The sequence below is a fragment of the Poecilia mexicana genome, unplaced genomic scaffold (assembly GCF_051168715.1).
Source record: "Poecilia mexicana isolate PSO_F unplaced genomic scaffold, ASM5116871v1 scaffold_1, whole genome shotgun sequence".
NCBI lineage: Eukaryota > Metazoa > Chordata > Actinopteri > Cyprinodontiformes > Poeciliidae > Poecilia > Poecilia mexicana.
In genome coordinates, this window is record NW_028263370.1 from 2,154,043 (window position 1) to 2,262,901 (window position 108,859).

Below are 108,859 nucleotides of genomic sequence, written 5' to 3' on the forward strand. Positions count from 1 at the left end.
TCCAGGCCACTCCCCCTCCCAGCAGTGCCACACCCTGCTCCTCCGCCGGCCCAACCCCTGCCCCATTGCCTCAGCCAACGGACACCCATACCCCCCCTCTAAAGTCCTCCCCCTGCATCTGCATATGCCTCCTCCCCCACCCCTCCATTCCGGCACACATTCCCTCCCTCCTTTCTCCTCTTTTGGTTATGTTCCTCTTCCCATATCTCCTCCTTCTCTGTCTACTCCTCCTCTGTCCATTTCTCCTCCTCTCTCCACTCCTCAGGAGCAGCAAAGTCAGACAGGTACATACTGTAAACCACAGATAAGCATCCTTTCTTTTTTTATGCTCTTTGGACAGAAAACTCATGGATTGTCAGCTGTTGCCTGGGTTAGTTAAAGCTCCAGTTCACTCAGATGGCGAAAAAACAAACTTTCCCACACCAGTGTTTTTGCATTTTATTTTAAACCTTAAAATAGATAAGTGTTTAGTTTTAATGCTACAGCTAAAGTTTTTTTGTTTTAGTTTTTAATACAGTGTAAGAAAGTCAGTCCCAGTTCTTTGTATAAGTAATCTGTGTGAACTGATCCTTTAAGAGAAAGATTCTATTAATATTTGTTAGTTCATATGATAAACAGTGCTGTGCAAAAGTTTTGTGTAATGTTACATTTTTTCCTGTGTTCCTTCTAAGCAGTCAGTCTTTCCTGTATTATGTAAAACTGCTCTCCAGGATTTCAGAGGGGATTTTACCGAGCTTCTCACCCTATCGTTAAGGGAGAGCCCAGACACCCAACGGAGAAAACTCATTTCGGCCGCTTGTATCCGTGACCTTTTTTTTTCAGTCATGACCCAAAAACTCATGATAAATCGAGAGCTTCACTTTTTGACTCAGCTCTCTCTTCACCATAACAGACTGGTACAGCTCCTGCTTCACTGCAGACACTGCACCAATCCGTCTTTCGATCTCCCACTCCATTTTTCCCTCATTCGTGGACAAGATCCCCAGATACTCAGACTCCTCCACTTGGGGCAGGACATCCCCCCAGGATGACCCAGAGAACGCACTCTACCCTTTTCCAGCTCAATTCCTTGGATTTGGAGGCACTGATCCTCAGAGCCTTGCAGAGACCACTAAAGGGGCAGGTGCTCAAAAAAAAAAAAAAAAAATGGGCACATCTAATCGCATTTTAGGACAGAATATTAAAGCCACACAGTTTTCAGAGTTTAATAAAACAATGATAAATTACAAAATTTTGTCATTTTACAATCAAAGTTAAGGAAAATGTCTATATAGAGCATGTAACTATGTATATGTAAGATATTTTATAAGTAATTTCTTTCTGCAGGTCTATTTTGTTATAGGAAAGTATTGCAATATTAGCAAGATATGTAAATCAGAGCTGGACCACCAGACATATTTTGTCTTTACAGAATTACACTATTAAAAATATAAACAAGGGCACAATGCAACCTTTCAGTGGACTGTAATCTATAAAAAAGCTGTTTGTTTGCTACACTTGCAGTGGAGATGAAGATGGTCCATTCAGGAAAGCAGAGCTGCATCAAACTTTAATGTGGAACTGCAGAAAAAAAGAAAAAAAAAAGAAAAGCAAAAATTGAATTGTTAATGCATGTCACCATGAAAAAAGCCTACTGAGTTTTGCTTAAAAAACTTTTTTTTTTAATTAAAATCACACATTTTTATCTCATGAAGTGAAAAAAATATCTGCAAAACAAACTTAATTGTGCATGTCAGAAATGTTTTCTTGATATTCTAAGTTTTTGTTTGTGACTCAAAGTTTTGCTTGTGATTCTCACATGACGTCGTGGGCGGGGCCTAAAATCACAACAAAAGATTTCTGATGTGTGCAAATAAAAGTTTATGTTTGGCAAATAACTTTTTAAGTTCACCAGACAAAAATGAGTTATTTAATTTATAAAAAGTTTTAAAAAATGAGTTATTTAATTTTAAAAAAGTTTTTTAAACAAAACTTTTTGTCTGGATTGAGTTTTTTCCCCTTCATTAATGACTTTTATTATACATTATGTCTATCATGGTACTTCAGGGTGAGTTATTTTTCATTTTAAATGAATATCCTTGTTAGACTTTTATTTAAGTGCTATACTTCTTCAAGATACGTTTACCTCACGGCAGAATAAATGCAATGTACATTATGCAGCAAAGGAAATTAGAAGACATATATCCATTATGGAGATGATCGGTTTTGGATGGGCGATGTATGGCAAGCCGTTTTGACATAAATTCGTTTTACCGCCCTTACATTCCAGATATCTCAAATTGTTTTATGACTAGACGTTTTAGCGATTTAAGATATCTCCAATTATATTTTGACTAGACAAAATAACTATTTGAGATATCTTTAATTACATTCTGACTAGTCGAAATGACGTCAGATTTACCATTGACTTGTATGGAGATTTCAATTCAAAATATCTTAAATGAATTCCTGACTATCTGAAATACACATTTCAGATATCTACAATTAAATTATGACTAGTCATAAAGTAAATTCAAGATATCTCAATTTTAATTTTGACTAGTCATAATTCTAATTAAAGATATCTCGAATTACCCCATTATTCAAGATATCTTAAATGTATTTTTGGATAGGAGAAATGTAATTTTGGCTAGTGAAAACTAAATTATAGATATCTTAAAAGCAAACAATGACTAGACAAAACTAAATTAAAGATATCTTGAATTGTAATTTCGACTAGTCAAAATTCCTTTTAAGATATCTCTAAATGAATTAGAGATATCTTAAATTATTCAGCTCTTCCATTCAAGATATCTTAAATTGACATTCTGACTCGTCAGAATTACATTATTGATATTTTGAATTAGTATTCTGTCTAGTCAAAACGTCCCTGACTTACGTAGCAATTTGAAAGTTTAATAAAACAATGAAAAATAGAGAAAACGAAAAAAGATGTTTGAAAATGCGCCACTTTCATGTTGAAAATGGTTTGACAATAGCAATTTTAGCTTTTCAAAGCTGTTTTTAAGAGCATTCGGTTTGTCGAAAATGATTAAACAGGAAATTCTTTGCAGATATCAGAAGCACTCTTATAGTTTATGAAGTTTTACTATGTCCGCATTTCCAACATTGTCGAGCTCTTTCTAATTTGTGACATTCACTGACAATTTTGTGCAGGAAACATAAAATTCTGCAGGCAACTGTTTGGACACCACAACGGGGCTTCCACATCATTCTTAATTCAGATATCTAAAATTGTAATTTTGACTAGTCATAATTGTGTTGAAGATATCTTAAATCGTAATTATGGATATGTGTCCCGTCAAATGACAGATCCAGTTACGTCATTTTAGATATCTTGAAAGGAATTTTGACTAGTCAAAATGTAATTGAAGATATCTTGAATTATTATTTTTACTAGTCTGAATGTAAATACAGATATCTCAAATTGCAATTCCGGATAGTCAAAATTTAGTTTTGTCTAGTCAAAATGCATTTTTAGATATCTGGAATGTAATTTCGGATAGTCAGACGAAACCGAATTTATGTTAAAACTGCTTGCCATAGCCAATGTGCCTCATATTGCATACCCAATACTGAAGAATAACTGCTATCATTAGCGATACAAGGAAGAAGCGTTTTAGTTATCTAGCTTTGCTAGCAAAGTCGTTAGCTAGCAGCTAGCTAATAGCATAACAACAACAGCCTAATGTCTGTATGATAAAAATACTGAATCGATAGATAAGAACAGTTTTTCCTCACCTGGCTGTCTCCTCCCGCTCAGTAGTTCTTCAGAGAAAGGCAGACGCAGAGGCCTGTCAGTGTCTGTTGTATTTCATTACCTCTCTGCTTAAACCGCTACTCTGTGCTGAAGCAGAAACGAGACTTCAACGTTTTCAGTCATCTGACAAGTAGCAAGTCTACTCCACTTTATTCGCCAAAAATGTTTTTTTTAATTAAAAAACTGTTCTGTAATCTGGAACGTTTGCTACGTTGAGCTCCAGTTAGCTGCCTTATCTCACTGCGCGACAGGGAACTGCGTCATGCGTCACGGGCAAAAGGTCAAAGGTAACAAGGTGACCGTAGGGCTTATTATGTTGTACAAAAAATACCCAACAAAAAAACAAAACAAATAATTACAAATAATTTTAGTACGTTATTATGTGTCAGAAGAGGGCTTAGGAAATAATACCATAAATAAAAAGAAAATTGACCAAATGGGCACTTGGGGGCAAGGAGCAAAAAGGGCAGGTGCTCAAGTACCCCCAGCTCCCCCCCTCTGCACGTCCCTGCTGATCCTCATCCCGGCAGCTTCACAGTCGGCTGTGAACCGCTCCAGTGAAAGCTACTGGAGATCATGGCCTGATGAAGCCAACAGGACCACATTATCCACAAAAAGCAGAGATGCGACCCTAAGGCCACCGAAATGGATCCCCTCAACACCTCGGCTGCACCTGGAAATTTTGTCCATGAAAGTAATGACAATGTGCAGCCTTGGTGGAGTCCAACTCTCACGGGAAATTAGCCCGACTTACTGCCGACAATGTGGACTAGACTGTGGCACTGGTCATACAGGTACCTATAGCAACCTGTATCATAGGGCCTGGTACCCCATACTTCCGGAGAACCCCCTCCACCCCCCACCCCAGGGCTCCCCGAGGGACATGGTCGAACACCTTCTCCAAGTCCACAAAACACATGTAGACCAGTTGGGCGAACTCCCATGCACCGTCCAGGACTCTGCTGAGGGTGTAGAGCTGGTCCAGTGTTCCACGACCAGGACGAAAACCACACTGCTCTTCCTGAATCCAAGGTTTGACTATCCGACGGACCTCTCCAGGACCCCTGAGAGTAATCCTCTAGGACTCACTTTTAAGGGAGGCTCATAAGCCTTTCTGGCTTAAGAGTGTGACCCCTCTGTAGTTGGAGCACATTCTCTGTTCCCCTTTTTGAATATGGGGACTAACACCCTGGTATGCCAATCCTGGGGAACTGCCCCCGATGTCCATGCAATATTGCAGAGTCAGATCAACCTACCCAACCCTACAACACATTAAGCTTTAAGAAACTCCGGACGAATCCAGTTCTCAAAAACATCCAAAAAGAAACACTCTGGCAGAATGAAAACAGGATTTCAAAGCAATTCCAATAAACTTTTAGCTGATAAATTGATCAGATGATGACCAACTGAAAGATGATGCATCTCTCAGGTCATGTGTCTCCTCTTTGCTGGATTTTTGTTCTGTCAAACATGGCTTTCAATTACCATGTATTTTTTGAGTGTAGGCTTTATTTTTAGGTCAGACATTAGTTATCTGGTCCTTCACTTGTCAATATTATTTGTATGCTAACAGACTGAAATATACTATCATGGTCAGGTGCAAAAGGGAGGATTTATAAATTAGTGAAAAGCAGCCAAAGTTTGAAGACAAACTTTTAAAGACCTCCAGAAACAGATTTGTTTCTCAAAACTACTTAAGCACAATGGAAGAATCTCTGAAACAGGAATAAATTAGGTCCAGCTTAAAACTTTTGCACAGTACTATGTATAATACAATGCATTATGAGGCTGTTCTAGGTTCTTAAAAGTACTAGTCATGGTTGGACAAAGCAAATTATTTCATTTAAAACATTTGACTTGCACTGTTCACATTTATGAAGTGTGTTATTATGCAGTATAAGTATAAATTAATTTCACTGTCAGATTATTGGAAATTGTATCACCACTCATGCAGTATTTTTTATAAAAATAATACTTTTTAGTCAAAATTATAAATTATTGAACCAAAACAAGTTATTTCAAACCCCTAAAGCTTTTCTAAAATCTTTAGCTTCCAATGAGTAATAATGATTTATAGGTGAGCAGATTTGTAGACAGATATGCATTGCACTCACTGTCTTGGAGAATCCTTTTGTCTTACAAATGATTAGAAGTTGACCTCAGAAATTATTTGATTTCTTCTTCAGTGACAATAAAAATTGTGTGTATATGTGTGTGTGTGACAGGTTCCCGGACAGCAGAGCTGAGTCCTCTGGGCTCTCCCACTTTAGGACATCAGAGCAGCACCAGTGAGGACATCTGGGTGTTACGCAAACCAGTGGCAGGTAAACCCCAAACTCTGCCTGTAGGGAAAAATGAAAATTTCTTCAGTTTTGTTCTATATAACCTATAAACCATATAAAAGCTCAAAAGTCTACATAGTTTGCTTGCTAAAGAGCTGGGTTTTTTGCAATCTTTTAAAATTATATTGTTCATCAGTTCCCCAGTCTTACTCAAGCTGTTTTTTGCACTTCAGTTGCATTTTCTTTTTGTGTTTTCTCTCTTTAGCTGCTTTACCTGACTAGATTAGTCGAGTTTTTGCTTAGAAATTAGGAAACTTGACCAGGCCTAAGTAAGGCCACACCTAGAACACCTGACTCACTGTCAACAGTTCTCTCAGACAGAGTGGGTTCAAATTCCAGCATGCTATCACGAAAAGGCTGTGTGACGCAAAGGTCGCGTTAACCGAATATTTTCTGCAATTTACCAGTTGTTTTTTTTAAACGGTGGGAAAATTTAAAGCCCGTCGGTTATTTTGACAGGTTATAATTAACACCCCTGACTGACTGATGCACACGGGCAGACATTATAGACTTTATGCAACAAGTTAATCCTAGAGGCAACTAAAATCAATCGATAAAATAATCCTTTCTGAATATCAACTCATGGTCTCTGAACTAAATGCGTCTTTCTGACCAGGAGCTGACAGCATGTTGAAGAGTTATGGACCGGACGCTTTGGAGCGTCTGGTTCAGAAGCGCATTGCAAACCTTTGGTTGAAATGGCGCCTTTAATTCAAGTCTCCATTACAGACCAGAGAAAACTAGAGAGAATGCAACGTTGTTAATCCATTTATAGTCTAAACAGAAGAGCTGGCAGTTTTGTCTTGAGGAAATAAATGACAGTGCAGAAGTTAATCAGACCGTAACATGCGCAGTACGCTGCACAACCAATGTGGGTTCTGCCGCTGCAAATAATTAAACTTAACTCATTCAATAAAAGGAGCCTTCTTTGTTTTCGTTACCCTCCCGCGTCCAGAAGGAGAGTGGCGTTCTGGAGGAGCACGGCAAACGTAACATCTTTCTGTTTCGGAGAAGCGAAACCACGCAAAAAGATCATCGTAAAGGCGCACATCCAGACCACATATAGGGTAAAACTGCGCTAGTTCATCGGTCAACCCTAACCCTTACCTCTGGACTCTGTAACATCAGAGCAGTTAAAGACAGACTTACAGTAAACCAGCACCCACCAGTTTTACCACTTCTTCAACAAATCTGTTCCCAACAGACATTCATTAAAAAAGAAAGGAGTTCAATTGATCCAAACCGATCAATTGAACTCAGCGAGATTTCTCTGCAGATGTGACCAGGAGGAATTTGTGAGGCTGTGTGTTCAGACCACAGCAGGTGAAATGCTGGTAATTTAAGTGGAATCTTTAATTTCATTTATTATAAGTTATTGGAGCCACAGTCAGTGATTTTTGTCACTACGGAGAAAAAGTTAGATGCATTTATCTGCTTTATGTGTGATGGATCTGGATTCACGGTTCTACTAAGTGAAGATTAACCAAACCGCATAAAAATGCTAAATAGCCGATGTTAATATGATTATAATTTGACGGGTAAAAAAAGTACATGACCGATTTTTTTTTAAATGTTGTCGGTCAAGATGACGGAGAACAAAAAAGTCTAGCGCGACCTCTGGTGTGACCATACCCAAATGTTTGACCCTCAACATGCAGTTTAAAGGGAATGCTACAGTTACTGAGACAATGTATGTAAATTTATGATTTTGAAATTTACTATTGCTTCATACCGCCTTTGTGACATAAAGCAATACATGAAGGCATGAAGAATAATTAGAAATAATTTTCATAATTCTAAGTGACTTACGTTTGGTCTGATTTAACTTCAGATAGTGAGAAAAAAATGTGTGTCTATTTGTTGTATGTAAACTTTTGATTTCAGCTGCATGTTCACATAATATACACACCCACTCCTCGAATGGCTCAGCAATGACTACAGATTAATAGCATCTGTTCTCAAGGTGTGCTATCCAAATCTTCTGTCTGTACTGTTGAAGATTAACTCACCTCATTATGACGGATGCTTGGTGTGGCTCTTTGAGGAGGGCCCTTTGAGTAAACTAACTGACTGATACAGCTAACAGTAATTTTACCACTAAGAGGCTCTCAGACAATTATAGTGCATTAAACTTTCAGCCTAAGATGGTCAGGTAGTTGGATCTGGACTTTCTACTGTAGCTCCAGATAATTGACTGGAAATTAGCAAAAAATCAGCTAAAGTCCAAAGCAAATCTTAAAAGACATGCAGTTAATCAAGACCACTTTCAAATGATTGCAATGAAATTTGGCTTGCTGGAAGATATGAAGTTTCTTATTGAAGGAGGAGAGCGCAGTGGCAGTGTGTGCAGCTTGGGCAGCGTTCGCTCCTCCAGCAGCCTGCAAGGATCTGGAAACACCCATGTCCTGACAACGCCGGCCCCCAGTCCTCAGCCGGCCCCTACGCCAGGACTCAACACTCATGGCCTCAACGCTCCAGGGCTGCATGCTCAAGCTGAAGGGGTCAAGGTAAGAGGCCTCCTGAATGTGTTCACATACACAGGTTTTTTACCACATTTCTGCTTTTAAGTTTCACAGAACAACCAGCACGTTGTTTCCTGGAAACAGCAAAACAATTTCAGGAAACTAACACAAATGTGTTTACCATGTTAACCACAGCTAGACTTCCTGTCAGGTTGGTTTTCTGTTGGAGAGAGCTGCATTACCTTTTTTCAACAGTTAAACCAGGTGCATTTTTGGTTTGGGCCTCCACTTTTCTCTTTCACTTTTACTTTAACTTTGATTTTGTGGGTTGCATATGCATCACTCGCATATTAAAGCGACAAAAAGAAGCGACAATAAAAATATGTATGATTTTTTTTTTTCCCTTTGTGTAAAAGTTTTGGCACAATTATAAATTTTAATGAGAAAGTTTAAATTAACTAAATAGAGTAGTGTCAGTTATTCTTTGAATATCAATTTGCAAGTATTGTCACCGATCCTTAGGCCTGGCTTTAGATCGGGCATTCTAACTTCTGAATAAAATTTGATCCATTCCACTGCAGCTTTGGCCAAATCTTTGGGGCTGTTGTCCTGCTGGAAGGCGAAATTTTATCCCCGTCTAAAGTTCTTGGAGTGTCTGGAAGGTTTTCTTCCTGTATTTGGCTCCAAAAATGTTCCCATCAACTCTGACTAGCCTCCCTATCCCGTTTTTGTCTTTCAACAATGGGTTTCTTCTTGACATACATGCCAGTCTGTGGCATAGATTCAACAATGTACTGGAAACATTCCTCAGAATCTGGTTCAGATTAACATGACAGCATCATTCAGTTACTGCAGATTTGTTGCACATCCATGTTGTGAATCTCCACATTCCAAAGGATTGAGATCTCAGTGCATTTAGGTGAGTTTTGACGCTTTGCAGTTTTATATTGACCACAGAAAAAGTTTGTGTGGCTGCTGCACATTTTCATGCCAGCGAAGAAGTATGCATATATTTACACAAACCTTGACGCAAAGTAAATTTTTATACATGCCAACTTGTGCGTAAAATATGGCGCCGCACATTTTTGTGCGCACGCCGCTTTATGCATGAGGCCCCTGGTGACTGTGGAGGCCATTCAAGTACAGTGAACTCATTGTCATGTTCAAGAAACCAGTCTGAGATAATTTGTGCTTTATGACATGGCTACTTCCAACCTGCTGAAGTAGCCATCAGAAAATGGGTACACTGCAGTCATAAAGGGATGGACATGGTCAGCAGCAATACTCAGGTAGGCTGTAGCATTGACACAATGTTCAGTTGGACTAATGGGCCCAAAGTGTGCTAGGAAAATATCCCCTACACCACTGCACCACCACCAGCCTGAACCGTAGATACAAGGCAGGATGGATCCATGGTTTCATGATGGTGACGCCAAATTCTGACCCTACCATCCGAATGTCACAGCAGAAATCAAGACTCATCAAACCAGGCAACGTCTTTCCAATCTTCTATTGTCCAATTTTGGTGAGCCTGTGCGAATTGTTGCCTCAGTTTCCTGTTCTTAGCTGACAGGAGTTGCACCAGGTGTGGTCTTCTGCTGCTGTAGCCCATCTGCCTCAAGGTTCAATTCAATGTGTTGTGCGTTCAGAGATGCTCTTCTGCATACGGCGATTGTAATGAGTGTTTATTTGAGTTACTGTTGCAGTTCTATCAGCTCAAACCAGTCTGGTCTTTCTCCTTTGACCTCTGGCATCAACAAGGCATTTGGGCCCACAGAACTGCAGCTCACTGGATATTCTCTGCAAATCCTAGAGATGGTTGTGCGTGAAAATCCCAGTAGATTAGCAGTCTCTGGAAAAACTCAGACCAGCCCGTCTGGCATCAACTACCATACCATGTTTGAAGTCTCTTAAATCACCTTAAATCTGATGCTCGGTTTGAAATGCAGTAGATCGCCTTGGCCATGTCTACATGCCTTAATTCATTGAGTTTCTGCCATGTGATTGGCTGATTCAACAGTTGTGTAAATGAGCAGTTGGCCAGGTGTACTTGATAAAGTGGCCGGTGAGTGTATAATACCAGTTTATTTAGGTAGAATTAAAAACCTTCATTTTTTTCACAATATTATAAAGATTTGTAGAGCTCAGCTTTTTAAAAGCTTGGTGTAATGTAGAACAATCCATCTGAGTCTTAATATCAAAATTCTTTTCAAAATGGCTAAATAAGAAATCTTAAGATGTAAATTATACCATCAGCTAATTACTATGCACAGCAGTGTTTTCTTATAGTACCTGTGCACATCTGTTGTTATTAACTCAACATGTAAATAAGCAAAAGACAATTCTTCCAGAGTACTACTTAGATGACCATTTTGTTCCACCCTGAGCATGAAGCCATATTACCCATATAACAAACCACCACTGTCTTTATTTCTTTATTCATAAAATGCATTAAGGACTGATAAGCCAAGTTTATAACTTTGGATGATGTTTATTACTTTTACTGTGCTTTAATTTCCCCCCATCACACCACAATCTTTCTCACTTTGGATTTTCTTGTAAAAATAAATAAAAATACAAATGCATGATTTTCCTTTTATTTCACAATTATTTGCCATTTTGTGTTGGTCTATCCATATCAAATCCCAATAAAAAGGAGTTATCAATGCTTTTTTTGTAATGCCTGGTATCATGTTCATACCTAATGTAATGTAATTGCTTAGAGTAAAGGATCTATATTCAAAAATGATATGAAAACTGTTTTGGTGAAAGAGGAGTGTCTTCTCGTTCATATTATATGGATATAGAACAGGGAGGTTGTAGCTTCTTTGCAGAAAACTGTAGTAGCAGGTGGAGGATCATCAGCTAGAATCTTTTTCTTCTTTCCTGTTTGCTAAAACAGATCACCTCTGGGATTTGAATGACTACTCTTGACGAAGCGTTTCTTTGCATGCCTGCTTATGCATGTCTGTGTTTTTGTGTTTCAGCTCCTGGCCACTGTGCTGTCTCAGTCAGTAAAAGCAAAGGAGCATCTCTTGGAGCAGTCACAGTCTGTGGAGCAGTCAACGAGTAAGCACTCGCTGTTATCACAACACTCACAGTCACGTCTCTCAATGTTACATTCTGAACACATTTGCGTTGTCTACCACCATCCATTTAAATGAAAAGCACTGCTTGTTTAGTGATGACTATTTAAGGCATTGTTCACGAGTACAACAGTTCCCTCTGGGCTTTCTCTTCATCTCACTTTTATTCAGACTGACCGTCTAAAGACCACCTGTCAGCTCACATCAGACACCAGCAGCACTGCCCTCCTTTTATTTTTGAACTTTAAAGTTCTATTAATAACAGCTGCTTTCACATGCAGACAGATCTTCAGATACATCTGTTCCCAGCAATCTGTGCTTTTATGCTTTAACAGCAGTGACAAGGATCAAAGATGTACAAGCTCAGCAGTGAAGTTGCCCAAACTAAAAGAGATCCCAGATATGTAGTCTGGAAAGTCCAGAAAATTCTAGAATTTGATTTCAGTGTTTTGCAGTTCTGGAAAAATATGGTAAAATTACATTAGAATGTAGGTTAATATACGTGTTTCCATGCCTTATCCCATCTGTCATAGTCTGAATGTTTCGTTCCTTTCTTTCTTTCTTTCTTTCTTTACTTATTTGCTTGTGTCTACCATGTGCCTTAACTAGGTTCCTTCCTTATACCCTTAAGGACACATGGGAAGAAGAAATTCCTTCTTCCCATGTTTAGAAACTACACTGAGCAGTATATTTTCCTTTACTCCTCTATGGTTTTCCTTTCTTTGTGCCTTTCCTCCCTTCTTTTGTTCTTTTATGCCTACTGCTCTCTTTCCATCTGTCATCACTTCCTTCCTTCCTTGTTTTTTTCTCGTGTCTTCCTTCATTTTTACTTTGCATCCTTGCTTCCTTCAACCAAATCTGTCCTTGTTACTCATAACTTTTCTTTCTTCATTCCTGCCAGTTTCTGGAATTTCCAGGTTTTGTAACTACAGTCTGCCTACTGCAGTGTGCCTGCCTTTAATGCATCATCAACTTAAATAATTGTATTATTTTAAAGTAAAGGTATAGAAGGTTAAGTCTAAAAAAAGCATAGTAACCCTGAATGTTCAAATACTTTATCTTTCATAACAGAATTTTTCTGACATTTCCACATTTAAATCCTGTAGTTAAAAAGTTATCAGTAAATAAAAATCCCCTTATTAATATACAATGGCACAGTGAATACAAACATCTTAAAGTAGAGAAAACATTAGAAACCAGTACATTACAATGTTGGACGTCTTTCCAAAATTGATGAAAAGATGGAAACTGTTCAATTAAAATCTCAAGAGAACAGGCTGCAGATATTTCCACCTTTTACTGATGGAGTTTTACAGCAGACAATAATCTCAAGTATCCCCCGTTTGTCTAAAATACACTTCAAAAACACAAAGTCATACCAATTAATTTTGCTCTAGTTTTTAGCGCAAATATCTTAAAGTAGGACAAAACTAACTTACAAGTAAAGGCCCCTACATACTCGAGCGTACTGATTACCTAAAATTCTCTTGTGACAAATTCCTTTATTTCACACAATCTTAATGAGAACTAGCAAGTTTGATGAACTATTTGGGCGCCTAGCTCTGTTTCTTCTCCATCTGGGAAGCCTTAGTCTCTCAACAATCGAAGTCTCTCAGTGCGGGACAGAGAAAGGCAGTGACATGTCGGCAAACAGTGGCGCAAAAAGTGGGTATGCAGCGCATAGGGGCGCTGCACCAGAGGGGGCGTCCAAACCCCGTCTGGAGGGGGCGGCGCCCCGATGATGCCTTCACATACACTTCACCTCGCGCACATGTAAATGTAAATGTAGCGAGTTTTACCTTTCACGTGTCTTCATCTCGAGGGGGGGACATACGGTCGCTCATACGGATAGAGCGACCGTATGTTTTCCACACTCCTTCACCCTTACATACCTTCCTTTTTTGGGGGGGGAATTTATGTTTTCGCATCCACCTGAATAATATGCCCCTGTCGGCAAAGACAGACTGCTGCCGAGAGCAGCGCAGCTTCCTGCTGCGGGCAGAGGAGCAGCAGGAAGCTGCGCTGGCTTTAACTGTAATCAGGGATCCATTCAATTAGCTCTGTTTATTATGTCCCAACATGTTTATTATGTTCAGTGTAATAATTTGTGCAGCAATCGAAAATGAGCACATACCCGATCATCTTTTCCGTTCCGTTCGAGAAAAAAAAAAAGTCAGACTGAACTTATCGGACCATCTCTCTGCTCCGCTGCTGATAAAGAAGTCTGGGATGATGTCTTGTTTTTTGTTCTTATAATTCTGCATAATTCACCATGTCAATATTTGCGTGAATATATAAAGCCTGTTACTGTTAAGCATTTTCGCTTACGTGTCTGTCACGTCCCCGTGACAACTTTAGGTTGACTTTTATCATGTTGATGTCAACTTTAAAACAATATGAACTCGTATAACGCTTATTCTCAACCTTATCAGCCCGGTGTCACATGAAAACCAGTTCGATGTGAACACGGTTTCCACCGGGTAGTTTAATGTGCGACACCGAGTATGCGGTCATAAAAATGTATCCTTGCGCGGACATGTCCAGCATATGTCCGCTTCGAGTCTGCGCGGACCTCCGCAGACTGAAGTGCGCCTGAGTATGTTGGGGCCTTAACTGTCAGAAAAATATAGGAGCTTGTTTTAAGTTAATAATTCTTTAATATTAATGAAAAGGTACTACTTGTTAGGATATGTGGTTGAGTTTGGTTTTGGGTGTTGTCATTTTTTTGTGTTACTTAGATTTTTTCTATTAGTTCAGTCTCATTTCCATTTCCACTTCAGATCTAGTTTATTTCTTGTGTTTAGTTATTCTTTATCTCTCTAGTTTATTTATGTTTCCGTAGTTTAGTTATTCTTTAATGTTAGATCAGTGGTCCCCAAACTACGGCCCACGGGCCGTATCTGGCCCGCCTCCACATTTGGTCCGGCCCTCTGAAACAATACTAGAGAGGATTTGGATTTTTTTTTCATATACCGTATTTTCCGGACTATAAGCCGCTACTTTTTTCCTAAGCTTTAAACCAGGGGTCCCACATAGCTGTTCCTTTCTCTGGTCGGGGGCCGGTCTTAGTTTTTGGAGAAAGAAACCTTAGAAAATTCTTGTCGACGGGTGGGTGGGGGTGGTGGGGGGATGGGGGCAACGACACATTCGCGCTTTTAGATAGATTTTTACCCAGAATGCAAATGGAAAAAACCGTGAGTGAAACGGTGACTGGGACTGACGAGTATATATTCCATTGAGGGAAAGTTAGTTTCACATCTGCTCAAGAGCCCCCCTGGTGGTTGAAGAAAAATCCACATATAAACCGAAAATACAATATATGAAAAAAAAACACTGAATGCTCTCTGGTATGAGGAGGCGGGCCGGATACGGCATTGTTCAGGGGGCCGGACCAAATGACGTGGCGGGCCAGATCCAGCCTGCGGGCCGTAGTTTGGGGACCCCTGCTTTAAACCATGTGGCTTATGGCCCGGTGCGGCTTATATGTGGATTTTTCTTCAACCACCAGGGGGCTCTTTAGCAGGAAGTGAATCATTGGAAGTCAAAATTGGAAATAAAAGAAGAAAGCGTCCATTAAAACGGAATTAGGTTTTAATAGGGAATTGATATTTGAGAATGTTGTTTATCAGTTAAATAGCATTCAGGGGAAAAAAAGATTTTTAGTTTTTTTAAATAATACTGGGATCATTATGAGAATTTGAGGTATAGATATTAAGATCCAATAGATGGCAGTAGTGCAACAATAATGGATGCAAGCTGCCGTTGAAATCTAAAGAAGAAAAAGAAGAAGAAGAAGCAGAGGAGAAGGAGGAAGAAGAAAAAGAAGAAGAAAGCACCTATTTTCATTTAGCACATGCTAGTAGCAGACACAAAGGATCAGCACTTTTACTGTTACAGTTACCGTTCGGAAACTACCGTAATCAGTTCAGTTAAATCTAAACTTGGCAACTTTTTATTTTTCAACCATAAAAAATGTGATATTCAATTGACCTGTTATGACTCAGATTTTGGCTGCTGCTGCTGCTGCATCGTTGTGGAAAACCTGGAGCGGTAGAGATATCTGAGGCTTATTTTTTGTAAAAAAAAAAAAAAAAAAGTTATGTTTACTGTTTTTAAAAAAACCCCAAAAAAAACAAAAACTTTGGGGTTGCGACTTATAGTCCGATGCGAATTATAGTCCAGAAAATATAGTATTTATTACATAAATAGTGTTATTTCCTGACTTTTGTTCTGTGAAGAAACCCATAGAGCGTTATTTGATTGTGCTGTCTGGAAAACAATATATTTTTATATTTAGACACTCCTGCAATCGTCACACTTTTTCTGTTACAAACTGACTCCGGCCCCCCAGCAGAGAAGGGAAAAGTTATGTGGCCCTCATAGGAAAATGTTTGGGGACCCCTGATTTAATCTATCCCATCATTTTCTCTTCGTGTCTCCCTTGCTGGTTTTCTTTACTATGGATTATTGTTTTTTGTGTGTTTCTGTGGTTCCCTTTGATTTTTGTGAGTTTGTTTTTCTATATTCTTTTATTAAATCTTAAAATTCTCGGGCTGACTCCGTCTCCTGCGTTTGGATTCTACAGCAACCATTTACACATGACACTAGTTCCACTGGAAGAGTATTTCACTTACAGGACATTATTCCTGTCATGAATTGCAATTGTAGGTGGTAAGGTAGTCGCAGTGGACCCAGGTTAAAGTCAGAGAATGATGGTTTAATGATGAAAAACAAAATCCAGGTGAGTAGAGGCAGGGAGCTCAGACGCTGGTATCAAATGGTTAACAGGGTAAAAACAATGACGCAACACGACTAGGATCCGACAAGGAGCAGGGACACTGGTGGGATTAAATACACAAGGAAGGTGTAATCAGGGGAAACAAGGGACAGCTGGGGACAATCAACTGAACACAGAAACCTAAATAAACATACAGAAAAACCAAATCCTCACAATTCCCATGTTATAAGTGAATAAGCCAATGGAACAAGTACTTTTTCATCAATATTAAGGAATTATTGGCTCTGAACAAGCATATATAGTGATGGGTAGATGAGGCGTCATGTATTGTTTCGACACATAGCAAAACTGTGTTGATACTCTGTCACTCAATACTGACACCTGCTGGACCTTAAAATTCCTACAGGCAACCTAGTCTATACAATAAGTCTTTGTATTTTATTGAATATTATATATTGTATTATGTCATATCTTCAGTTAAATTTAAAATATATTTGATATACAGTCAATAAATAATGTGAACATGTACCATAAAGTGAAAATTTAAGTGAATGTGTTTGGAATAAGAATGCATGGAGTTTTTTTCCACAAATTTTTATTTAAAAAAAAGTTTTTACAACATTTTTAAATTTAACCTGTTAAACTTTTTTTGACAAAACTTCTGCTGTAGAAAAAAATTAAGTAAACACTACATTTACAGCGAACCCTTGTTTTTCTTAGTGGTTGCGTTCCGAAAATAACCTGTGATATGCAAAATCCGTTAAGTAGTTATCTTTATTTTTTACAGTTATTACACAGTATAAATAAATACTCTACATTGAAGCCAAATAACACCTGTTTTCAGGTTGGATGTGCGTGTGCATCAATCGGGCCGTAATGTGATCCAGAGTCATGTCATTAAAGCGTCTCCTCCAACAGCTGTATCTACGGCAGAGCGATGGATCTCGTCAAGCGAGCCTCCGGTTGGATTTTGCGCTGCCTCTGGCCACAGTTTTTTTCCAGCTGGCAATCAAAGTTTCAGTTTTCATCACCTGAATGGCCAGTCTGTATTAAATACCGTAACGTTATAGGCACTCAGGTAGAGAAGAAGCGTGGAGACTGTTTTTACCAATCATACGGTCAATCAGTAAGCAGAACACTGAAAAAAAAACTGTACAAAAAATTCTGAGAAGCAGCGATACCGTGAAAGGTGAACCGTGTTATAGCTAGGGATCACTGTATATGAAATAATTTATAAAAAGCAACTGAGTAATTTGTAGAATGGCTGCATATCTGAGTTTATCTAGGTGTATCTGGGACTTCATTCTCATGCCTCATAATGCCTCAGCATTGAGGAGGTGGATTTATTTAAATAAGACAGTTTAGTCAAACAAATGCGACATTTAACGTGCAGAACATGAAATGAAAGTAAACTAAGAGTCAGTTTCAGCTGAATTTGGATTCGGATAGATAAGTTGAAACTGACAAGAACCGGATGAAACAACAAAATGAAAACAAATTTATTTTCTAATATAAGATCAAAATGGTCCCACACTGAGGAAACCTTTCCTCTGAGGCTGCTCCATAGTTGACACTGTTCTGTAAAAGATCAAGAATTCGTTTGGCAAATAGTTTTGACAGATTGACAGATTTGCTTCCTTATAAACACAGTTTGGCGCTTTAATGTCATTTCGAAACAGTTCACGTGACTTGCTGAAACCAATACGCGCACCAAGACGGGTTTTGGTCTATGGGCTGGACACATGCACCGACGGATCGGTGTTGCTGGACCCATCACTAAGCATATATATACATCTTGCTGAAAAGTTGTGTTTTAAGTCAGTTTTGTCTTATCTCAAGTGTAATAAGATATTTACTCTAGAAACCAAACCAAAAATACTTGGCAAGACTCAGTGTTCTTGCAGTGTAAGAAGTAGAGTTAAAAGGCAAACATTTTCTTATAAAGAAGGGATCTAATTCTCATAGATCCTGCTGGGAAAATGAAAAATGCTCTGACAAACACAGGGTTGAACTTTTTGGCCACAGATAAAACAGCCATTGTTATGTACTACCCATATTATTTTAATGGATATGAATTACAGCCTATAATACACTTTAAGTGGCAATAAATGGCTTCAAAGCACCCTGAAGCTACAGTGATGTGCTACAGAAAATGGGCTAGAACAACCAAAAAAGAAGAAAAAAACGTTTTGTGGTCACTTTATTAATAAAACTGTTTTCTTTTCAATGGTGGTACACAGCGAAGATGTTCAAAATAGTGGTGGCAGTATCTTGATCTGGGCTTATCGTGTTACTTCATCCGAAGAGTGCAGTAGGCAAGATAAGATTTTGAGAACCTTTTCAAGGTAGAGTGGGAGAGTGTTGACAAGTCAACATGTGATCCTAAGAGCCTCAGATGCAGGTGGCTAACTGCAAAATCAAAAGATGCGTATGCAACAATGTTAGTTTAAGAGTCTCACCAATATTGTAGAAGCAAATTTGCCCTATTTATTTTTCTGACACTTGAAAAATAAAGTACTTCCTGTTTCATAGAAAAAGCTAACTAGTGCAATTTAGCCCAAACACAAAGCAATTTAGTTCATTCAAAATCAACCCATGGACAGGATTTAAAGGAATCAATCCATAGACAGTGCATTGCTACATTTATTTGATCTGTTTGTCAGTAATCTTTGACTTCTCCCTTGTGTGTGTTCATCTCATCCAGCAGCCTCTTCCAGTCGCGCAGTCCACGAGCAGCGGTCTTTTGAGCGCAAGACCGAGGAAGATGATGGGAAAGTGAGTCACGATTAAAGACAAAATGCCTTTTTTCTGTTTGGATCTGATTTTCCTGAACTCGTTCAGTGGATTGAGAGGAAAGTTGTTCATAATGATGGGGTTCAGTGGGTGCACTTGAATGGATGAGGGTGTGTCACCATGAAGACAGGCAGAGTGACAGAGGCTGTCTCGTCTCATGTTCATCCACTCACGAACCCCACTGTCACAACATAGACAGCTGAATCTGAGGGTTGAAAAACTGCTGTGCTAGGGAAGCTAAAGGGTTAACCTAAGGATTAGATTGATCTTGAATAAACCCTACATAGGGGGCATATTTTCACTTCAGTGTTGAGAAAGGCTCTAGAGCAGCCTTTCTCAAACTACTCTAGAGCAGTATCAACTGATGGTCCGTGGGCGCCCCCTAGTGGTCCTGAAGTGCTGCACGTGAACGATCATTTTATTTTACATGAGGTTAGTTCAAGTGCAACGCTATAATTAGGTTACCAAAGGATTGTGTCAAAATTAATGATGGAAAACTGACTTGAAACTGGATCGCTCAAAAGAAAAGCTGCAGATGCCAGTGGAAAGAAAACAACTCCTTGAATATTATATGATCAGAGGAAACTGAGTCAGAGCTACTGAGTGTTGATGTGTCTGTCGTTCACTAGTGATTGGATTCCTTTGAATGGGAGGAATCACTCCAGTTGGTCAGAACTGTTCTTTGTTTTTTTTATGAATGATGCTCTGCTTTCAGGTCAACAACTATTCTTATTTTTAATTAATTAAAGTATAAAATTAAATGAATACAATTGCTAGAAATTAGTTAATGATTTTTATATTTAATGACGCAGAAAATGATTTTTTGTTTCTGTTAAACACAAATAGCCCTAAATGTTACTAATGCACACAACACTTGGTAGTATTGAAAAACATTTTTTATTTTCATGGATTAAAAAGCTTTGCACTCCACACTTTCACAATCTGGAACTAACTCAAAATGCCCAAGTGGACGTGTTCATGGCTTTGTTGTGGCCAGTCACATTTCCCAAACAGCACCACTCTTTACATTAAGATGAACAAAGAAAACAACAGTGCATGAGTTAAGAGACTAATATTTTCATTACAGGTTATAAACATTAAGATGTGTTATCGCAGGGACGATTTCAGGTTAGGTGATCCGTGGCTGTTAAATGGGTTAAGTGGTCCTCAGCCTGGAAAAGGTTTCAGAAACACTGCTCTAGAGGAACCCTGCACTGTGTTCCAGCAGCAGTCAGCAGTGTCTTTGTCTTGTGTTGTAGAAGCAGGCTGTGGTGACGTGGCTGGGAGAGTTTCAGCTGCAGTTCTACACCACCCATTTCCTCACTGCAGGATATGATCTAGACACCATTAGCCACATGACCCCTGAGGTAAGGTCATGACCTCTTCATCGGTCCATCACGGACCTAGCTCATCATGGGTCTTCTGTCTGTGTCAGCCATTCTTCATTTATCTACCTGTTATTACACATTCAGATCGTCCAGTCTGATTTGGCAGCACAGATTAACTGCTTAACTTTTACTCTGCATGAAGAGGAGGATTTCAGAGAACAAATGGCAGATGCAGTTAGTTCCCTCTAGTCCAGAAGATGCAAGAAATATGCAAATATTTTTGCATAATGTTGCAGTTCTCTTTGCTTCAGCAACAAACACATATGACATAATCCACACTAAAGGCAGTGAACACTCATTGGTGCTTACACTAACCAAAATGTTCTAGAAGACATGTCACATGTAACTCATGTAGTAATGTCAAACTAGCATCAGATCATTTCTATATTATGAAAAAAACGTTATGCTAGTGGTGAGCACCTTATGTGTCTAAGTACATTTCTCTTTCAGGATCTGACAGCAATTGGTGTTATGAAGCCTGGACATCGAAAGAAGTTATTGTCAGAAATCAGCAAGGTGCCCTCCACAGACTGGCTGCTTGACCACAAACCTGTAAGGCATTTCCAGGGCTGTGTGAATTTTTGGCAGCAAAAGTATTGTGCTTAAGTTTTGAATCACGTTTAATTTAGGGTTAGGGTTACTCTATATTTTGTAAGATCCAAACTTTCTTGAAACTACAGAGGCTTGAAAAAGTATTCATATCCCTTGAACCTTTGCATATTGTGTCAAATTACAACAAACAAACATATTTCATTGTAATTTTATGTGAAGTCCAAAGAAAATTACATGATTCAAAACATTTCTGGCAAATAAAAAATGAAAGTGCAGTGTGCAAAAGTATTCAATAATCAAATTCTCTTTGTATAGCACATTTCAGCAACAAGGCATTTCAAAATACTTTACATCATGAAAACACAAAGTCATGCAACATAGAATCAACAATCGAAACATTACATTTGTCAATGCCATCGTTAAATTCTTAATCAATTATGTTTCACCTAAACAGGTGAGTTTTTAGTCTAGATTTAAAGGGACTCAGTGTTTCAGCTGTTTTGCAGTTTTTTGGAAGTTTGTTCCAGATTTGTGGTGCATAGAAGCTGATCTCTGCTTCTCTATGTTTGGTTCTGGTTCTGGGGTTGCAGAGCAAAACCAGAAGACCTGAGAGGTCTGGAAGGTAGAAGCAACAACAGCAGATCTTTAATGTATTGTGGTGCTAAGCTGTTCAGTGATTTATAAACTAACAACAGTATTTTAAAGTCTATTCTCTGATCTACAGGGAGCCAGTGAAGGACTTTAGAACTGGTGTTCCTGGTTTTAGTGAGAACATCAGCATCAGCGTTCTGGATCAGCTACAGCTGGAGGACTGATTTGTTGGACAGACTTGTGAAGATGCTGTTACAGTAATCAATGCGACTAAAGATAAACGCATGAATGAGTTTCTCTAGATCGTGCTGAGACATTAGTCCTTTAATCCTGGAAAGGTTTTTTAGGTGGTAGAAGGCCGACTTTGTAACTGTGTTTATGTGGCTCTGAAGGTTCAGGTCAGAGTCCATCACTACTCCCAGGTTTTGGGCCTGATCACTAGGTTTTAGCTGTAATAACTGAAGCTGTGCATTGACTCTAGTTCGCTCCTCTTTAGGTCCAAAAATAACAACTTCAGTTTTGTTTTTGTTCAGCTGGAGAAAGTTTTGGCACATCCACACATTTATCTGTTCTAAGCATCTATTCAGTGATTGGATGGGTTCAGAGTCACCTGGTGACATCGTGATGTAGAGCTGTGTATCATCTGTGTACTATTCAGCCCCACTTTCTCTGAGTTCAACCGATTGTCTTCAGAAGTTACCTGTTGACGATTAAACAGAGTCCACCTATGTGTAATCTAATGTCAGTTGAAATCTAGCTGCTCTGTAACGCCTCAGAGGTTGGTTAAGAGAATATTGCATCATAAAGTCGAAAGGAACACAATAGATAGGTTGAGGAGAAAATTTGGGAAGCTAAAAGCAGACTTGGGCTATAAAAAGCTTTCCCAAGCTTTGAACATCTCACTGCTTAATCCATCATCCGGAGATGGAAAAAGTATGGTCCAACTGTAAACCTACCAAGACAAGGCCATCCACCTAAACTTCCAGCTGAACAAAGAGAGTTCTGATAAGAGATGCAGCCAAGAGGCCCATGGTGACTAAAATGCAGAGATCCACAGCTCGGCTAGGGGAATCTGTCCACTGGGCAACTATTAGTTGCCCAGTGCACAAATTTGGTCTTTATGGAAGAGTAGCAAGAAGAAAGCCATTGTTAAACGAAAACTACAAGGAGTCTTGTTTGCAGTTTGCCGGAAGCCATGTTCGACACAGCAAACATGTGGAATGAGTTTTGGTCAGACCAGAACAAAGTGAAACTTTTTGATCAAAATGCAAAATTATATATGTGGCAAAGGGCTAACATCACCTTGAACAAAACATCCCCTTTGTCAAATGTGGTGGTGGCAGCATCATGCTCTGGGATGCTTCTCTTCTTTTGAGATGTTTCCCTTTGGGATCATCCATCCATCCCTCCATTTTCTGTACACCCTTGTCCCTAGTGGGGTCAGGAGGAGTGCTGGTACCTATCTTCAGCAAACATTTCGGGTGAAAGGTGGGGTGCACCCTGGACAGGTCACCAGTCTGTCAAAGGGCCCCTTCGGGATCAATAAAGTATTTTTGAATTTGAATTTTGCAGAAGAATAATGAGCAAAAATTTTAGTCACTAGATTGGAGTTTCTCAACGGGGCGGTACCGCCCTCCAGGGGACGGCAGGGGGCGTTGGCAGAAAATGTACAAAAGGGGGGCACTGCAGTTCCTTTGGGGGGCGTTTGCTCGAAGGGGGGCCCCTCATATGCACAACAATAACTGTTGAGACTTTGAGCTACTTGCTAAAACTGTAGTGTGTAGCATTAAAACATGGCTGCAACTGTCGATGGCAGCTCTTCTCTTCAGTGTTTCTGTTAGCTTCTTGGCGCAGTTCCAGGAAAGTCCAGGAAACAAAACAGATAAACTCAGGCCCCGTCCTGTTTCGGCGGGGCCTGCCGAAAACAGCGCAGGAGACGAACCCATGGTGGCGAGTCCGGAGGCCGGGAACAGCGGAGGAAACACACCCGTCTTGGCGGATCCGGGGGCTGGGAACGGTGTAGGAGGAACCCTCGAAGAGGCGGAAGCTGGCGGTGAGCAAGTTAACCAGGAGTGCCGGCAGATGAATCTGGAGCAACGGCAAGATGGGTCTGGAGGTGGCTCGGGCAGGCTAGCCGCAGGCGCAGCGCAGGAAGGCTCGGGCACCACACCGGGGAGAGAGTCTGATAGGCAACGAGGAGTCACGAAGAGGCGCCGAGGGACCACAGGGGGGAGGAGACATTGATTATTTAATAATCAATGTCAATCAATGTTTGTGTCGGTTCCCGGCCTGGTGTCCTTTGCTGCATGTTTTCCCCCTTCTCTCATTACCCATTTTCCTGTCAATTCACTATCAAATAAAGGCCACTAGAGCCAATGAACCCTTTAAAAAACATACTACTAGCAGTCAATCATCAAATTTACTTTAAAAAACATTAGATGCCACCTGAATCTCCAAACCCCCAACACAAGTTGCAGTTTGTTGCAGCAGCGGTTCGGATGTTGCTTCCCAGCTGGGAAGCACCGCAGAAGAGAGGCGGCTGAGCGGATGCTCAGTCAACCCCGGGATCCATATGTCCGACTCAACCCCACTCCTAGCTATGGGCTCTCTCCCCCTCGAGCTACCTAGCTTGATCGAGGAGAGGCCGCCTCCCCCGCCACGTTCGAATGATCAGACGGGACGGTTTGGTTCCGCCCCGAGTCACTGTCCGGACCCCATCTGGCCTCAGTCAGCGGTTAGCTGACTGAGGCCAGAACATAGACAACAACACCAGTAGCCTACAAGCTACTTGTTAACACCATAGACATAATATAAGAGTAGACCCCGCATTGGCTGCTCCGGCGCAGGAAATACGGCGGCCATCTTGGAGCGGTATAACCTCCTACTTTGCTCAACCAAAACAGCAGAAGATGCCTCAGCACTGAGGGATATTGTTGTTCTGGTCGATGGATTATTGATGCGAGGACTCCACAGACAACATTTCACAAGTAAGATGGACATATTATTGTGTATATTTTGTGTTTAGAATATTACTTTATGTATTTATGTCCACCGGTGAGATACCAGCTAATATTAGCTACAGTGCTTGGTAATACGGGTTCAGCCCCGCTATGAAGGCTAACTGAGATTCTGTAAATCTAAAAAAAAAAGATTATTCTCTAACATTGACTTAGATTATCTGACACAAGAGCCTATATTAGAAATGAAACAATATAACGCATATTATAAAACTTGTATTATGTGTTATAACATTCACCAGCAAATTTTACACAGGTGGTAAAGACTATTATTTATATTCTTTCACTCTGTCAAAAGTAAGATACATCCCAAATCTTCCGTTTTTGTTTTGAAGGTTTCCTAAAGACACGATGTGAGGAAGAAGAGGGAGAAATCTATAAAGAGAGACGGATTCACTGCAGGATGAATCTCACATCGGATTTTGGACTCGTCGGCTGAAAAACATATATCTGTTTGTCTGTCTCTGTATGTATGTACATTGTTGTTGGATACATATAAACATGTATCCAATATATATTATTCAGTATTAATCATTAGTGTTTGTATAGTTATATAAAATATGTATTGATATTACTAAATAATTTATTAAATTATGAACGGCTGTGTGCTTTGTAATATGCCCTTCATACATCAATATCAATAGAATAGGAATATCCTATTCCTATTCTATTGTTATAGCCACTAAGCATAATTAAATATGATGAACTATGTATTAAAAACATACTTAAAAAATACAATTGTTTGAATGCTTTGATAGATGTTTGAATATGGTTTCCAGTAACAAAAAAGCGTGTTGTGATCGATTAAATGCGCCGATACGTCATTGTGCCCGCTAGACAAATTACAGAGTGGAGTGGTGGACCGCTCCAAGATGGCCGCCCTAAATCTCGTCAGCGACAATAGGCGAGAGCGGTCCATGAGGCGTCTATTCTTATATTAAGTCTATGGTTATAACCTTGTGTTAGGTTGGCCCTATAATATGGAAGATTTCTTCTTCACCCACACACTGGAGATGGTGTATTGCACTACTTAAAACAGCCTTAAATAATGTTTCAAATGCTAAGTTCATAAGTGCTTTGTAGACATTTTGCTGTAAAACTTTAGGATCAATTAAATTAAGAAATTTAAGACTAAACAAAATGGCAGAGCAATATTACCACATAAAGCTAATTTTGAAAGTTTAAAAAATACTTTTATAACAAATTTATGTCAGATCATGATTTCTTGGTTAATGTCAAGTTGTCATAACAAAGACATTTTGAATGTCAACTTTGTATTAAAAGTGTCATAATTTACCGAATGACACTTTATGACAGTCACAAATATTCATGAAGACTTACTCATGTTCATGACAGGTGTTATGTCATGTTTATGATGGTGTCATTACAGTCTTATTCACAATCTGTCAAAGTGTTACCAACAAAGTGTTACCAACAAATCCTCTTGATACAATATGCATTTAAATGATCATCATAATAAAGAGTGTCCACTCCAGGCAAAATAAAAGCAAGGATATTCATCTCCAAGTGTCGTACAAAAGTCCCATCAATGTTGATCAAGGTTCTCACTGTTTAATCAATGTCACATGCTGCTTTTATTTTAATTATGTAAAGCACTTTGAAATGCCTTGCTGCTGAAATGTGCTATACAAATAAAATTTGATTGATTGAAAACTGTAGCTTGGATTAATGTACAGAAGTTGTAGAGGAATTCATGGTACTTTGCACTGAAGGTGAAGTGTGCTTTGAAAGTTCATCAAAAGCTGCCATGGATGGTCTTGTGATCACCGATGGTATAGTGTCTTTGGTGCTGCTCTTGTTTTTCACCAACATGCAGGAAGAAGGGCTGTCCTGGTTCCACACCAATGAGGAAGGCTTCAACACCGGCTCCCATCTTTGACAAAATGCTAAGACAACAAATAAAAATTTACTATATAGAGCACAACTATAAAGAAACGAGAAAGTGTTTCTACACAAGAATCATTGGAATAACCACATATCTGACAACATGGTCCACAGTTTGACATGAGCTGTTTGGGATTCTTCTTGTGACCTTTGGATATAGGAAGAACATGAACCAAAAGAGGAATGCTGGGAAGACAAACAGGAAAAATAGCAGAAACATCAGAAAAATAAATATTTTAAAGAGAAGTGTCAGCAAAACTAACCAGACCCACCTGTGTGTTACTGATGATTTTTTTCTGAACCTATATAAAGAACCACAAACAACGTATGAGTTTTATGGCTGCACTTTTGCAAAAGGAGAAGACTCAGCAAACTGCTCCTCTGAGCCTTTCACTGAGCGTTCCACCCTCTCAGCTAAAGCTGGCCTTTTATTTTGGAAAAGGAAAGAACAAAAGAGATGAACAGAAAGGACACAATGCAAGCTTTGTCTATGCACAGGTCATCTCTTTCTTTCCCTTGCAAAAGATTTCTCTCAAGGCTGGAGGGAGTAATCAGTTATCTTGCAGCAGAGACATTCTAAGAGAGTGGATCAAAAAGTCTTCAACGCAGCAGTCAAAAGTCTTAACACAGACCAAAAAAATCAAAAACTTCTAAATGACAATCACATTAGTCTGTGATATTATAAATGTAAAAATCATAACACAAAAATCCTAACAGTTACCATCATATTAATTTAAAATCCTCTGTCCACCTGGTTTAGCCTGAAGAGCATTTTTCACCGCCTGCAAGGTAAAGCAGAAAAAAGTCAGAATTACCATGAACACAACTCAGACATTAACCCTTTCAAGCCTGACCCATCAAAATAAATCAGAAAATTCTAATTTTTTAGAACTAGGATCTTCATGAAGCCTTGAAACAAAATCTAAAAAAACTTTATATAGAAATTAGTCAGCTTACAGAAACATTATTCTGGACAGCATTGAAAGTCGTGCCAACCTCGCAAGAAATGTGTTGAAGTCATCAAAACATGCTTCAGTCATCAACATGACATACTCATGAAGAAAAAAAACAAAATGCAGCAAAAATAATAACTCAAATGGCCTTCAGATTTTTTTGACAGTTTTAAGGAAACTAAGACTCATGTTGTTGAATTAGACTAAATTGTTGAATTAACTGGAAATCTTACACTTTTGAATTTGCTGTGAGCACTTTTAAATCTCACTACCGGGATGTTTTCCATTGTTGTAACAGGTTTACGTCAGTCTGCCTTACCCCCTCCCCGATATCTCCGCACCGTAGAGGGTAAAAAAAAATAAAACGACATGCACGTTGCGCAAAACTCAGTAAGAGGAAAACCGGGACATAGAACAGAGCAACGAACTAGATGTGAATCAGGATATGAAAACAGAGAATCCGACACTGAACAGTGAAAAATCAAGAGCTTATGTAAGGGCAGATGAGGTGAAACGCGATGAGGCAGAGCAGCAGGTGAATGGCATGACGAGTGAAGATGGAGTGTGTCATGCAAAGGAGAAGCAAACTAATAACAGGAGAGAAACTAAAAAGATAAACCAAGAAACGACAGTACTAATCAAAGGAAACTATGGAAATGCACAAAGAACAAACTAAGAAACTAAATGCAGAATTAACTGGTATGGCAAGACATTTCAAGCAATAATTAGTAAAGGGGACTGTATGGCAAGAACGACATATAGATAAGATAATATTGTGCCATGGGTTTGTTGGGACCACATCTACTACCAAGAAGAAATACATCTTACAGACTATAGCAGTAAGAAGCTCATTTATGTTTAATTATTTTATACATTTGTTTCTTCAATGTGGCGATACTAGATGAAACTCAGATTATGTGGCACTTTAGTTTTAATAGATCACTCAACAACGCCACCCAATTTCACCCAGAGAATATTACCTTTTATTTAAGGCACACAGTTTCGATTATGCGAAGGATTGAAACAGCTGAGACAGCTTAAAGTTTACAAAAGCCATTTATTAAATTCTTTTTAAAACCAGTTTAAGAATGAAAACCAAAGGAAGTCAAAGAAAGTAGAAGAGCTGCAGTAGCTGTTACCGGCCGAAGGGGGCGCTATGGGGACGACATCCACCAAACCAAAAAAACAAAAACATTTAACACCAGACGCAGTGAGAAAACCCAAACTCAAGAATCACAGCACGCAGAAGGTCCGTCACCGGACCTCACCAACTGCAGACAAACAAAAACAGTTAACCAATATAACAACCTTAAACCTAATAAAAGAAAACAATATCAGCCCGACTAAAGAACAAAAAGGGCTGTAAACAAAATAGAAATTAACAATAGACAATGCAAGTTAAAACATCAGGACCAGGCGTGGCCCTCTTGCCACGCCACAGCAGGAGGTGGAATGGGCGCCGATGCCAAACCCCAAACACGCTTCAATGAAGGCGGATGACGCCGCAGTACAACTTTAAAACGATTGTGCAGAAATCCGGGAGACCAATGTAGACAGAGCATAGTCATAGTCATTTTAAATAAAACTGGAGCTTAGATGAGCGTTAGTTTCTTACCTGCCGATCCACAAACACGCAGAACGAGGAAGAGGAGGAGCGCAGTGGCGTTTTACCTATGATCTCACTTCAATTTAGATTTTCTGACCAAGATCAGCTAAAGTGCAGGGAGAGAGAGAACACCTACCACCAGGATATCAGCGCAACATGCACCAGCCGGCGATTTGCTGCTTTTCGCTGCCAGAGCCCACAGGACGCGAACCGCACAGTGGGAGAACAAAGAGACACGTCCTGATTGAACGCAGCAGCTCCTTATATACACCACGCCCACCTTAAGAACCGGAACTTCTCACCTGGAAACTATTTGTGTGGAATTATGTATTTCTATACCACTACATTCATATTATTTTTTATGTCAGTTTTAATGTCATGGTGCTGTTAAGTGACTCCATGACACTTTCAATTTAACTCATTGGGACTGGATTAAAAACCAGCTTTGCTCTTTGTAATTTCTGTCCAGTAAATCTATAAATCAATAGACAGGTCTATTGAAAAATATCATCCATGTTTCTGTCTCATATTTGTATGACATTAAAAGGATGTCTTATTTTTGTTAATATTAATCATAAAATAATATTCAGTGCAAGTAGCTTACATTTTCTTTGATGGGGGGGCGATAAGGGACCTGAATGATGGATACGTGGTCCATCATTCAGGCCCAAAAAAGGTTGAGAAACGCTGCACCAGATGATCAAATCTGGTAGAGACAAACTCTGGAAGACTTGAAGCAAAAGATGGATCCACAAAGTGTTGACTCGAGGGGCCTGAATACTTTTTCTCACCACATTTTTCAGTTTTTTATTTGTAAAAACTGTTTTGAATCATGTATAATTTTCTTTTTACTTAATTGTATACTACTTTGTGATGGTCTTTCACATTAAATTGCAATAAAATCTATTTATGTTTAGTTATAATGTGACAAAATATGGAAAAGTTCAAGGGATATGAATACTTTTGTAAGCCACTGTATGTCAAATGTTCCTCATGAATAGTTCTTCAGGCTTTATGAGGGAGTTTTAAAAATATTTTTGTTAGACTTTGCTCAGTTTTTTTTCTGTCCCATTAACTATGTGTTCTGTGTTTCATTTAGGCCAACCTGGCAGACTGGTTGTCTCACCTCGGTCTCAGCAAGTACTACCAAGTTCTTGTCCAGAATGGATATGAAAACATTGACTTTGTTTCAGACATCAGCCTTGAAGATCTGCAAGAGATTGGCATCGCTAAGCTCGGTAAACCAGTACATATACAACGCTTTGCAAAAGTATTCCTATTCCTTTAGCATTTTTCACATTTTGCCAAGTCACAACCATCAATATACTGTATAGAGTATTTCTTTGCCATGATTATTAGCCAAAAAATTCTGTTTGGGTCTCACGTGACCAGAGATTATTCCATCATTTTGCTAAGGCCTGCTAACAGACCTGATTTTATTGCTTTCAATGCCACTCTTTCATTAAGACCAGGTTTATGAAGTGCAAGACTGTCCTGCTGACAGATTCTCCTACCTGAGCTGTGGCTCTTGGCAGCTCCACCAGGGTTACCATGGGCCTCCTGGCTGCTTCTCTGATTAATGCTACCTTTGGTCACCCAGCCAGTTAGGTTAAATAGTCACCTCATGCTGCTTTTGCAGTTGTGACAAAACCTTTCCATTTTTTGAAGATGAAATGAAATGCGTTTGTGAACGGTTCATGGTTTATATCCCAACCCAGTTTTAAATGTCCCATGACTTTTTCTTGATCTTGCCTGGTGTGTTTTTTTGTCTTCAAGAAACTATTTACTAAAGTCATCTAACAAACCACAGGGGTCTTTACAGAACAGCTACATTTTACAGAAATTAAATTACCGTACACAGAAGTAGACTACATGTCAACTAGATGACTTCTCAAATGTTTATTTACGGGCTTAAAGTCGGCTAAACAGAATTGCACAACATGCATCACTTCACTTCATAATTACGTTCTATGAAATGTTGAACTATCACATAAAATCTTAATGAAAAACACTGGTTCTAGTTGTAACATGAAAAAGTTATTAATATCATTTCTAGGCACTGTAAATCTGTTCTCAACTTACAATAAAGTCTCCATCTTTTTCTGATGTCCTACAGGACATCAGAAAAAATTGATGTTGGGAGTAAAGAAACTCAAGGAACTACAAGGAGGAGGAAGTGGCTCAGAGCCTCCTCAGAGTCCCACTTCTCCTCCTTCCAGCCCAGGAGGAAGCACCTCCTCAGAGTCACGCAGGGAGGCAAGGAAACTGAGGGAGGGGGCCCCTAGCCCGCTGGCCAAAGCTCACCCAGGTCTCACTTCTTCACAAACGCCTCCCCACACACCGAACCAGACACCCCCACAAACCCCTCCACATGCCCGCACCCAGCAGGCCTCCCCTAGGGCTCGCCCAAGACCGTCCACCCAAACATCCGCCTTCGATCCATTAGTACCGCTGTTGCGACTGCCATGTGAGGAGGAGGAACGACGGAGGACTAACAGCCTCATCGGCTCTGAATTGGACTCCCGATACGCCACCGTGTGCCGAAGCAGCTCCACTCATACTGCTGCACCTAATGATGTTACCGTTAACCGCAGCCAGTCATCTGTCACCCTCCGTCCCCGTCGGAAAGGCCGACCTCCTACACCACCTAAACGCTCCTGTTCTTCCATCACCGGTGGCGACGGGGACAGTGAAGGACAGGGGATGGGGCTTTTGGGTCTGCCAACCTATCGAGAGAGGCGAGCCAGTGACTGTGGCAGCTTGGGAGCAGCGTTGAGAGCTCAGGACTCTGCTGGCCTTCAGCGATCAGAGGGGGCTTCTGGGAGTGTCCGCAGTCTCGCAGCCATGTTGGAAACATCAATGGTGCCAAGAAATGTGGGAAGTGGCACCAACTTCCTACAGGTGAGTCTGTGAAAACTTGGAATTTTACACTTTCAACCTAATGCGAAAAGTTTTAGTAACAGCCTTGTGACTTTTAGGCGAGTCCTCCTCTGCTCCGTCCACAGGCTGGAGTTGGAGGTCTGGGAGCATCTGAGGATGATGTTGCAGACCGGCGCAGGACCATCAGTGGACTTGAAAACCTTCCTGATGAGACTTCTGACCAGTTACCTCAACAACCTGTCAAGCGACGTCCAGAACCTCGACCTCGCTCCATTGTGGCCACCTCAGCATCTGAGATCACAGATGCAACAGCTACGCTCAGGAGGAAACCACGTCCTCCAACTACAGAATCTGAAGCCCTCACATCAACAGCTACTACTGTAATAACCATGACAACTGGCTCAGAAACAATACACAGATCACGCACAACAGAAGAAACTGAATCAGTTACTCAAAGCAATAATCAATCAAATTCTCCTGAGGGGACCCAGAAAAACGTGGGCGAGGCGAAGCAGAACGGAGGTGTAGTGCTGAGGCGGAGGCCAGTGTCTGAGGCCTCTGAGAGGACGGAGGCCGGCAGCGAGACCTGTGAGTGGATGGAAGCCAGAAAGTCTCTGAAGCCACCGGTCTCACCCAAGCCTTCTACAGGCTCCCTGAGAAAGACCCAGACAGACCCACCTACTCCGACTCGAAGAGTCCCCATACCAGGACCAGATAATGCTGAGCCAGCACAGAGTCCCGGTGAGAACCCACAAATACAACTCTATGCTAAAGTTTTAAAATGCCTCAATTTTCTTTTCAACTCTGTTGAGTTAAACCTTCATGTTATCTTTTTAAGTGGTCTTGATCAACAGTTGCCTGGCCTTTCTAAGAGTGCATTCACACCAGCTCTGTTTAGTCTGCTTTAATCAAACTTTCATTTGCCTAGAAAGTCAGATTCATTTTAGGCAGTGTGAATGTGCACTCATTCACACTGCCTAATGCAGACCAAAAAAGCGAAGTACCACCTACAAACGTAAGTCTCGGTTTGGTTGAAGTGAACTCTAGAAAGGATCAAATACATATGTGAACACCAAGCAGACCAGAGACCGCTCCAAAAGCAGGAAGTGCACATAGCACAAGGGAAACACAACTAAAACAAATGCACAAGTCTAGCGCATACTGGAAAAATGGCTCATGGTTTTTTGCAAAAGACAAAAGAGAAATCCCACAACCACTAAACTCTGGCACCACCCCATTTTTGCTTACATTTCCTGAAGAAGGAAGTATTTATGTCAATATAAAATTGAGCTCAATGTCTTCTTCAAGGGTTTTTAAGATTTTTCCTTCAGTGATTCTTGGTGCAGCACCCCCATAGGTGAGGGTGGGGAACAGATTGGTCAAAGGGTTTGATTAGTTTGGCACAGTGCATTGTGAATCCAAACTGCAGTAGCTGAAAATGTAGCAAATGTTGAAATTTGGTCTCTAATCAAACCAAATCTAGTTATGAAAACATCTTTCAATGTTTATCTTTTGATTTCTGTTAGTTGTTTAGTCATTTCTGTTCAGCATCCAACAGGTAAGTAATGAGATTTCACAGAAATTTTTATTGTCAAAGTTAAGTTGGTCTTAACTTTGACAAGCTGACTCATTACTTGTTACTTCGTTTGACAAAGGAAGTCTTAGATATCATTTGCCCCAGGTGTGAAAGTGAGGGCTAGCAGTTTGACAGCCTAAATATGAAAATACTATGTCACGCTCTACACACATTGGATCTCTGGAGTATCTCGAGACTATATGTACGATAATATCAGTAGAGGTACAAAGTCATTTTAAAATGATGCTGCCCTCTTTTGCAATAACAGAGGAGAACAAAAGATTGTTATATGCATAAAAGACTAGACAAACTGATGACAAAGATATTTTTTCTTGTTTTGGGTATATTATATTCTACATTGAATATATCGAATATATGAATGTTAAAGATATAATATTGATGTTCTTTAGATATAAGCAAAATACACCAAAACAACATTTGTTCATTTGAATGATTCGTTATCAATTTGAGGTCTGTCTTATTTAGAAGGACAGTCTTCAGGGTCACAAAGGACCTTTTCCATCTATGCTGTTGGAATGCAATAGTTATATATCTGATACAGATTCATGGCTGATACAAAAAGCGTGACTGAATGACCTTTGTGCTCTGTCACATGAAATTTCATCATAAACAGCATAACTGAAAATATGTCTTTCAAAGCACATGGACTTGTTTGTGGGGGAATAAATGTTGAAAGACTTTGAGAAAGCAAGTATAACTAATGTGTAAGACCTCTTAAAAATACTTAAAACTTTGGCTGCTTGAATTGATTTAAATTGATTAAATTTGTTTTGCGTATAACAGCATTTCATCTGGCATTTTTCTGTGACCAGAGCCAAAGCGTGTCCCTCCTCCTGTATCACCAAAACCCCGTGGGCCTCCAACGGCTCCCAAACCAGGAAAAGCAGCAGTAGCTTCAGCTGCCGCGAGCCCCAGCCCTGCCTCTACCAGTCCAGCTGCTATTAGTCCCACTCCGGCCCCCAGACCCTTCTCTCCTCCAGCTGCTGCTCCACTCCCAGCTCCTGACACTCCTTCTGCTCCCTCTCTTTCTCCGGGACTCCCTCTCACATCCACCTCTCCGGCCCAGAGTCCTTCTACTTTGTCACCACACCCAGTCAAACCTCCCCGCTCCTCCATTGCCAGCCTCTCCATTGACCTGCTGGGAGGACGGGAGGCAGAGGAGGACGAGGAGAGGATAAGAGAGAGGGAGCATCAGAGGAAAACAGAACAGGAGGAGAAGAAGAAAAGGGCAGAGGATGAAAACTTGAAGGAGATGGAAAGGAGGCCTTTGAGGAGAGAGAAAGCAAAAGAAGAGAGTCAAGAAGAAGGAGGAGAGCAAGAAGGGATGATTCAGCATCGTTTGGAGGAGACCAGTGCCTCCTTGACTGTAGAGCATAAAATCAAAGAGGAGGACAGACCAAATGAGTGAGTATTCATAAATAAAGAACTTCAGAGGGACGCATGTTAAGTTTTAACTTTAATTGTTACATAAATTATGTGAGATTAATAACTTTACAAACCAACAGCTGTTGCAATAACATCCCTGCACACATGATGCTAACCTCACAAGGAATGTCCTACCTGTCTCAGAAGTTAGCAAATTAATATTTTAATACTAAAGAAGATGGCAAAAAGTCCTACTAACTGTGCATTTAAGTTCATGCATTGCTGGGCCTAAAAAACTCGACCCAACCTGAATGTGCCCTAGACCCATCCGACCCATTACTCTTTTTGTTTTTAGACCACCATTTGAGTAAACAGTGTAACTTGTCCAATTTTTAGATTTCACTTAATGTCTTCCAGCTCCATCTTTGTGCTTGTTGTAGCCGCAGGGTGAGTCAAGTGGAAATCTTCTGGGACGTGTGATTGATAGGATCTTTTTTCCACTGCTGCCCAAGTGGAGCAGGGCGGCTCAGACTGAGCTTGTTCCTGTCTGATTAACTTCTGTTCCTTCCTTACTTTACTCCCTCTGCTCCTGAATTCAGACATAATCAGTAGATTCATTCAATCAAGCATTCTCATTTGGTTTTCTCTGCGCTGTATATATTGCAGACTTATTACATGTGCCACTGAAGCCTGAGTGGGCGATATGGATTTAAGGTTTTGTCACAATATTTTGTGACAAAACTGTTACAACAATAAAAGTGACAATAATAACTATATATAACTTATTTTTAGGTATTTTTAGGTATGGCTGTGAGTGTGTCACAGCAACTGGAGCCAAAAATAATGCTCTTGAAAAATATTTCCATTCGCTTCATTAGGACACCAATCACAAAAAAGTGTTTTTGTATCATGAATCTACACAGTAACTGTACCTTCATATTTATTGATGCTTCTGTTGAAGAAACAGTGGAGAAAACAGTACAAGTAACAATCCCGACAGTAAGAACAATTTTGGGGAATTTTAAACATTAAGTGGAATTTATTGTGACAAGGATAAATCAAAATTGTTATAAGAAATTCATCACATTAAATGATAAATGATACGATAAATGCTACTATCAAGCCAATAATTCTGTCCCGACCCGGCCTGCATTTTGGTTTAGGTCGGTTTGGACCATAAATCTAATCTGCACTGGATATATCTGTCTCATGTACGGTATAAAAGTCTTGTCATCTCTCATTGTAATTTATTTGGTTTTGGTGTACCAGCTCAGAGTTACTGCACAGACTCAGGAAGTCTTTTTATCTATCTATCCATCCTACACTTAAAGTCTGATCACTGTAGAAAATATCTGAATGAATTTAGTATGAACATACAAGTACTGAAAAAGCTGGAAATTTTAATTTAGGAAAAAATTAAATTGTGTTGGAGCCTTATAAATTTTTCTCATCTTAATTCTGTTTCCAGCAAAAAAGCAACAGTCTCCATCCTGGATGACATCGGCAGTATGTTTGACGACTTGGCAGACCAGCTGGATGCCATGCTGGACTGATCTCCCATCCACATGCCTTTTTCCAACAACGTCCTCCCTTCTGTCCCCTCATTGTGTGTAGATGTACAAAGAAAAGTCTTTCCCAAGGCTAAATGCTGGCGTGCAATTTTTTTTGTAAGAGCTTCCCGAGTATCCTCATGCAGATACCAAGTAGTGGGAGAGCTGTTTGTTGCTCCTTTTCTTGCTGCAAGGAAAACGCTCCCACACAACCTCTGACCTCTGCAGCCCACATGACGATGCCTCCACCCAGCCCGACGGCTACGTGGACCAAGAAGCACAATCTTTTTGTGTATCCTTTTATCTGATAAGCATATTGCTTGCAAACCTAAGCACATAAATAGTCTGACAGGCAGATTGATAACCTGATAGAAAACAGAGGGTTTTTTAAAAAAGCACACAGAAAGAAAAGCTGCTGTCTGAGTCCTCCAGTCTGAAAAAAGAATCCCTTTTTTTCCCAGATGAATTGTAGCCTCCTTCTCCTCTGTGTGAGTGGAGGACTCCTGCCCCGCGTGTCGTCTCTGTTCATGTTGTCGTTGGTGCCGTTGCCGTTATAGTTGGCTTTGTTGTTGTTTCGAGTGTGTGTAGTCCCTGCTTATACGCTTCAGCCAGTTTCCTCCTTTTCCCACCCATTTTGATCAGACAAACTAAACACAGATGTGTCCATAAATTTACAAGAAATGCAAACAAGCACACACACATTCATACACACATTGGTGGGACTTCCATTATTTTCAATATTGCTACTGGTGTTGCTGTTTATATATCATGTGTGGAAGGACTGCTTGGAAATAATTCATGAGAAATACATGGAAATATGTGCGCACACGCACGCACACACACACACACACACTCTTATGTGGTATTTCCCTGTGTGCTGCTGCAGTGAATGGTGTTTTCAGAAGATACTCCTATATTTCAATGCATTACATCGTACATACAGTAAAAAAGACACATAGTTTATAGTTGACCTGGATATTTGAGCTTAGAGCTCCATCTATTGTCGGTTAGTGAAGTTGCCCTTATCTGACCTACTTCTTTTTCCCACATCCCTTATTTGAAACCTGTCTAATTCGGTAAATCTGCAAATCTCTGTGCCTTCGCAGTGTTCTTTATCTATTATTTTGTTTTTGTTTTTCTTTCTGTCTACTATAATGTTTTTGATCGCTTTAAACCCTCTTTGTCTGGTTTGTCTGGAAGTAACTTCTCAGTTATTTGTGAGTCTTGTACCCCTGAAGCTTAATCCTCCATGTCTATGAGCTGTAAGCTGTAATAAGTTGGCTCCTCTCTTCCAAGAGTTCTCTGTTTTCAGTGATTTCCCCCAGACAACAGACCAACCACCAGTTTTCATCCCTATGAAGAGTTCACTTGTATTTTTATGCTCTTTGAAAACAGAGATATATTTGAGAGACTGTTCTATGTGAATAATAATATTAATAATTATAACTATGATGATTATCATGATGGTGTTAAACACTGAATGAGCTAAGCTGATTTGAGTCTGCATATTACTGGTTGAGTTCTGGATGTGTTGTGACAGCTGTTGTGTCATGGTTGGGTTCAGTTGGGTGTTTCTGCTGTGACGATGCATTCCTGTACAGCTGTCATAAGAATAAATGTATAAATTAAACCTGATGTCACTCTTGGAATATTTTTCTTTTTGACCTAGTACACTTTCATGTTTTTTCAACAGCTTTATTGTTGAAAAAACAAGTTTTGTAGAATAATTTCAAATTTTGTCACATTACAATCTTAAACTCCAGTCTGTTTCTCTGGGGGGTTTATGTTATTGACCGACACAAAAAGTGCCTAATTGTGATATGAAGAAAAACATTTTAATTTTCTTCATATTCAACAAATAAAAGCTTAAAAAGTGTTATGCACATGATTGCCCACCCCCTGTTCTTACTCTAATACATTTAAGTAATATCCAAGTCACTTACCTAATAAATAGTCTGTATTTAAAGTAATCTCAGTGTAAATAGCTTTTCTGTTAAAACAATATCCGAAGCTCACAAAAGCAGCAAATTGCAAACCTATCAAGAGAAGGTCTTCTGCCTGTGCAGGCCGGCCAGGGAAAGTATCAATCAGAGAAGCAGCCCGTGGTAACTAAGAAGGAGCCGACAACACGTCGGGGGGGGAATCTGTAGACTAACTAAAGCGCTGGCTTCTGCACAAATCTAGCCTTATGAAAGAGTGACAAGAATAACCATAGACAAATACATAGACGGCTCATGGAGCGGGTCAGCCCATTGCTGCGTCCGCCATATTGAATGTGGAATATGTGCCAGTAAGGTAATACAAGTAAATGGACCGAACTTTATAAAGTTCCGTTTTACAAAGTATTTTAAATTAATTCCTGTCATTGGCACATTTCCTCACACACATTCATATTTTTGGCAAAGAAATGACTAAAGATAGAGTTTCTAACTTTTGATGTGATTATTTAATTGTTTTGGGGCATTTCTGAATAAAGAGCACAATGTTTTATTTGATAGAAATGATTCTGATAATTTCTATATTTACATTGATGAACAGACACACTTTTAGAGTTTTATTAAACCACATATTTACATGATTCCATAATTTAATGTACATTTAACGTTTCAAGACAAGATATAAATAATTTTCTATTAATTTTTCATACATTGAGAAATGACTATTGATTTATAAATCAGTCATTGTCAAACATTAAACTACATATTTTTTTTACTTTTTTCCAGAGAAAAAATATTTACTACAGTATATCAACTCTGCTATTGACAGCAAAGAGTGAAAATAATTCTAATAGAATAAATTATCTTTATTTCATTACATAAGCTGTATTAATACACTAATACTTCAGATTAAGATATTTAAAAATACACAAAAAGTGAAAGAATAAAACATTTATTTATTATACTGGGAACACTGGCCACAGGCAGGGCTTCAGTCTGCTGGTCTCACTGGGAGAACTCAATGACTTCTGAGACGTCCTGGTTCACAGGCTAAACCAAGGATAAAAGAAATGATCCAAAAGTGTAATAGAAAATACATATATGTTTCCTTCACATTCATAAAAAGCCATTTTCAGCATGTTGGGCTCTGACTCGTAGCATCTTTATAGCTAAATACTGACATGGTGAAGCTGAGCTGGAAACAGACTGAAGAACAGCAGCTCCAGCTCTGATCCTGACTGATCTTTCCTCATTAAATCCTCTGGTTTTTAATGAACTTCTCCTCTAACAGTAGTTTCTCATCAGCTCTCTCTCATTAGAAAACAGTATGAAAACATTAGCTGCTACGCTAACAATCAGCGGTTACTTCGGGCCAATTAAGCTACATAGGAAATATTTTTCGGTTGTTTATAAGCTAGTTTCTGGCTGCAAAGTCAAGTAATTCTGATCTTTCATCCTTACCTGTGAAAGGTAATGCCAATGAATCCAGTTTGTTTCGTAAAACGGTTGAAACAAGTCCACACAGCACAGGACTTAAGGAGCTCCGATCGCCCTGCTGCCACATACAAATAAAAAATATGTAGTTTAATGTTTGACAATGACTGATTTATAAATCAAAAGTTATTTCTCAATAATGTATGGACAAAGTCAATAATAATGGGCTAGGACCGGCAGATCCTCTTGCGTCCCGAAGGGGAGTCCGCTTGGAGACGGACAGACGTCAGGGGGAAGGGCGAGCACACGAGGGATGGCGTCCGACTGGTACCACCAGTGGCGTCGGGGAGGAACACACGAGGAGAGTGACTCACGACAGCGGGGGTAATAAGCTCTCCCAGAGCCTCCGGTCAGACGACGCACTCAGGGATGATGTAGCGACAACAGGGTTACCTGGCGTGGAAGACAACAAGGAGTTAGTATAACGTAGGAAACAGCGGGCCTTTCTCTGAAGCGATTTTTACCAAGGTAAGCAACACTCAGGCGAAGAAGGGTTGTCCAACTGCTGCTTAAATCCTCAATCCATCCCCTCAAACGAGCTGCAGGTGTGCCTGCGGGGTTACCCCCGCAGCTTCCCAGGGGCTCTGAACTCTGGCGGCATCTTGTGGATGCTATGGGGAACGGCAGGTGCTCCAAAGAAAATAAACTCAAACACAAGCAAACACAAAACAGAAAAAACACAGAACCTGACAGTTTATTGTCTTGAAACGTTAAAATATACATTAAATTATGGAATCATATAAATATGTGGTTTAATAAAACTCTGTAAAAGTGTGTCTGTTCATCAATGTCATTATAAAAATGATCAGAATCATTTCTATCAAATAAAAACATTGTGCTCTTTATTCAGAAATGCCCCAAAACAATTAAATAATCACATCAAAAGTTAGAAACTCTGTCTTTAGTCATTTCTTTGCCAAAAATATTAATGTGTGTGAGGAAATGTGCCAATGACAGGAATTAATTTAAAATACTTTGTAGAACGGGAATTTCTGAAGTTCGGTCCATTTACTTGTATTACCTTACTGGCACATATTCCACATTCAATATGGCGGACGCTGTGACGTAACGCAGCAACGGGCCGACCCGCTCCATGAGGGGACTACGTGTTCAAGTCTATGGCAGCGAGGTCAGATGGGAGGGGCTTGCTACGGAAGCCAATAAGTTACTGCGGTGAGGTAAAAGTTCCTTCTTTTCGCAGCAACATGGAAAGAGAGCGGAGCTGTTCCTAAAAAGAGTTGTTGGTTTCTAAAAATTACTATAATTTACCATTATATAGTTTTCCTTTCTGCCGTGGGTTACCGCAGTGTACCGACTGAAAACCGGTGAGTATTTTTCACGTGTCAAGTTTTAAGTCAACGTGGTGTTGGCACGTGGCTGTCCTGCCAGAACGGCTCACACAATGTTATCATGATTGCTTTGAAATAATAAATTGTGGTTTCATTTACTTTTAAAATATGGGCATGAACGCGTTTTAGTGTTTGATATGAAACCCGGTCAACTTCGGTTTTCCGTCTTTGATAAAGTTTCATAATGCATTAAATGCCCTAAATTCAGTCGCTTTTTCTGTCTACACAATTTAAACCTTAATCTACACTTATCAGGGTTTTGAAATGCGTAATTAATAGAACTCAAAGATTTGCTTAACCAATATTATGCATAAATGATTAGCTGCTTGCATGCGTACAGCTGCAGGCTTATATAACCACAAGTCGGTGGTCTGTTACACATGTTGCACATAACAGAAACCGAGGCCAAATCGCGCTGCAATCTTTGCTTCACTTGGTGTCACCCCTAAGGTGAGCCGAGTGGAGCCCAGCGCTGGATTTCAGGCAGCTAAAATATTTGGGTTCCCCCCCTTAACTTTGACAAAATGATCAAATGTTTCCAAATTTACAGGATTTCTTGTTCACAAAGAGGCATAGGCACAGTTAAAGAGTTTGTGAAAAATAATTAGCTTTGGCAAATAAGGAGCAAATGTTTAACTTCTTAATAATTGTATTTGATGGTATGATTGAGCCACCAAACATTAACTAGAAAATTATTTTATCCAATAATCTGTAATATTTTACATCAGAATGGGATTTTCCTGAAAGCCATTCTCATCTTTTCAGAAAGTCTATTTTTCATGTCCTGCTATCAGCCAGCTTTCATCCTATTATATCAGCAATGAAAAATTATAAATACACACAGTGTGATGGAAAACCCTGTTTGGTGACTCACTTTTATTTGTCTGGCTTAAGTGACAAAAGTTTGAAAAAGACCAGTTCTCTTGGCGATTAAAAACGCAACACAAAGAAGACGTCCAGACAAGACTAAGTTTATTTATTTGACAATTTTGTTACTGCTTTTTGTAACAGCAGCTGCCGATTAAACTGAAAGGCACAACCTTGACATAATTATATGAGTTGTTTTACCGAGAAATCAATCGGAAGCGCCATGAAAATGGTCGGCGCCGCCTCTCTGGCTTCAGTGCGCACAGGGGCGCAACTACATATTATTCAGGTGGATGCGAAAACATAAATCGGCGCCCCCCCAAAGGAGGGTACGTAATACAGTCGCTCTATCCCCCGAGACGAAGACGCGTGAAAGGTAAAACTCGCTACATTTACATTTACATGTGCGCAAAGTGAAGGAGTGTAAGGGCGCGGTGAAGTGTATGCGAAGGCATCATCGGGGCGCCGCCCCCTCCAGACGGGGTTTGGACGCCCCCTCTGGTGCAGCGGTAAACGGACCTGACTGGTGCACAACACAATAATAAATAGCAGATTACAGCATCTATATCAAAATCAGATGTCTTATCTGAATATATAAAACATCAACAAATTAATTTCAAGGCATCTTGTGCAGCACAAAGTTCAGTTTAATATGTTTTTGTTTTACCATTAAATAAAAAGTAACTTTTGTTATTTAGTAAATGATTATGCTGAGTTGTACATCATGTCGTTTAAAAACTCTGTTTTCTCCAATAGGAAATTATAACTCGTGGCTGGTCTGAAAAAGACAATAAATACTAAATGTCAAAAAGCATTTGTAGTATTTCCTGCTGCCTCACATTATTGGGCTCTTGTCAGTATAATTGATCTGATGTTTTAAGTTTTTTTTTTTTTAATGTTAATGCTTAGTAAAGTTTTGTTTGAATTGTGTAGCATTAGAAAATAGTTTGGCCTTGTTTCTGTTCACAGACTGTGAGTTGAGGATGTAAAAGGCTGTGAATGTGGTCTAAACTGGATGAATTCAATCCAAGGATGATGGTATAATCCCAGGATTAAATCTGCTGTGGATCAGCTGGTGAGTCTTGTGTTCATAAAAATGCGGTCTTGGCCGCTTTCAGCCTGTGATGACAAAATGAACTCATTTTTCTGACACCTACTATGAGAGCTGAACCACAGCTCCTGATTCTGACTTTATTCTGAGGCTAGCTTATTAGTGCATTATTTCACTGAGCTGTCACTTTGACGTAACTTTGAAAAAATCTTTTTACAGGTGAAAATGGGAGTGAAAACTGATGTCTGGATGAAGATGGGTTAGAGAGAGGTTGGTTCATTTGCTGCTGATTGAAACATTTAAAGCCAATGATGACAGAACAAGCTAACTTTTCTGACACCTACTATGAGAGCTGAACCACAGCTCCTGATTCCAACTTGATTCTGAGGCTGCTGGTCTATTTCTTCATTATTTTATACAGATTGTTTTAATCCTAACAGAGACTTTTGTTCCCCATTAATAGCTTGAAAGCCAACGCAGAAGACCACCGCTCATTCTGGGACTCCCTTTTATGGTAAACTCTGAAGTTGCATGCTATCAGCAAAGCTAATTCTTGAGTGTGGGGATGAGTGAGGCTGTGATCAGAAGTTCTATTAACATATCCACGTTATAGCTGTATTTATAAATTTTTCTAAATGGCTGTAGAGATTTTTTTCAGAACTCTCCAATAGGAAATTATAATTCATGGCTGGTCTGAAAAAGACAAAAAATACTAAATGTCAAAAAGCATTTGTAGTATTTCCTGCTGCCTCACATTATTGGGCTCTTTGCTGGTGATTGAAACATTTAAAGCCAATGATGGCAGAACGAGCTACCGTATTTTCAGCACTATAAGGCGCACCTAAAAACCTTCAATTTCCTCAAAAGCCGACACTGCGCCTTATAATCCGGTGCGCCTTATATATGGACCAATATTGAGCCACAACAGGTCTAGCAACTACGGTAACCAGCCGCCGACTTCATTTTCGCCCACAGAAGAAGCGCGCGGTGCATGCTGGGATAGTTGTCAGAACGCTGGTTTGTTAATAAAGTTTGACTGACCTATCTACCTACCGACCGTCTAGAATCGGGTCGTCTGCAGGTCATTTAGCACCACGTTCTCCACCAACATGCTGTTTGTGAACGGAGAAGGGTGACCATCGTCCGGCCACGCCCCGGCCCAGTTGCGGAAGGCTCTCCTTGCCGGAGACAGACTGCTTTGTTGACATTCTCTTTAGTGCAGCTCCATCTAGTGGATGCATAATGTAACTTCAGCCTCTACTGAGGGTCTATTCTATGCGCCTTATAATGCAGTGTGCCTTATATGTGAAAAAACTTTTAAAATAGGCCATTCATTGAAGGTGCGCCTTATAATCTGATGCACCTTATAGTGCGGAAAATACGGTAACTTTTCTAACATCTACTATGAGAGCTGAACCACAGCTCCTGATTCTAACTTGATTCTGAGGCTGGTGGTCTATTTCTTCATTATTTTATACAGATTGTTTAAAACACAGCAGCTCAGCTGCAATCTGTGCTGAGCAGGCAGAGAGAGCAGCCATTAGTTGCTATTAGCTTCACCTGCTAACTTTAACCCCAAAGTTCACACAGAACCGTAAAAATATAACCCTAAATAACCAGTGTACACTGTTTTATCAGCAAAAAATATGATTAGTGGGTTAGTTGTGCTTTAATCTCTTCTGCTCCATCATCCTCGCTACAGTTCCAACTTAAATTGTATTTGTCTCCTACTGGAATGCAACTGTTTGCATTCAAATCTGATTCTGACAAGCTGACGAAACAATCGCATGGAGTCTGGAATGATCTAATCTGAAGAAGAACCTTTTTTTCCAGTTGTATTTGCTGAATAAACCACTGAACAGTGTATGAAATGCTTTGTTGATTTTTGTCCCTTAATTTTAAAGTTTGCTTCTAATGAAGCTTTATATGTTTTCAAATTTTTGAAAAGTAAAACGCTTGTTCTGAGTCTTACAGGGGTCAATCAAAACTGAACTGTGAACAATTCTCCATGTAAAGTTATTTAAATATATATATATATTTTAGTTATCCATTATTTTTAGTCCATACTAAGACTGAAACAGTAGAAAGTTATATATTTTAATCTTATTGATGCTTTTGCACCTTCAAACATCTGAGTAATGGGGCAAACCTTCCTCCAGTGAGACATTTCATATGTGAGGCAGGGGTCACCTTGGCAACACGCAGGACAAACAACCATTAAGCTAAGGAGAATTTAGAGAGAATTAATATAACAGTCATGTTTTTGGCCTGTGGGAGGAAGCCAGAGTACGTGGAGAGAACCTGCCATGCACAGAGAGAACATGGAAACTCCATGCAGAAAGAACCCGGTCTGGGATTCAAACCCAGAACCTTCTTGCTGCAAGGAAACAATGTTACCAACTGCGCCACTGCATCCCTGAGTCAGTATTCATAAAAAATTACTCAAGAATAAAGTATTAAACCAACTATATCTCATTCTCTTGTTGGTCTCTGGGAGCCTGTCCTGTATTACCAGCCTCATTAGAAGAGAAAACGAATTTCCTGCTTATTCTCCCTTCGGCTCTCGTCCTGATTTGCCTGACTTTCCAGCCGTAGCGCAGCCGGGATTTGCATACAGGTGTCTTGAGCCTCGTTTGATAGTCAAATCAGGCAGCTCGTCTTTCTCACTCTCCGAGCTGCGCAGCCATCATCCAGTCGCAGTCTGAGAGGAACGCCGGGGAGTGCCGACCGACAAACACCTATACGTCGTCTACGCCTCCTCTTCCCTCGCAATAGCCGGAGAGAAGCTACTTTCAGCGGATACTGTCGCCGTTGAAGCCCGTTCGGCGTCGTCCATCCACCGGTCCTTTCCGGCAGGCCGGAAGGTAAGACTGCAGCCATCCATTACTATGGCGATATGTCAGCCTGTGATGCTGTGGTTTATCACAGGCCTCCTCCTACAGCCGAGTTATCCCACAGAGCATGGGAAGTGGTCAGCATCTCAGCTTTCTGGAGAATGGAGTCGGAATGAAAGGCAGCGGGCCGACATGGATCCATGAAAACAGATGAAGCCTCTAAACAGGAAGACCAAATTCATGCATGGTTTCCTCCTGTTTTATCACGACTAAAATATACCTCGTGATAAGGCGGAATGATGAAAAATAATGCAATTAAATATTAAGTGTAAAAATGATTAAAGTTGATAAGATAGGGAATACGCTGATATCTTTGTAAAAAAAAAGAAAAAAAAATCACTGTATGTAGCAGGGCTTGTAGAGCTGAGCCTGGTGTACACATAATTTACAGGTTAAGCAGCTCAGGACACTACATGCAATACTGTGATGAAAATAGATCTCAAGATTTCAGTACAATTTGCTTTATTCAAATTTGTATGCTGTATATGTAATAACATATACAGTGCCATCCCAGCTACATGCTGGCTTTAAAATGAGTTCATTTTTGAAAATTTAAATTTTTAGTTTGAGAAAAAAAATTGTGGAAGGAAAATCAAAACTTAAGGAAATTAACAGTTGTTCCACAAATATCAGGCATCCATCCATCCTTTCTGATGGATAGACATCAATGCAGAGAGCAGGATTTCATATGCTCTCTCAAAATCTTTAAAACCCTAGAGGTTTTTAAAGATTTCTTGTTGGGAATGAACAGATTGAATTTGTGTGTGATGAACCATTTCCGTACTGACTGAGCCTCACGTTTCAATCATTTTCCTGCTGAAATACCCATCACACTTGATTTAACAAGTTGAGATATTCCAAACTGCTCATGATTCAACATTCTTTTTATTTTTTTTTTAGTTATTAGTGCCTTAATAATTTTGTAAAAAACTGAACATTAAGATTGTGCCATCAAGCCGCCCCATGTTTCCACTGGGAATCTGATGACTTGTTTTGAGTGATGATAGAGTCTAAAGTTGAAAACCCTTCATGCCATCACCTTTGCTCCTTCCAAAGATTCGCTATGGAATTCTAGTTGGAACTCTGGATCCCCCCACAAAGATTACTTTAAGCCTAAATCTACCAGACTTGTGAATAATATGGAGTTTAAGTGGAGCTCCAATAGATGACTGATGGGTCACTTGTCAAAGTAGATGATGATGCAACTCTCAGCTCGTCTGGCCACACAGATCCAGTGAGGAAGGACTCATTTAATATAAAAAGTATTCTGTTCTTTTTATTGAGGACTAAAATAAATGTAGGAATACAAAACAGGAAACTTTGTCCATGCTGCAACTCCTTCAATTCATCTAAACGCAGTGTGAAAATAAAATAAAAAAACAGCACCTGTGGTATGTATGCATTGATTTTATACAAATGGCTTCTTGAGAGTTTACTTAAGTTTTGTTAAAGCTTTAACAAAAATTATGACTGTGTTCAGGAATGTTCAGGAGAGAAGTTCTTGAGCTTTTGTTTTTCCATTTTGTCTCGTTCCAACCACAAACATTTGTTGGGTTTTGTCTCGACTCCGTTTCAGACCACATTAATATAAATCTGAAGTTTGCCTGCGTATTCAGCTTCCTTTACTCTGATACCCTTCAATAAAATTCACAATGTCATGTTTCTTTTTAATTTTTATTAAAACGTGCGCACCATGTTCAAGTATCAGGGTGTCCATATGTGCACTTGGCACGGGAGACCCTAGGCCGCAGTTTGATGATCGACATTGTCGTAGTTTTGTCGGATCTGTGGCCACGTCTTGGACACTCGGGTGAAGAGAGGTGCGGAGCTGTCCACTGACCACTACCTGGTGGTGAGTTGGCTCCGGTGAAGAGGGAGGACGTCAGTCAGACCTGGCAGGCCCAAACGTATAGTGAAGGTCTGCTGGGAACTTCCATCTCCGGGATAGCTTTGAACATGAGGAGGTGGGGAACATTGAGTCTGAGTGGACCATGTTCTGCACTTCCATTATCGAAGCCGCTTATTGGAGCTGTGGCCACAAGATTGTCGGTGCATGTCACAGCAGCAACCCTTGAACCCATTGATGGACACATTCGGTGAAGGATGCCGTCAGGCTGAAGAAGGAGTCCTATCGAGCCTTTTTGGCCTGTGGGACTCCAGAAGCAGCTGATGAGTACCGGCATGCGGCTCGGGTGGTCGCTGAGGCAAAAACTCTGGCATGGAAGGAATTCAAATAGGCCACGGGGAAAGACTTCCGCCCGGCTTCGAAGCGATTCTGGTTCACCATCCGGGGCCTCAGGAGGGGGAAGCAGTGCAGCACCAACACTGTTGTTTATAGTGGGGATGGTGTGCTGCTGACCTCGACTCAGGACGTTGTGGGCCGGTGGGCAAAACATTTCGAAGACCTCCTCAATCTCACCAACATGCCTTCCATTGAGGAAGTGGAGACTGGGGACTTTGGGTCAGACTCTCCAATCTCTGGGGATGAGGTCGCCAAGGTGGTTAAAGAGCTCCTTGGTGGCAGGACCCCGGGGGTGGATGAGATTCACCCGGAGTTCCTTAGGGCTCTGGATGATGTAGGATTGTGTTGGCTGACGTGACTCTGCAATATTACATGGACATCGGGGGCAGTTTCCCTGGAATGGCAGACTGGGGTGGTGGTCCCCCTTGTTCACACACATACCACTGTTCAAAAAGGGTGGGACCACAGGGTGTGCTTCAATTACAGAAGAATCACACTATTAAGTCTCCCTAGTAAGGTCTATTCAGGGATCCTGGAGAGGAGGGTCTGTTGGATAGTCTAACCTCATATTCAGGAAGAGCAGAGTGGTTTTCGTCCTAGTCGTGGAACACTGGACCAGCTCTACATCCTCAGAGGGTGGTGGCCCAAGTGGCTGATGGAGAGGGAAATCTGGGCCTCCCTTCTTAGGTCTCGTCTAAGTTTGTGTGACAAAATGCAGTAAGAGTCAACTAGCAAATAACTAGACTGAGTGTGTTTTGAATATTAAATGATTTAATACTTTCAAATGTTCTTGTGTGTGTGTGTGTGCATGTGTATAGCACAGCAGCGCATCATGGCAGAGTTAGACGTCCCACAGATGAAGAGAGAAGTGGAAAGTCTTCAGTACCAACTGGCGGTTAACAGAGAAAAATCCTCCATTACTGTAACGGAGTGAGTGGAGCATGAACTGTCTCTCTCTTGTGCACGCACACACATTTGCATGGCTATCTTTGTGGGGACTTTCCATTGACTTCCATTCATTTCTACATCCTAAACCTTACCCTAATCCTAACCCTAATAACTAACCCTCTCCAAAACTCAATTCACACCTTAGTCCTAAAAACAGTGTTTCCCCTTGTGGGGACCAGGCTTCGGTCCCCACAAGGGGGGGGGGGGTACCAAAGCCTGTGTCAGGAAAATGGTCCCCACAAGGTAGTAAACAAACGAAGAAAACCACACACACACACACACACACACACACCCTCTCTGCCATTCTGGAATGAACTTGAACTCGCTCATGGTGATAATGGTTTGTTTCTGCAGGCTGGTGAAGTGGATCGAAGGCTGTGTTTGTGAAGATCCATTTCTGAACCCTGAGCTGATGCGAGCCAACCCCTGGGTAGAAAAGGGCAAGTGTGTGATCCTCTAATGGTGACACACACAATCAAATATGTATATAATCTGAAAAAAACAAAAAGCATGCACTCTCACACCGCCTCGCTTCACTAATTCACTCCCAAACATCATTGCTTTCATTTCTGTTTATTTATTTGGAGATTTCTAGATGCTGTTTCTTGATGTGTCAGACTGAGTGTGCAACATGGAACATCTGTCCTTGGGTTTCGCAATGTTCTTTTTTTTGTCTCTGCACTGTCAATCCAAATAAACACTATTTGAATTAACAAAGCACATTGATGTCGATCAATTTATGCAGGAGGAGTGCTACTGAAGCTCTCTGATGTAAACATTGCGTCTGACCGCATTAGACATGCCTTCGTTGAAACGGAACCACACATCACTGTTTCCCACGGCTGTTCCCATCGCAACAACAGCACACTTCTCACCTGCAGGGACAGGAAACATCTTTTAAACATCAACTCTAACATAGCAAACACAGACTACCAAAATAAATTCCAAAATGAGGCATTTAACCATAAAAATGATCTGTCTGAGTAAGGCAACAGACAGTCTGCTGAGGCCTAAAATGAATGCTGATCTCTTTCTGTCTTAGCATGTTAACACAAACCTGAATGCTGCAGAGCAACGATCTGTTAAAACTCCTGCTTTAATGGTCAGACTGGCTGATGAGCAGTTACTCAGGTCATGTATTTACAGTAAACCTAAATCGATGGTGATGACACACAATGCTTATATTAAAATAGGGGTATGATTTCTTTTGCTAGAATTTCTTTTTATATCGCTATATGTTGACTTTGTAAGCACAAAAACTTTGTCAAAATATAGAAATATCAGACATGTCAAACTGTGATAAAATAAAACTGAATGAAATGGAACCCAAACCAGACAACTTTCCATTTAGTGGGATAGAAATAAACCAGGACAGATCACAGGTTTAATTCAAATACAGTAAGTTTAGCTCCAGTTTTATGAAAGTAAATATGTGTCACCAGAAAATACCACTGAAATTTTAATGTTATATATTTGTACCTACTCTTTCGAAGTTAAAATATATTCAGAATACATTTTTAACCCCTTAACCCGTGCTGGAACGCCCACTTGCCGTATTTCCATTGTATTTTTCGGGGGTGAGATTTAAGGGTTTAAACTCTGCCGGTGTCCATTATGACGCTTTAACTGGGCAGGCTAGAGCTGCCCCCCCCCTTTTGAATGACACTGTATTTTACCAATAATGTTATGAAATGGCTTTTTCCAAGCCAATAATATCCAGAGAGCAACTTGAGCTTGTTTTGACATGCCTGTATTCTTTCTGGAATATTTCTGACTGGTCAACTTGGAGACTAAATCTAAAGCCACCGATGTGTAGCCAACATGCGTCCTGTCCTTGGGGTTTGTTTTGACTTGAATCCACCAGCTGCATGCGTAACCATGCGCAATGTGTGTGCCTGTGCTGCGTCAAAGTCAGGCTCTGTGCGCCCTCGTGTGTCCTCATGGGTAATGGTGTTTACAGGACTTTTTCTCACCAACGGAGAGCCACGTTGTCAGAATGTGTCAAAACTGGATGCGTTTCTTCAGCAGAACTTCACAATTCACAGGAGTGGATGATTATGACCATAAGAGTGCTGACAAGTTTTGGATTTAAGGATACCGGAAACTTTTAGTCGTCCGCTGCTACAGTCAGAGCAAGGGGAGTAAAGCGTACCGAAGGGCGAGAATGGGGGGGCCTGGGAGGCTAACATACCATTAGATGGGGGGTGCAAGAAGGAGGGGGGCCCGGAGTCAAGAGATGGTGGGCGGGGTTAGCATACCATTGGAAAGGTGGGGTAAGGGAGGGGGCGAAGAAGGAGTGGGCTGGGGTGGAGGTTGAAGGAGACATGGTAATGTTTTGTCTACCAGAGGATTCCTCTGGTCATTATCTTTCATTAGAGCCTCATTGACGACTGTATGTTGATGCACTGAGGAGTTACAGTCATTTGAAGTTTGCATATCATGTTGTCCAAGTGTGCCATTTGGAGACTCCAAATGGCACACTTGGACAATACCTGTACATCCTCAAAAGTAAACTTGTCCAAAATGACATTTCTTTTTTGTGCTATTTTGGACATTCTTGAAATCCAATGAGCAGAATATTTTATTCTACAGATTTATTGTATTTTCCAGTCCATACATTCAACACTCAATGTGCATTTACAAGAAATTAAAAATGAAAAATCTGGGTGAAGCAAAATTTTTCAATTTCTTTTGTGTTGCAAACATAATACCTACAAACTGCTGTTAAACTATTTTTGACTGCAAAAATAGAAAAGTTAGCTTGTCATCTTCATAAAGAGACCAAGCTTTTGCATCTACTCCAAATTGTTCAAGAACAGCAGCTGATTTAATTTGGGTATACCGTTTCAGCCATTTTTGGTGATTCAGGGGGTGAGGGTTAAGGGGTTAACCTAAAGCAGGGGTGTCCAAAGTCGGTCCTCCAGGGCCGGCATCCTGCATGTTTTAGTTCTCTCCCTAGTGGTAGTAACAACCTGCTCAGCAAGTCAATATTCTCCTTAAGCCTTCTAACGAGCCATCATTTGATGCAGGTGTGCTAAACCAGGGAGAGAACTAAAACATGCAGGATGCCGGCCCTCCAGGACCGACTTTGGACAAGCTTGACCTAATGGCTGGTTGTTGGAATCTGACGTCCATTGCTAATGTCTGTGACCTGAAGTAACCTTTTTACACTGAATTTTTAGATACTGAATTTCAGACAACAAAATTGAACCAATTGAATCTGAAAAGACTGAAAATATTGCATTTGAAATTTTGAAAAGTAGAATTTTTTTTATATGCCGAATTTTTTAACACTGAAAAGTTAAACAGTTATTGAAAATTAGATAACTTCAAAATAGCAATGTGAATTTTTAGCTTGAAGTGAAAATTATTATTATTATTATTATTATTATTTCAACCATGTAAAAATAATAATAAACCTTTTTTATGTTAAAATATGTTCTGGATATATTTTAACACAGAGAGTAAGTACAAATATACAACATTAAAATTTCAGTGCCAACGGAACTTTCAACTGATTCAATATTCTACGAGATAGAATACCCATCCCCTTCGTCTTGGTCTGATTCAGGATTTCAATATCTGGGGGGTGATAATGTGGCCTAATGTGGGGACTTGCTGAAAAATAATCTTGCTAAAGTACAAAAAGATATTAAAAGATTTTACCATCAATCAATCAATCAAATTTTATTTGTATAGCACATTTCAGCAGCATGGCATTTCAAAGTGCAGTATTTGGAAAACTGGCACAAAAAAGGCATCAAAATAATAGAGTTTTGCCCAGCTTCAAAATAAATTTGGCCTCTCAACCAAGGATTTCTATGCCTACCTACAAATGTGTCACTTTGTAACATCTGGCTGCCCCAGGACCCTTGCACGCTTCCAGCGCCAACAGAAAAGCTACTTATCAAGTTTACCTTAAATACAGGTTTTATTTCGAGATTATACAATGTTTTATAAGGAAGTGTTCCTTGTTCCCTGTGTTAGAAATATCCTCAGACATTGGGAGGAGGATCTGGGGAAAGTCTGAAGAGAGAAAACTGCTTTAAATGATCCCATTCTTTGTTTTTGATTAATACATTTGAAGAAATTCAATAGAAGATAATGCATAGAAAACATAGGACTCCATATTTTCTTGGTAAAATAAAACCCAACCGATTACCATTGTGTCCCAAATGTAGGACGAGCATTGGAACTTATTTTCATCTTTTTTGGGAATGCCCTTTTATATCCAGGTTCTGGAAATTTGCACTGATTATAAGGACTACAGTTTGTAAAGATCCAGGACAGTGCCCATTGGGGCCTTCCCCAGATAAAATAATAAAAGGTAAACCACTCCAGCTGACCAATAAACTACTATTTTTATGTCGGAAATGTATTTTGCGAAACTGGATATGTGATAAGCCTCCTACAGTAACTCAATGGCACAGAGAAATATTTGGAATTATTCCAGTGGAGAGTCTTAAGTGCAAAATTAAGTGGCAAAACTGGAAACTTTAAGGCCCTACGTTCTGACCTCCTTAAAGGAGAGCTTGTATTCAACTGGAAATAATCTCTAATACCTTTATATTTATCTACTTTTTTATTTTATTTAATTATTTTGTTTCATTATTTTCCTTCTTCATTCCTGGTTTTTTATTTTCTTCATCTGAGCTCCTCACACGTCAGTTGGTATTATAACTCTCTGTGTTATGTTTGTTCTGTTTTTGAAAATAAATAAAAACAAGTTAAGCAAAATTTTATTCAAATCCTGATGATACATATTTACTTTCATACAGTTTTCTCCCAAATGTCTCCATCTGCTTTGTGTCAATGAAAACAACACCTAAGTTTAGCATAAAATAAGTTAGGGGACAATGATGAAAATCCAAGGTTAGAAAACAAAGTAAACTATGTCTTTGAAGGACACCAGCAGATAAAATGTGGTGATCAGCCACTCAGGATTAGGAGCTCTGCTGTTCCAGTGTAATTACCCTGTTGATCGACTGTTTTCAGGGTTTCAGTTAGAAGCTTTAAGTACCTGAACCACTCAATGCAGAACCTGGGCCTGAGACAGCACTAACAAAACTGAGTGGTTCAATAACTGCACAGAAAGTCTCCTCAATATTGCTCAAACTAAGCTATTTAGCACAGAAATGTGTTATCCGCTGTCATTATGACTCATTATATTTTCAATAGGATTCTGCAGCCATTCTGATAATACAGCAGTAAAGAGTACTCTGTAATCTAATAATGTAATCTTTAATAAATTAAGTTATCTTTGGATGTCTATATTTGTAAAATGGGTCTGAGGCCCTTTTAGAGGCAAAATGTACTTTAATGTCATTTCTTTGGTGAGTTTACAGGATACCACAATTAGAACCATCACACACTTTATCAGCTGTGGTTTGAGTGAAGTCGTGATGATGTGACTTTGCACACACAGTACCTGAGTCTGAGGACAGCAGGGGCCTCTGAGGTTTGGGGCCGACGGCTCGACCGAAGAAATCCACCTCTGGCTGCAAAACAGAGGGTGAGGAAGGAGTTAAAGCTGGGTGAGAAGAAAGTAAAACAGGTCAGTGTCAGGGAACACACATCTTTTTTATTAGCCTAATTTCACCATGAGGGACCGTAATCCCAGGGGCTCCTTGTTACCCTCATTTCTGCCCTCTAGAGGCTCAACCACATCATTACTGAACCAAGAAAATTACAGGCTGTGGTTTCCAGTCCAGCTGTTGAGCTCTGTACATCTTCAAGGTGAAGCAGTGCAGTTCTGCGTTCCTGTTGGGTTTTATCATCAGTATGTTCAATGCTGAAGCTGGCTTCTGATGGGTTGGTGTGGTAAAGGACCATTTGACTTTTCAGGCTGCATCTGGATCACCTACTGGCTCTAAATCAAATCAGGATCATCTATAGGAAACGTTAACTCTTCAACGTGTGAATTTTGCCAATTTTATACTGATAGTCAAAATTTAAAATGTACCACTGGTCCACTGGGTTTTCTGAAGTAATTGGTAAGTAGTCGTCTACCAGATATTCTAAAGAACTTTATGCTTTTATGGAGATGCTGATTTCATTTCCCAGCAGAACTTTGGACCAGCCTGCAGTAAATGACCTTGGAGCTCCTGTTCTCAAATGTCCAGCAAACTGACCTGACCTGAACGTCTCGCAGAATTTCCACAGTGTTGCCAAGAGGAAGATGAGATACACCAGAGCCAACAAGTCACTTGACCTGAAGGCAGCTATCAAAACAACCTGAACTTCCTGAACCTCATCAGAACCACAGGCAGATTGCCTCTATGCCACGACACATTAATCCAGTAATTCATGCAGAAGTATGGAGTGCACAGAAATAAACATACACTATACTGCCAAAAGTATTTACTCACCTGCCAAGACTCATATGAGCTTAAGTGACATCCCATTCCTAAGCCATAGGGTTCAACATGACATTGGTCCACCTTTGCAGCTAGAACAGCTTCAACTCTTCTGGGAAGGCTGTCCACAAGGTTTAGGAGTGTGTTTATGGAGATTTTTGACCGTTCTTCCAAAAGCGTATTTGTGAGGTCACATACTGACGCGGGATGACAAGGCCTGGCTCTCACGCTCCGCTCTAATTCATCCCAAAGGTCAGGTCACATAAAGCTACATAACCCAGTCAAGTTCATTCACACCAGACTCTCCATCCATGTCTTTGTGGACATTTCTTTGTGCTCTGGTGCACAGTCATGTTGGAAGAGGAAGGGGTCAGCTCCAAACTGTTCCACAAAATTGAGAGCATGGAATTGTCCAAAATGTCTTAGTATGTTGAAGCATTCAGAGTTCCTTTCACTGGAACTAAGGGGCCAAGCCCAGCTCCTGAAAAACAACCCCACACTATAATCCCCCTCCACCAAACTTTACACTTGGTACAGTGCAGTCAGACTAATACTGTTCTCCTGGCAACTGCCAAACCTAGACTTGCCCATCAGATTGCCAGATGGAGAAGTGCAATTCGTCACTCCAGAGAACGCGCCTCCACTGCTCTAAAGTCCAGTAGCAGCGTGCTTTACACCACTGCATCCAACGCTTTGCATTGGATGCAGCTGGTCCACCATGGAACCCCATTCCAAGAAGCTCTGCGCACTGTTCTTGAGCTAATCTGAAGGCCTCATGAAGTTTGGAGATCTGTAGTGTACTTTGTGGCTGAGTTGCTGTCGTTTCCAAGCACTTCCACTTTCTTATAATACAGCTGACATTTGACTGGGGAATATCGAGGAAATTTCACATCTGGATTTGTTGCACAGGTGGCATCCTATCACAGTTCTATGCTGGAATTCACTGAGTTCCTGAGATCGAGCCAATCTTTCACACGTTTGTAAAAACCTTTTGCATGCTTGTGCTTCATTTTGTACACCTGTGGACAAGGACGTGATTGGAACACCTGATTCCGATAATTTGGACGGGTGAGCAAATACTTTTGGCAATATAATGTCAGAAAGCTGACATTTCTCTTTCATTTTTTAAAATAGAGCTTATGTAACACTTTCACTGTTATAAGCCTTAGGTTTCAGTCTACTTTTCCATATATTTAGTTTTTTGAGCAGTAATTGTGTATTCCTATTTAGAAGAAAAGGTCAGCAAACAGCCACCAAAATCTGATCAGATTAAAACTCTTTTAGAAAATCAAAAATAAAAGCTGCATTTAAATGTTTATAACAATAGGGAGTAATAATGCCCCTGGAGGACTACTCTGGTTCTTGAAAAAGGTTTTATGCTTCTGCTGGTTGATGAATATGGAAATGGTTCTGTTCGTTTGTTCTTCTCTGACCAGCTTCAGTGTTGAGAAGGGTTTGTGAATCTGAGCTGTCAGCAATCGCTTCAGAGTGCCCGATCAGAACACTTATAAATATTCAAAGAAGGAGGAGTCCAAATCCAAGTTCACTCTTTATATTGAAAAGTTGCCAGAATGTACACACACACAAGTATGTGTAGGTGTGTGGTTTCTGTAATCGAAGCAGAATAATGCTAATTAATTATAACCAAAGTTACAACATAAACATAAAAATACAGTGAAGCAGTACTTAAATACACTGTAGAGCTAAATCAGTTGACATATTCCCTCAGACTGGTTAATTAAACTTGAAGTCAGTTAATTATGAAGTAACACAGAACATGCAGCTTCACAACAACGGGACATTAACAAAGGGGTGGCGAACATGCAGCTCTTCGACGCATCCTGTGCTGCTCTTTGATACCAAAACTTCCCACACTCATTGAAGGAGGCACTGACAAAATCAGCATAACGTGCAACACAGGATATGAAATTTTGTTATGCTGGTGCTACAAGTCTCCAGTAGTTGCCAGTCTAAGAGGAGAGACTTTAGTTGATAGATGGAAGCTGAATCATTTCAGAATAAAATCTATTTCCATGGTAGCAACTTTCCTCAACAGTATCTGTATTTCTGTCAGCTGCATAATTTCAGATCGGTGCAATTTGTGCCACATCCAAGCTCAGAGGATTGTGAAGCAGAGCGAGCTGCTACTGCTGCTGCATAAATAATAAGATAGGAGCAAGTCAGAGTTTGCGCAGCAGGTCGTGGTGCCGCTAGGGGGAAAAACAAACCAGTTCTGAACTGGTCTGTTGATCTCCAGACCAGTCACAATGTGTGTATTCACAACTGATTCATCAGTGACTCTGTAGCAAAGGAAGCTGAGCTACCTGGATCCAAAAATGCATAAGATGTCATTGTCTTGGTTCCCTTTCGTGCCTTTACACACACTAGAATGATCGACAGGACACAATCGTCCCTCCCGGCCCCTTTACTGGTTCTTCTTTAGTGCCTTTGGTTGTAATATGTAAAGATGTGGGGTGACATCTTGAGCATTCTTGACAATGAAGTTTCTGTTTGCAACTGCTACTCATATGTTCTTGCTTCAAACGTGCAAAACACAAACCTTTGCTCCTCAAGAATTCAATTTCGTCCTTATGTGGCTTGCTCTTGAATTTTTTGCAAACTATGAGGCTGCTCTTCACAGCTTATAAACACGTTTGGTGGTAGTCTCTGCTGTTGTATGTGGTGTTTTTGAAGATATTTCTGTCTTCTGTCTTTTGAAGTATAACAAGTGTGGTAAAAGCACCTTCTTTGGTTTGAATGATTCCATGTATTGTTTTGGTTTAGTAGGTTTTTTCGTGGCTATGGTGGTGTCCTTTAAGTTTCCATAGAGTGGGTGTAAAAGGTATTGAACCTGCTGGTTCAAAAAGTTAAAGTCCTTAAATTTATCTCTTTTCTTGGTCCTTTCTTGCAGGTCACAGGCAGATTTTCTTCACAATTCTTTGAGCTTGTATGGCAGTTTATTTACCAAAAACTTTATATTAGCTGTGTTGCCCAAGTCTTCTGAAAATATTTGCTATCTAGTAGCTAATATTGGCTATCAGATACCTAATATCTAATAGCATCATTGAGTTTGAGCAGCCAGTAAAGAAAAGTGCAAAAGACTGAAGAGCAACTCCATCTTCTGGTTTAATTGCTGGCCAGTTCAAATCCTCTTTAATGTAGGCTTCTGGGATCTTGAAGTCATCTCCAAAGAACTCCTTTAACATCTGTCTAGCTTTAATATATCCTGCTGAAGATTCCATATGAATGCAGCTCTTAACCAACTCATGTGGTTATCTACTTGTGTCGTGTAGCAAAAACTGAAGTCAATCACAATCATTACCGGTCAACTCTCGATTCCATGTTCGATGGCTTCAGTAAAAGATCTGCATTCCAACGGTTCTCCATTAAATATCGATATGGTGAGACTTGGAAGAAATGATGACTTATGGTTCTTCACCAGGTACTCTGTGACATGGGCTTTTTGTGAAATAGCTTGGCAAAGCCCGTCTATCACTGCCGCATGCTCATCTCTAGGTTCAACTTCTTTTACAGATGTAGCCATTTGAACATGTGCAGCTGGAGCAGTGTCTTTAAAGCTGCCTGGTTTTAATGTGCTCTGTGATGGTACCGTGTTTCCCCGATAGTAAGACACCCCCGATTGTAAGACGTATCGGGGATTTCAGGGGAGTCGGCTAATATAAGCCGTACCCCGAAAGTAAGACATACGTCTTACTTTTCGGGGAAACACCTCTCATCTAGCTGCGCGCCGCCTCCTGCCCACGTCCGCACCGTCCCCCTCTCCATACGTCGCCGCGTCTGCCACCTCCCTCTGATCTTAATGAGCGCCGCCTCCTGCCCACTTCCGCCGCCCTCCCTCCATACGTTGGCACTTCCTTTTATAAAACTGTTTTGTGGTGAATACAATACTGTTCAGGTTGTTAATAAATGTTAATTTTATGGTTAAAACAAAAAATTCGACAATTTTTTTCCAATATAAGACATACCCCGAAAGTAAGACATAGTGGGGCTTTTGGGGATAAAAAGAAAGTAAGACACTGTCTTACTTTCGGGGAAACACGGTAGCTGCAAGGTAGGTTTTATATCTTCTTTACTGTCTTTTTGATCAGCTACTTTTGTGTCTGCTTGTCTGCCTTGATGGCATAGACCTGCTATCTGCAGGTGTTTTCTGTTTGTCACATTCCTCGGCTGGGTTGGCGCAATTCAGAATGTCTTTCATCCATCCTTCACAACGCCAAAAGAAGTCATCCATAGCATCATGCTTTGGTCTGAACCAGTCTCTTTGATCTTTCATGTATTCTTCATCATCAATAACTTTCTGCAGACCAGAGTCGAACTTCTTAAACTCTTCTTGCAAGCCACTAAAATCCACACGAAGCTTATTTTTTACAGCATCAACGTTTGAGTCATTTTCCATTAACTGCTCAATTTGCTTCTTCAAGCTTGACACCTTGACTAGCGTGGACCTGAGAGCTTGGACTAGCTTAGGCTTATGTTCTTCTCCAGCCTTTCCAGTCATTTTTACCGTCCGTTTTTCACTCTCTCGTTCGTCCATAGCGAGCTAAACGTCTACGTCTTATGGATAATAATGTCAACTGTTCCACTTCATAATTCCACTGAGCCACCAGACACTTGCCTTCATTTTTTTTTTCTTTTTGTTTTAACTCAAGTACTTCAGCTGCAACTGTCGCTCGTTATCCAATTTACTACTTTTCCAAAGTCTCTGTGCTGCTTTTCTGAAACAATTCCTTGTAAGTTGTGTTGCTCCAAGTCGATACGGTCCACATGTAGAGCAAGTTTTTTTGACTATTGTAGATTCCGAAATAATGAAGCCATAAGCTTGACACTCTCCATATTTCCGTTTCTGTCCACTTGATGTTGAAATGACAAAAAAAACAAAAAAAAAAACAGACTGGATCCTCTTAAAGTTAAACGGTTTACTTCAAAAATAAAAATGATACAAATGTTACTTTTACACAAAAAGAATAAAGAATAAAACTAACCCTAATTCTCTAGCCACACCCTCAAATCCTTAACTGCAAATAGATATGTATATTTACTAGAAGGCCTTAGTAGTCTAACAAATTTGTATGCATTAGAGGTTTAACTAGTAATCATTTTTATCCTAATAAACAAATTATCATAAGAAATACAAACTTAATTTATTCTAAAGGTCTGAATGAACTAAAACTGAATTTAGGCTTCTACAGTGGGTTGGTTCTTTTCTTTCCGTTTTATTTACTACAGTCTGTCATGTGCTTTATTTTGTTTTTTTCTTTGTCATTTTATTATTATTTGTGTCTTTGTTTGATCCGCTTCAGTGTTGTACTGAACTTTGGTTAAGCAAATTCTTTTTAAGTGCTTTAGAAATAAACTGGATTTTGCTTTCTGAACTTTAACTGTCGGCACATAAAGCACACATTCCCTGAAAAGAAGGTGTTTTTGTGCATCTCACCCTGGTCTCCACTGTTGTCTGTTTCACAATGTTCTCCAACCTCTGCTGATGGTTCTTGGTTGGTTTCGGACCTGCACTCTTTTTTTCATCCTCTTTCTTCACAACAAACACATGCAGCACATCACAAATCATAAGTACAGTTTCATACACATTCAGCTTTTTTCTGACTAAACGGGCAGTGACATCCAACCGTAGCAGGGTTCCTCTGAAGCATCATCTGCTCAGCTCTTCTCATCTTCTCCTGCTCCATTTCTCTGTTGATGGTCTGTTTGGCCTGATAAGTCAGCTGGCGACGCGGCGGCAGGCCCGGAAACCGCGCCACCTCCTCCACACGACTGCACACACAACAAATTTAAAATGTGATGGCAAGCAGCTGAAAACAAACTACTCCAACTTAACTGTTGAATAGTGATGTGGTCTTGTCTGCAGAGTTGATAGAAAAACAAAAAAAATCTAACAAAATGTTGAAAGTGGCTTATTTGCTGGCATTGCCTGCCCACTGAGTCAGCCGTGCACCCCCTGGACTATTTTTTGTTGGGTTTTTTTTACCTCAGAGTGGCCAACCTGCTGCTGTGCACTTAAAGGTGTAACTGTGACTTTATCTTGACCAAGACCTCACATGTTAAAAAAAAAAGCAAGCACTATTTTTAGTATTTATCCTATATCCATAAGACTTATATTCTTAAAAAAAAATATATATATATATATATATATATATATATATATATATCCAAAGTAAAATGCAATGACATTCCAATTTCACAAGCTGAAGTTTTATTCTCAATAGAATATTGGTTTGCGACCAATTGTCAACACTAGGACAACTAGAAAACAAGGTTCAAGGGTATCATATTTCACAGGTCAGTGAAAAGTTTGAATAAACAAATGTAATATGTCAATGTGCAGCACAATGTAACCCACACACCACCTCTGCCAGATCATTAGAGCAGGTGTTTAAATTAGCTAATCAACCACAGCTGTATTCAGATGATCACTTTATAATCCCAAAATAAACATCAAGCCTGAAAACATGAAACTGTTAAGGACTGAATGTTCTGCACTTCGTGTGTTTGTGCGTTTTATGGTGTTGAATCTTCATACGCATAGTGGAAATATTTGTTGGTTGCTAAGGCAACAAGTCTCTGTGTAGCTAGCGACACAAAGTGAGAGAAAAAAAATAAAAAAAGAGTACCAGTGGATTTGATTTGTTCTGTAACAGTTTTTCTACCTTTGCTGTTGCGTACTGCACTAAATCAAGAATATTTACATCTCCAAGTTTTATTTAGTTAACGGAATCGTTCTATCGTGGCAGTGTGGCTATGGATGGCAAGGAAAAGAAAAGTCTTTTCACACCTCCAGCACATTCGTGAAATTTCCGGATGTAAACAATAACATGCAACGTGTCTAAATGGTATTAGTCGATGAATGCAGTACTTTTAGGTAAAAGTTTAACTAAGTTAAATAACACCAACTGCACTGCAAGAAACAGATGGCAGTGTGAACATACTCAAAAATGAAAATTTCACTGCAATTTTGATTAAAAAGGGCAAAACTTTTATAGGCATAACTTCCTGAAGGACTGGTGCGGACATGTCCCCACCAATATTTCCTACAGCTTTTTCCTCTCTGTTCCTGCATCAATTTCAGACAGTAACTCGATAGCATCCTAGCACTGTGTTCAAAGCATTAACAACCAGTGGACAACTATTTAAAATTCCTTTGTAAAACGTAAATGGCGGGTCCGCTCAGCGACCTAGTGCACTGGACATCACGTGACTTACTGTGCGCGTCGTGGCAGTGCGCCACATGCGCTGTTACTTTGCATTCAGTCAGGAATATCGGTGGTCGGGGAAATGACACAATCAAGCAAAGAATCTGAGAAGGGGACGCAAAGTTTTGATATTGTCAACACTACGATAGCAAGATAACAAGGTCCAAAGGGATCACATTTCACAGGTCAGTAAAAAGCTTTAATTAAAAATATAAAAAGTGGGGAGTAGGTTAGCTATGCTACAGCTTAACTTTGACAAACTTAACGTAGCTTACCCATGCTGCAGTTTGGTGTATTTCGGTTCAGTTAGTACAAAAATAAGGCGACCCAAACATCTTTGTGAGATTATCAGTGGAGCAGGTGTTTAAATTAGCTAATCAACCACCACAAGCGTTCAGGCAATTACTTCTTAATCACAAAATAAACATCAAGCCTGACTCCTGGAAATGTTGTCTGTCGGTTGTCGTGACATCGGATCTGCGTGACTTTAGGCTGACAGAATGGTTTTAAGTTGTTCTCCTAAGTTTCTTCGTCCCTGTAGTTGCATCATTTGTTCATAGAACATGGTGATTTTAAAGCAATGATCAAATAGGATGAAATATTTTATAGAGCATAGGAGTCAAAGTTTGGAGGTTACAACAATTTTTGTGAGATTCCTGCTCATGTTGGATTGGAATCCAGTAATATATTATCACATAATATATATATGTTATTATATTATATATAGCATATATATTATTTAATTTGCCATTAGGATTATTAAAGTATTTTTTGATTTGAACTGAATGTATTAATGGTCAGTCTACAACCCAACTGCCCCAACCAACCCCAAAACGTTCTACTGAAAGTCTTGACGAGCAGAGACACAGATGTGACTTGCAGTGGCGTTTTTTGATATATTCCAAAAGGTTTTTATTTTCAATAAGTACCATTAATCTGACAAGCCTCATCAGATTGTATATCCTAAGTGTTTGAGTAAGACAGCCTGGCATTCACATTTGGTTTTCGCCTCATTCTTAGCACAAAAAAGGCCTTCTAGGGTGCACCATCCCTACCCACCCCCCAACTGTTCCTCACAATTTGTCCCCATCAATTGCAACTCAAAGTTGCAATTGATGGGGCAAGTAAGTTAAACACCCTTGTTTAACTTACTTGAGTTGCTGCGGTGTTCAGGCGCCAGAGAACTTCAGCTCTGAGAGTAACAAAATAGGGATCTGCTTCTCCACAAGAAGTAAGCATCAATGGAAATTTTAGAATATTTTCAAGGGGTGATGAAAAACATGCCACCTTTTCTTACCTTTTACTGGCCTAAATTTTAGCTAATTTAATTTACTACCTTTTACTCCCATGCGGAAACCCTGTAAAAACAACATTTTGTGTGACCCTCCCCAGATTGCACACGATGGTAATTCAACGTTGAATTATAGTCAGAATAGCTGATTTTTGGTTAAGGTCAACAACTGACGGTGGATTAACCATCAAACAATCATCCAATTCTAGCCAATTAACTAATGCTGAAAAGATGTCATTGAATCAATGTTGTTTTGTGGTCGAATTCTAATGACTGAAATGCCAATGCATAATCCAGTGTTTTTCAACACAAATGTGCATGTAGATCCACATTCACTTGATGGTTGAATCAACATTGATATAGTGTCAATTATGGTTGAAACCCTAATGTTGATTAAACATGCAAGTCACTGACCACTTTCAATTTTGTTTCAATGTCAGGCTTCAACGTAGATTCAATGTTTCTGCCTGACATTGTTTTAATGTTGTATCACTCATATTGTGCTATCTGGGTCAGGTTCTCTGGTAGATCATTACACAAACGGGGGTCATTTTACTGCTTATTTGGCATCCAGACTAAAGGCACCAATGTTCACAAAGCAGATCTGCTTTGTGAACATTGGTGCCTTTATTCATTTTTGAATGACAAAAGAAGCAATAACAGTGGTGAAATTACCTTTTTGATTTTTGAGTGAGGCTGCATTCTGACAGATGAGTAAAATGCTAGTCATGCTGTGTCATGAAATAGAAACTAAGTTTTTGTATATTATTCCATTTTAAAAGTAAATTCCAGACTTTTCCAAATTGTGTAAAAACCAAAATACTGAAGGATAAATTGCTAAAATCAAATGTGCCATTATGTGGCAAATAAAACAAAAATATTGATATAAATAAATGAAAACCATGTCAACACTACTAGATGTTTAGTCTTTAGAAAACATTTTTTCTCTCTTTCTGACAGTGTAGGAGCAGACTTGGTGTTCGCTTCTTTCTCTCCTCTACCCTCATCTCCACCTTTCTTGCCCTTTCCCACAGCTTTTGGTTTTCCCATAGCAAAAGCTATGGGAAAACCAAAAGCTTAATAGCTCCACAAATGGAGCTATTAAGGCTCCATTTGTGGAAGTAAATCTGTTGGGCTTCACCTTGAATGGAAATGGTAAATGGACTGAACTTATATAGCACTTTTCCAATCAGTTTTGACCACTCAAAGCGCTTTACACTCACAAACGTGCACACATTTATACACTGATACACAGATCGGTAGGCAATTTTCAGTTAAGTGTCTTGTCCAAGGGCACATCAACATGAGGCAGGAGGAAGCTGGACTCAAACCTACAACCTTCTGATTGCAAGACGACTACTCTACCCACACAGCCACAGTTGCCCCCCACTTTGGCACTCAAGACAATAATTCTGAATGTTATACAGCCAGAACAACACATAAAAAGAAAAAAAAAAAAAACATAAGTCATAATAAAGCTTCCAGTTCATAATCATCTAGACCTGGAAAATGACATTAGCAAATTCCAAAGTTTTCCCAAATGCAAACTAACAAACTTTACTTACATTTTCTTTAGGGATGCACCAATATAAAAATTTGGGCTTATATTGATATCTGATATTAAAGATAATTCCTCCAGATCCAAAACCAGAGCAGTCCAATGACATATCTCCACTTGTGCCAAACAATTAGGCTGCCTTTGATGTCGACCACTCATTTCCAAACTGCCCTTCTCCACCAGTCACAGGGTGGTGTTGTGGTGTGCCAGTGAGGGCAGGTACAGGAAGGTGTAGACCAGGAGCAGCAGCAGCAGAGCCAACACCAGGGGCAAGCACCAGTCATTGGTGACCAGCACCTCATCACAGCGAGCCTGCAGGAAGGAGCCGTCCTGGACGCCCGGCTGCTCTTCAGCCGGCCGCAGCATGCCTGGAGAATCCCAGCCTGACCAACCGTTAGCCTCACACAGGCTCGGGAATCGTTGAAACACGGCGTGGAACTGAATAAAACTCCCAAACATGAATACAGCCTCCAAATCTAGCACTGTTCTAACACATTCCTGCTCCAGAAACATTGAATTCCGCCATATGTCATCTGAGTCCAACTCTTAGTCAATCCCATCCTACAACAATAATGAGGCTTTGCTGTCTGCGACCCTGTTCTGACACAACAACAGTCACACACAGACACACACACACACATTTGTCAGGCTAGCTTTGTGGGGACTTTCCATTGACTTCCATTCATTTCTACAGCCTAAGCCTAGCCCTTACCATTACATACTTAACCCTAACCAAAACTCAATTCACACCTTAGTCCTAAACCTAAACCCTAACCCATAAACAGCATTTCCCCTTGTGGGGACAGTGGGTCCCCACAACATATGTGTCAGGAAAGTTGTCCTCACAAGGTATTAAATCCCTTGTGAGGTGTGTGTGTTCACACACACACTCCAGGTAATAAGGGGATTATTCTCTAAGCTGTTATGCAGAGAAACCAGTGTGGACTAGCACAGTGACCTTCAACACCCCAATAGCTCACACATCTGCTCAGCAAGTTTCCCTCCCCACTGGCTGGTGGGCAGCAGGAGGTTTGTTTGGGTGTGTGTGTACTCACGGCTCCAGCATGAAGGTGTACTGGCCCTCAGGTGTGCGGTCCTGCCTGTATGAGAGGTTGTAAGCCAGCATGGTGTTGATCAGCTCTCGCATCAATTCCTTCTCTCTGCTGCTAAAAAGCTGAGGATTCACCTGAAAGTAGCAAATGCTGCACATTGAGCAGGTGTTTAGTGCAAAAAAAGGAACAACATATTGAAATGGCAGGTTTTTGTGGTATTAAATTGAAACATGATCAATCATTGTTCCACTTTTAATGCGACCATGTCTTGCACGATTCAACCAAAACTAAAAAACAAAATTTTTTGGGCGAAGATTGGGGCATTGTCTGCATTCAACTTCTATGTACCACAAATCTAGAATAAAACTTCCAGAAAACTACGAAACAGTGCCTTTAAATCAAGGCTGAAAACACACCTGTTAGGGTTAGAGTTTCTCAACTGTTGACTGTATGTTACTTTTATGACTTCTTAGTCTTGTGTTTTTATGATTTGAAGCACAAACAAGGAAAACTAACAAAGTGTAATGAGCATTCACAGAGCTACTGAAAAACCTATTTGTTGAAACTGTCACCATGTTGTGACAGTGTGGTATGAAACAGATGATCTGTGAAAAAAATGGAGCTCCTCTGCCTTCTCCCAGTGTCAACTAGAAACAACCAGTCAGAGCCAGAAGGCAGGTCTTAGTGCTCGTCAATCTTGTACTCATGTCTTTATTCTTTCTTCCATGCTGTCTGATACCATTACAGCTTTTCCCAGTCAGCAGCATCTGTTGCTACATACTACAGCTTTAATGGAGAAAACATGGTTAGTTTTCATTTGTGTCATAAGAATGAAGTCTAGATTCCATTAGATTTTTCTTGCGGTGCAGCATTATGCTAGCAGATGACAGGAACACAAATGAAGTTATCCATGTTGCTACACAGTCCTTTCACATCAACAAGCAACATGGGAGGAAGCGCTAGAGTTGAGATTACTTTGAATTTAACTCCACTGTTAGTTTATTGCAGTAGAACAAGATAAAATATGTGAAACAACCAAAACAGAGTGCCTTTAAATGAGGTTCACTTGAAAAGCTCACCAAGACCTGCTTTCCAGCTGCTGTTATTGTGTTTACTGGATTTTTTTTATGTTTTTATTTCATTTGCCCTAAATTAACACATTTTCTAAATACTATGATGGTTTTCAGGGATTTTGTTACAGTGAACTATTTGTTATAAGGTTTTATTGGCTTTAGTGGCCTTTATTTGATAGTGAATTGACAGGAAAGTGGGTATTGAGAGAAGGGGGAAGACTTGAGGCAAAGGTCAGCAGGCCAGGAATCAAACCTGTGACGGCTTGTGGGTCCTTATGTGGGTTGTGCTTAACCCTTTGCCACCACAACATCCCCCAACCAACTATTTTTATCTTTTTTTTCAGGCTCTCCCCTGGTATGTAACCCATATGCAAAAGAACACTAAAGCTATAACTGACACTAGTAAAAACTACACAAAGAATTTTCAAAAACCAACTAAACTAAACTAAGCAAATTACTAGAACTAATAAAAATTAAAATAGAATTGAAAATCTGAACTCAAAATCAGAAAATCAAAATTAAATAAAACTAGAAGTGTAAGCAGTTATCGGTGGCTTCCAAATCTGACCCAATAAGCCCACCCCTGGCCCCAGTCCTCTGCCTCCCTTCATCCTGTCATCTTGGTGTTGCCAGGAATAGTCGCACATTGATTGAGTTGGGAATTTGCAGAACAATTCCCACTCCTTAAAGGCTTACAAACAGGGGCGCCGTATAGAGGGGAAAAGTTAGGACAATTCCAAGGGTTCGGGTTTTCAGAAAGAGAGAGAGAGAGAAAAGACAAGTGTCAATTTATAACCCAGTTTTTCTCCAAGAGAGGCGAGTAAACTGAGATTATCAACCATTTAGCATAATTAGTTAAGCTACAGACTACTGTTTGTCTCCATTTCACTAACATTTAATGAATGAAAGAAAGAATTTAACATCATATTCATATATTTAACTTGCCCCTGTACCTTTTATCACACTTAACAACAGATGAGTCAGTCAGCAGCAGCTCTAACCACCATACCAGCCTAATCCTCCCGTCCCAGTGATAAAGGTGAGCAACACTGTGACCAGTGACAATCTAGTTAGAATCATTCCAGGGATTTTCCCATCTCTCTAACCTCTTTACAATTACCCAACAGAAACTATGTATTTATTACTCACAGAAATCCAAACAATCTTTATAAAATCTTTCATTAGCCCCTATACAAGTAAGTAAATGAAGTAAGGTAATTGTATTTATATAGCACATTTTCAGCAACAAGGCAATTCAAAGTGCTTTACATGAATTAAAAGGAAATACAAACAAAATAACAAACCAAAGGAAAGAAAACAGAGGAAAGGGAGCAAAAGAAAACTAATCTAATGTTGATCTAAAGTATGTAAACTAAGTGCTCCTGTTCAGGGTTACTAAGTATTCTCTGGTCTAATTCCATTTCTGGATTTGGAGAACAGGAGTCTGAAAAATAGTCTAACAATGTTGATCTCGAAGTTTCCTCTGGGCTTCTGGTCTCTGAAACTAAATAGTGAGTACACTACAGTTTCTGAGGTTGATTGACAGTGCTAAGATTGTCCTCCTGGTTCTGATTGGTTGGTTTTGGTCAGAACGATGCATTTCTTTGGACAGCAGTAGCAGCTCAGGGAGAAGGTGGAGAAGATTGATCTTTTTACTGATTATCTGTTTTATAGCAAACTGTCATGACACGGTGACAGCTTTAACAAATATGAAAAAACATTTTTTTATTTAAGTTATATTCTGCTGCTTGAACAAAATGCAACAACATATCATTTTTTAGAAGTCTGGATTGCTTCATGTATATTTTGCACATTGCCTGTGACTGTTGTTGGTGGGGAGAGACATTTCAATAAGCTAAGACTAATAAAAAATTTAAGCAACCTATTTGCTGTATTTTATGTGAACTATTTCATGTAAATTTCACTTGCAGTGAATATTGTGCTAGTATCAGTATTGGACCAAAGAAAAGAAGGCAGTTGCAAGCCTTTAAAATTGAGACGCTTTTGATGGGTCAGATAGACTCAAGAATCAAGAAACTGTAACAGCAGGTGCACAGGAGGGGCCCAATTTCATTTTTTGTCATGGGGCCCAAGATTCCTGGCGGCGCCCCTGATTACAATAAATGCAGTCTATATGCAGCAGTGTAGGAGCAAGTCCAGTTGGGAATGCCTGAGGGAAGTCTGGGGTTCCCTCCCGGACCTGTTCCCCTGTGAACCAATCTTAGACAAGCGGAAGGCAATGGATGAATGGAAACATTTCAGGATTCTAAAAGTGTGAACATACTTTCTGAAATATCTCTGGAATAATGTTTAGCTTTCAGACAAGGATGTTCTTGATGCTTTAAACTCGAGTTTGGAAAAAACCCAAAATAATCTCAGCAACATTTTAGGTTAAACTGTGGAGGATATACGCAAGATTAAAAGGTGAAAAAAGTTCCTAACATTTTAACATGGGTATATATGTATATATTTTTTTCAACTTCAAGTAGGGTTATAATAAATGTTTTTAACGTACAGGCCGTAGTTTTGGACAGATGATATCAAGAAGCATCGTCAGAACATCTAGAGTGAGGTGGAGTTGGCCAATCCTGGATCTGATGCTTGCCGGGATGTCAGCCAACATGGTGGACAGAGCGTTCCTGCTGCTGAGGAGGCGAGAGGTGGCCTGCAGAGGACACCAACAGGAGTGCTTCAGAGTTTCTGTTACAAACACCCAAACTAACCTCCTCTCTTTTTTTTAATCAAACTTCTCATATTCAAGCACAAGACTGTAACCTCCTGGTGGCTGTGAGGATAGCTGATGCGAGGCACATGCGTGTGGGCAAACAGGAAGTGAAACATCACAGACAGGAAGGGCAGATATCTCAGCAAGGAGAAGTTCTGTCCATGCAGAATCACTTGATTCAGCCTGTCAGAAAATATCAGCCAATCCAGAGCCTCGGACACACTCTGCAGGTTGGGGTCCCTCACTCTCACTGACAAATAGTTATCGTATAGGCCCTGGAGAAAAGAGGATAGTTGCTTTAATGTCATCTGTTCAGAAATTCAGCAAAGAAAGAAAAAAAGCATTTGTGAAGCTGATTACCTGAGAGATCTTTTCATATTGTCCACTTGATGAAGCGAGGTGCAGAATGTGCTGGAACCTCTGAAAGCCACTTCCTGAACCAGGCGCCTCTTCAAAGCCTTTGCCAATACGTTTTCTGATCAACACAAACCAACTTTGCTTAGCAACCAGTTAATGTGAAAAACATTCTAAAGACCTTTCTATTTACGGCCAAAGAATTACTCCCCGACTGCTTGTTTGCACTCAACATTTTACATTTGCTAAAATACACAGAACTATTGAAAAAAACCATTTCACAAGGAAAGCCTGGTAGTGTTTACTAAATGTAACATTTCATGTTCAAATGCCAACACTGAATGGTAATAGTGTTGGCATAATACATAAAGCAATACAAAGGTTTAATATATAGGGTTAACACAATAGGAGGACAAATGTTCCAGACGGTCTGAGGATTTCTGCTGAAAGCTTCATTCTCTGTTTACATGTCAATAGTTGATCAACTTTGTCCTGAATCAGCTGCTGAATAACTTTTTCTGGTTGTTGGGTTTATTTTCCCACAGACAACTCAAAGAATGAGTCACTACAAGCATTCAGCCTGTTTATTGGTCAGATGAGTTATGGTCATGAAAACCAAATGTAAACACAGGAAGCAGATCCCCAACACTGTCACAATAAGTAATAAATCTATTAATTGTATAATAAATTAAAATTAGCTTGACAATTTCCATTCTGATTATTAATTTATGAAGGGCAATTTATTTACATTGACAAAATAATTAATTTTATGTATGATTTCTGTTGTGTGGTTTTTATTTCTGTTTTATTTATCGTTTTCTTGGTTTTTGTTATATAATACTGTGGATATTTAAAATGTCTTCTAATTACTGGCCCCCTCTCATCTCCTCCTCTTTCCCCTCACCACTTTCTTACCCTCCTCCTTCAGTTCTGAGTGGGATAATTTTATTACTGAGTGGGGGATTTATCACATTTTAAATTAAGCAGTTGAGAACAGTGGGTTGTGATTCCTTTCTGTACATTTTCTTACTTGTCTGTAAATATTATTGACCGTTTGTGCAGATTGTGTTGGCACAAAAACATCTAAAAGTCACAACAAACAGTGGAGGGTTCCCCTTTTCACACTAGTGGTATCCCCCAACCACACAGCCACTTTGCTGCTGGCTTGTCTGCAATCGGCTTCTAAGACAGGAAGCCTAAGGAGAGTACCAATCGGGTAAGAATAGATATTAATGTTTGTTTTAGTGTAACAAAAATAAAGGGAGTAATTAAACAAAAAGTGAAAGACAGGTGGCAAAAGTTATGGGTAGAAGAAAGGAAAGGACGGTAGTTTTATTTATTATTTAAATTTCCTTTATTTAACCAGGTGAACCCCGTTAAGATCCAGATCTCATTTTCAAGAGGGACCTGGGCAGAAGTCTGCAATACAAAGCAACCTGGTTACAAGAAAAAAAATCTCTATAAAAGAGAATTGGACAAATGAGAAGAACAGAAAGAAAAAGGAGAGAAGAGAATTATTTCATGACTTAGAATCGGACACACTGGATTGCATAGCACATTATTTTTGATAGGAAAACATGAGACAGGGAAATGTGAGTGTGGGGAAGATGAGACAATAGAACATGTTATTTTGCATTAAGAATTACCGGATTCAGAGAAACAAGTTAATTAGGACCTCGGTAATATGAAAGTGAAATATGACATTGTAGATTTATTGCAAAAGAATTCAGGAACCAGAGGGTATCAGACTTTTTTTTTTTTTTTTTTTTTTAAAGTGTAAGTTGTATAATGGCTGAAGAAAACATATCTGCTACAATGTTTGAATTGTGGCATATAGTTTTTTTTTTTGTTTTCTTTGTTGTTTTTGTCATGTGGTCCACACGCCTTACCGGTTGGTGGCTGTAATGATCACCTAATATTTTTTCCCAACTGTCAATAAATGTCAAGAAGAATGAACCAGCTTCTGAATTGAATTCTACTCTGAGCACTTTTGTGGTAAGTTTGGCGATATTGCTTTTATTTTAACTGTGTTTAATGAAAAATAACTGCATTGTTTTGTGCCTACTGTAACCCAGGTTATTTTGGAGCTGTTAATTCAATAACCACACTACTGATGTTAGCAGTGTTGTAGTACTCGAGATCGGTCTTGGTCTCGATACCGGTCTCGAGACCATTTATTGATGGTCTCGGTCTTGTCTCGGACTCGACCGCATTTGGTCTCGGTCTTGTCTCGGTCTCGGACGCTGAGGACTCGGCATTTTATTTCAAGACCAGTCGAGACCGCAACTGTTAAAATATCACTAAACATACAGCATACTATCTAGTTTATTTGTTAACATCTTTGTTTTCAGTGGATGCAAAACGCACCGATTAAAATCCAAGCAATAACGTGACTTGCCAAATACATGTTTCTGTTTCTCTCCCCTCCCCTCCCCACTTTTCACTAGCACGCAGCGCTCTGAGACAGGCGCAGTGGTTTTCTCTCAGCGCATAAGATGTTTAATCGTCAGTAATATAATAGCGCTGCATAAATAATAAGAAATCCGATGGCCACAGCTAACTCAACATCCAGGCAGTTTCACAGACGGTGGGGACAACGTCTTACTTTTTTCGTCACTTAGAAAAGTAGCTCAAAGAAAGGTAAGCTCTGTTGACGTGATGTTAGTAAAGCTAGCTGTACAGAGACACATAAGCATTTGTGATGAAAAAAGTTGTCACTCACTGCGCTGAATTATTGTGCAGAGGTGTAGACTGACTTGTCGCATATATGGGACAACGCTGTGTCCAAAAGTCTGCAATATAGTGATGTGACATTCAGGAACAGTACGATTCAACTGCTCGTCTCTGTACTTATTCGATAGGACTGGAGTGTCACTGAGAGTCGTTCTATGGACTCTTTGCACCTCAGCTTCCGCGTTTGGGGAAAAGCGGCTCGATTGTTTCCAATCTATTGAAAATGGCCTCTTACAATAGGTGCTTTCAGGGCTTGGCCAAGGTTTGTACATCGATCCGAAGCCCCAACAAGTCAGCTGGAGAAAGATTTTAAGATGTTCGTCTCGTTATACATTTAGTGATACGAAGGTGAGTTTTACTTAAACTTTGTGGCTAACATTAACCTTAGCTTATGGTAGTAGGCAATATTCTCGGACATTGTTCTTGTAAAAATGTACTATTTAAGTATCTAAACATTCTAACGGACAATGTTTTTACCTAATTTTCAAGTATATTGTGTGTTTATTGTCATTAGTGTCAGACTAAAGGGGATTGGCTACGGTTCAGGCTTTTTACTTCCGAAGCACAACGAAGCACAACAAGCCTCATAGCTTAACAGTAGCGCAGCTCTGGTGTCAGAGATCTGGTTCAGCTGTTCAGGTTCAAAGTTGCTGCTTTTAGAAAAATATGATCGTGTTGCTTCATGTCTCCGTGTTATTTCGTTTTATTACCTTTGCATGTTTTTTGTGAAGAGTTCAGGACGGTGTTTAGAACAGTATGTACAGGCGGATCAGTTGCTTGGCTGTCTGGCTCTGGTCTGCTCTCTCATTCCCATATACTCGCTTTTTCAGGCTGAATACAGAAGTGATTCCATGGAAATAACTCAGGGAGGCTCCTTTATTTATCATCCGCATCCCTGGTATTTTTAGGCTGATCCGGAGTGAAGTGAAGGCTGCAAACTTTGTGTTGTGCAGCGTTAGCTTTAACTGGTAGTGACAAATATTTACAAGCCACCATCTTCTTAATTCAGGATTGCTTGGAAATTAATGAAAACTTAAAAGCTCATTATATTAGGAAGACAACAACGTTCATAGTATTGCGTTTTTTGCATCTGAAATCCAACTTAGTCTTTTCTACAAGTCATGGTAACTCAAAGCGGAAACAAGTGAGCCGCATTAGCTCCTGGAGATGTGACGTCAACGCCGTAGGTGCAAAGAGCCCATTAGATTACCATACGCTGTCAGAATAGCATACATGCAGTGAGTACCATGCCTGCGCATTAAGAAGTCCGACAGTCAGAGGAGTTGTCAGCTCACCATACACAACAAGTTATGATGAAAATAAGTAATTAAATTGTTTTCCATGATAACTATGTAGATATACATGCATTGTTTTTTCAAATTGTATTTAAAGCAGGGTCTGGCTGCAGCTAGAGTCAGCTACAACACACGCCCGTTTTTTAACAAATGCGTAAAAAACATTTTTTACATAAGATACTTTCTTAATCTTTAATGGAAGTTATGTAAAGCCACAAAACAACAATTCATTCATCTTAAAATATTTCAAGAGTATCTTGCAAAATCGATTTTTGAGCTTTGCATCATCTTGTAATGTTATTCTCTCATCAAAATCACACCTCGAGTGTTGCTTTGATTCTTTTATGCAGGTTTGAGAAATCCTTTAATCTCCATGGCAACCATTCAGCTGTGCAAAATGGCTGGGTGGACCCAGCTCTGCCTTTGAAGCACAGCTCCTCCTTGTAGCTTTATTTTCCAAGCTTCAGAGCTTCTGCCTCACAGAGCAGGCTTTCGCCATGACTCCCCCACTCAGCTCCTTCAGACTAGCCAGCAGCAATTAGCAAACACCTGGTAGTCTGCTGAGCTCATTAAAAGAGCTAGTTCTCAGTGAAACGCAGGAAAAAACATTGTTAAAGGGTCAATAAAGGAGCAATATTGTGATGAACTGCTGAAGGCACTTCTTCAGGAAGAGTAAGAGTTTTTAAAGAGACAGGGGCTCAATTTCAAGGAATTAAATCAGGAAGTAAAGTTTCTTTTAAGTCATATATATATAAAAAAAAAAAAATTCCCTTCTCACCCTCTGCGGGTGGTCTCTTTCATCCTCTGAGCTCGGGTCCTCTACCAGAGGCCTGGGAGCTTGAGGTTCTCCTCCAGTATCTTGGCTGTGCCTAGAACTGCACATTTCTGGACTGAGATGTCTGATGTTGTTCCTGGGATCTGTTTGAGCCACTGCTCCAGTTTGGGGGTGACTGCCCCGAGGGCCCCGATGACCACAGGCACCACTGTGGTCTTCACCTTCCAGGCCTTTTCCAGTTCCTCTCTGAGGCCCTGGTATTTCTCCAGTTTCTCCTGCTCCTTTTTCCTGATGTTGTGGTCACTTGGTATTGCTACATCCACCACAGCGGCTTTCCTCTGTTCTTTATCCACCACCACAATGTCCGGTTGGTTCGCCATTACCATCTTGTCTGTCTGGATCTGGAAGTCCCACAGGATCTTAGCTCGGTCATTCTCCACCACCTTTGGGGGTGTTCCCCACTTTGATCTTGGGGTTTCCAGTCCATATTCTGCACAGATGTTCCTGTACACTATGCCCGCCACTTGGTTATGTCGTTCCATGTACGCTTTCCCTGCCAGCATCTTGCACCCTGCTGTTATGTGCTGGACTGTCTCAGGGGCCTCCTTGCACAACCTACACCTTGGGTCTTGTCTGGTGTGGTAGATCTGAGCCTCTATTGCTCTGGTGTTTAGGGCCTGTTCCTGGGCAGCCAGGATGAGGGCCTCTGTGCTGTCCCTGAGTCCAGCTTTCTCCAGCCATTGGTAGGCTGGAGAAAGCTGGGAGGACAAGCCCCATGTAGGGGCTTGTCCTCCCATGATGGTTCCTCCAGCACCTCGTCCTCTGTTCCCCATTGCCTGAGACATTCGCTGAGCACATCGTCCGTTGAGGCTTTGTCCTTGATGTATTTATGGATCTTGGATGTTTCATCCTGGACAGTGGCTCTCACACTCACTAGTCCTCTGCCTCCTTCCTTACGGCTTGTGTACAGTCTCAGGGTGCTGGATTTGGGGTGGAACCCTCCATGCATGGTTAGTAGCTTCCGAGTCTTAACATCCATTGCCTTCATCTCTTCCATTGGCCAGCTAATTATTCCGGCAGGGTATCTGATTACTGGCAAGGCATAGCTGTTTATTGCACGGATCTTGTTCTTGCCATTGAGCTGGCTTCTCAGGACTTGCCTTATTCGTTGGAGGTATTTGGCTGTGGCTCCTTTCCTTGTGACCTCATCGAGGTTGCCATTTGCTTGTGGTATTCCCAGGTACCTGTAGCTGTGCTCTATGTCTGCTATTGTTCCCTCTGGGAGTGAGACCCCTTCTGTGCGGACGACCTTCCCTTTCTTTGTAACCATCCGGCCACACTTCTCTAGTCCGAATGACATCCCGATGTCAGTGCTGTAGATCCTGGTGGTGTGGATCAGTGAGTCGATGTCTCGCTCGCTCTTGACGTACAGCTTGATGTCATCCATGTAGAGGAGGTGACTGATTGTGGCCCCATTCTTGAGTCGGTATCCGTTGCCAGGTCTTGTTGATGATTTGGCTGAGGGGGTTCAGGCCTATGCAGAACAGCAGTGGGGACAGAGCATCTCCTTGGTATATGCCACATTTGATGGACACTTGTGCAAGTGGTTTGCAGTTGGCTTCAAGGGTGGTTTTCCACAGCCCCATCGAGTTTGCAATAAAGGCTCTTAGAGTCCTATTGATGTTGTACATCTCTAAGCATTCAATGATCCAAGTGTGTGGCATTGAGTCATAGGCTTTCTTGTAATCAATCCAAGCGGTGCACAGGTTGGTGTGTCGGGTTTTGCAGTCTCGGGCGACTGTGTGGTCTCCTTGTAGACCTTGTGTGGTCTACAAGGAGTTGGTGTTTGGCTCCATAGATAGTTGGATGAGACTGAACCCTTTGAGGGATCCTTCTGGATCAGGATTGTGCGCCCTTCAGTTAACCATTCAGGGTGAGTCCCATTTTCAGTTGAGCTGCCATGGAGGCCAGTTTTTCTTTCTTGGACATCTGCCACAGTGATGGTTACAGTGATGCCACTGTGCATTGCTGTTGTGGGACGCCTCCCTTTCCCATATGCCTTTCCAGTATTGTTTCAGTTAGTATTGTTAGTACCCTGCCATTGAGAGTACACTTTAGCTGGTTGGGTGGAGAAGCCGGAGAGCCGGTTAATCTTGTGTTCTCTCTTGTGTTTGGCAGTTTCGAGTGCTTCAGGTATGGGCATCTGGCATCTTCTGTAACCGTCTTTTCCATGGTGGATATTGGGTCTCATGGTTGCTCTTATAGCCAAGCATCTCAAGGATCACTGATGCTGAGTTGTATATCAGTTCATTGGTTTCAGTTATGGTGTTGGTAGGGATCATTCTCAATGCTGCATTCACATCTTCAATGAGACTTTCTGATGGTACTTCACTCAGTACCATCAGAATATATATATATATATATATATATATATATATATATATATATATATATATATATATATATATAGTCCAGCACATAACAGCAGGGTGCAAGATGCTGGCAGGGAAAGCGTACATGGAACGACATAACCAAGTGTGGCGGGCATAGTGTACAGGAACATCTGTGCCGAATATGGACTGGAAGCCCCGAGGTCAAAGTGGGGAACACCCCCAAAGGTGGTGGAGAATGACCGAGCTAAGATCCTGTGGGACTTCCAGATCCAGACAGACAAGATGGTAATGGCGAACCAACCGGACATTGTGGTGGTGGATAAAGAACAGAGGAAAGCCGTTGTGGTGGATGTAGCAATACCAAGTGACTACAACATCAGGAAAAAGGAGCAGGAGAAACTGGAGAAATACCAGGGCCTCAGAGAGGAACTGGAGAAGGCCTGGAAGGTGAAGACCACAGTGGTGCCTGTGGTCATCGGGGCCCTCGGGGCAGTCACCCCCAAACTGGAGCAGTGGCTCAAACAGATCCCAGGAACAACATCAGACATCTCAGTCCAGAAATGTGCAGTTCTAGGCACAGCCAAGATATTGCGCAGAACCCTCAAGCTCCCAGGCCTCTGGTAGAGGACCCGAGCTCAGAGGATGAAAGAGACCACCCACGGAGGGTGAGAGGGGAATTTTCTTTTTTTATATATATATATATACATATATATATGTATATATATACATATATATATGTATATATATACATATATATACATACATATATATATATACATATATATGTATATATATACATATATGTATATATATACATATATATACATACATATATATATACATATATATATATACATATATATGTATATATATATACATATATATATGTATATATGTATACACATATTAATATGTATACATATATATGTATAGTGTTTTTTTAATAACTGAAGATAACATACTTGATTGTGCGAAAAAATGGCACAAAATATGCCTGTAAATCACATAGTACTACCCCTTTAATTTATTATTTAATCATTTTCTGTATTTTATTTGAACTATTACTAATGTTTTAACCAATGTTTTGATTTATGTTCTTTGGAGCTGCTGTATCAATCCAAAGGAAAATGCAGTCAAAGATCCCCAAACCAGGAAGATCTCACGGCTAGTTATCTGACAACACAACTATTCACAGTACACACAGTTTACCGTTTAGTACGTGGTATCTGGAAGATCTCCTGCCACAGATAGAACAAGCCTTTGTTCTGGTCCTTCTGCCCAACAGAGACGCTCTGGATGATTCTGGAGTCCAGCTGCTTCAAGCCACGTCCATGCAGGAACTGCCCAGACAGGAGCCATATGCTAAATATGATGTGATGCAATGCAATGCAAGACAGACAAATAAGAGGTTTCTTCAGAAAATCACCAGGCACCTGTAGTGTGTTGATGCAGGAGCGGATGTCATTATCTGTCTTCTCACACAAGCACATCAGAGCACCTGTGTCTGCTTTCAGGCCCTGCAGCGTGGAGATCTGGGAGAGAAAAAAGAAAGAAGAGGAAAGTTTGAGCTTTAAAAAACTTGTGTCTTCATGTGAGTGTTTACATGTTTAAATACTGACCTCTGCCAATCTCTGAGAGAGGCGAGAAGGCTGAGTTTGTGGGAAAGCCAGAAGAAAAGCTTGTTGTCTGAGAGGTCTGAGAGCAGGAACATAACTAAAAGAAGGGGAAAAAGTTGAAATATGTAGAAATCAGACAGGAACTGATGTGAAACAGAAAGAATCTCTCTGTTAGTTCTGAGGATGTGAGATCTGGGTCATGATGAAATTAGTCTGTTCTTTACTTAGCTCTAGATATTAAACAAATCTAACGTCCGCTGTACAAAAATGCAGAACAGATTCATCACCATCAATATTTCTTAAAGATCAAGCTAAAATAAAGATCAATGTGAAAAAACTAAGTACATCCTATTAAGTCCAGCAGCTATATCTTCCAGCATGTTTGTCACGTCCAAAAAGGGCAAAACCTGACAAGCATTCAAACATGAGGGTTCAAACATTCTTTTTATTTAAATACTTTCTCTTGAAATTTTGGTGGTTCATCTGCTTTTTACTTTCTGTGAGGAAAAAAAGAAAATTAGATACACTCACTTCCCGTGTCCAAACAAAAGCAAAACCCTAAAGTATAAACGGATAGGTGGACCTGCTGATCATCGAAGCCCCTGTGTTACCAGACTAAGGCAAAAATAGTCCAAAAAGAACCTACTGCAAACAAAAGAAGTCAAAACAGGACAACCAGTCCCACCGGGCCAAAATTACAAAAAAAAAAAAAAGTGGTGAAGCGAGCGAAGAGAAAGACGGTATCCTAAAGGTCAACCTATTTATAGACAGGTACAGATCTAGACAAACAAACATTAATTACAAAATACATGTAATTAACCAAACTCCAAAAAAACTCATGTCTGCCTGTGACACAGTTGGTGCCAAATTCAGTTGTCGAGATAACAGACTCTATATGAAATACAAACACTTTTTCCTCTACAAAATGTTTGTATAAAGACAGGGAGTCAGGTCCTGCAGCTGCAAAGTCAGCCCACACCATCACTCCTCCAGCACCGTGCTGAACAGCTGGAATGAGGCGTTGGTCTGCTATGGAGCAATGCTACAATTCCAGAAGGATACTTTGCTGTTAAATGTCATTGTTTATCTTACAGGTCATTACAGATGCAGATGATTGGGCGAAGAAGTACAGACTCCTTCTTCTTTTTCTTCTTGGCCGTCTCTGTCCCAGTGTCCCCACCGTGTGTGTCTTTCCTGTTCAGGACTGATAAAAGGATGTTGATGGCCGCCTGCGGAAGAAGGTAATGTTTAGACCCGCTCTGAGTCACCAGCATCTTTCAGTGCAGCCTCAGGCTGTTACCGCCGGCGCTCCGTCAATCTCGTCAATAATCAGGCAGTTGGGCCTCTCATTGGCTCCTAAAACCGACTTCATCTGAGTTGCCGAGTCGATGCGTGTCTGGAAGACCTCTGCACTCCGATCATCGCTAAGGGAACAAAGAGCACTCAAATCAGGATTAAGCTTCTTGTTTAACTCTGATGATGTTGAGTCCTGACTGCAGAAGGTCTGACCTGGCATTGATTTCCACCACATTGTACCCAGCATGCTTTGCTATGACATGAGCCAAGGTGGTCTTCCCTAAACCGGGAGGTCCAGACAGTAGCGCCACCTAGAGGGATAAACAAATGCGTCATGTTCCAAGTTCACATGATGGAAACCATGGCAATGGTGCAGCTGCTGAGTGTCTACCCGGTATTTGGGTCGTTTGTACTGGTCCAGTTCAGCCTCCAGGATTTCCTCAGTCATGTCCATTTTGCTCTTGAAGCGGTTTGGATTCTGACTTCCCTGGCTGAGTTTGAATGGGTTCTGATTGGCTGATTGTCTGTCGGAGCGAACAGGGCGGGATTTCCTCTCCCTTCCAAACACCACGTTGTCCCACAGCTTCAGCCACTTCAGCAGACACCGGTTAGTGAACTGGAAGGAGAGAGCAAACTGCAGCATGAGCCCCTGAAACCTGAGAAGGGATGACCACACACAGAATGAAATGGGAGGGCTTACATCATCACTGAGGAGCTCTGTGTAGTGACGCGGTGAGAATCTCTCCACCCACAGTTGGGATGTTTGTCCCTCGGCGTCTTGGGGATCCTCGTTCTCCTGGTCCTCGGTGTTTCTAGAGTCAGTAAATGCATCGTTTAGACTGCTGCAGGAGAAGACAGCAGTTACAACATCCATTTCTCCTTTGAGTGTTCATGTGACAGAAAGGCAAGCGAGTTACCTGACCAGCAGCTCAGGAAGACGCTGTGACTCAACAACCTGCTGGTGACGCTGTAGGAATAATAAAAAATAAATAAAAGCAGCTGTTTAGAGTGCTTCAAAAATATAGAGTGTCTCCTGGTCTATAAGACTGAAACCTTATAACGTCTGCACAACTACTGATAAAGCTTTTGTGGTGTGAACAGATAAGACCTTGAGAACTCATTCAGACATATTTCCCACCATTGTAATGTGACACAATTATTGTATAATTCAGCTGATAAAAAATCTGTATCTGAAAAATCCGTTCAATAAACAAAAGTATTAATAACTCTGAACTCATCCAATCACTGAACAGATGCTTAGAACAGATGGATGTGTGGATGTGCAGTTTTGTTTCTGAACAGAAACAAGTTATTATCTTTGGACCTAAAGAGGAGCGATCTAGAGACAACGCACAGCTTCAGGTATTACAGCTAAAACCTAATGATCAGCCCGAAACCTGGGTATAGTGATGGACTCTGACCTGAACATTCAGAGCCACATAAACACAGTTACAAAGTCAGCCTTCTATCACCTGAAGGACATCTCTAGATCTCAGTGAGATTCAGAGAAACTCATCTGTAGTCACATTGTTTACTGCAACAGTGTCTTCACAGGTCTGCCGCTGATCCAGAACGCTGTTGTTGGCATTCTCACTAAAACCAGGAAGTTAGAGCACATAACACCAGTTCTAAAGTCTTTCCTCTGGCTCCCTGTAGCTCAAAGAATAGACTTTAAAATACTGTTGTTAGTTTATAAATCACTGAAAGGCTTAGCACCACAACACATTAAAGATCTGCTCCAGATCTCTCACGTTTTCTGGTTCTGGTTCTGCTCTGCAACCCCAGGCCTAGAATCAATCATGGAGAAGCAGCGATCAGCTTCTATGCACCACAGGTCTGGAACAAACTTCCAGAAAATTGCAAACAGCTAAAGCCTTTAAATCTAGACTAAAAACCAACCAGTTTAGAGTTGCTTTTGAACCATAAATGAAACAGTGACCAACATTTTTATGTGTATGCATGGCTTTGATGATGGTACTCATGAAAATGTAATGTTTGTCACTGATTTCTCAATTATTGTTTTTATGACCTTTTATTTTTATGATGTAAAGCATTTGAACTGCCTTGTTGCTGACATGTGCTATGCAAATAAACTTGAGTTATTTATTGATATTGTTATACATTTTGTCCATCAGTGTCAAGTATCTGTATTCTATAAGAGCAACACACCTAGACAAATTTCAGATGCTTTGTACTGGAAAGGTAAGGTAATTTTATTTATATAGCACATTTTCAGCAACAAAGCAATTCAAAGTGCTTTACATGAGTTAAAAGGAAATACAAACAAAATGAACCAAAGGAAAATCTAATGTTGTTCTAAGCCAGTGGTTCCCAAATTTTTTTCCTGGGCCCCCCTATGGCTTACAAATAGGTGCCTGGTTGAACGATGCATGTGAGCGAAGGGGTCGGGGGTGGATTCTTAGAGACTCCCTGTTATACGCAGCCCCGGCTCCAGACAAACAAGGGGGGGAAATCAACTTTTTTGGGGGCAAAATGAATCGTAGCTGAACATAGACAACAACACCAGTAGCCTACAAGCTACTTGTTAACAAGCTTAAGGTGATGTATTGATATTAGCTAGTCATCTTTTAGCTAACATTACCTGCATCCAACAACTTTACTCAACTCATTCGGTTAGAAAACTGTGAAAAGTTCTTTGCGTTTTGCTGGTTTGCTGCCATGATTCTAACACCTGTGTAGCTCTGCACAGCAGCAGCAGGTCTGAACCCAGCGCCAATGTCGTAGCACTTAAAGGCGGCTCGGAAAAACAGGTTACCACATGTTAACAACAGATTAAACAGTTTTAACTGCTGATAAAAGTGACAGAGGACAAAGATATGGGAAGTGCGGAAGCCCCAACTGTACCAAATTGACAGAGGAATAACAGAGAGTTGGCCATTCTAAGCTAAAAACCCAGTGCATTACAGCATTCATGTTTGTTTTTTTTTCATCCAGACGGCTTCCCGTTCCCTCCCTGCAATGGCCCCACAGTTTGGGAACCTCTGTTCTAAAGTATGTAAACTAGGTGCTCCTGTTCACCTAAGGGTTGCTAAGTATCTAATTCTATTTCTAAATGGAAACAAATGACTTGACTTTAGTAAAAAAAGAAGCAGCACTTGATGGAAATGAAATACAAGAAAAAGTGACAAAAGACTGAATAGGGGGTTGGACAGACGGACAGATAGATGCAACTTTTAGACAGCAGGATATCAGTCCTGAAGTTCCTGTCTTTATTCAGAAAATTAAAAATGCACCAAATTCTAGACTTTTCCAGACTCTATCAAAAAACAAAGTCAAACTTGTGGAAAGCTGTTGCTTAAAAACCACTTTGTCCTGCTATGCTTTCACTGTAATGATCCAGTGGGAAAACCTCATTTCTGTATGTCCCAGTCAAATCTCTACCCTCTGTTCATACCCACTGGCAGTTTTATGACCTCACAGAGTTGCACTGATTGACTCACCCTCTCAGCCTCCTGTTCTCTCAGCACTCTTACTGGCAACGCCAGCAGCCCCAGTGCACCATGGGAGTTTGGCAATATTCTTGAGTTCACAGTCTGGAGAGTTTGAGGGAAAACCGGTGAGAAATGTCCAGATTTGTTCTGGAGAAGCTCCACGGACATGTAGGACTAATGCTGAGTGGATTACCTTTGTATCCGCTTCTCCTTTCTGTCGGAGGTAGACCCGATTTCCTGATGAGTCCGTCACACTAATGAAGTCTCCCTCCAAAGGCGGGCGCCTCAGAACACACCTGGATGGTGGGGGCGATGTGACGGGCCGCCTGGGTGTCCCTGGGATCTCAGCCAAGCCACTGATGTCCAACACAGCAGGAGTAGATCTACAACACAAACCAATCCTTCTCATTTCCATTTGGACATGCAGCATGAAACTTTTTCTTCTGAAACTGAACCTCTGTGTCCCTCCTTGTGTATTTTTACGATCCCTACATTAAGTTCTGATACCTGAAGGTGTTTGACGGCTCATAATGCTCAGGGGAGGATGGAGGTGTGATGTTATCATCCTGTGACGGGTCGTTCCTCTCCTGAGTTTGGGATGCATTGAAAAGACGCTTCACAACTCCCGTATCTTGCTTCTGCCGCTTTGCTTTAGGAGCTGCAAGAATTTAACTTTCAATCAGATTACATTAATAATGAATAATAATTAAAGGCTGAACTTACTGCTGGGCTGATTATCCAGAAGGTGCTGTATGTCTGAAATGTCATCTCGCTGGACCTGTTTCAGACATTGTGCCGGCTGGGAGGTTTCCTCTAGAAGATTAAATTATAATCTGTCATTTTCTTGTTTCATCAATGGCTTATTAATTGTATAAATAATCCATAATAAATTCAAACTAGGAATACAGTATATCAAACAAGTGTTTTATATTTAATAAACAGCTTAAAACTCAAATTGATTTCACAAATTGGGTCAAATGTTAAGGCTATCCCTTACAGTAGCTTTTCATAAATGGTTGGAATTTCTTGCCCATTTCTCCTGACAGAACTGATATAACCAAGTCAGATTTTCAGCTTTGCCTTCAAATTTTCAATGTGATTTCTTTGATTTTGTTTTAAACCTCTTTGTGTGTATGATCAGTATTACAGTCTATTGGAAAGAGTTGTTTTCTTAAAATATGTCTAAATATATCTAGATATGCCTTAATTTCCTTTAATGTTTTTCACAAATCAGAATCTTACAACACCACAACATATGATGTGAACTTTACCAAATGGTTTAAAGCCAGAGGCAACGTGTGAAGACTTACGACTTTTAAGTAAGCTACTATTTTCTGAAAATAAAAAATTCTCCTATTTTATCCAGGCATTTAACAGGATAAATATATTTTTATAATCCCCAAATGACCTAAATATGAAAGGTTAGTCTGATTTGATTTACTGTCAAGCCGTGAGAAAGAAAACAACATGGTTATGAGCTTCTTTAATCAGTGAATATGTGATAAATATGTGATTTCAGCTCCAAGTCCTCTATGATACCCAACTTTAGTAGAACAGAAGCAGCACTTGATGGAAATGTTAGAAACATCTAAGCCCTGCAGGATTTAGATGTTTCTCTGCTTCAGCACATATGATTTAAATATATGGCTGATTAACAGGCTTTTGTTGAGGTGCAATCATCTGAATTAGGTGTCTTCAATCAGGGAAATATCTGTATGTTATAATACAAACTAAGCCATATGCTCATAGAATCAGTGTGATAGAGAGAAAATAAAAGCTTGATTAAACCTGCAAAAACACGGTGGTTAGTTGTTTCTGTAAACTTTACAGAAACACAACTACATAAAAACTCTATGTAGTTGTGTTTCTACATAGAAACACAACTACATAGTTGTGTTAGTAATGGCAAAGTAATGGCAAAGCCATTACTTTGCCATTACTTTACTATGGCAAAGTAATGGCTTACTTTGCCATTAAAATTAAATCAAAATAAATTTACCATCAAATTACATAAATTATCATTCACTTAATTAATTGTAATTAGAATCAAACAGAAGAGAAGAGAAATATCCATTACTCTCCCACATTGTGCAGCAGAATAAAATTATGTTGACAGTTAATATTTGTGTTGTTTGGCTGTTTGCACTAAGGCTTGCTTTTATCAAAAGGATAAAAGCAAGCCTTTTATCCTTTTAGCCTTTTATCCTTTATCCTTGACCTGGAAAGTCAAGAAGGAATTCAGATTTGGAGACATGTGGAAATAATAATTGCTAAAATGCTGTAAACACCCATGTAGCCAGATCTTGAGATGCCCCAACTGTGGACAATTCCAGGAAACTCTCATAGCACTTCAGCAAAATGCGAGCCAAGAGACCTGCGTCAATCAATCAATCAATCAATCAAATTTTATTTGTATAGCACATTTCAGCAGCAAGGCATTTCAAAGTGCTTTACATAATTAAAATAAAAACAGCATGTGACATTGAATAAACAGTGAGAAAGAGACATTTTGAAAAAGATTAAAAAAGATAAAAACATTAAAACCCCTTTTAGGACTTCAGTTAAATGTCATTTAACTGGGGCTCTAACCCTCTGGGACTTTAGTCAAAAACACCGTTTGACAAGGACTCCAACCTCTAGGTTTTTAGTTGAAACGCCGTAGGACTTTAGCTAAACGTCATTTAACAAGGATTCTCACACCCCTAAATATAGATTGGTTGAACTGGGACGTTTTCCGGGGGGCTTTACATAGACAGTGTGAAAGAGAAATAAAAAGAAGCTAATAACTAGATGAAAAGTAAAGATAAAAACATTAAAAACATCGAAGACATCAAAACCCACATTCTAACCCTAATTTAGCCATAAGCAACTCTAAACAGGTGGGTTTTAAGTTGAGATTTAAAGACACTCAGTGTTTCAGCTGTTTTACAGTTTTCTGGAAGTTTGTTCCAAATATGTGGTGCATAGAAACTGAATTCTGGTCTGCTCTGCATCCCCAGAACCAGAAGATCTGAGGGGTCTAGACAGTTGGTACAGCAACAACAGATCTTTAAGGTATTGTGGGGCTAAACCGTTCAGTGATTTATAAACTAACAACAGTATTTTAAAGTCTATTCTTTGAGCTACAGGGAGTCAGTGTAGGGACTTTAAAACTGGTGTTATGTGCTCCATCTTCCTGGTTTTAGTGAGAACGTGAGCAACAGCTTCTGGATCAGCTGCAGCTGTTTGATTGATTTATTAGTCAGACCTGTGAAGACGCTGTTGCAGTAATCAATGCGGCTGAAGATAAATGCATGGATGAGTTTCTCTAGATCGTGCTGAGACATCAGTCCTCTAATCCTGGAGATGTTCTTCAGGTGATAGAAGGCCGACTTTGTGACTGTCTTTATGTGGCTCTGAAGGTTCAGGTCAGAGTCCATCACTACTCCCAGGTTTCGGGCTGATCGCTGGTTTTAGTTGTAATAACTGAAGCTGTGCATTGATTCTAGTTCGCTCCTCTTTAGGTCAACTGGTTGAGAATTCTATATACAGACATATGGGCATAAATACGCCCTGCTCTCATCGAGAGTTGGGTTGAGAGCAGATAATATGTGATTTGGGTAATGCAGGTGTGCCCCAGAACCCTCCAACGTTAGCCCAAATAAAGCAGACATAAACGGAGATAGGTGTGATGATGATTATTATTATTATTATTGTTATTATTATTATTACCCACTTTTTACTCCTCGGCAAGAGGAGAATTTCAGGAGTGGGGAAATTAAATTACAAGTTTTAAAGAGAAGCCGGTAAATTCACAGATTAAACATTCATGGCTAATGAACAAAGCCGCCACTACCACAACTATTATTTAGAGCTGGTTGTACAGTTTAAGGACTCACCCTCCATCTGAGCTAACACTTCGAGCTCGTCGGCAAACTGCTCCTCGAACTGGTCTTCAATCTCAAAAAGTTCGTCGTATTCATCCATTTTTCGATCGTGTGAAACACGATACAACGTGAAAACCAACGGCTGCTATATCCAGCTCCTAAAAAAACCAAGAAACTGTTGCTTTCATCAATGTTTTAAATTTAGCTTCGGTGGCAGCATCCTTTACAGAGGGATGTTCGCGGTCATTTTTGGTGTGATGTTTTGCATCCGGGTAACTCGATTTACCTGACACCGGATTGGCTATCAATCTTCTTCTTCTTCTTCTTCTTCTTCTTCTTCTTCTTCTTCTTCTTCTTCTTCTTCTTCTTCTTCTTCTTCTTCTTCTTCTTCTTCTTCTTCTCCTTCTCCTTCTCCTCCTCCTCATAGATATGAATACGTAGGAGCGCTGAGTCGGACGTAACAGCGTCCGCCATCTTCTATGTGGCAGCAGGGCGATCGGAGCTCCTTAAGTCCTGTGCTGTGTGGACTTGTTTCAACCGTTTTACGAAACAAACTGGATTCATTGGCATTACCTTTCACAGGTAAGGATGAAAGATCAGAATTACTTGACTTTGCAGCCAGAAACTAGCTTATAAACAACCGAAAAATATTTCCTATGTAGCTTAATTGGCCCGAAGTAACCGCTGATTGTTAGCGTAGCAGCTAATGTTTTCATACTGTTTTCTAATGAGAGAGAGCTGATGAGAAACTACTGTTAGAGGAGAAGTTCATTAAAAACCAGAGGATTTAATGAGGAAAGATCAGTCAGGATCAGAGCTGGAGCTGCTGTTCTTCAGTCTGTTTCCAGCTCAGCTTCACCATGTCAGTATTTAGCTATAAAGATGCTACGAGTCAGAGCCCAACATGCTGAAAATGGCTTTTTATGAATGTGAAGGAAACATATATGTATTTTCTGTTACACTTTTGGATAATTTCTCTTTTATCCTTGGTTTAGCCTGTGAACCAGGACGTCTCAGAAGTCATTGAGTTCTCCCAGTGAGACCAGCAGACTGAAGCCCTGCCTGTGACCAGTGTTCCCAGTATAATAAATAAATGTTTTATTCTTTCACTTTTTGTGTATTTTTAAATATCTTAATCTGAAGTATTAGTGTATTAATACAGCTTATGTAATGAAATAAAGATAATTTATTCTATTAGAATTATTTTCACTCTTTGCTGTCAATAGCAGAGTTGATATACTGTAGTAAATATTTTTTCTCTGGAAAAAAGTAAAAAAAATATGTAGTTTAATGTTTGACAATGACTGATTTATAAATCAAGTCATTTCTCAATGTATGAAAAATTAATAGAAAATTATTTATATCTTGTCTTGAAACGTTAAATGTACATTAAATTATGGAATCATGTAAATATGTTCTTTAATTAAACTCTGTAAAAGTGTGTCTGTTCATCAATGTCATTATAAAAATTATCAGAATCATTTCTATCAAATAAAAACATTGTGCTCTTTATTCAGAAATGCCCCAAAACAATTAAATAATCACATCAAAAGTTAGAAACTCTATCTTTAGTCATTTCTTTGCCAAAAATATGAATGTGTGTGAGGAAATGTGTCAATGACAGGAATTAATTTAAAATACTTTGTAAAACGGCAATTTCTGAAGTTCGGTCCATTTACTTGTATTACCTTACTGGCACTTATTCCACATTCAATATGGCGGACGCTGTTACGTATCGCAGCAACGGGCCGACCTGCTCCATGCAAGTACACCCATAGACATTAATGCGTAGTCCCCTCAAGGAGTGGGCCGGCCCGTTGCTACGATACGTAACAGCGTCCGCCATATTGAATGTGGAATATGTGCCAGTAAGCTAATACAAGTAAATGGACCGAACTTTATAAAGTTCCGTTCTACAAAGTATTTTAAGTTAATACCTGCCATTGACACATTTTCTCACACACATTAATATATTTGGCAATCAAATAAATTACTAACGAGAGCGTTTCTAACTTTTGATGTGATTATTTAATTGTTTTGGGGCATTTCTGAGTAAAGAGCACAATGTTTTATTTGATAGAAATTATTCTGATCATTTTTATATTGAAATTGATGAACAGACACATTTTTACAGTGTTTTATTAAAGAATATATCCATAATTGCTATAATATTCCATAATTGAATGTACATTTAACATTTCAAGACAAGAAACAAATAATTTTCCTGTATTTATTTTTTATGTTATTGAGAAATGACTTTGGATTTATAAACCAGTCATTGTCAAACATTAAACTACATAAATTTCTTACTTTTTTGCAGAGAATAAATATTTATTACAGTATGTCAACTCTGCTATTGACAGCAAAGAGTGAAAATAATTCTAATAGAATAAATTATCTTTATTTCATTACATAAGCTGTATTAATACACTAATACTTCAGACTGAGATATTTAAAAATACACAAAAAGTGAAAGAATAAAACATTTATTTATTATACTGGGAACACTGGCCACAGGCAGGGCTTCAGTCTGCTGGTCTCACTGGGAGAACTCAATGACTTCTGAGACGTCCTGGTTCACAGGCTAAACCAAGGATAAAAGAGAAATTATCCAAAAGTGTAATAGAAAATACATATATGTTTCCTTCACATTCATAAGACATTTTCAGCATGTTGGGCTCTGACTCGTAGCATCTTTATAGCTAAATACTGACATGGTGAAGCTGAGCTGGAAACAGACTGAAGAACAGCAGCTCCAGCTCTGATCCTGACTGATCTTTCCTCACTAAATCCTCTGGTTTTTAATGAACTTCTCCTCTAACAGCAGTTTCTCATCAGCTCTCTCATTAGAAAACAGTATGCAATCGTTAGCTGCTACGCTAACAATCAGCGGTTACTTCGGGCCAATTAAGCTACATAGGAAATATTTTTCGGTTGTTTATAAGCTAGTTTCTGGCTGCAAAGTCAAGTAATTCTGATCTTTCATCCTTACCTGGGGAAGGTAATGCCAATGAATCCAGTTTGTTTCGTAAAACGGTTGAAACAAGTCCACACAGCACAGGACTTAAGGAGCTCCGATCGCCCTGCTGCCACATAGAAGATGGCGGACGCTGTTACGTACGACTCAGCGCTCTATGAGGGGTCTACGTATTGATGTCTATGAGTACACCTCGCTGCAGCAAACAGAAAGGGGCGGGGACAGACCACTGTCAGTCATTGCAATCCGGAAAAGAAGGGGGCGCTATTTCCTACACTTCCGTTTTTATTTTCTTTTGAAATCTGTGATATATTTTCACCTTTAGGAAGGAGTTTCACTCAGAATGTATTTGAACTTCTCTCTTTTATTTACTTGACGGCAGCTCACAGTTTTTAGCAAATTCTGTGGCTTTCGGTGTACTTCTAAATCTGCTCCTTAGTCACATCTTTTCGGGCCTACTACTGCCTCTAGTGGCGTGGGGGTGGTAACACAACCAATATAATTACATTACTAAATCAGAATACCACAAAGTCTTTATTATTTACTATTAATTCTGGCATTACTGGCATTATAAAACAACATATTTTTTCATTTTCTTAAGGATGTAGAGCTAATTAAATGACAAACAATACCTTTATACATTATAAATAATTTCTATATATCTCCATCAATTATAGGAAGAACAAAAGAAATGAGACATGAAAAACAACATGATCAACTATAATAAAAATACCATTTGCAGTGTATACGTAAGAAATTTAATTGCGCAAAAGTCAATAACAAACAAATGAATTACAGAAGAATAACAATCCAGGTTGTTACAGCCAGGGTTGTTAAGCAAAAATTATTTTTTTTATTTTTACAATGCCATGTATATTATTGAGACTTTTTATTGTAGAGTTTTATATATATTAAAAAATAAGATGAAACTACTTAATCTATCAACGAGAAAATTTTCCTTTGACTCTAAAACAATAAATCATATTCATGAATCACATTATTACACGCCCCATCTGTGGGGATGATACAAAAAAGCAGCCTGCATAAACTTTATGTGTCCTACAATGATGGCATGAGGCTCCTACTCAAACTGCCTAGATGGAGTAGTGCTAGCCCTATATTTGTACATAATGCATTTGACTGCAGATGTTCCATTGTAATATTAGAATTATGTGACAATTTGAGAAGCCTCAGCTTCAGATAACCCTTCACCGTGTCCAAGTTCATCATGGATTTTTTTCCCAAGATAAATCTTTGACATTAAAAAACTTTGTAGCTGCCTTTACTATGATTTTTATTTTCTCAGTTTTAGTTCTTGCTTGTTCTGAGTAATTTATGTTATATGCAAGAACAGAAATACATTTTTCTAATGTAATATTACATTGGTTATTGTCTGCCTCTCTTTTCCTTTCATAAGTTGTTTTTGGACCACTATCATCAAAGGTGTAACTTTGTGTTCCAAGTTGGTGGGGATGAAGAGGAGCAGGAGCAGTAACTTATTAGGGTGCTAATAAGTTACTGGAAGGCCTTTTCTTTTCTAATGCCAAGATTAAAGCCAAAACTTACATGTGAATGCCAGACAGTCTTATTCAATAAATTATTATATGATGTGTCTTTATTATAGCAAATAATAAAGATACAAAACCTTTTTTGGGTCTGGTTGGGGCAGTTGGTGAGTAGAGTGACCATCGATATTACTGGATTCTATAAAATGCAGCTTAAAGCCGAGATGCTGATGTCTGGATATGTAAAATATATATTCTCTCTGCTAATAAATCTATAGTTTGGTTTCTGTCAGTTCTAGAAACGAGAGAGTACAAAGCGAATGTCTCTTTATAATGGCCCATTATTTAATTTTACTTAATAGGAACCATGATTTAAAATTTAACAAACTTTGGCTCCTATATGCTTTATGAAATATTTCATCCTATTTTATGATTGCTCTAAATATTGCCATGTTCTACGAACAAACGATGTTTGAACAAATGATTTGTCCAGGGGAAAAATGTAGAAAAACGGGTGGTTACATTTTTTTTCTCAGTCTGTCAGCTTAACGTCACACGCAGACTCGTTGCCATAGCAACCAATAAACAACAGCCCCAAGCGCAGAGTAAAGATTACGTTCAAGTGCATCAGGAATTAACACAAAAAAAAAACTCACAAAAACGGACGTACAAACGCCAAACAAAACATTCTGTCTGTTGCAGATTTATGTTTCAGAATTTCCATTTTGCGATCATTAGGAAGTGATCGCCTGAACACTAGCGGTGGTTGATTAGCCATCTTAAATACCTGCACTTCTGATTATCTGTCACAAAATGTATGTGGGTGTTAATTGACCCGAAATACTCCGAACTGCCCAGCAAGAGTACATGTTAAGGTGATGAAAGTTAAGCTAGCATAACTAACCTACTCTCCACTTTCTTTATATATATTTTTAATTAAAGCTTTTTACTGACCTGTGAAATGTGATCCCTTTGGACCTTGTTATCTTGCTATCATAGTGTTGACAATATCAAAACTTTGCGTCCCCTTCTCAGATTCTTTGCTTGATTGTGTCATTTCCCCGACCACCAATATTCCTGACTGAATGCAAAGTAACAGCGCATGTGGCGCACTGCCACGACGCGCACAGTAAGTCACGTGATGTCCAGTGCACTAGGTCGCTGAGCGGACCCGCCATTTACGTTTTACAAAGGAATTTTAAAAAGTATAACCTGTCTGTTAATGCTTTGAATACAACGAGTTACATAGATGCAAGCACATAAAGAAAAAAAAGGTGCAGGAAATATTGGTGGGGACTGTTCCCTTCATGCCACAGTTGGTGGGGACATGTCCACACCAGTCCTTCAGGAAGTTACACCTATGACTATCATTATTTTTTCACCTCTTTTACTGCTTCAGCATACGTAATTCTCTTAACAGTTTTAACATTTTGAATTTCAGCTGCCTCTTTTCTTACCACATATCCTGCATATGCTGCAGTATGACTTCCTCCACACTTACAACATTGAACAGGATTATTTCCACACTCACCATGAGGATGTTCACCTCCATGTCTACCACATCTCTGTTTCTCTTTACAAACGTTCTCAGTATGTCCATATCTTTGACATCTGAGAGGTGGTGGAATATCAGTTCTTACATTAAAGCTCATGTGACCAATCATCACCTTATCAGGCAGAACTCTATCCTTGAAATCCAGTAGTACAGATGTACTGTCCATCTTCTCCCCACTTCTAAAAACCTGTAATCGTTTGATGCCTGTAATCTCTCCTCCTTTCATTATTTTCTTTTCCCTCCCCCTGGAGATGGGGCACAATGGCGAGCACCTGGTGGCCGGGCTTTTACCCATGGAGCCCGACCGGTCTCAACCCGAAGAAGAAACATGGGTCCCCCTTCCCATGGGCCCACCATCCGTGAAAGGGTATAAGGGGTTGGGTGCAGTGTGTGATGGGTGGTGGCCGAGGGAGGGGACCCTGGTGGTCTGATCCTCGGCTGCAGAAGCTCTTGGGACGTGGAACGTCACCTCTCTGGTGGGGAAGGAGCCGGAGCTGGTGTGTGAGGCTGAGAGGTTCCGGCTAGAAATAGTCGGTCTCGACTCGACGCATGGCTCTGGTTCTGGAACCAGTCTCCTTGAGAGGGCCAAGTGAGCGAAGACTCAGGATAAATTAAGCAGCTGGGATAAAGCACAATATTTTGACTAGTCTCTTTCCCACTCTGATATCAGGTCTCTTTGGTACCTCTACCACAAAATAGAAACAAAGAGGGAAAGTAACAATGTCCACCAGATTGCAAATCTTTTAAAATTTTACCTGTCAAAAGTTTTTAGTTTAAAATGAATCACAATTGCTCCTCTCCTCTCCTAAACTTATTTAACAAATTTGAATATATTTTTAAAAAAAAGAAAAAAGAAAAAATATCAAACTTTTTCACAGGAAAACATATTTTTGTATTTAATATTATTGTTTGTCTCCTATGTATATGTGCATTCTTAAGGCTATAAGTTTATTATTTTATGGTCTCAGAAAACTGACACTAGAACCATGTTAACTGCTTTACTTGATTAAAGACATGAAAACTCCAGTTTAAAATCTCAAAATGAATTTTCCATGTTAGTTAAATGTAATCTAAAAATTCCACACAAATAAACCTTTCATAAGCAATATCCACAATTCTTGGTTCTTGTACAGCTTTTATACTTTGTCGTGTGTGGGAGGAAGAGAGAGATTAATGATGATGATGTGTGTGACGTCATGGTGTTTCTATCACCGCCATCTGCATCTTATAGGAGGCAAACACCAGCCAGGGTTTGTGTTAATTTCATATCTTGGAAGCTTGAAAGCAAACTTATTGAACACTTTTACCTCTGACTTCTTGTCCTCTTGTATTGGCATACCACTTACAAAATATGCAGGTGAATTACGAAAACTGAGTTCTAGATAAGTGCTATTTAAAGTATGAGACCAGTCGACTTATTGTTTAGATTTTACCACATCTACTTTGTAAAAATACGTTTTAGGCATTTTAAACAATGATGAATTATTTTCGTATAATGTAGCTCATGTAAAACAATATTTGATCAAAATTTATATAAAAGTGTCCTCATAAATCTCATAAAACCTCTGGACTGGTTTAAAGTTAATGAAGTTTTAATCTTCTGTGGAAGTAACATAAAATTCAGATCTATACAACAAAGCTAGATTAAAGGAATGGAAATGAAAACATGTGCCTAATATGTATAGAGGACATGTGGAGGAACCAGGTATGGTGCTTTTACACATTCAAATTAAAAGATAACATGTGCATTACAAGAGTTAAAGTTAGGTACAGTAGATACTGTAAGTGGCAAAAACATAATAATACATGAGAACATTTGAATTCTTTTACAGCTTTTGTTTTTTTCCTATTGCATGGCAAAATCATCAATTGCTCATCTGGTCACCCTTTTGCAAACTTTCTGGGGGAAACTACTGAAAACATTCAAAGATTCATGTGTAACTTCTGTATTCTGTATTATAGTAATACTCAAATTTTATGTAGCCAGTCTTGAAATCATAATCTGTTCAGTTGCTTCTCGAGGATCCCACATCACTAAGAACAGGCACCAGTGGTGACCCACATCTTTAATTTTAACAAAAACACATTGATTTCAATGCACCACAAAGAGTTGGGAGCAAAGTTCTGTGTAAAAACTTACATACATAATAATTTAAATGAAACTACAAACAGCTCTGAGTCTGTTGTTGCACACTTTCACTGACCCTTTTAACACCTGAGCAGAAGATGTTTGTGTGTTTAGACACTAATGACATTATACTTGTCACCACCAATGATTTACCATGTGTGTGTGTGTGTGTGTGTGTGTGTGTGCGTGTGTGTGTGTGTGTGTGTGTGTGTGTGTGTGTGTGTGTGTGCGCGTGCGCGTATGTGTGTGTGTCAGCACGGACTCTGGCCTGCGTGAGCATCTGCTGTAGTCTCAGCCATACAGTACACTCCATTATCCCCTGGCAGAGTGTGTGTGTCAGCCCTGCAGCTGCTACATTAGGGTGATGTGATTAATCATCAATTCAGCTAAGGAACTGCCCTCTCCAGCTGTACAGCTATCAGCCTGTGTCAGGGTTTGCATTTACTCAAAGGTCAGCTTGTAGCTCAGCCAAGAAGGAGATATTCACCTGAAGAAGAGAGAGTTTAAAGGTTCAAAGTTTACATACTGCTTGTAACTTTTTTTAATCTTAATTCTGCATGTGTAAAGCTTGAACCCAGGAGGTGCACTAACAGGGGCCAAAAGAAAACATTTCTGTCATATTTGTAATTGTTGAAACTACTGAGGATGCCTAATTTCACCATCAACTTCTACGCCCGGTCCCAGTCCTTCAGCATCTCCGATATTATTGTCATTGCAACATATTTTCTCCTGAACCTCGCTGTTGGTATCTGGGTAAGAGTCATTCTTAGTTGATTATGCTCCTATGTTTTGTTAATATCACACACTGTCCACAAAAATTGTTGTTTCTGTCAGTCATCATGCAGGGTGAGCAGAAATACTCTGAGTGGATATTTTCTGGCTGGAAGGGACATGGCCTGGTGGCCGGTGAGTTTGTCTCTGAGATCCTTTTTGATTATTATTTTAACAAAGATTATTCCTATTTTCAATTTGGGAAAATTGATATACTTTTATATCAGCATGCTGTCACATATGTGTTCAGTGGTGATTTTTGTATTAGTTTGATAAAGTCTTGGATTTTATTTTGGAACATAACTTAGCTGAACAGTTAACAGTTTAGTTCATCCACAATAGAAGGTTTGTCAGCATCATGGGTCTTTTTAGGGTCATGCAGCAGATTTAAAATTAGCATGCTAACTTTGAACATAAGGTTGTGATTTGATGGCCAGATATCTGCTGAATTCAGCAGAAAACCAGATTTCACCAAAGAGCTCCTCTATGGACACCATTTTGCCCAGTCTGAGGCTTATCTCGAACACTGACCTTACCTGAGACATGAGATTTGCTGTTGTTCTGTGTCATTTCTTTAATCTGTGGATAACGCTTCTCACTGTGGTGAGAAGTTTTTAGTCTTCATTTAAAAGAACTATCTATGCTCAACTCATTCAACTCAGGTTAAAAACCGTTCCACTCCAAAGATGTTTGGGCATAGAACATAACGAGCATCAAACTATCTAGTTAATTAGTTATTTATTTACACAATAAAAAATACCAACTCCCAACAGATCCACCAGGAAATAACTGAAAAGTGCTGGTGAGTCAGGCAAAGCTCAAAGGGTTTTTTTATAAATCCTAACACAGAAGTATTAACTTACTTATTAAGCACATAGGAGACATTAGTTTAACCTGTAGCTACACTGCCCTGCTCTGGCAGGTCTTGTGTGAAATTCTGTCCCTCTGTGAAATTTTACCGAGAAATCAATCAGAAGCACCGTGAAAATGAACAGGAGAGCTCTTGTATGAAATTCTGTTCCCTTGTGAAAATCTGTTCCCCTAGTGTCAGGAGCGCGCATTGCAGCCAGAGAGGCAGATCTGACCATTTTTAAGTCGCTTCTGATCGATTTCTAGGTAAAAAGAACTCATAAAATCATGTCAAGGTTGTAACATTCAGTTTTAATCAGCTGCTGTTTAAAAAAGAAGCAATAACAAAATCGTAAAATAAATAAATAAATGAGGTCTTGTGTGGACGTCTTCTTACCCTCTTTTGTGTTGTTTTTTCATTGCCAACAGAATCAGTCTTTTTCCTACTTTTGTCACTCAAGCCTGACAAAAAGTAAGTCACCAAACATAGTTTTCCAACATATTGCGTGAATTTATAATACTATCACACATAACAATCATTGAGAATTTCAAAATGGTTGCTCTTTATTTGCCAAAACAATGAGGAGTACGGGGATATTTCTACCAAATAATCTGTTCCCCTTCCATCTCATAGGAACAAATTAATATACCAACAAGTCTTTAACTGTGCTTATTCCTCTAATTATCAACAACCATATATTTTAGCCACCTGAAATAATATGTTCTCCCTATGGGAGCTAATTAAATTGCCAGCAACTCTTTAACTGTGCTTATTCCTCTAATAATCAACAATAAATCTTGCAAGTTTGAAAACATTTGCTCAATTTTTGCCAAAGTTATGAGGAGGGACCCACATATTTTAGCTGTCTCAAATAACCTATTATTTGTAGGAGGAACAGATTATTTCAGGTGGCTAAAATATTTGGTTCCCCCCTCATAATTCTGGCAAATAAACAGCAAATTTTACAAAAATAACAGGACTTATTATTGATGATGAGAGGAATAAACACAGTTAAAGACTTGCTGGTAAATTAATTTGTTATATGTTATAGAGAGGGGACAGAGCATTTCAGGCAGCTAAAATAACATATATGTGTGGTTCCCCTCTACGGAGGACCAAAACCGACATAATAAGAAATAAAAGAATAAATATATAAATAACAGAATAAATATGTATCCGACATATATAAATAAAAGAATAAATATATAAATAACAGAATAAATATGTATCCGACATATAAAAATAAAAGAATAAATATATAAATAAAAGGATAAATATATATCCGACATAATAAGAAATAAAAGAATTACCGACTGCAGTGAAGTTAGTTTTGAGTATCCGAGCAAGCGGCGTTTAGCTCAAGGTTGATCCGATTTATGAACGCTAATTTCGGCCAACCGTTCTCTAGCTCCCACCTCAAGCGCTCGGAGGTTCACTTCACTGCAGTCGGTAACACCATAGACATAATATAAGAGTAGATCCCGCATTGGCTGCTCCGGCGCAGGAAATACGGCGGCCATCTTGGAGCGGTATAACCTCCTACTTTGCTCAACCAAAACAGCAGAAGATGCCTCAGCACTGAGGGATATTGTTGTTCTGGTCGATGGATTATTGATGTGAGGGCTCCACAGACAACATTTCACAAGTAAGATGGACATATTATTGTGTATATTTTGTGATTAGAATATTACTTTATGTATTTATGTCCACCGGTGAGATACCAGCTAATATTAGCTACAGTGCTTGGTGTAATACGGGTTCAGCCCCGCTATGAAGGCTAACTGAGATTCTGTAAATCTAAAAAAATTAATTATTCTCTAACATTGACTTAGATTATCTGACACAAGAGCCTATATTAGAAATGAAACAATGTAACATATATTATAAAACTTATATTATGTATAACATTCACCAGCAAAGTTTACACAGGTGGTAAAGACTATTATTTATATTCTTTCACTCTGTCAGAAGTAAGATACATCCCAAATCTTCCGTTTTTGTTTTGAATGTTTCCTAAAGACACGATGTGAGGAAGAAGAGGGAGAAATCTATAAAGAGAGACGGATTCACTGCAGGATGAATCTCACATCGGATTTTGGACTCAATCTCAACTGCTGAATCTCTGAAGCTAGAACTCGTCGGCTGAAAAACATATACATATATCTATATATATTTATGCATACATACATACATACATGTATCCAATATATATTATTCAGTATTAATCATTATTTATTTGTTTTTGTATAGTTATATAAATATGTATTAATATTACTAAATAATTTATTAAATTAATTATGAACGACTGTGTGCTTTGTAAAATGCTCATCATACATCAATATCAGAATATTCCATTCCTATTATATTGATATAGCCACTAAGCATATTTAAATATGATGAACTATGTATTAAAAATATACTTAAAAAATACAATTGTTTATAAATGTAGCTTTGATAGATGTTTGAATATGGTTTCCAGTAACAAAAAAGTGTGTTGTGATCGATTAAATGTGCCAATACGTCATTGTTCTGCTAAACACATAATGCTGAGTGGAGTGGAGTACCACTCCAAGATGGCCGCCCTAAATCTCGTCAGCGACAATAGGCGAGAGCGGTGCATGAGGCGTCTATCTTTATATTATGTCTAACCACCGGGATAAAGTTTGTTTGGTCTGTGGCCTGCAAAGATAGCACCGAGTGACTGCACTTAAACGCCCCACAACGTCTGACGCAGTGACGTTGGTTCCAAAGCTCTATTGGCCAATAGTAGACATAGAAGGCAGTTCTCCTCATTAACATAACAATGCAGCAGAAAAACAGCAAATGGAAAAACACCAAGCAGAAATACAGCGAGGGGATTTATTGTTGAAGAAGAGAGGAATACGATCAGCTAAAGACTTACTAGTAAATTAATTTGTTCCCCTGTTATGGAAGGGGAACGGATTATTTCAGGCAGCTAAAATATGTGGTTCCCCCCTCATAACTTTGCCAAAATACCTGGAAGTGCTTTCAAACTTGCAGGATTTATTGGAGATGAAGAGAGGAATAAGCACAGTTAAAGATTTTGTGAAAAAATAATTATCTCCCCTTTTATGGAGGTGGAACGGATTATTTCAGGCAGCTAAAATATTTGGTTCCTCCCCTTTAACTTTGACTAATAATGAACAACATTTTCTAAAATCACATGATTTGTTGTTGATGATGAGAGGAATAAACACAGTTAAAGACTTGCTGGTAAAGTATTTTGTTCCAATATTATGGTGGGGGAACGGATTATTTCAGGTTGCTAAAATAATTGGTTCCCCCAAGTAACCTTCGCAAATATTGAGAAAATCTTACCAAAATCACAGGTTTTGTTGTTGATGAAGAGAGGAACGAGCTTGGTTAAAGATTTGCTGGTAATATAATTATCTCCCATTTTATCTGGGGGGAACAGATTGTTACGTCCACCAAGGGCACAACATGTTTGAGGACACGAGACAAGAATGAAGGTTCAACAAAATATTTTATTCTTAAACTCTCTTGAACTTTGGTTTTTATTTTAGTCAGCTGCTTCGGATTTTCTGTGAAGAAAAAGAGAGTTAAATGCCCTCAGTTTCCCGTGTCCCCAAAAAAGAAAAACAAAACCCCAAAAGTATTAACAGAAAGTTGGACCTGGTGAGCCGATCCAACAGAACACAACGGTACAGCAGGGGTCCGACCCTATACCGGACCGTCGAAGCCCCTACTAGTACCGGACTAAAGCAAAAAGAACCTAATGCAAAAGAAAGATCGAAACCAGGACAACCGGTCCCACCAGGACAAAATTACATTAAAAAAGCAAACAAACAAAGGCTAACAGAAATACCGCATGGGAGGCTGGAAACGTCAGCTGCGGCCCCCAGCGACTGGACGAGCGCGCACCGCGTCAAGACGTGTCCCCGTTGGTGGTGGAGCGAGCGGAAACGAGTGTAAGGGCGGAGATCCCAACATGTCGAAACCCAGCCTATAGGCGGACCAACAGCGCCACAAATGAACGTAATCAAATGACCAAAAATAAGAAATTATCCAAACTCCAAAATATATTAACAAAAGGTCATTCTACTAAAGTCTATAAGAAAACAAAGGAAAAAATAAACAAAAAATCATATCAATGTGCCCGAAGCACATAACACCCCCACCCAAAGACTCTGAATGGGGATTGATGTAACCCGTAAGAAAAAAAAAAAAAAAAACTCAACCCATTCAGAGAAAAATAAAACAGGACTAGAGTCGTGAGAGTGCGTCGGCCACTACGTTGTCTTTACCACGAACATGTTTGTTAGAGATGTTAAATGATTGGAGTCGCAGAGACCAGTTCATCAAGCGGCGGTTTTTATTGCGCATGCGATCCAGAAAAACTAACGGATTATGGTCCGTAAAAACAACCACAGATCCGTTAGAACCGCCTACATACACTTCAAAATGTTCTAAAGCCAGGACAAACGCTAATGCCTCCTTTTCGATGGTGGAATACCATCTCTGATGCTTGTCAAGTTTCTTTGAAAAATAAGAAACCGGATATGTTCCACCCCATCAGTACCATTCTGGAGAAGGACAGCTCCCACGCCAGAATCACATGCGTCCACAGCCAACTTAAATGGTACATCAAAACGAAGGGCAGACAACACAGGAGCATTAACTAGCAAATGTTTAGTTTGCTCAAAAGCAGATTGACACTGATTAGACCAAATAAAAGCTACTTTAGGACTAAGTAGGTCTGTTAAAGGAGCAGCTACAGAGGAAAAGTTTTTACAAAACCCCCTGTAGTAACCAGGAGGTTACTACAAGGGCCGCTATCTAACCATTGCTAGATAGCGGCGTAGCTCAGTATGAGTGGTTGGTACTGGAACAGACAAAATAGCCTCTACTTTAGCCTCAACAGGGCGCACTTGACCTCCCCCCACCCCCTTTCCAAGATAGGTCACCGTCGCTTGGCTGAATTGGCATTTAGAGAGATTAACTGTCAAATTAGCCTCACTCAGACGCGCAAAAACATTCCTTAAATGTTCAACGTGCTCAGCCCATGTAGTAGAACAAATCACCAAATCATCCAAATAAGCCTCACAGAATGATAAACCTAACAAAACCACATTCATTAGCCGTTGAAACGTCGCCTGGGTCTTGCGCATCCCAAAAGTCATCACCGTATATTAAAGGAAATCATCGGGTGTGACAAAAGCGGAAATTTCCTGGGCTCGTGCTGTTAAGGGTACCTGCCAGTATTCCTTCAGCAAATCCAGTTTAGTCACAAACTGGGCAGCTCCCACATGGTCCACACAATCCTCCATACGAGGGAGTGGATAACAATCTGGTCTAGTCACCCCATTTACCTTCCTGAAGTCCGTACAGAAACGGTCCTCTCCATTGGCTTTAATAGTCAGGAGGCATGGCGAACTCCACGGACTACTGCTTGCAACAGCAACTCCATGTTTCACCATGTACTCCACCTGCGTCTTCAAACGGCGCCGCTTGTCTGGGTTCACTCTGTAAGGATGTTGTTTAATAGGCTTGGAATCACCAACATCAATATCATGGCTGAGCACACGAGTCTGATTGGGAATGTCTGCAAACAGCGACCTATAAGACTGGATCAAATTAATGACATCAGCCTGCCTGGAAAAATCAAGGTGAGACAACAAGAGAGGCAAGTTTTCCAACACCTCTGAATTTGGAAACCTTCCTTCGGGGAAAAGACGTCACCTTCAGGTTCAGCACCGGACAGCTCCTCCCCACCTGCCCCAACGCATTCGTCAGCTCGTCCACTGGAAACACAACTGACAGATTTATTCAGAGTGGGCGCACGCTCGATATACGGCTTCAGCATGTTAATATGATATAGGCGTGATGTCCGCCTCCGATCAGGAGTCTAGACCAGATAATCTCGATCTCCGACCTTCCTCCTGAAAGTATAAGGGCCACTGTAGTGCGCTTGTAAGCTGGAACCAGGAACCGGAAGTAACGCTAACACTTTCTCCCCAGGCTGAAAAACTCTCATAGTCGCATTTCTGTCAAACAAAGACTTCATTTTAGCCTGAGCAGTTTTAAGATTTTCTTTAGCTATCTCGCACACACGGTTCAGCTTCAGTCGAAAGTTACTGACGTAGTCCAATAAATTTTGGTCAGATTTTTCACACAACCACTTCTCTTTCAATAGCTTCAAAGGAACACGAACAGTGTGAGCAAAAACCGTGTCCGACGGGCTAAACCCGAGAGACTCCTGAACCACCTCCCGAATAGCAAACAGTTGTAAATGTACCCCTTCATCCCAGTCTTTTTCAAACTCCAAACAGTCGGTGCGAAGCATTGTTTTTAACGTTTGATGGAAACGCTCGAGTGCGCCCTGACTTTCCGGGTGATAAGCGCTGGAATGACCGAGCTTTATGTCAAGTTGACGTAAAACCTGCGCAAATACTTTAGACATAAAGTTAGACCCTTGGTCAGTCTGCACAACCCGAGCTAAACCAAACACTGAAAAAAACTTCGTTAATGCTTTCACCACTACAGGCGTAGATATTTTACGCACCGGAAAAACCTCTGGAAAACGAGTAGAGGTGCACATCACTGTTACCAAGAACTTATTCCCTGCTTTGGTTCGAGGTAACGGACCCACACAGTCAACTAATACTCGTTCAAATGGTCAAAAGAAATGATGCAAAATGCGATCATAGGTTTTTCTTATGCCAAGGTGACCTGCTAATGGATTATCATGTGCTAACCGCAAAATTTCTGAACGATATGGAGATGGAACAACAATCAGTTTCACCACACTCCACTTTTCAACAGGAGAGACATTATCAGAAGACCATCATCTAAAAAATAGCCAGTAGAAATGGAGTCAGACTTATCAGTTAGTGCATCGTTAAATAAAGGTGCTAAACTTTTATCAGTTTTTTTGGAGCCCCATCAACTGCTGTCTATGGTTCTTTTTTATCAGTGGTTTGATAACTGCTGTTTTCAAAGCCTGGGGGAAAACACCTGAAGACAGCGATGAGTTACTATTTGGATCAGATCATTAGTAACGACAGGCAGGACTTTCTTAAAGAAATGTGTGGGTAGGACATCCAGACAGCAGGAACTGGAGCTTAATTGACTTATAATTTCCTCCAGGGTTTTATAATAATGAAGTAGTTGAAATTGGGTCATTTTTCCTGTATTTGTTTTGTTAGGGCACAGAATTGGTACTTGCTTTGTATAGGATGTGCAGATTAATCCTCTGATCTTTTGAATTTTCTCTGAAAAGAAACTGGAAAACTTGTTGCAGGCATTAGATTGGAGTTCAGGTGGAAATGTCATTGGAGGATTTGTGAGTCTGTCAACAGTAGCAAATAAACCTCGAGCATTGTTAATGGTTTTGTTTATGACATCTGCAAAGAAAGCCTCTCTTGCATGTTTTAGTGTTGAGTGATAGATAGGTAGTCTTTCTTTGTAGATGTCATAATAAACGTGCAGTTGAGTTTAACGCAATTTCCGTTCGGCCCTACGGCAGAGTTGTCATGCAGATTGAACTGTTGGTGCATTTCTCCATGGAGATTTCTTCCTACCAGTCACAACCTTCACTTTAATGGGGGCAATGTAATCAATGATATCTGAAAGTTTGCACTGAAAATCATCTACCAACTTATCTACATCATGATAGCTTAAGGGTGAGGAAGAAGAGTAGATTTGATTAAATGTTTCTGCTGTGTTTTCTGTGAAAGTACGTTTTGTGATTGCAGCTGTTTGTTCAAGTGGGTTAACGGATAAAGAACATTCAAAGATAACAGCAAAGTGATCCGACAGGCGACATCAGTTACAGAGACATTGGAAATAATAACTGGAGCTTAATAATAATACGGTCCCATGTTATGGAGGGGGAACAGATTATTTCAGGTGGCTAAAATATATGGTTCCCCCCTCATAACTTTGGCAAATAAAGAGCAAATATTACCAAAATCACAGGATTTCTTGTTGATAATTAGAGGAATAAGCACAGTTAAAGACTTGTTGGTATATTAATTTGTTCCTATTGACGGAGGGGGAACAGATTATTTGGTAGTTGAAATATCCCCGTACTCCTCATTGCTTTGGCAAATAAAGAGCAACCATTTTGAAATTCTCAATGATTGTTATGTGTGATAGTATTATAAATTCACACAGTATGTTGGAAAACTGTTTGGTGACTTACTTTTTTGTCAGGCTTGAGTGACAAAAGTAGGAAAAAGACTGATTCTGTTGGCAATGAAAAAACAACACAAAAGAGGGTAAGAAGACGTCCACACAAGACCTCGTTTATTTATTTATTTTACGATTTTGTTATTGCTTCTTTTTTAAACAGCAGCTGATTAAACTGAATGTTACAACCTTGACATGATTTTATTAGTTATTTTTACACGGAAATCGATCAGAAGTGTCGTGAAAATGGTCATATCCGCCATATCTGCCTCTCCGGCTGCAATCCGCGCTCCCGACACTAGGAGAACAGCTTTCACAGCTCTGTGAAGCTGACACCCCACCCACGTCAAAAGAAAATCCAGCAAATAGTCTGATGGGTTTGTGGAGTGTCAGCTTCACTCAGCTGATTTTCACAGGGGAACAGGTTTTCACACAAAACCTCAACACAGAGAGAAGGAGGCTCCGCCTTGATTGTTTTTATAAGCGCGTAACCTTCCGCTTCATAAAGTAGTGCCAACCAAAATACAACAGTGGCAAACATCATACTCAATCATTTCTGATTCTATCTTTAACATTTTTCAGAGCCATAGACGGAATTATAATTTAGATCACAGTTATCTATGCCCTGTATTAGGATTTGTTGTAAATAAGGTTTAAAATGAACCTCCATATAGGGGTCAGCCAGTATTCTATAAATAAAAGCATAGCTAAGATATTTATTTTTATGCAAAGCTGTTAGGATCTTAGAAAATCCGTTGCTTGTGTAACAAATTAACTTTAATAATATTATTTTAAATACATATTTGCTTGGTGCACAGATTGGCTCGTCTCTTTTCGCCAGCTCAGAGGGTTCGGGTCTGTTCATCGGCCTGGCTGGTACTGGGGCCGCTGGCGGAATCGCTGTCGCTGGATTTGAATGGAACGTGAGTAAAGAGCACAGGATCCATCCGTATCGGTCCGGTGACCTGGAATGAAACACATCCGGCCTGCTGATATCTCTTATTTCTTTTGTCATTTAATGGTTTTAAAAAAAGATAAAGACAGAGCACAAAAACTAATCTCCCCTTTGTGTTTGCAAACAAAAGATCTGGATTTGCAGCTTTTGTATCCATTCTTTCCGAGGACTTGAAATATTAAATCACCTTCAGGTTTGGTGTAACATGCAGCAAACAGCAGGTGGCAGCATTGCGACCAGCGATGTCCAAAGTCAGGCCTCAAGGGCCAGTCTCCTGCATGTTTTAGCGTGTTTCCTGGTTCCACACTCCGGAATCAAATGCAGAACTTCATGGCATGCTGAGGAGGCAGTTGCTCCATTTGAGCAGCTGTTAGAACAAAGACATGTTTAAAACTGGTAGGATGCCTGCGCTGTATCCTGACAGTTTTATTCATGCCTCAACCTAACCCAACCCAGCCCAGTCCGGCCTTGCAGGCATGAAATTGTTGTCTTCTTCTAAAGTGCTCATAGCAGATTTTAATCATGTGTTGTTTTGTTTTTTTACAATCTGCTCAAAATCATTTCTTTTGTTTGCCCAATCTCAGGCAACTTATGTGCTGCTGGCACTCGCTTGGATATTTGTACCTGTCTACATCTCCTCTGGGGTTAGTTTACACACACACACACACACACACACACACACACACACACACACACACACACACACACACACACACACAAGTGTGTGTTTTCTTGTCAAGGCTAGTTCTGCAGGTACATTTAGGTGCCAAAACATTTTTTCAAACAAGGATTCCCCGCCTTATAAATTCTTTTACAAGGTGTTCCACTCACAGCTACTATTTCAAAACAAATGTCAAAGGTTACTCTATACCTCAATGTTGTACATTCAGTTTAAGTAATGTGAACTCATTAAGCTTGTCTGCTGTCAGCAATCATCATAACTGAAGTATTCACATACTTTTTTCCCCCCCAAAATTTGTCAAGCTACAATTACAAGCTTTCATGTGGTTAAATACTCTGTAAAACCCCTTTTTGCTGTTATCAGCAAAAAGGGTTTTTTGCCGATTCCTTTGTCTTTATCAGATTTACACATCTAATCTGTGAACAAGAGTCTCACCACAGATTCTCAATTGCTTTTCCATCTGGAGTTTGACCAGGACTATGTTTAGGGACATAGTCCTGTTGGAAGGTGAACCTCTGCGTTTTGTCTCGAGTCTTTTTCTGTCTCTAACAGATTTTCTCCTGTCAGTTTTGGTAGATGACCCTGTCTTGTTAGGTTTCCACTACCATGCATGTTTTATTTGCTGAATGAGACGGTAACATTTTATTTGACAGGTTGTGAATAAGACTGTCATGACACCCGTCATGAACATGAGTAAGTCTTCATGAATATTTATGACTGTTGTCATAAAGCATCATTCGGTAAATTATGACTCTTTTAATACAAAGTTGACATTATTCAAAATGTCTTTGTTATGACAACTTGACATTAACCAAGAAATCATTACTGATATAAAT

General features: G+C 39.9%; 2 protein-coding genes, 4 long non-coding RNA genes and 2 other non-coding genes across 13 annotated transcripts; 5 read left to right on the forward strand and 3 right to left on the reverse strand.

Moving 5' to 3' along the window:
* Positions 1 to 8,433: 8,433 nt before the first annotated feature.
* LOC106907073 (uncharacterized) lies at positions 8,434 to 19,164 on the forward strand. The gene is made up of 3 exons (XR_015762076.1): positions 8,434 to 8,609; positions 11,552 to 11,633; positions 19,093 to 19,164. It is a non-coding gene; the product is annotated as an uncharacterized LOC106907073 (long non-coding RNA).
* Positions 19,165 to 39,008: 19,844 nt separating this feature from the next.
* Positions 39,009 to 41,052, reverse strand: LOC148161028 (uncharacterized). 3 transcript variants are annotated; one of them, XR_015762379.1, is made up of 4 exons: positions 40,481 to 41,030; positions 40,191 to 40,409; positions 39,984 to 40,074; positions 39,009 to 39,572 (listed from the first exon to the last, which is right to left on the reverse strand). It is a non-coding gene; the product is annotated as an uncharacterized LOC148161028 (long non-coding RNA). The 3 variants fall into 3 exon arrangements; XR_015762374.1 differs by having other exon boundaries at positions 39,984 to 40,077; positions 40,481 to 41,026; XR_015762363.1 differs by having other exon boundaries at positions 39,984 to 40,409; positions 40,481 to 41,052.
* A 133-nt stretch (positions 41,053 to 41,185) lies between these two features.
* Positions 41,186 to 50,087, forward strand: LOC106907076 (guanine nucleotide-binding protein G(I)/G(S)/G(O) subunit gamma-13-like). 3 transcript variants are annotated; one of them, XM_088003796.1, is made up of 6 exons: positions 41,186 to 41,341; positions 43,202 to 43,307; positions 43,503 to 43,553; positions 43,747 to 46,147; positions 49,243 to 49,349; positions 49,722 to 50,087. In XM_088003796.1, exons 5-6 carry the CDS (start codon positions 49,252 to 49,254, stop codon positions 49,825 to 49,827), a joined length of 204 nt encoding a protein of 67 aa, XP_087859922.1. In that variant the 5' UTR covers positions 41,186 to 41,341; positions 43,202 to 43,307; positions 43,503 to 43,553; positions 43,747 to 46,147; positions 49,243 to 49,251; the 3' UTR covers positions 49,828 to 50,087. The 3 variants fall into 3 exon arrangements, with proteins under 3 accessions (XP_087859922.1, XP_087859953.1, XP_014828093.1); XM_088003827.1 differs by having other exon boundaries at positions 43,747 to 43,797; positions 49,238 to 49,349; XM_014972607.2 differs by lacking the exons at positions 41,186 to 41,341; positions 43,202 to 43,307; positions 43,503 to 43,553 and having other exon boundaries at positions 45,876 to 46,147; positions 49,238 to 49,349.
* LOC148161029 (small nucleolar RNA SNORD60) lies at positions 43,349 to 43,437 on the forward strand. The gene has a single exon (XR_015763938.1). It is a non-coding gene; the product is annotated as a small nucleolar RNA SNORD60 (small nucleolar RNA).
* LOC148161030 (small nucleolar RNA SNORD60) lies at positions 43,587 to 43,675 on the forward strand. The gene has a single exon (XR_015763940.1). It is a non-coding gene; the product is annotated as a small nucleolar RNA SNORD60 (small nucleolar RNA).
* Positions 49,925 to 88,843, reverse strand: chtf18 (CTF18, chromosome transmission fidelity factor 18 homolog (S. cerevisiae)). 2 transcript variants are annotated; one of them, XM_088003661.1, is made up of 23 exons: positions 88,715 to 88,843; positions 88,441 to 88,586; positions 85,286 to 85,375; positions 85,070 to 85,220; positions 84,756 to 84,945; positions 84,572 to 84,664; positions 82,028 to 82,077; positions 81,811 to 81,922; positions 81,502 to 81,726; positions 81,324 to 81,421; positions 81,115 to 81,238; positions 80,907 to 81,043; positions 79,818 to 79,911; positions 79,632 to 79,730; positions 79,408 to 79,538; positions 71,009 to 71,123; positions 70,699 to 70,923; positions 70,439 to 70,588; positions 66,854 to 66,984; positions 61,369 to 61,513; positions 61,179 to 61,274; positions 54,796 to 54,865; positions 49,925 to 50,242 (listed from the first exon to the last, which is right to left on the reverse strand). In XM_088003661.1, the coding sequence occupies exons 2-23, from the start codon at positions 88,526 to 88,528 to the stop codon at positions 50,121 to 50,123; spliced, it is 2,736 nt and encodes a 911-aa protein (XP_087859787.1). In that variant the 5' UTR covers positions 88,529 to 88,586; positions 88,715 to 88,843; the 3' UTR covers positions 49,925 to 50,120. The 2 variants fall into 2 exon arrangements, with proteins under 2 accessions (XP_087859787.1, XP_087859451.1); XM_088003325.1 differs by lacking the exon at positions 88,715 to 88,843 and having other exon boundaries at positions 88,441 to 88,700.
* Positions 88,844 to 88,902: 59 nt separating this feature from the next.
* Positions 88,903 to 89,938, forward strand: LOC148161031 (uncharacterized). The gene is made up of 2 exons (XR_015762394.1): positions 88,903 to 89,010; positions 89,424 to 89,938. It is a non-coding gene; the product is annotated as an uncharacterized LOC148161031 (long non-coding RNA).
* A 960-nt stretch (positions 89,939 to 90,898) lies between these two features.
* Positions 90,899 to 91,654, reverse strand: LOC148161032 (uncharacterized). The gene is made up of 2 exons (XR_015763785.1): positions 91,421 to 91,654; positions 90,899 to 91,012 (listed from the first exon to the last, which is right to left on the reverse strand). It is a non-coding gene; the product is annotated as an uncharacterized LOC148161032 (long non-coding RNA).
* Positions 91,655 to 108,859: the final 17,205 nt, after the last annotated feature.

Bases quoted from the DNA above. Each gene is read 5' to 3' on its own strand.
- chtf18 (XM_088003661.1), bottom strand. From the start codon at position 88,528: ATGGATGAATACGACGAACTTTTTGAGATTGAAGACCAGTTCGAGGAG. The intron at 81,923-82,027 runs GTAACTCGCTTG...TACTGACTCTAG, and splicing joins CTTCCTGAGCTGCTGGTCAG to AAACACCGAGGACCAGGAGA. The intron at 81,422-81,501 runs GTAGACACTCAG...TTATCCCTCTAG, and splicing joins ACAAACGACCCAAATACCGG to GTGGCGCTACTGTCTGGACC.
- LOC106907076 (XM_088003796.1), top strand. From the start codon at position 49,252: ATGGCAGAGTTAGACGTCCCACAGATGAAGAGAGAAGTGGAAAGTCTT. The intron at 49,350-49,721 runs GTGAGTGGAGCA...TTGTTTCTGCAG, and splicing joins TCCTCCATTACTGTAACGGA to GCTGGTGAAGTGGATCGAAG.